Below are 144,179 nucleotides of genomic sequence, written 5' to 3'. Positions count from 1 at the left end.
TAATTAATCATGAAAGTCATTAGTTTGAGGCTTTTTATTTAAGATAGAAGTCCTATTTTATTTCTTTATAGCTATTGTCATAGGTCATCCATACTAATATTATAAATAATTATTAATATTATAAAGGCGAAAGTGTGTCTGTTGGTCTGTCTGTCTGTCTGTTACCTCTTCACGCTTAAGCCGCTGAACCGATTTAGTTGAAATTTGGTATAGAGATAGTTCGAGTCCCGGGGAAGGACATAGGATAGTTTTTATGTCGGAAATCATCCCTGAAGAGAGTGCAAAGGGGGGTGGAATTGAAAGAGTTAATGAATTGCCTAATTTTTGAAGTAAGCAATGCGCGAATTGAATGGTTGCTATTAGCATTATCCAGGCGCTATACCTACTTTAGCTGCTGTCACTTATTCCATGCAGACGAAGTCGCGGGCAAAAGCTAGTAGATAAATAAGTAAGCTTTAGAGTGCTCACTCCATACATAAATAAAAACCCATTTATATAATAATAAATAAGTTTTATATATTTTGATTTAAGCTTAATAAGTATTAACTTTTAAGCGAGTTTAAAACTACTTAAAAATAAGTTTTGGCTACCATACCTCCCATATAACTTTTTAATAACAAAACTTCCGTGAGACACAGACATATTAAACATATTAAAAACGGGTCACTCACGTATTTTAAGTCGAAAAACGCTCGACATGTTTCACTAACGTTCCGGTTTTTAATATATTTAATATCCCATATAACTTTATTATTAATAAGTAAAAGCTATGCATGGAGTGAGTACCTACTCTAAGCTTATTTCTCCATGCTATTGTGTAGGTAAATAACAATGAATCATTGCCGGTACTATGCTTATATACTTAACAATAGTCAATCAATGAGTTTGTGGTCCTGACATTTGTTTTCAATGGTGTTATGGCTGTATGTGCAAATCATTGACGTATATATTTCAGGAATGGCCTTACGGGCAATAAGAATGGGGCCAGTACAGCGGTGTGACACCGCTACAACGCGATTGGTTGATGAGTTCGCATCACGCGCGCGATTGGTCGCAACTAGTTGCGTTAGACTGCACGATTGGCTCGAATTCGTGAGTCACACCGTTGAACTAGTACCATTTTTAGTGCCCGTAAGGCCAGTCCATAGATATAATACGTCAATGGTGCAAATAGTAAATCTAAGGGTAGGTAACTCCACAACTACCGTCTTTTGAGCGTCGGGGTCTAGTCGGCGCTATGGAAAATGGCGTCGCTGCGCAGTAGCGCCAACGTTGCGTGATGCGTCGAGCAGCAGCCATTATAATTATGTAGTAGATTAGAGTTGACTAGACGTCGACGCTCAGGAGACGCTAGTGTGGGGTGAGCCCTAAAAGTCGTGTTAATATTTTATATGATTAAGTGTAATAAATTATTTGGATTAAATATATTTAGGTATATTATTTCAATGTGTGTGTGCTTGAAACAACAAATATACTCCTACAAACCTATTTGATTTAACTAGAAGAGCAGCATAACAAAAGAAAAAGATTTAAGTAAAATTTAGTTCGTGCAAAATTTAAATTTAAATAAAATACAATTTATTTATTTATTCTCTTAGGGCCTATACAGACGGACTGCAACGCAACAGAAATTTGTATGGGAACTGTACGCCGACTGCACGCCAACTGCAACGTCGGTGTGCAGTTCCCATACAAGTTGCAGTTGGGTTGCAGTCCGTGTGTACCGGCCCGTAGGTATTCGGTATAAATATTACAATATTATAGGAAAGTTAACGCCTATGAAAAGAATAATGGCAATGAAACTGTGTAATAGCAAACATCTTCGGAAACAAATAGTAATCACAGGCTTCGCTTTGTGTAAGAGGACAGTAACACAACGAGCTTTTTGAAAAATAGGTATTTAAATAAACATTGTTATTCGACAACTACCGACATTTTAGACTACGAAACACTGTTTCTGGTTGGGAACTAGTCCAGTTTCCTACATCGACCAGCAATTATACATTAGCCAACCATTCGAAAATAGAGAGGGGAAGATTTACCGTATTCATTGAATTCGACATTCATGCTACTTTGAGATAGCGATTTGGGTAAATAGGTACATATTAATAAAGATAAGACAGTGATTACTGACGATAAGGCAAAATATTTTGTACAGTGTGCCTTATCTGGAATCATCGACCTTCAAGATATTGCTATCGTTTTAAGCCTGTCCAAAAACTTTTTATAAATAAAACTCTAAAGTTAGGTAAGTACCTATATAGAAAAATGAAGAAGTGAGAAGAAATTTTTAAACCCACAACCCGCTTTGGGCTAGCGTGCTGAATATAGCCAAATAACTGTCGAGTGTGACAGAAGGTATCTTAGGCTTATTGCTCACTTGCTCTAGCATAGGACTGGATGGACAAAAAAAACATACAACCGAATTGATAACCTCCTCCTTTTGAGATTTGGGAGTCGGTTAATAAATAAAATAGGTAAAGTTTGCTTCCCAATATACTCACTAAATTGAAATTGTAAAAAGTTGTGTACTTCATTAAATAAAGATAAAGATAAAAATAGTTTATTATTCAAGTAGGCATATTACAATGCGCTTATGAACGTCAAATAAAGCTACACCGGCTCCAACCCTACACCTCTGCCTCGAGAAGATTTTTAATATGGGACCGGCATAGACAATTGTTAATTCTCCTATTTGGTTACCAATTTTGTAAATCCTTGTTTTGAAATTTTGATAACTCAAATTTTCGATTGCTTTTAAAAATCAGAACCGTGATAATTTAAAAATCATTGCAACCTTATCGAAATAGCGATAAATCGGTTATCAACATTATCAAAATCATATTTAATCCGTTTGTCTGATGCTGATACGATATCCTGTCACAATTATCATTATTAATTACTGCAAGTACAATGTTTTACGGGTATTTTTATCTCATAATCGCAGCTGGGTGTTGATTGGTGAAATTAGCAAATCACTTTAATTGGTAACGTGGTATAAAATTCCGATTCGCCATTAGGTAGTACTCAAATAGTTGATGGGCCATTTTTGGAAAGTTCGATGACAATGCTTCGTTCAGTGAGCCTATGTCAGCGCCTCCCGACCCGAACGGCTCTCGTAGTCATCACAAGACAATGTGATAGCGTTGTTCCGAGCTGGTTGTAAAATGTCACCATTTACCACATAGAGCACTGCTGGTCGATGCGGCACTCAAAAAGGCTATGGGCCTAATACAACAATAATATTAAAGCAAGAACTCATAAACCGTTTGACGGCATCAAAGCATCAACTTCAAGGTCAACTTTTAAATAATGAAGAGTTAGTAGGAGACCGAAAATCTAATCAGTTTCTTGTTTACTGTTGGAAACGATTTCATACCATTCAAAAATTCTCAAAATTAACATTTTTATAAAACGACGTCCTCGTAGCTTGTCCATCATAGCAGTGCTGTTTTGCAAAAAAAACATAGATCTTATACAAATTCGTGAGATAAACAAATATTGTGTACGCACGTATTTTAGGACTTCCTGCGGTGGACAAAGCCGCAGTATAACGTTGTTAATAAAAGATGGCGTCCTGGAGAGCTGTCACAACAAAACCTGTCGCGCGCCTCAACGGATGTGCAGTGCTGCTCAAACTTTCGCCGTCCCATGTTAAGAGGACTACTACATTGTTTTTATAGTAACTTGGGACGGCTGGCAGCTGCCACCGTAGCGCAAATATATCGCGAACAATGGTATATATTAATATTAATTAGATAAAGATAAAGATAAAAAATAGTTTATTCAAGTAGGCATATTACAATGCGCTTATGAACGTCAAATAAAGCTATACCGGCTCCAACCCCACACCTCTGCGTCGAGAAGATTTAAATCCCCCCTCAATTGGAGGAGGGTATCCCAATACGGGACCGGCAACAAACTCGGCGGGACACATCTTTTCAAAACATTATTACATCTTATAATTAACATGCATTACGAGTAAATAAGAAAAATACAATTTAAATTACTATAGAATTCATGCAATTATACTCAGTAAGTATATAACTTTATAGAAATATGATAAAAAATACATATATGTACATGAAATCATACAAATACGTAGCTCTTTCAGAAAACATATCAAATTCTTACAAAAGTAAAAGAAAATAAAGTCAATTAAAAGAAATGAGAATACATATTATATGAATCTAACTGATTGTCATGAGATGCCTTCATAAGATTTGATCTGCTTTCTTATCTGAGCTGAGTCACCTATAACTCTACACATAATACAATGCTTTTAATTGCTACTTGTTTTTATTACAGTTTCTGGTTTGGACCATGCATGTTTGTCTGTCAAGTAGTCCTCGACTCTGTAATAAGCCTTCAACATCAATGACTTTTTTAGGTAATTCTTAAGAGCTGGAAAGGGTAATCTTAAAGCATCCTCTGGTAACTTGTTATAAAAATGAATGCATTGCCCAACGAATGACTTTTGTACTTTACGAACACGAAACTTTTTGATAGCAAGCTTATTTTTATTTCTAGTATTATAGTTATGGACATCAGAATTCTTAGTGAAGGAGTCTAGATTCTTAACAACATAAATAATACTATCATATATGTATTGGGAAGCTACAGTTAAAATATTAATTTCTTTGGAAAGTTCTCTTAATGATTCACGCACTCTTAAATTATACATAGAATGAATGGCTCTCTTTTGTAAGACAAATATAGTCTGTATGTCAGCTGCTTTGCCCCAAACCAGAATACCATATGACATTACACTACGAAAATAACTATAATGAACAAGGCGAGCTATTTCAACATTAGTCAATTGTCTTATTCTCCTCACGGCGTAAGCGGGCGAACTTAATTTGTTTGCTAGTGTTCCTATATGAGGACTCCATTGTAGATTTTTGTGATTATATTTTAATAGTATTATGATTTATCACAACACAGGTAATTCTGGAATCTGGTAAATAAAATTAGAAATATTTTAGACGAGGAATGTAATGAAATAATATGAATACTTATCTTCATTTTTAGGGTTCCGTACCTCAAAAGGAAAAAACGGAACCCTTATAGGATCACTCGTGCGTCTGTCTGTCTGTCCGTCTGCCACAGCCTATTTTCTCGGAAACTACTGGACCAATTCAGTTGAAATTTGGTACACATATGTAAATTAGTGACCCACAGATGACAGGAAAACCTATTAGAAATGTGCAGTCAAGCGTGAGTCGGACTTATGTACGGAACCCTAGAAACGCGAGTCCGACTCGCACTTGGCCGGTTTTTATAATTTAATTTACCTATTACCTACTAAACCTGTCATGACAATTTTAATTCTCTTACTCTTAATGCTAATGGTTCATATTTTTTGATAGATTAAATTTGTTAGTCGATTTTTTCATTCAGAGATATGTTTCTTTTGATACGAGGATTTATATTTTATATACAAATAATAGTGGGTACATAAGTTTTTGATTATATTATAATAAATGCAATTTTTTTGAAAGTTTGAGCATCGCCAGATCCCTGACCATCGCAAGACGTCAATCGTTCAATGATTTGGAATGGCATGTGTTTTTTATAGGAAGGCGCAGCGCAGGCGCGCAGGTACCGCCACACGTCCCGCGAATATCTACCACTAATTAATGAATGATCCTATGACTCACTGACCATCCCAAACGAATGTTATTCAAATATACAATGTTTATTTCGAATGTAAGCTTTTAGTTTATTTGTTGCTCTCAAGACTGTCTTTGAGACTTCAGATCAGACTGGCGAATTAGATATCTGTAGAGTACAGACAAGTGTAAAAATATGGGTGCACACATCATACTAAAAAAAAATGGTTGTCTGTAAAGTCGGTTTACGGACGATAATTTTGCGTGATAACGTCATAAGAAAACGTGACCGTAACGTTACCATGGAGATCCGTCCACAACGTTACCATGGAGATATGTCCACAACGTGACACTTATTGCTGCGTGCTACCGGTGTTCATCGATTTATAAGACGTTATCACGTCAAAATATGTCTCATGGCTCTTATGTCAGCGAATTAAGAACTATGGGACATATTTTTGAAAAGTTATATGTACCCATATTTTACACTTGACTGTACCTACGCTCTGTCACTTCTCCGTCACGATTTATTAGGAAGAGACGAACTGGGTCGTGACGTGAGAGATGTATCGTCTGATAAGGAGGCCAATTCAAACAGATTTTGATGTCAAAATGATTCCTAAATATAAATGTGATTTTGTTATCATTCGCGCGTGCATTTCGTTCGTAGTTGTTCGTAATAGATATGTAATACCAATTAGCGCGAGCGAGACGCCCGGGCGAATGATAACAAGTGTCATCATTTTGATATCATTTTGACATCAAAATGTAAGTTCGAACTGGCCTCAAGGGCTTGTGTAGTTAGGTGCTTATATGTCAAGTCGCCTCGCCTGTTGTAGAGGTACCCATTACTTATCATTTCTAAGCTAACTATGCTAGGCTACTAGAAGGCTAACTAGAAGTCTAGTTGGAACTAAACCAATATATCAATTACAATCGGTGAGTGAAAAAATCAATCATCCCCTATTTTCCTACCCTTAAGGTTGGATTTTTTTTTCCAAATTTATATGGGACTAACTTCGGGGTATACCCTTTCCAATAAAAAAATAATTATCAAAATCGAACACCTCTGTAAAAAGTTATGCGTGGTCATACATAAAAAAAAAAAAATATATATAGCGTCGACTTGAGAACCTCCTCCGTTTTTTTTTTCGTCGGTTGAAAACAGCGATCTGTTAGGAACCATATATCAAAATGCACCGATTGAAGGCTTTTGTTGTACAGTCAACAACACTCCCAGCTGTACATCGGTGGACCTTATTACAAAAGGCATAAGGTCCACCGATGTACAGCTGGGAGTGTTGTTGACTGTACTTCCTCTCTACGACTACGGAGACATTGCGTTCGTGGAGCCTAAGTATGAGTTACTTGTCAAGCTTTGTTTTCCAAATGATAACGAATTAATAGGTCATTTAAATAATCTTTATATTTAAGCCGTCCGAAAGGTTCTTAATGTGGCAAATGCAATGGTAAATTGGTAATCAAACCAGTGACCTTGCACGCGAGGTCCGCCCCGGGACACCGTGATACATGAGTGATAACCCGCGACTGACGGCCCAGGAAATTGCATGTAGCACCGCGCCGAGCACTGGATTCTTCAGTCTGGAAATCTAGAAATGCACTGTTCGATAGGAGCTTGTACTTCGGGCCATTGTTGTAAAATAAGCAACCTCAAAAATTGCACTAAAAAAACAAAAGTAGTCTCAATCACAGAGTAGTCTAAATGCGGAGGTGGCGGCTTCGAATCCTGTCGCGTATCAATAGTAATATAATATTATTCGGAACCTTCTTCTTCTTCTTCCTCGCGTTGTCCCGGCATTTTGCCACGGCTCATGGGAGCCTGGGGTCCGCTTGACAACTAATCCCATGATTTGACGTAGGCACTAGTTTTTACGAAAGCGACTGCCATCTGACCTTCCAACCCAGAGGGTAAACTAGGCCTTGTTGGGATTAGTCCGGTTTCCTCACGATGTTTTCCTTCACCGAAAAGCGACTGGTAAATATCAAATGATATTTCGTACATAAGTTCCGAAAAACTCGTTGGTACGAGCCGGGGTTTGAACCCGCGACCTCCGGATTGAAAGTCGCACGCTCTTACCGCTAGGCCACCAGCGCTTATATTATTCGGAACCTATACACGAAATTTTTTACTTACTAGTTTTTCAGCGAAGGTACATAGTGAGGAAACCTACATAAACTGTATTGAAGTTCCCCCCCACATTGGACCAGCGTGGGGACAGTAGCCCAGTTCTTGCTTGAAACGAGACCTACTGCACCCAGCAATACACTACACGACTACTACTACCCAACTAACATTAGGCGCTAAATATAAGGGTTAAAAGAGATCTACATAAGCGTTTGTTTACTCCAGAGGTTCTATTGATGTTCTAAACATAGGAGTTATAGCCGGCTATAACTCCCTAATACCCCCGGATTGGGCACAATTTTTATTACCTTGAGTTGTAAAACGGCGCCACAATAGTGTTATAGGATGAAATAAGAGGTAGAAGAGCGCTAAAGTAGTGATGTAATAGCGTTGATTAACTACTTAGGATTTAAAAGGGTGCCAAATAAGCGACTATTAACTATTTGAGTAATAGTGTAGGGCCATATAGATGATACTTTCAGCTTTAGATGGTATATTAGCATTTAAAGTCAATATTTGTAACACTCAAGAAGGTAATTGCACATGTTTTCCTTAGCCCTATCTGCTTTGGTTGCAGATGTTTCCATTTTGTATTATTATTCGTAAGCTTGCCCTGTGACAGCTTGAAGTGAAATGTAATGGCGGATAATTAAAAGCAAATAATAATTTTAGTTCACTGATGCCGGTGTTCTCTGGGGATTTATGATGGCGAAATTAATTACACTGTCAATAACTATATGTATTACTAACAAAATTTTAAAGGGCCTCTGATCCCTTGCATATTTATCTGAATATAATATTTTTTTATTTGTGGTCCACCGTATTTAATTTTCGAATAATTACTCAATATACGTGAAGTCCGGTTTTAAATATAACAATACTAACATTAGTACAATATTGAGCAAAAGTGTCGATTTTTATTGAGTATTTACGGTTTAATTAATAGTTTTTGTTTTGCTTATTGATTCATCGGTCATCTTAATGTGGCGCAATAGGTTTAGGTTGTAAGTAAGACTCTAATAACAGCATAAGATGTACTAAGGTATTGAATAACGCTCGTCTGCGACTACATGATCTATTATGGTGACTCATAACTTCTCTTTTCGACTGTAAGTGATACAAGAGTGTTAAGTAGCGATTGCGATACAAGGAGCTATAAAAGACTTTTTATCGCCTGTTTAGAACCTCAAGTGAAAATTGCAGCTGCTTATTACTCATATAGATGTTAAGGTGGTAGAATTCACTTTGAGCTATAACACTAGCGGCTTAAGATGCATTATAGCGGCCAAAACGGCTACTGTGGATCTTAAAGCTATACATGGACCTCTTAAAGACCTTGATGTCACCAGAGCCTGTAAGCTTAGAATATGTAGCTATTCTACAGCCGTTCTATGTCTTTAGGTGATAAAATAAGTGCTAAGTGTCGCTTAATTGTTTGTTGGGTACTACAAGATCATTATTATTTAAGTTGTAAATATCATACAGCGCCGCTCTATCTATCGACATAGGTACCATTAAAGTTGAAATTCACAATTCAGCATCCAATGGAGTAAACCGAAGCTTATTTAGGTTATTTTTTATTTACGGAACCTAGTAGATACGATGGATGCCTTTTCAATCCATACTTATAGTATCTACAGTAATGTCATACAATATTAAACTGCAGGTTTAAGTAAGTGAGTAAATAAATATAGGAAACAGATTATACTCATCTGACACAATGTAATGTTGTAGGATTTTAAAATTGCTGATAAAATAAAATAAAACCAAAATTCAACATTTTCTCTCCATTCACTTTGTCTACCTGCCAAAGTTGCTAGGGTAACTCCCTAGAGACAAAAAGTATGCGTAAGCGTAACGGACAAGTAATCCCTACGACTATGGCCAAATGTCGTGATTTAAGTACAATCAATCACTGCTGCCGGTGTGGTACCTATACTTCATGAATGCAATTTGTCTAGGCCACATAACATTAGTAATATTAATTTTTACTATTCAGCTTAACCTATCTAAATAAATGTTTAAAATATACCTAGATGTATTTTGTAAGCCGCTGCATAATCTTTACCGTAAAATGGGGTGAGTAGGTTTCGCGGGGAGAGTTGGGTTATGAATGGGGAGAGAAGGATTGAAAGGGGGGTGAGATGGCTTTTTAAGGCTACTGCTACAAAAATAATGTATTCCAATTTAAATGGAGCTATAGTAAAACTCATAATAAAAAAAAATCGATCCAACAATCTTCCAAAATCACCTTTGTATGAAAACCCAACTCACCCCAAATACGAGGGACTACGGGGTGAGGTGGGTTTTCCTGTTTATCGTCAAAGTTATGAAATGGAACTACCCAAAATAAAATAAAAACTAAAATACAAACGTCCGGAACACTTATTATATACACCATTCAGTTTGCATATGTACAAATAAAATGTTATCGAGGTTTGAATGTCAGTTTTGCGCCTACTCACCCCATTTTACGGTATTGATTTTTTTCAACTATTTTCGAATATCACTGTCACTGTTGTTATTATCAAAACTCGAACCCGATACCCAAATAAGCACGTGTTGTGGTGCACCGCGCCGCTTGTCATGACAACTCACAAAAACAGCCTGCTCCGGTTACCTACCCTCTAACATCAACACTTCTATAAGTAATCGGCTGGATTTGATGGGTACAACATTTAGGGTTCTGTCGTACAAGATATAGAGGTCCTTCCTTGGTAATGAACGAGTAAGATTTTAAAATTATGGTATGGAATTCCATTTATATAATTAAAAATAAGTTACACCGAATACATACGATATAATAGTTACGTACCTCTCGCATAGTAAAATACCTATTGTAATTTAATCAAAGCGTATTTATTTAGGTAGAGCACTTCGCACTGGCATTGCAGTTTGCTTTAAATTCGAATTGTTTTTAAATATCTATTAAAAAATCCTTGGTATTAGGTGTAAAATATTAATATTAATAATGTTATCAATATCATCTACATATAAGCAACTTTTAAAGGTTTCATCGCTACAGAACACCTGTAGCGGTTATTGGTTTGCTGGTGCCAACGCCTAGCGTTATATTGACACACAGCTCTTGTTCCCAGATCGATTACACACAACAAATCTTCCATTGGCGCCTTACCCTTTACCACGATATCTGCTCATCATTATGATTAATAAAAAATAAGTACAACATAACAGTACAACGAGCTGTAAAAGTGCATACCCATTTTGTGAATTAATTCCATGAGTGTATGTGAACTTTATTTTCAATCAATTTATTACCTAGGTATAGCTTGTCCAATTATTAAGATCAAGTTTGCCATACATTTACTATGGCGTACTTGATGTTAGAAAAGCGGACAGATTATACCATAATAAAAAGTAGTACGGTACGGTGTACGGTACCTAGACATTTAACATTTAGGTACGCAATAAGAAGTTATAGAGAAAGCATGTCAGCGCACACCAATAATTATAATTACACAACATAAAAAATTGTAATGAATTTATTTACTAGCATTAGCAGCAGCTTTTATACAAAATTTGGGTCACAATAATTGCCTGTTTACACGGCTTGTATTTTTTTGAGCCTGCGATGAATATAGATGAGATTGTTTGGAAATAACTTGTTGATTAATGTGTCAATGATCGTGGTAGCGGCCAAAAAACCAAAAGCCCATAACCTCAATCTTGATAAAACCGTGACATTGCGCGTTTTTTTACCACCGGAAAATATCATCTTCTTATTTATCTTGCCGGACCGTCGACAGGCACATCACTACGTAATTAGAAAGACAAGTCAGTTTTTTCGTAATAATTGAGAGGACAGCAAATTTCGAGTCACTAGATTTTCAACCCTATCGTCATTATGTTTAGGTATGGTTACAAATGAAGATTGTGGAAGATTTGATAGTGACTTATAGTGCCTTTTGACATAGCTGTCATGTTTTCGTTTTTTGAAATATTGTCGTTCGGTGACACCGCCATTTTTGTTTTATGTGAATATCGTCGATGCCCTTTTGTTTTATTTGTATTTTGTGGTTAAGCTTTAATTTAAAAGTGATCGATTTTTTTAAATAATTATTAGTTATCTTTAGAATGATAAATAAAGTAGGTATTTATTAATAACATTACGTATGTTTTGTTGGGTATTTGAGGTAGAGGTGGTTTTTAGGGTTTTGATATTTACATTTTTACACACCGATGGAATAATAATTATTATGAAATACAGGCTGTTTGGTAGGTACATAGTTTGCCAAATTACAACGGCAGATAGGTTGAGTCATTTGCTATCTCCTCATGCCTAGAAATAAAAATTGGGCATGGTTTTTTTTACTACCGCGCAAGTAAAAATTTGATATTTTCGAAAAACTGACATAGAGCTGGAAAAAAAACCTTGCGCAAAATTAAAAATTTCTAGGCCTGGGAAGATAGCAAATGACTCAACCTATCTGCCCTTTTTAATTTGGCAAACGATGTACCAAACACCCTGTATAACTTCATTTACCTAACAATACCGCGCAAGTCAGATTTGCTTACTTTTCAAGAGAGACAAAAAACATAATATACAATTGGCGACCAATTTTTTATTATTTAATTGTCATGGCCAATTAAGCGACGAATTAAGCGGTAACTTTAAGGTATTTGTCTACGAGCCCAATCGTTGCCTGAAAATACCTAAATATATTTCATTTCATAATGTAATAGGATTAAGACATGTAACCACTTAATTTCCCAATATTAATATAAGGATCACCGGTAAAGGGTCCAACTAATTATCTAAATCCCCGGACGACCGGATTGGGCATTGACAGACACTTATTAGTTTTTCGCTCAGTGTTATTTTGGTGGACCAAGTGCCACGTCTTTCTCTTTAATAAAAATATGAAATTAAGCCGGTAGGTTAAAATATTAATTACCTGTAGAAAGCACGTTTTTACGTAAAAAATACCAAGAATGAATATGATTGACGATGATAATGTAATTCAATGGTCAAACTACTTAGGTTGTATTGAAATAAAAATCAGTTTATTGAATCAGTCGCTTTAACTCCCACCATTTGTGAAAAAAAAAACCGATAAGTAAACAATAAAACAATGTGACGTCAAGATTTAAGATAATTTTGGGTTTTTACTAAACTATTATAAGTACCTAACCGATAACAAAGTGATAGGTACGATATTGGCAAGTGATTGAATATTGCAACTACATAGTAGGCAAAATCTACGAATATTTACCGATTACCTTAAGTTTTGTTTTGCTTGTATATACGCAAACTTAACAATCTAGAGAAAGCAGGCAAGTACTTTAAAAGTTACGAGTGAGCAGATGTACATACGTAAATAAACACAAACTAGTCAACCTTCCTTTTTTTCGCTGTAGTCGGGTAAAAATTGGCAAATGAGCATGGCACCCCAGGCAATGTGTGTATGGGGCATTCCACGAGACTGTCGCTTACATAACGCTTTTGCTTTGTATGGCAGGTACCTCAATAAAATACGTGAATCTCGAGAACATACTGCCAATTTGTTAGCCAAGTCATGAAATATTACCTGACCCAATATCGCTTACTCAGCATTTCCAGAAGTATAGGTTATAGGTTATCGCGGGCTTGTTTTCCGCAACTCGACGTCTATTATTGCGCCTATTTTGCGTGATGGGATGGCGGCACTATTCCTGCCAACCCAACTCCACCAAGAAGCCTAGCAGACCCTTAATGTTGCCGACGACTTCTGGGAGAGACCCCGGTGAGCCGAGGTGTTGTGCCCGGTATTTTGCCACCCCTGGGCATTCGAGAATGACGTGGGCGGCTGTCTCCTCTTCCTCCATGCATGCTCTGCAGAGGGGGCTATCTGTAACACGTAGGGTTAATAGGTGTTTGTTAAATGAGGCGTGTCCAGTTATTGCCCCAGCTAAAAGCCGGAGCTGTGGTCTCTTCAGCTGTCGAAGCCTCCGCGACAGATTGGGGTTGAGTGTCGGGAGGGCTTCCTTCGCCTGCCTGCATGTGCCTAGGTTAGACCAGTATTGCTGGTGTTTTACCTTGGTGTTGTGTCGCAGCGTGTTCCGGAGCCAGGCATATGGCAGAGGTAGGATTGGCTCAGGTCCTGCCACCTTCAGTTCCGAGCCTCCTCTCGCCAAGATGTCGGCTGCATCGTTACCTCGTGAGTTGCTGTATCCTTTGATCCACTGCAGAGTTACGCCATTGGTGGTACATACCTCTGACAGAGCTTTGTGACATTCGTAAATTAGCCCTGAAGTGAAAGTATAACTTTGTAGAGCTTGTAGTACTGACCGACTATCAGAGAGTATGCGGATGGGGTAGTCCATTACTTCCCTTGAGACGATTGCGTGTGCTGCCATTATAATGCCCATACATTCCGCCTGGAAGACTGTGTTATGGGCACCAAGTGGTGTCGAGATGTGTATGTTTAGGTCCTCTGAGAAAACCCCAGCGCCAGTGCCTGACCTTGTTTTTGATCCGTCCATGAAGATTCTCAGCTCCCTTGGGTTGAGTCCTTCATGGGGTTCTTCGTGTAATTGTATTTTGTATTTCTTGTCGAAGACGAACTGCTTGGGTATCCTGTCAGTCACCGCTTCTATAAGCGGTTCCTTACCTATGGCCTCGTAGAGGATTTCGGTGTGTGGCACCCTAGGCGGTCTCCAGAGATTAGATTTTTTGAGACGTATTTCCAGAAGTATTAGAAGAATTGCGTTATGTAAGCGACAGTTTCGTGGAATGCCCCTTTACTGTAGCATCGCAAGAAGCCTAATCAGCAAAGTCGCGATTACGACCCTCGCCAGGGATTGAATTTTTCCACTTTTAATTTATTCCACGCTTTACGTTTGTATCGATGCGATGGAGTCTTAATTACCTATAGGTAACCAATAACAATCGGTCCTAATTATAGAAACAAAATCGATAATTATAGGACTTATTTTAAAACATGCAACATTACTCACATCAGCATATGTAAACTACATTCGATAGGACTCACTCCCAATGAAAAATATTGCTAGTTTATTGTACCTATAATTCATATCTATTCAACTTATTACCTAAATCTTTTCTCTATAACTGCAAATACTTACGCTGGTCATTTTACTTATTTTATAGCTCGCTATAAAAGTACGGGACAACAAAGACATGTTAAATCATTAAAGTCCTCCTTGTACCAACAACAACCTCCCCGCGGGCCCAGGGGACGACAGGCCCATCCATCTTGTGCTAAACTTGCCCAGTTATATCTTCCCTGGATTTTGGAGCTCGGCGTGAATATATGTACACGTGACTAGACGTTAATATTATAAATGTTGCATAGTTGATAACAAAATAAATTTTATAAATGTGTAGCTTGCATTAGTACTCTGTCTGCGGGATTGATCGTCTGTTTGTATTGTTAAAAAAGAGATAAAATTTAAATAGGGTTTAATAATATTCAGCACCTATTTGCAAAAGACAATGGATCAGGTAAAGTATTAAATTTACATGGATAACGCTTACTGAAAATACTCGTAGTTAACTTATCTTCCTCCGTCCATTTTCGTATTGATTTTCACAACGTCCAACCATCGGGTTTCCTTTTCAGTTTTATAATATCAAATGAGTCAGGAGTAAGCTAAGATAAATTTTATGTGGGTTTCTATTGTTTCCCAAATAGTTTTAAGTCATAATGTATTGTTTATCCGAATTTTCGTTAGTCATAATTTGTTTTTCTCAGAAACGCGTAAGTTTTCAGGATTGCCATAAAATAAACCTAACCTAACCTAACCTATCTATAGAATAACCTTACGAAAATCCTGAAAAGTTAACGGTTTTAGAGTAATGACTAACGATAATATGATAAACAATACATTATGACTTAAAACTTTGTGGGAAACAAAGGGACCCCTATGTATCTTTAATTACAACTGCCCTTGGCTGGCAAAAGTAAAATTCACATACTTTTGAGGCAATGAGGCTGAGCGGAGATAGTTATCTACACATTTTTCTCAGGCTTCTGACGTATAGTGTACGGTAAGACATAGAATATAGCGCCTCTGTTTACTCAGTTTTGTCTCATAAGGGCCAATATTGTCTCTCTTATCACGGTTATCAGCAGCCGCAGCGGTGGTCGCGGCTTCCTCTGTTGTTATAAAACTAGATTTATGTCGTGTGAACTTGAAACGTTTGAGATATTTCTATCACGTAAGTGTTGCTGATACCTCGTATTGTTAGTTATTGAAAATGCTAAGAATAAGATACAATACTTACAAGGAACCAAATTGTTGTCCTTGCCTTTTAAATCTGTATAATATAAATAAATAGGCACCTAAAGGTTAAGTACTTATGTAGATGTACATTCAGCGCGCTATCTATTTAATCATAAAATGTGGTCACAAAATTTCACGAGAATCGGTTAAGATTTGCGAGATTGCGACCTGTAGGTAGGTATGTACCAAATATGTATTCATGATCTACCTTAAGAAGACGATTAGACAACCCTATCATAACTTTATGCTATCTACTCCAATCCGTACTCGTGTGATCCCAGATCCCACCGTTGTATCTGCTACATAAATATAAGTATGTGTTGAAGTAGCGTTAAATACTTAGCCGGAAAAATTAGTCCCCTAAGATCATTAACTGGCAATTGATTTCTCACAACGAAGAACCCAGAAATGAATCTGAAAATCCCAGTTAGCTAGTTTGCTCCTTTGCCAGGAACCTGCCATAAATGAATCTACAGTTCTTAAAAAAATGTGTTTTCCTTTACTAACATAATACACAATACTACTTTACTTACACAATACACAATCTAATCAAGTCGCCTAGTATGCGTAAATAACTGCCATAACTGGTGCCCTTAACCATGCATTCACATGTTCGTATTTAACAAAACCGTATACCTACTTAAGTCAGTACAATCAGTGCCAAAACACTTTGATCGGAAGTTAAACCCAGGACTAACTCGAATTTTTTATCATGCAAGCACCTAAGGCTCACTTGCACCATTCCACTAACCTGGGGTTAACCGGTTAGACCTGGAGTTACCATGATTACCAGTACAATTTGACACTGGGTTAACAGTTTGACCGCTTAGCCCCGGGTTATTGAGATGGTGCAAGTGGGCCTTAATGTACTAGTTGTGACACTACTACTATCACTGACGCAGTTTTTTAAATTTTATATTGAGTGGTTATAGATAACAAAAAAGTGTATGTGCTCCCTTTTTTGTACGTACCTACGATATTTATTGCTGTACATATTAGACATATTAATTAAGTAAATTTCAGCTCTCTCATTTATTACGGCTCTTGAGATACAGCCCTGTGAAAGACATACTAAATACATAGCGGAGGCTTATTAATTGGGTTTCGTTAGCCACTCTTTGGTTACGGATCCCTAAAAAGTATGACATATACTATACAATAATTAGATGCTATTAGGTAGGTATATAATCCTATTATTTAAATGTACAAATACATACATATTTGTAAAGAATTACATTTTAATCTTATTGCTTTTCAAGACGATTGTACCTAACTTTTTATAATTAGGTACGGAAGTACTTAAACAAAATCCGCTTTTTAACCACCTTGAACTAGCGCGGCCTTGGCTTGTCAAAACCTGACATCTGTCAGAGCGACACCTGTCAAACTGACAGCTGACGACGACATGATGGAGTGGGGCGCTGATTAATTGGCGTAGTTAGTTAATTGATTTCAAAGTGTATTTAACACCTCGATTTAGCTGCGTTGATTTTAATCGTGAGTTTGTTGTATTAATTGTTGTAGCTGGGGGCTGTATTTCAATCGGAGTTGGATAATTTGTCGTCGATATAAATATAATGTTATCAATCAATCACAATATGTTTATTAATTTATAATTATTTATTTTGGAGTAGGTATTAATTTGAGGCAATATGCAATTAGCCATCATTGTGGTAGTTAATGTCTTAATAACCATATCTAGTATATAAATACTAAGATTAAATCATAAGATTGTAGTTACAAAGAAAAGTAACTCTGTACCTATAGATATTTTATTTTTCTCCAATATGCTCGGAAATGTTCACCTTATTGTAGCAAAAATAGTACGCGAAGTTCTTCGTTATTGTCAAACTCTAATAAAAAAAAATCAAACTATCGCTGTCCTGCTCTAGCGGACGGGAAGTAAAAAAACACTACAGTAATAACTTATTACTGTAGTGTTTTATACTTTTTAAAAATAAAAACGCAAACAGCCAATTATTATATCCGCGAGCCGCGTCTACACGTCCCGATCAGCTATCATTTCAAGCTATTGGATAGAGTGAGATAATAAGATAAACGACCTTACTTGTCTCGTTCTTACAAGACCGTTGTGCTCGTGTATGATCGTGCGAATACTGCTTAATAAAATCAAAGATTATTTTTATATTTTTTTAAGGATCTCATCGGTGTTCATAAAGCTTATATAGTTTGTCAAAGGACTTTCTCATTTCAATCATAGACAAAGAGAATCATACTATCTTTGTCTTACACTAGTACTAGCACCCAAAAGAAAAGGATGGGTATAGTTTTCCTGGTTCTTACTGACTGACAAATTAGTTTGACCAACTATATTGCACAATTATATTGAATGAACGAATATTGAATGGTACTGAATGGCAGAATAAGTTTGTGCCTTTAACTTTTAAAAATGTATTAAAGAGGGAAATAGTTTTTGACTTGACATTTTGATGTGAAGGTTCGATTTGAGTGATGCTTCATGCTTAAATAATTATTTTACCTTATTTCCTCGCATGTTTGGAGAAAAGCACTATATATGCCTCGGCAGGAATAGCATTTCGTGGATTCGTCTTCTTTGTCGGACTCCGCTTCGCGTCGTCCGACAAAATCGAAACTCATCCACGAATTGCCCTTTCCCGGCCTCTGCAATAATGTACTATTGTCCAAGGAACCAACCTACAAATGTAAGGAATTAAGCATACGACAAATTAATAATTATACTACCACTCTTTTTGTACAGTGAGCTGCGATTGCATGGAGAAATCATGAATGAATTCATTGATAAAGTCGCCATGCAGTTTTACGTCTGATGTACCTATCAAAAACTTACTAGGTATTACGAAAAAAACAAAACTCACATTTTAAAAGTGAGTAGCGCTATTTTTACCAATGCAGCTCGTAAAGCCTCTCTTTTTTCTCCCAAAACTGATGAGAAAGTGTTAAAAGTGTTATTTTAGCCATAAGAAAGGCAAAGTATATTGATGCAAGTTTGGAATTGTCACGTTGGCTGGTGGAATTTACTTTTAAGTGATGATTTCGTATGATAAATATTTAATAGCGTTATAACAGATAGTATTTTCCTCCCGTTGGTGTGGTGAAAAATGTTGTGTTTCGCTCGGTAGCAATGTTTGTTTAGAGTGATTCTCAAGAAAGTGGCATCGACAGGTTAAAGTTAATGAAATTTTTTTTTTTGTATTTTTTTTACTTTTATGAATGAAAAATATGTTTTACTACTTCAAGTACCCCAAATTTACAAAAGGGAACGGAAAATGAAGAAATTTATTTTCAAGACTTACGATAACCTATACATTAAACACAGGTTAAAGTTAAGCAGGTTACAGTGAAAAATACATTCTTTTTTATTTTTTCTCTTGAACGGATAATAATACGAATGTCTCACTTTTAGCATAGATGAATAAACCTTCATACAATATCAAAATGATATTATTACATTAGGCCCCATACCAAATTCGTAAAATAATCGAGACAAGTTAAAGTTAACATTCCGTTACAAACCCCAGATTCCTGCCTTTAACCACTTGTCTCTACGAACTACGACACTTGGGTCATGATGGTACCCTACGGTGGTTAGCTTGATACTTACCTAATACTTTGCCATAGTTATGATCTAAATAAAATTTTCTGTGTATGAGTCAGATGTAATACCGTGGATGTACAGGTTACAGTGAAAATATCCTTGGACAAACTTCGTGCGTGAACATTGTTTTAAAAAAATATATATAAAGCCCGTCCAATGTACATTTTAAAAGGTATTGTTTATGTTATTATATAGCATGATATTTTATTTACATAAATTGGTGCTTATAAAATCTAAAGAACTAAAACTGGAAGAGCGATGCTTTTGGACAAGACAGGTTACAGTGAAAAGTGCTACTCCTTATTTTTTATAAATATAAGTATTACATTTAAATAAAAATAATGACTTGGCCTCGATAAACATTGTTTTAGTCTATCTAGATACATTTTTGTTTCATATGAAAAAGAGCATTGAATTCAAAAACTCGATGACAGGTTAAGATGCCACTTTTTTGAGAATTACTCTTTAACCATCGTGCCTTAAAATAAAACCGCCGCAACGCACATGATCCACTTTTTGAAAATTTTCGCTTACATGGGTATAGCTCGAGGAGTTAAGCAACAACTTTTCCCCTTGTTACAACAAATAACGATTATTCAATTTAGTAGGGACGACGTAAACAAGGTAGGTAAGTAGTACTTAACCTACTAGAAATTAACACCGATCGAGACAGTGGTTCAAAATAAATAGGTACCTGAATAAGTACATAATTACCAAAATGTTACGAAAGCGGTTGAGCTTAAACACTTTAATGTTTGAACATATTATAAAACAATGAAAAGCTTCTCAAAGTCGATGTCTTTATTCACCACAAAAACAATAGGTTATCATTATCAAGTTACACGCTAAAATTCCAATCTTGAATCTAAATATAATCCACCCTTATTTTACATGCCTGTAGAGTCCATTACTGCTTAGCAAAGAATAATTAATAAAAATGTAAAACAGCTTAAGGGCGCTGATGCTTTTGAATGATACATTTTATCTGCTCATATTTAAGGTATTTTTTAGCTTGAAGTGAATTTTCTGGTAGATATGAAAGGGTTATTGAATGACAGTATCATAGTGTTGTGACGGCTGGAGTGATTAATAATGGGTAAAGCTTGTCCACTCAGTTTTTATGAGAACCGAACATGTATGGGGAGATTATTTTTAATTTTAATGGAGCTTTGTTTATTTTTAATACTGAGGTTGTACAGGCCTTATTTTGTTTTTTTTTTTCAAAATTAAGGTGGTATGACTAAATAAAGAGAAAATTTCTCGGCAGGATTCACTACTTTTACTTGGATCAACTAGTTTCCTTCTATTCTAAGTATACAGGCGTGTTAGGGAATTTTGTATTTTATCGAAAGACCGACTAATTAGTCTGGAAAAGCTATTAGCATTTAAAACATCATAAGGTAAGCGATCTCTTTCCTATCACATGGAATTGAGGCAGTATACGCAGTATTTTCCTATTGATTGGAGGGCTATTGATAGGAACAGTCAGCTTCCAAAGTAGCATTTTCTAATATAACTTAACAATAAGTTTTTGGCAAAAATTTCATTTTTAGTACAAGCTTTTATCGCTGACTGTACTTTTCTTACGACAGACAACTAATACTCATCGAGGCAATTCTAAAAAGCCCTAACACAATTAGGTTGCGCTGTTTCATCACAGAGTTCATATGGCCAGCTCCTGTCTCCATCATCAGATCAGCTCGATGGTACCATAATATTGCATTGTCATCCGATTTATACATGCATCCAAAATTTCAGCTCAATCGGAAACCGGGAAGTGGATCAAATTTAACTTGCAAGATTTGATTACAGACAGACAGACAACGGTCAGGTGAAAATAAATAAAAGCTTATAATAATAATACATTTTTGGCAAAAATTTCATTTTTGGTACAAGCTTTTATCGCCGACTGTACTTTTTTTCCACAGGCAACTAATACTCATCGAGACAATTCTAAAAACCCCAAACACAATTAGGTTTCGTTGTTTTATCACAGAGTTCCTATGGCCACCTCCGGTCTCCATCATCAGATCAGCTCGATGACACCATAATATTGCATTGTCAACCAAATAACGTATGTATGCAAAATTTCAGCTCAATCGGAAACCGGGAAGTGGATCAAATTTAACTTGCAAGATTTGATTACACACAGACAGACAGACATACAGACAACGGTCAGGTGAAACTAAATAAAAGCTTGTAAAAAGAGATATGTCTGATACATCCAAAACAATTATATTGTGACAATGACTTTTGAACTCAAACTGTTGAGATATATTTACCTATCCTTATTTGGAAAAGTATTCCAGGGTGGCAGATACTTTAACCGCGTTGTTTCATTATGCTACTCTTGATGCTGATTAATTATTATAGGTACACGTTGCACATTGACGAAATGTTTTAAATATAGGTGGTGTCAATCTATTATTTATTCTATATTTTAGTATAATTAAATGCGTATATGAAACCAACTGCGCCAAAACAAAATAAAAGCCAGGAATTAAATTCAAAATCATCCATTTTTCAGCGCACTTAAAAACTTCCTATATACATACTATTAATTTAAAAATAATATAGGTATAGTGGTTTTACAATTTTTTAAATTAATACTGGACACTGGATAACATTTCCATTGGAATGGATAGAGTTTCCCAAAATTCATTTCCACTAGCTTAGCTAGTTTCCCTGAACTACTTACTTGATAAAAAAAAAATTCTACTGCATTTTTTCAGTAAAGACTAGTTTTCTTAAAGTGCCTTGGTGAGTAGGTGAAAAGTAATTTTGACCAATTGTTCATCAATTCATATTTATTGCATACCAATAAACCCAACTATTGGCTAAATTGTAAGTGAAAATTTCAGATAGAAAAGTATGAATAAGATATTGTATCGTGTATAAATACCCTACTTAGGTTTCAATTTCAATGTCTATGAATATATTTTTCAACAGTCATGCTTTAGCTAATTAGCCTATTGGCTAACGGATAAGTAGTTGTTAGTCATATAATTGTATCACGTTTGGTTATAATTTATAATAAATAAATGATGTCTACTAGCCATTACAAACCCCCTAGTACCGAGTACCGACTAGCTCCCCATCATTAATCATTAGATCAGTGGACGGCTTCCGTTACGGCTCCCAGAGTGGGATAGAACTATAACGCGGTGGTGGGTGCAAGCGAGACATCGTGTAGCGCCCGACAACTTAATTGAATATCTTAAGGAAGGTGGAAAGTCGATGAAGTTGGATGTCGATACTATTTTGCTTGTTTATTTCTACATTCCACTAATTTTATACCAATAAAAACGTCTCAACGGTGCGTAAAGTTACGAACGAAAATATTTTGTACTAGATCATAATTTTTTTTCATTTCGTCTCGCTTATTATTATTTTACAATATTTTCATAATTCGATTTGCGGTCCGGATGATACCTACTTATTCTCTATCCCCCAATAAAAACAAGTTAGGCTTGAATAATCCTATTTTTTCATTTTTCTAGGTTTTATTTGTAATTGCTGTATTCATGTATTGTTCGAGTTCTACTACTGCAGTAATCAAAACTACAACATTCGTTTGTTTTATTAAGATACCTACTTAAAATCTTTAGGTAGGTGTGTAACATTTTAATACGGATAAAAATAATTACCGGTGTGATAACAATTTATCATATTTAGGTATTTTGCATTCATACGCAATTACGCACATGCGTATTTGCGGTAGTCTTCTCTAAGATCTATGTATTTTCTTCTGTTATATCGATAGTAAATCGAGCCCAACACTGGTCCTATCAGTACCATCCGTTACAGGCATTATCTGTTTCGTCTGGTGCATTAACACGTACAACCTTATTATAATATACCAAGTAAGGTAATACCAAAATGTACATGTTAATATAAAATTGTTAATTGATAATTTGCTAGATTATAGTTTTTACGATAAATGACAGATTATTTAATGTGGAGTTTTTTAAGTATTTGTAATTACTTATTCTGTTTTTACATTTTTTAACTATGTATTTTTGATAATATACTCGTAAAATAATACTTTATCTTTATAATCTACCATTTCACCGTTAAACTAATAAAACGATTTTATTTTGATAAAAGGAGATCGTCGATTTTCTTAGGCGTTTGGGCCCACTCGCAAATTGAACGTTGCTAGATCATGATGATAAAAACAGAATCACGAAATATAACGGGAATTTTGAGAAATACTGCAATAAAAACTTGAACATTACAAGAAAAACTTTTATATACAAAAGCGTATACTACTCACACTATTATGTAAAAGTGTATTGACTTTTTAAAAGAAAATAGGCAAAGTCTGACATGTAAATGAAACTGAAATCGTATCCGCGTTCAATAAAAAGTTATATTTTGATCTTATTCGGAAGTTTATTGTTACTTCTACGGAGAGTGAACAGATTCATTTTAAATCTTCTTTCAATGAAGTAAGGTTTATTTAAGGTTGGCGTTACTTGAAAATATTTGACAGATAGTTAAAAATGGTTGCGTTTAGTTACATAAAAGTATCATGATAGCGTCGTATTCTGAATTCGTTTAAATCTTCAAACTATGTAACTAAATAAAAAGTCAAATTACTATATTTCTTAACTACTTATTTTAGGCATTTTTACAGTCGATTTAGAATTTAAAAGTAGGTATATATTAAATAAAATATGAATAACTCTAATAATATTTTGAATAGTATCGAAACGCACTTATGTCAACTATGACTTATGGTGGGTAGCCATTAGTAGTAGTAGCTTATAGTTTAATGCAATGAGATTTTATAACTCCTTAGTGAAGAAACCTCACGGTTTGTGTGAATTTGAGCGTTATGTCAATGCTAATAAAGATGTTGACGACGGCAAGGCTTTTGTTAATATATACATTGATTTACGGAAATGAATAATATAATGTCTTTTAATTATATATTTCTAATTCCCGTTTCATTTTTACCCAATATTATATCTTTTTCAGTAATAAAATGCGTATATAATTACTGTAATAGTCTGTACCACATACGTGATGGTTTACTCTGGGCCCAAAATCGACGATCTCCTTTATGGTGTGTAAAATAAGGCCCTGGATTCAGGTATTTTATTCTTGGAAATCTAACCCCCATGGAGAGAAAAAGCGACAGGGCGGACTCAAGCACAGCTATTTAGTTATGTCATCACAGCAGACTTTTGCATCGCGAAATAATACGATATTCTACCAAAGGTGGAATATTAAATTTAGAACGATCCGTTTTTTTTATTGTGGCGTTGTTTGTTATTTAATATGGCCATGATAAAAAATTTGATCAGTTAAACAATTTAATTAAAAATTGCAACTAATTACACAAACTTTTATCGGTCCGAATCGCTCCGATGACGCATTGGACGTGTTAAACGGTCCCACCAATCTCATTCCGTATCGTTAGGCGTAGTGTCATAAGTGAACATCTGTAGGTAAGTTGCAAAATATAGAAAACGTGTCATGACTCATGAGAGAAGTCATGACATTAAATTAAATTTGATACCAAACTTATTAAAGTTACAACAAATAATAAATGTTTAGGCATTATCACATTTATAACGGTTGCTATTTAACTGATCACCAGATTTAGTAAAATTTAATACCAAAAAAATATATTTTACCACCCTAAAATAATAAATTATCACCAAAATTATAACACCATTTTAATGTGAAATGATTACCAATTTTATTACATTTTACTATCCTATTAAAGGAAATGACACCAAACTAATCATTATTAACCAAAAAATAGTAAATGATTACCAAATTTCAAACCCCATTTTAATGTGAAATGATAACCAAATTTTTACATCTTGCTATCCTATTAAAGCAAATGACTCCAAAATAATCATTGTAAACCCAAAAACAATAAATGACCACCAAAATTGTAACCACATTTTAATTAATAATGTGCAAATATTTCATACAGGGTGTCCCAGAAATCGACGTCAAGCCGTAAACGGATGATAGACCAAGTCATAACAGTTATCATAAAAATACAAAAAAAAAATCCAACTCATGTTCTTTAAAAATTATGGTCACTTTAAAAATTCACTAAAAAATCCACACCCTGTAATTATTCAAGATTACATAATAATAAAAAATTTTTAATACATTATGGAATTTGTAGTAACAAGAGTTAAAGAACCATTACAGGATGTGGATTTTTTAGTGAATTTTTAAAGTGACCATAATTTTTAAAGAACATGAGTTGGATTTTTTTTTGTATTTTTATGATAACTGTTATGACTTGGTCTATCATCCGTTTACGGCTTGACGTCGATTTCTGGGACACCCTGTATATCGTTATCCTGTTAAATTAATGAATCCACTTCGTCACCTTTTTCTAGTAGCATTTTAATTCTATAACAGTCGCAGTTCTAACCTAACCTAACCCACTTTTCGAGTAGCATTTCGTTTCTGTAAGGGTCGCAGTTTAAACCTAACCTAACCCACTTTTCTAGTAGCATTTCTTTTCTGCAAGGGTCGTAGTTCAAACCTAACCTAACCCACTTTTCTAGTAGCATTTCGTTTCTGTATGGGTCCCACTTCAAACCTAACCTAACCCACTTTTCTAGTAGCATTTCTTTTCTGTAAGGGTCGTAGTTCAAACCTAACCTAACCCACTTTTCTAGTAGCATTTCTTTTCTGTAAGGATCGCAGTTGAAACCTAACCTAACCCATTTTTCTAGTAGCATTTCTTTTCTGTATGGGTCGCAGTTCAAACCTAACCTAACCCACTTTTCTAGTAGCATTTCTTTTCTGTAAGGATCGCAGTTCAAACCTAGCCTAACCCACTTTTCTAGTAGCATTTCTTTTTTGTAAGGGTCGCAGTTCAAACCTAGCCTAACCCACTTTTATAGTAGCATTTCTTTTCTGTAAGGGTCGCAGTTCAAACCTAACCTAACCCACTATTCTAGTAGCATTTCTTTTCTGTGAGGGTCGCAGTTCTAACCTAACCTTACCCACTTTTTAGTTGTATTTTTTTTCTATATGGGTCGCAGTTCAAACCTAACCTAACCCACTTTTCTAGTAGCATTTCGTTTCTGTAAGGGTCGGAGTTCTAACCTAACCTAACCCACTTTTCTAGTAGCATTTTGTTTCTGTAAGGGTTGGAGTTCTAACCTAACCTAACCCACTTTTCTAGTAGCATTTCGTTTCTGTAAGGGTCGCAGTTCAAACCTAACCTAATCCACTTTTTAGTAGCATTTCCTTTCTGTAAGGGTCGCAGTTCTAAGCTAACCTAACCCACTTATCTGATAGCAGTCCGGTTCTGTGAGGATCGCAGTTCTTACCTAACCTAACCCACTTTTATAGAAGCATTTCGTTTCTGTAAAGGTCGCTGTTCAAACCTAACCTATTTTTCTAGTAACATTTCGTTTCTGTAAGAGTCGCAGTGCTAACCTAACCCACTTAACTGAAAGCAGTTCAAACCTAACCTAACCTACTTTTCTATAGCATTTCAGTATGCTATTAGAAAATTAGGTTAGGTTAGGTAGGTATATTAGGTATGCGGTGCGGGGTACGGGGCATTGAGCGGGAGGGGCTAGTAATTTTGGCATCATTTTACTTATTTCGTAATATGTATACATTTTTTGGTAATCATAGTGGTTTATTGAGGTGAAAATATCGCATTAATTTGGTCTTAAAGATTTGGTGATCATTAATGATTTTTGATGATCATTCAATATATTTGGTATTTGAATACTATTTGAAGTGCAGTCGTAATTAAATCGGTGGTACTTTTGTAATTTTAGGCCTTATTTTTTTGGTGTTCTGTAAGTTTCTTTGGTGGTCATTATATTTGTAGCCATTTATTACAGTAGGCAGTGGGTGGTTTTAAGAATTAATAATCGCGAGCAAATATTCATGACTCATGAAACAATGGACGTGCATCTTCAATTGCAGTTAACCTCTTGGACGCCAATGACCGATATATCCGCACCGCTGGTTCAACGCCAAAGACCGATTAATCGGTCACACGTCACAGACCACAGAGCAACATAGACCTACGTGCATGCATAAAGTTCAATTTCAGTTTTGACACTTCGGTGACGTGGCGTCCGCGTGACAGCTTCTGTGTTTGACATGGCGTCGAAAAGGTTAAGCTTGAGAAAGAAAAAGTAAACAAGTTTTTTTGGGTTTCATACAACATTAAAATTTCAAAGTGGTGTAGCACCCTTTTGTTATAATACAAATTTAGTTGAGATATCATGAATTCATGACAAAACTTGGTGTATTTTATCAACATAATAAGTGTAACAAAATAAGAGGGCGCCCCGGCGAAAAAAAAACAATGATTTTAAGGCACCGTTGCAATTTTGACCAAGGCAAACTGAGGGTCTACTGCGAACACCGAAGTTCGCAAGTTGCGGGCTTTCTCTTTTACTCCAATTCAGGCGTAATTAGAGTGACAGAGAAAGATGCTCGCAATTTGCGAACTTCGGTGTTCGAGATTATAGCCCGGCTCTCTACAGAAAACTAAACTTGGTAATAACTCAAAACTTTACCTTAACCACAAAAACTAGTGTTTTGAATAAAATCCTCAAACTGTGTGTAGTAAGCGTATAATTGGCCCATCCATCCCCCGCTGTCATCTCGAGACAGCCAACAATCAGTGGACAATTCTTCCGAGTGTCACTCGCGACTCGAGTGCTTGATGCATCGCTGGAACATGCAGTTTTGTTGTTTGGGCTTTTCTGAGATAATAGAGACGTATATTCGCCTTTTTACACCCTATTGCTGTTTTTAGGGTTCCGTACCCGAACGGTAAAAACGGGACCCTACCACTAAGACTTCTCTGTCCGTCCGTCTATCTGTCACCAGGCTGTATCTCATGAATCGTGATAGCTAGACAGTTGAAATTTTCACTGATGATGTACTTCTGTTGCCGCTATAACAACAAATACTAAAAAACTGAATAAAATTTGTATTTAAGTGGGGCTCCCATACAACAAACGTGATTTCTTATTGCCGTTTTTTCGCGTAATGGTACGGAACCCTTCGTGCGCGAATCCGACTCGCACTTGTTTGTTTCTCATTTTTCTATTGACTACTTATCCAGGTAAGTATGTAGAAATCGTCATATGCTATGTAAAAACTGTCTACTGAATACTTAGATAATAAAAACTTTTACAAAAAAAAGCAAACTGACTTCAAAAAGGATAAAATAAAATATTATCCGTTTTAAGTATTATGCGTTACCAACTGATATGTTTGAAGTCGGTGCCAAGACAAATTTGAAGCATATCATGATTTTAGGACAATTTGATAAGAATGTGGCTATATGTATATACGTTGGCAATCCTTACCCGACAGCAATGATCGTACTTTCTGTAGATACCTAAGAACACACTGTCGATCCACCTTGGCGGAGCCGTACTATGTTTGATTTGTTTGTCCGTACTAGTATAAAACCAATGCGATTGCCGACATGTATTTAAAGAGCAATTTTTACTAATTTTCGAACTGGCCAGTAGTAAGTACTCAGGTGTGGGATTGGGACTGAGCTATTTCCCGTCTCTTATCCAGAGAACTTGATTTCAAAACATAAAACAATTCAAGGACGATTTACAGGGCTTTTTACCTACATCGCAAATTTCACCAGTCGCAAATTTCACCATGTGGCAGTTGTTTAGCCGAAAAGGTGACAAAGAGACAGACAGAATTACTTTAACCATTATAATATGTATTAGTACAGTTGTAATGTGATTTATAGACATAAAGCTGATTATTTTTGACCGGTATTGTTAATATTTGTCTTGGCACCGACTTCAAACATATCAGTTGGTAACGCATAATACTTAAAACGGATAGTATTTTATTTTATCCTTTTTGAAGTCGGTTTCCTTTTTTTTTGTAAAAGTTTTTATTTTTCCATTTTTAGTTTTAAGGCATTGTTTAAAGGTTATGAGTGACGCGTGACGCATGAATGAAAAACATAATATTGCGTATCATATCACTAAATTCGACATCATTCCTGTCACTGCACAAACACATAATCCATCCTCCGCCCCGTCACTGACTCAATCCCTCAACCCCCCGATCACTCAACCTCACAGCACATCAACCCCTGATCACGGAACCCCTCGACCCTGAACCCTGAACCACCAACCCTCCAACCGCCATTTCCCGACTCCTCAGTAGCCTTACCATAAGTCTAACACTGACATATTCGCTAGCGTGTGCATAACTTACTTTCTATGCGTCTCGCTCGTACTAGCATCCTATTAGTGCGAGCGAGATGTACAGAAAGTAAGTTACGAAGAAGCTAGCGAATATGTAGTGTCAAACTCGTGGTAAGGCTACAGTTGAACTTCATCAAATTGGTGATTTTCGGGAGGAAATGCTTGAGTTACTATAGAAAACAACGATGTCGCCAAACTCTTGCCTTTAAAAATTGAGGAGTTCCCTCATTTCCTTATGAATTCCGTCATCAGATTAGAACCAACAATATTATGGGAACACCTTGGAGGTAACTTCGTTCAAACAAAAAAAGAATTACTCAAATCGGACCACGGGTTCCGGAATAATCTACATTTATAAAATCATCATCATTATCATCAACAATCATCATCAGGTCCACTCCATCAAATTATTGGTTTTCAAGAGGAAATGCTTGATTTGCTTAAGACAATACCCAAATCACCATACATGTGCCTTTAAAAATTGAGGAGTTCCCTCAATTCTTCATAGATCCCATCATCAGAATAGTACCAGATTAATGTGGGGCGTCCTTGGAGGCAGTTCCCTTCAAACAAAAAAAAGAATTACTCAAATCGGACCACGGGTCTTGGAGTAATCGCTGAACGTCCTACATTTTAAGAAATCGTCATGATTATCATCAAAACAATCATCATCATCAGGTCCACTTCATCAAATTGGTGGTTTTCGAGAGAAAATGCTCGAGCTGCTTAAGAAAATACCCAAATTACCATACATGTGCATTTAAAAATTGAGGAGTTCCCTCAATTCTTCATAGATCCCATCATCAGAACAGCACCAGATTAATGTGGGACCACCTTGGAAGTACCTTCTTTTTAACAAAAAAATTATTAGTGAAATCGGCCCACGGATCTCGGAGTAATCGGTGAACATACATAAAAAAAAAGAACAGCCACAACCGAATACAGAACCTCCTCCTTCTATAAAATTGAAGTCGGTTAAAAATATTGTTTACCTACCTTCTTTTCCGGATTTTTAGTAAACAATGTATTAATTAGAGTTAAAATAAGCTAAGTTGGCAGCGATTTTGATAGCCCAGATTGTGCAAGTGTTATTAGGTGCGTCAAACTTCTTTGAAATGATGACGTTTAAATAACACTTGCGCAGTCTGTGCTATCAAAATCGCTGCCAACTAAACTTGGTCAACTCTAACCTAATCCAAGTTTTGTCAGCATATAGTCTATAAATCGTATAAATATTTCAATATCTTTAATGTCAAAAACACATGTCACAATACACAATATAAAATAAAATTAAAATTAAAAAATACGTAGCATAACTTACACTAAATTAAAAACAATATATACAAATGTCAGAGGAATATTTACAAATGTCAAAATAGTAATATGTATATAGGTACAAATGTCAATAAAACCATCAGAAAACGAAAATTACAAATGTCTAGAATATTACGGAATCATTTTACATTAAATTTACTATAAAATTCTTTTACTGTACTTGGTCAATTAAAAACGCCTTTAACTTAGTAACAAATAGCTCATAAGAAGCCGCCTCTTCTATTTCACGACTCGGTAAATATACCCACTTATAACTAAAGTTAATAGCTAGGTACTTACTTACTAGAATATTTTTTACACAATTTAAAATCGTGGATAGGTATATTTATGCCTTATGCCGAATTGCCGAACAGCCCATTTTATGCCTTTACGTCAAACAATAAACAGAACGGCGTACTTACCATGAATATGTGTAATTTTACCGTGTTAAATAATTTTAGATTAATACGCTTTTTCTTCGTTAGTATGTTAACAGCACCAAACATGGGACATTTAAGAGAAAATTTGGAGTGCGTATTTTTGATATTTCACCGATACCTGCAAAATTTCTACCGCTCTACTTATGCGTTAATAAGCTGAATTTCCTACTCGTATTAGTCCTTTAAATTTTCGATGTGTTTAATTATAGATATTGCATTTGGTTTCAATATTATTAACAAATTAAAACCATTAAAACTATGTGTTTATGCTCCACTCATGGGATGTAGGCGCCATTAATTTTAAAACTAACAATCAATGAAAAATAAAACTTAAGCATCTTAATGGCTCTTGTTTATAGTAAAATGTTGCCAGAGTTTAAAAACTGATGATAAATACTTATTTTACAGGATTTGCCTATACCTATACCATACCATTCCTGGTGACTTTGTTAAAAAAAACTTTGTTCGTAACACGGAATGACGAGAGGTATGAAAATTGTAAACACGAGTCATAACACTGTAGTATTTTTATTGACTCTCTATCTATTTAATAATAGTGTTTGCTGTAACTATAGCAAACTATAAATTATAAAGGTCATTCTCAAAAAATTCGGGCTGTCTAATTGCCGCAATTAATTAAAAATAGGTATATTTTCATACAAAATGTATAAAAAGAGTCGTGGAAATTAGACGCAACCGCAGACATACTACGGTCCATATCCGTTCCTTGAAAAATTATCATTTTTTATATTATAATTCAGCTTTCTGCATACTAAATGTATCAATAGGTATCGGGTCAGTACTTTAGCCGTGAGGCCGTGAAAAGGTGAGGTGTTAGTTTAGCTGAAAGTAGGTAATTATAAAACGTTTTGTCGAAATGTAAGTTCTGTCACTTTTGATATTGTAGATGACACATAAATACATTCAATGTATTTGTTACTGTGTTCTGAAAATAAATAAGCAAATAGCAGCTGCCATTTTAAGTAAAGTGACAAAAACCCTGTTCACACCTTGAAATCGATTTACGTCACAAAAATAAATGAAAGCGTTTCGAAGGGAGCATTCAACACAACACAAAGTAAATAGAAAAACATCCGTTACATCCAGCTTCCAACATTCGCACTATTATCTCGCGAGAACCAATCCAAAATGGAGAATACAGTGGTGCTCCCCTATTGGTCCGCTCGCATCAAGCCTGCCTCCTCTTCCACAAAGCTCCGCCTACCACAAACAAAAAACTTTCCAGAATAACGACCAACCTTCCTGTGAGTGCACATGTCCAGTCACATCCCTAGTCCAAAACAAAAACCTCTCAATGAAAAGCAGGTAGAACGAGCTTCAAATACTATTTCATGGCACAAAAAACGTGTTAAACTCTTATCGTAGATTTCGTTACGCTAATATTGATATTGATTAGTCCATCTCGCTTAATCTGAACAATTTTGACGGTGTTAGACAAGGACGGGGCAAGTCAGTTTTAGTGTGGTTAAGAAAAATTATGTGTTCACGTTCAGTGTTCGTCGGTACACCTGGCGTGCGGGCGCACGGTCGATAGCGCACGGCGCGGCACTAGCCCGTTTTAAAATTCGAACGCACCGAATATCGGGACGCCAATCGCTGGCGCGAATATTGTCTTACCCGTCGACGTAGTGATGTGTGTGTAAATATCGACATCGATAGCGGTGATCGTGACAAACATGATGACTATGGACATCGGGATGTACAACAACCAGCAGAATTATGGCAGTGCCGAGTTTTACCAGCAGGGGGCAGCGTATCAGCCGCCGTACGAGGGATACCATGAGGGGTACTATGAGCCTCCGACTCACTACTACGAGCCGTTGCTGCACTCGCAGCCGGGACATGAGCCCCCACCTCCCGTTATCAGTACCGATACAGGTCTATGCTACACAAACCTAGACTACGGTGAACTGCAGCAGAATTACCAGTTGCATCCAATTCAGCATCACCCGGAGCCATTCAAGCATAGAGAGGAAGTTCGCCACGAGGACATGCACCTTCACGAGCATAAAATAGACAACCATTACTTAGAGACAAAGTATAACATGCACTTCGTTGACGAAGGATCGATGGCGTTTAATCCAGCTTCTCCGATGGCTTGCGGGGAGTTCGATTACCAGCCAAAGGACGAGTTCGGCGGGTTGCGGGAGTTCCGTGAAGATTGCGGGGGCCCGCACCTGCAACCTACGGGGCTGCAGCATCCGCCGACGCACTCCGCCGTGCCCACCTACAAATGGATGCAAGTCAAGAGGAACGTTCCTAAACCTTCAGGTAACAATAATTTTTGCACGTATATATTACCGCTGAACTTTCTTTCAAAAATTTAAGATTACGCCACTGTGGCTGAACATTTTTCCAATTTTTTTTAAAGATAGATCTGCGTTTAGATACGAAATAAATATAAGTTCATGTTTCTATGGTTTCCCAAGCAAAATATTTTACTAACAAAAATCACACTTCACTTGGACAGAATTCGTAGTGACGTTGCATTCATATTCCAAAGAACTCGATTCCATCGATGTTCCTAATTTGAACATCTTTATCTACTCTCCCGCCTCACCCAAAGAAATAACAGGCCAATAAATAGAGGTTAAAAATCCACAGATACAAGTATACTTAAATGGTTGCAACCTTCAAGAACCCAAAAAACTGTATGTTTAAGTAGTCTATGGTTTATGTTTCTTTGGATTTGGTATTATACCATTTACACTCGCGTGCAAAAGTATTGCATCACTTTGCATTTTTTCGTCCGCACCCAATATTTTTGTAATTCTATACCCGATTCTGAAAATTTTGGTATCAACTGAAAGCTTATAATGTAACGCATTAGAAAAATGGTAAATTCAATGAAATTTCGAATCTGAAGACTAAAAAAAAATCATAAAACTGAAAGTAGTCGCATAATGCTCCAGAAATAAATCCGGAAACTTGAGAATAAAAGTCATTTTTTTAATACAATATCGTTTATTATTATTAAATTAATACTTGGTATTGCCACCCACAGGCCTCCTTTCACAAACCAAGTGGTTTTTCATTGACGTAATTAATTTTCTAATGTGATGATGAGGAATAGCGTCCCACTCCTCCAGCAAGGCTCCCTTCAGCTCCTCAACATTGACCAGGGCAGGATTCCGCTTTCGAACCCTCCTTTTTAGGTAGTCCCACACGTGTTCAATGGGGTTAAGGTCCGGGCTCATCGCTGGCCAGTCCATTGTGTCGATGCCCACTTCGAGAAGGTATAGGCTGCGGTGGCCCTAGCGGTATGACACGGGACATTATCCTGCATTAGGATGAACCCCTCATCAAAAATACCGGCATAAGGAACAACATGTTCCTCCAGGATATCAGTGATGTACTTGGCAGCGGTCAATCCACTGTCACGGCCCCCGCCAGGCACGAAAACCAGTTCTGTCCGCCCGTCGTAGGAAATGCCGCCCCAGAACATTACGGATCCACCGCCATAGGCGACCCTTTCGGAGAAGAAACATTGAGCGAACTGTTCTTCTGGCCTTCTGTAGACTCTTCCTTTTCGGTCACATCCATTCAAACACATTCTGCACTCTTTCAAGAAGAGAACTGGGGTTCATTGCTCAATGTTCCAGTCCTTGTGATTTTCAGCAAACTCTCTTTAGGTTGTACGGTGTCGCGCCAGCAATCTGGGCACCGCTGCGGGCCTCCTGGGTGTCAAGTTCGCTTTCTTAAGTCTTCTTCTTATTGTCTACTCACTGGCAGCCACTCCTCGTACCTCACGCAGACGCTGCTGGATGGCAATGCTGGTCTGGTGTCGATCTCGGAGAGATGTTGTGACAAAGAAGCGGTCGTCCCTCTCTGATGTACACACTCTGCGGCCGCTTCTTGGTCTTGAAGTAAAGGATCCAGTCTCCTGGAACCTCTGGTAAACTCTGCAAACTGCAGATTGGCTTAAATTCAGCTCGGCAGCTACTGAACGTTGGCTACGCCCCGCTTGCAGGGGCTGGATGATTTGGCGGACTTCAGCTTCAGTGGTTTCCATTTTTCCAGGTCTTTTTCACGGGAAAATACGCGGAGATATGTAACGATCGACTTCTGATAAGTGACTGATAACAACCCCTTCTCTACCCCCGTTTTATAAGGGTCAAGGGTAACGCAACTCGTGCGCGTGATAACGTGAAACCGCCAGCGAAATGCTATACATGGAAGTATTCTGTCCGCTCAATTATGACCCAACGCAAACTACCCCGCGATAGGCGGTACTTACAAACTGCTCGATTGGCAATCTCAGTACCACCGAGATGACAGTCAGTGACAAATGGCTAAATTGATTTATAAAAACAACGTTTTTTTGTAATTAAAAATATATTCATGTGTCGTCAAGTGGTGCAGAAGTTATTTTAGTTCATACCAAGGACAGTGGAATCACTTTTCACTTGTAGTAAACAGATAACTTCAGTAGAATTTGGAAAAAACATGACGATTTGTTTTCAATACTACCGTGCTAAGCTAAAACGTAACAACTGCATACGACTTTCATAACAACATACGACTTTTTAAATTGCGAGGATAATAGGGATGGTGTTATGCTAAATGAAGTAGACTATTTTATTAACTTGTGTTTGGTTTAGGTATTTTCTATATAATTATAAATGTAGTAATAAATTCCTTCTTACAGATTTGTATTTTCCTTTTTTATTTCATGAGATGGAGCTATAAAAAAACTACCTAGTTATTTCAAATTAATAATCAAATTTGGTATTGTCATTTTACATTACTTTCCATTCAGATTCCCACAAGATGCTATTCGCAGAGAACTATGGAAAAAAGCTGTCCAATTAGAGAGACATGAAATTGAGTGGATGCCTGGCAAGATATCTAGAATATGTTCTATTCATGAGATATAACCCGTGAGATAATCATACCCGGTCTCCTATATGTAGATACATTTTTCCTATCATGCTTTCACTGAATTAATTTAACAAATACACACATTATCTGAAAATGTTGATCATTTGAATCCACCCTCTACTGTCACATATATGTAGGTTCTCTCTCAAGCCATTTCCGTCAGTAGAAAAGAGCGGCAATATAATGTGAGTTAATATGTGTTCAAAACGCGAAAGTTTAAAATATTATAAGAGCGGCAAATTTAGAAAATGTAAGCGCGCGAACGGCTGTGGTCCTATACAAAATTTTAATTTTGCACCTTTTTCTACTGACAAACTTGCTTGACCGGCTATATACATATAAAATGTTCTGAACTGAAAAGTGGGGATTTATTGTGACTCCGCCTGTTCAAATATTTTTGACCCGATTCGTGTACCCATGTAAATTTTGCAGACTGTATAGCCAGTCCGATTTCTAAGATCAAGTTCGCCATACATTTACTATGGCGTACTTGATCTTAGAAAAACGGACAGACTATACCTGAACGTGACTTCGCACTGCCATGCAGATTGATAATAAAATATACAAAATACTTATTATAGCGGAATACATTTATACAACAATGATATATTTACTTATGTTGAGTTAGTCTGTCATGTCATAACAACATTTTAACTAGTTATCTTTTAATCTGCATTAAATTATTATACGTGAATTATTTGACTGGTTCTTCACTGTATGGCATAAACATATCCCTGTCCAAGTCATATTCTAATCAAATATGAACCGCGAACTCTCAGCGGCCAGTACGTACAGCAAGAAGGTTATTAGCGGATTAATGTCGCTGATTGGTAGTTATTGACATTATATGCATTTCATCTACACTTAGCTATGTACCATTAGTGTAATAAAGATGACTCTTATTTTGTTTACGAGCTTTGATTACAGGCTCTGTAAACGCGTCGTCTTATTTGAATGTAGGCGTAATTGTGTATGTGTGCTAATTTGGCCCGAGAATTTGAACGGTAACGTTCCTAAAGGCGGTATCCATGGTTATATATGATCGCAGGAAACCGCTCACAAATCGGGAAAATGCCGATAATTTGAAAAATACTGGGCCGATTTCCATGTTTTTTTTACTTTTCGTAAAGCTAAAACTTCAAGGAACATGATTACATTAAAATAATTTAGAGAAATTAACCAGTTTACAAATATATTGGGTGCGGACGAAAAAATGCAAAGTGATGCAATACTTTTGCACGCGAGTGTATACATACCTACCTATAATTAGGTATGATTTTATTAAACGACTGCAGAGTTGCGCGTTCAGCCTCATTAGCTTAATTGTATGATTGACACCCGCAACTTTTCCGCAGCTAAATGACAACAACAAAAACATGTTTACTTACTTTACTTACAAAACACCAAAATCTTAAAATATAATTTAATTAGGCTTGGAATGTTATTTGAAGTCTGCTCGCGTGGTGAACGCCGAGATTAACCACACGACAGGGAAAGTTTCCTTTAACTTTACCCTGTCCCACGTTTTGGTGTCGAAAGTTCTAAATATAAATACTTATTACTTAGTAGTAGTAGAAGTAAAACACTTTATTGTACAAAAAGAAACATAAAGCATGAAACTACACACATCATTAGTACAAAGGCGAACTTATCCCTTAGGTATATGTATTAGAGTTGTCGTATATGGTAGGTTGTTAAAAAGTATAATACCAGGAGGGGTAATGAGATTTTTAAATATTTTTTGGTCTATCGTAATCGCACCAATAAATAATAAGCTAGAGCTAAAAACACTGAGAGTATTATAAAAATCAATAACATATTTTTAAATATGAATTCCCCCTTGGGTTCTACGCCCTGAAATGAAAGTCAATTATGCATACTTCATATCATTTTTATTGCTAAGCAACATATGGAACCTACATGAAATTATATGGAAATGAGCATAAAAAATATAACTGGTGACCAATGTGACCACAACTTAATTTTAATTAGTAAGCTAATTAAGAAGCCGTGAGTTCAGTTCAGGTCTTTCTCCGAACGCTGCTCGCTGAGCATTGAGCGGACGGCAGTAAAAAAGTGCTACGATTTTTCAAAAACTACTAGCTGAACCAGGTGGTTGTTTTAAGTAAAAATGATATACCTATTTTATTTCAGCATAGTAAACAAATCAATGTACAAGAGATAGTTGACCTCCCCTGCAAACAAATTTCTATTCAGAGGGGGGTCACTTATTTCTGCAGCTGACTTACATCTCATTAGAATAAATACGGTCCAATTAAGAAAAAACAGTATCAATAAAAAATAGTAGTAGGTAAAAAATAAATTCGAATGCAATTCCGGCCTATCTCTCCATCTCATCACTTTGGTATCAAAAATATAATAAAAAAACTCGATCAATCTTTCTTTCCATCGAAAACCATATAACGCAATACATGTAATAAATATAAATGTATACTTACATGTAAGTGTAGAAATTATTAGTTAAAATGCAATAAGACAAATAGGTAGGTATGCTTAACATTAAATTCCATCAACAGCGATAAAAAAAAACAATGTGTTTCTATGGAACGTTTTAATAGACAGCCAGCAACGTCCATCTTTAAATCGGAGTGTTTTGACGTTTGACGTAAACGGTGTCAAAGGTTCCTTGACCCGCTGTCACGTCGACGCTAGGAGCAAATAATTTGACGTTTTGAATGTCGGAGACGCGCTTAAATAGTAGCGTCGAGGCTTCGCCTGACGGATGATTTGATTATTTGGACCCTCCGTTTTAATGTGCCGTTATTAAAGGGAACTATTTAATTGGTGGTCGCTTTAAAGACAAGCAAGCAATTTTTGAAGTGAAAACTTCTTTAGCGGCGCTGTGCACTTTTTGTGATGGGAAATTTTTTTAAACTCGCGACAGCGTAGGACGTAAGACGCTTCGTAAGACGGACACGTGACCTGATCGAAAAACTGTTACAATGTCATTGAGTTTTCACTTCTGCCGGCACTCCCGGAGTGCAACCCGTTGTTATTTTTTGTCAGAGGTGGAGGTAATCCTCATTGGATACTGCCGGCCCGGTATCCGGCAGCATGCCCGACTCGGCTGCGTTGAAGATTTTTCTCCCAGCCGCCTACGGACTAAATCCCTCCAAAGTGTTTTGTTGCCAGAAACTCGGCGCTTAGCTATCGGTATAAACCTCAACACCACAACTTATTTGCGTTAATTTACCGGAACCAAAAAAACAAATTAAATTGTATAGTGGATCGCTTTAGGGCGAGTCAAGCATTTATTGTTATGGATTTGTTCCGCTTATAACTGTTGGTTATCAGTAAACGATATGGAAAAAAGTCAAAAGTTATTACTTTTGACAAATTATGTATGCAACAATGTTCAGCGTTTCAAATGATTACACCGTCATAAAATTTCTTTATCAGTACTAATACTAGGCTATCGAAAAAAAGTCACGACAGAGGAACAGACACACAGTAGATGGTGAATAAAGATAGCAGTGACATGCACGCACTCATTATAATGGGTAAATTTCTATTTAGAGTTTAATTAGAATTACAAAAAAGCGCTTCAGATTTTGCACATAAACTCATTTTTAACACTTGCCACACTTAGTTTCTTTTGTGAGAACATTTAAAAGAAGAAAACAGGAATCGACAGTTAGACATACCAACGGGTAGCTTTTGAGTCGGTAATAAACTTAATTGGTTGACTATTGCTGCTGCTGTCTTAATGTATAATTTGTCACAAACACTTTTCTATAATTATACTTAATAAAATTATAGAATATTTTTCTTTAAGAATCTCACGGTATAAGTTACTTATCTACTATATTTTATATCTAATGTATTTTTATTTATTGTGATAAATACAAGTCATTAAAATAATTTTTAATTATTACGTACAATAGATACATAAAATCCTTACATACAAACTAAAATCTAATCTAACACAACCCTTACAAACTAATCGTGAACTAACCGTAGTGTTGTCCGAGGCTTGGTTCCCATGACACCTAGACATAAGAATCGATGATTACATTCTACCAAGTTTCTCCAGGCAATAATCAATAAGAATGTGCAAATACAAGATTTGAATACAAAACTTATCATATTAGCTACCCCTACACATTGTCACTGCAAAGCTGACCCGAAAATAAAACGAAATGAAATGTAAAGGCCGAATTTCCATTTCGCCGCCACAGCTCAGAAGTTGCGTGCTATTACGAAAACAAACACAGATAGCCCAACATGGGGATTAGGGAAACTGTCGCGTGAGCCCCAAACTGTATATTTTCTTATATGAAATAGGTACGCAGTTATTTCGAATACCACTTACATTTCTTGGTAGCTCTAAAAAGGCCCACCATAAAAGGTCAACACATCTTCTAGTTACTAGATACGAAAGTAGCACTGAGGGTTCGTAGGTCACTTAGAAATCGTGCAATAAAATCGCATTTATTTTTTGATGTGACATATCACATTACGTATCACAAAATTTCCATAGATAATACCTAAGAAAAAAAAGTGCCTGAGGAAAACCGGATTGTGGGTTATTCTGGTTCGTATTATCTTACAGAAAATATGTATGCGTTGTCAGAAAGAGTGTAGAAAACCAATAACTAAATCGAAATATACTTAATTAATGTAGGTAATTAATATAATTTTCGCGATTCTACAATGGCCAGACCATGGTATAAAACATCTAAAATCTCAATAAACTATCTCCATTTTGAACAGTATGTAACATAACAGCTGATTTAGATGTAGACTTGATCTTAATTTTATTTCGTTTGGCTTATTAGTTTAAGATTTGCAATATTTTCATGTACACTTGTACAATTATCAAGTTTCCATATCGTCATGGCTGAGTTATTTTAATAAACGTCTGCTGCCTCTTTCACGAAACATTTTATTATGAACTGTGAACTTGTCCCTATTTAGATGGATCTCGAAATTCATAACAAACATGCATAATCGGAGGTTACACTTATGCTGGTTGATTTAAGGCGACGCGCGTAGATATCGTTTAAATTATATAAGCCCATTTCCTACTTATAATGTAATTCCTACGTCGACGTGCTGTAACAACTTCTTATGTGGTAGGGTACCTATTTATGTTTAATTTTACAACATAATTATCTCCTACAATGTGTGTAGCAGCCATAATATAAGTATGATTGCAAACTATTGTTTAAAAGGTGTCGCAACACCTTTCCGGCCTAAAACGTCACATAAAGGTAATGAAATAATACAGTCTTTGGGGTATCGTCTCTCTATAGAAGCCAAACTAAACCTTTCCTCACAACATGACACATCGTGCAAATCAAACAAATTCCTCGCCTCCTGGTTGGAGCTTACGTTCAGCCGAGTCACGCTGACTTGGAATCCCCACTAGTTGTATACTGTGGCTTACATGACTTGTGACTCGCTTTATTACTTGCTTTATTGATATTAATTCCCCTGACGGACGTCGCGTTTTGCCAACATGGATCAAGATTAGCGCTAAAAATTCGAACACAATTGTGTGTGGGCTCTTAATGTCTCCGCCAAATTTACAGAAATTTAAATGTATTCCAATATTCATTTTGTAAGACCAAGATATACTTTCATTATCCCATACGGAGATGGCGACATGACCTGGGCACCTTCCTTAACAACTGGCCGGAGGAAGCACTAAACCGGATCGTGGAAATCAAGAAGAGAGGCATTTTGATGAGCATGTGGGACACTCAAATTGGCTAGTAAAAAAATACGCGGCAGTTCATATCAATCACACCATTGATCATTGTTTAAGACAACTTTGTGCATTTTCTCACGGGAGAATACCTAATAGCTGCCGGCGGCAGATTTCAGAGAGCTTAATAAATTTGATAAGCTGTTCGTTACTAAACGCTTAAACATGATGTCGAATTGGTAAGGAAACCAATAGGATATAACCTCACCAATAATTTAAGCACCTATTACATCACATTGTTTCTTAGATGAATATAAAACTACAATGAACTTAATTCGATTAGTTTAAAATGCTTAATTTTATCAGTTACAAATCGCTCGTATTTTTTTGCTTACGAACCACATAATGCACAAAAAATCGAAGACCACACGTGAGGAGCTGTCACAGGACAAAAATCCCGATGCTATCAATTCTATGCACCACAATGCACCCGGAGCCAGGACAAGTCTCTCGGGACTGTATTCGGCAAAATAAGATATATTCAAAAGTAAACTTTACGTGTTAACTGTAAGGTTGTTTTTCATTTTCGGGCACGAGGACGAAAAGGATCTGATTTTCTTGTTGGATGTTGGATGACGTTTGGAATTTTATGTATAGTGCCAATCGTTTTGTAAGATTTTATAATATTGGCAAGACCTATGTAGGTACATATTTGAATCGAAACTCTTAAGAAGGTTGGAATCAGTATTTGTGATAAATACTAGCAGCTAGCAGCAAAAATGCGTCCAAGAACATTTATAAACCAACCAGCTTACGGAACTAATAGCTAAAATATATCCTAATAATGTATACATATTTTAAAACCATATCAAAAACAGCGTGAACATGCAAGTTGAATAGAAATTAGTTTCTGGTGCTGCGTTTTCTTATCTAGGTAAATCTAAAAGAATGTAAAAGCACCTTTTTGATATACTAACATTGTAGGTACTTAATATGCATGGCATAACAAAATGTCTTCTATCAAAAAAACGATATGTACATCGTACATCAATAATGGAAAGCTACATTTCTCATATAAATATGCTCGTTTTTGGAAAAAGTTCGCAACGATCTAAGATGTAAGTTTAAATTAAGAACGTTTCCATAAATCAAAATATTAACCTCACCAAAACCTAACTTTCCCTAACAAGACCTTTAGTTCTGTCAACTGCTCATTTAAAACACTTTATTGATATTTAAAAAAGGTCATTACCACTAGCCATAACAGTTTTTCATCCTGCTCTTAACAATGGGATCGGAGTGAGATATAATGAGTGTTTCCTAAAAAGGACGGTGTTCGCCGAAAGTAGTCACGTGACGGAGTGAGGGTTGCGTGCGAGATGGCGCGATAGCTGACCCCTGGTGGACTGTTGTAATCGGTTTAGGGCCTACTGGCTTTGACGTGTGCCTCAAGACATAGAAAAGAACGGACGCAAAGGTTATGGTGTCTTTTAATTCGTATGAGTATGGAGTCCCCAAGAATTTTCAGGCACATGGAGTACAAACTTGTTGGTATGCCGAGGTAATAAAAAACAAGGACAAAAGACCTCTGTATAGACAATCACGTCGAGTTCGGGTTCATTAAAAAGATCTCGTGTACTTACTGTACCTTTTCATACACGACGACGTGATGAACGAGTACGTTTGACAGAAAATGCTTTCTTATTGGGTACTTATATTTGAAACCGAGTTGTTAGTCTAACTTACTAGAAGAGTTACTAATGGATCTGGCTAACTTATCTGTTATAACGTAGGTTGTTTAATCAGGATAAACCCCTGAATATTACTTGCGCGGCCAAGTGTTATATGGGACCTTTTTCATACCAGTCTGAATATTTGAACTCTACCATTTATTTAGCAAACAGGCAACCAGGGCACGTTTACACCTACGTTTTAGAAGCAATAAAAAAATTACAATCGCGTCGTTGCTTTCACGTTTGTAGCAACGGTACCTACATCCTACTATCCGTGTTTTCCGCCAACCTTTTATAAATTGCACTACCCTCACGACTCTCAGCTAATGCAAGTGACTTGCAAGCACTGCCTAATAGCTTAGCACTTCGGGCTCTAATGACCGCCAATTGACCCGTCTCATAGCGAACATAACAGTGCTTAATTCATAAAAAAATATTAATTTTATTTTGCATAATTTCTATGCAATTCGTGTTACATTTCTTGTACCTAATAATTATTCACATATTGTATAAAGCAAATGTAATGAGACTTGTTTTAGGCGAGGGCCGATATCGATATTGTTACGATTCAATTTTATTTCTAGAATAGTATATACAATTCACCATACTCGATATTTGCTCACCTCAGTCGGCTCAGTCACTTCGCCTTAATGGATCATGGTGACAATTGTAAAAGAAAATTTTGTGATATTATATGACCATCACGCTATCAGATTTTCCATCGGACTAAATATTTTTTTATACAACTTTGTTTTTATTTTAAGAGTTGACTTTATCTGTACCTATGGCTTCAAAGGCGTTTTACGTTAATTACTTTGCTCTTTTTTTTTAAGTAACAAACAACTATTAATTATTGAACAATTTATTAAACCTATTTCATTTTATTTTATTTAGTATTAGTTTTTAGTTTTAATTTAGTTTTATTTTATAGATAAGTTAGTTTATTTTATTTTTAATGTTTGTATCTACCTTATAAATAAACGTTAATCTTTCATTCAAGCGCGTTGCAAAAGTACATTTGTGCGTGACTTTAACGAAGTTACCCTAATCTACTTAATACTGCTTGACTTGAATTACTCGTACCTTGTAACTACTTATCCACTTTAGATCTCTTTTCTTGCAAGGGCAACCGGAGCTGCGACAAGCAACGCTTCATTAACTCATACTTGTTTTTCTTTCCTAATATTCACAGTGTAAATAACTAAATTGTCCGAAACCAGTAGACAAAGTACTGAGATGGTTTTATTTCACTCTGATTAAATTTTACATAAGAATTTTAATTTGTAGGTACAGGTACACTATAGAGCGAATTGAAATAGGATATGTGTATATTCAACTTTAAATTTGAGTGTGAATTTCAGTGTCATAGCTTAGCTCCGGCTTGCCTAAGAATCTTCACCTATCCCTGCCCCTGTGGATAGGTGCCGATTCTTAGGCAAGCCGGAGCTAAGCTCCTTTTTAAATGAGCTCAAGGAGAATTTCTCAACTTTCTTAAAAATGATGCAAGCCGATGGGAATCTATGAATAACCCGCCACTGGTAGATAAATGTCCAGGTTCATTCATGGCACCTTAGCTTGTGTTAGTATGACAAAAATTTTATGACACAGGGAAGTATAAAATAAATTCAATTCTAAAAAGCTGTGCAGCTGTGCAACTTTGTGCCGATGGACCCTGCCGGAAGTCAACGTCCGTGGGGCCCAATGATTGTAGACCCTGGCTTTCATTCAGTGGAAACACGATTTTAGATTTGAAAACGTCATCTAATTTTCCGAATCAGATACAGCTGCCCAAAGTTTCAGCTTGACAAACTTGGATTTGACAAGAGCATTTTGTCACTATTACTTAAGTTAAGAGCTTAAGGTTCGGCCGCCAACCTCAATTCTCTACAACTATAGGGGAGACCGAGATGAGTTGTGACATCGTCGATTTTTTGGAATCTATTAACTAAAAACTAGGTCGCAATAGCGCGCGTTTGTTAGTTCAAGTTACGAGCTAACAAACGCACACTGTTGCGACCTAATAGTTTAAAAACTATTAGGTTAATAGATTCCAAAAAAATCGACGATGTCACAACTCTCCTCTGTCACAACTCACCTCGGTCTACCCTATAGGTGGTGCGCTGACGTGCGCTCGAGTATTTAGCAAGAAGATAGGGTAAGTCAGCCACCTAAGGGCGCGCCAGAGAGTGGATCAGCCACACTCTAATAACACGAGTTAAAAATTGCCCACTCCAGAGCACACAGTCGCTGTGGCCGAAATCGGTCAGGAGCAGGAGAGAGCTTAGCTTATGTAAAAATCGACCGACCCTTGTTTAATGCAATGTGAAATGAAGCTAAATCAATGGGCTATTCTAGAAAATGTTATTAAATTTTTGGCCGTGCTACTCCACTTTCATTTCGTGACAACACATCGTACGTCCACTTCATCGGAATATGACTAAAGGATGACTCACGCTAGATCGGGCCGGGGCCGGGCCGGAGCTTCCGGCGCTTCGTTTTCTATGGAAAGCACCACGTGATCACTGATCAGCCGTCATAGAAAATGATATGTCGGACGCCTCGGCCCGGGCACGGCCCGGTCTAGCGTGAGTCATCCTTTAATACACCCAAGGACCGTATAGTTAGTGGTCTTGGTCGGTTGACGGCTGATTAGTAAGAGTATCAAAGTGTGGTGCAGACCGCATTAGCCGTCTTGAGATAAGTGCGCATTCCTGTCACAGCCTCTCACTGCCACCCACGACAAGTTAGACATTAAGGTGACGCAGGTAAATATATATTTACAATTTTTAATTAGTTAAAATAAAACGCTGTCTGTCTAATTCGTAGAGTTAGACCAAGAAAAGTCTGCAACGATTTTAATAGAACACGCAGTGCATGTGTTATTTTAAACGTCAAACTTCTATGAAATTATGACGTAAAAATAACACTTGTAGGTACTGCGTGTGCTATCAAAATCGTTGCAGACTTATCTTGGTCTAACACCTATAGGTAAATGCATTATTACTGTAGTGGCAGGAAGGTAGATTGCTGGTTAAGGATTAGTTTTGAACTAACAAGAGAGCAATTTAATTTATTGAACACAGTGATAGTTTTTCTCATTAATGGTCATCATCATTTATTTAAGAGTTAGACTCCTGTCGGTGGAGCGATTTCCATGCATGTCGGTCCTCTGCCTTCTCCTTGACAGCCTGATACGACACGACGTTGAGCTTTTCCTTTACTTGATCTATGTACGTTCTCCTTGGTCTCCCCCTCCGTCTCCTTGCCTCAACTCTCCCTTCAATGATATTTTTGATAAATTCGTCGTGTCGTAGCAGGTGTCCAAGCATCTTTCCTCTTTTGTTTTCAATGGTTCTCAACAAACTCCTCCTCTCTCCTACCATGCGTAAACCTCTTCGTTTGTTTTCTTCTCCGTCCAACTGCCCCTTGCCATTCGACGCCAGCACCACATCTCAAAAGCCTCCAGCCTTTCCCGTAAGAAATAAATAAAGTTAGTTAAGAAAATAGAGTCGTTTAAAGTGCTCCATTCACAGTTATGACATGTTGCGTATCTCTATTTTAGTCAGGCCGTTCAATAAATCTTGTATCGTAACAACTTCACCTTAATAGATCGATGCCGCATGCTCAACTTACATTATGAGAGTACAATGCGTGCGCGTGCTCACAGTAGCTAATGATAGTTAATCCACTACACCAGCGGTCGGCAACAAGCGGCCCGCGAGCCCCCCTGGCTATTTTGTATGTAATATGTATAGTCAAACAACACTGTATGATAAAGTCACACATATTAACAAAAGTGCAGCTCGCGTCAACTTCCTTAACTACTGTGTGGCCCTTGGCTGCTAAAAGGTTGCCGACCGCTGCACTATGCCGCCTTCCACGTGCAAATAGACGAAAGCGACCGGCTACGCCTCACAAATACTGACGTTTATATTTTGGCTGTCTGATAGACTCGTTGCTTTTGTCCAGTTCCAAATAGTTACTCAATGACCGAAAGAATTACTGGGCTTAAACCTCCTTTGAGTTATTTTCTTTGAATTCATTAAGATGTTAATAAAACAGGTAGATGTATGTGGACCTTAGCACTGGAATTAGCACTTGGTCGGCTGATTGATGGTTTGGTGTTCAAAGACCTATAGACAACAATCTCTAGGTACAGCTGGGAGGCCTGAGTTTGTTATGGAGTATTTACATTTCCGTCTTTGTTCTATTAATGTCCTTGGATTTTGTTTTCCTTAAATAAGCGGACGCGATTTATTAAACTAAAATAAATAGGTACCTACTTAGTAATTAATTTAGAATATTTTTTAACAGAAGCTACTAATTAATAAACACAAGGTTGCCGGACTATAGCCCGTGCCGACTGTCGCATTGACATAATGTATCCAATCGCAAATGTAAGATTAATGAACATGAACACACAATGGGTAATGGTTACAACCATTTATTACATGGGTCATTTCCATAAATAACAAATTACACAACATGATAATATAAATAGGCATTAAGCACCTACTTAATATTATTCAATTTAGATCTAAATATGATAATGTGATATATAGGTAAAATTACAGAACTTGGAATTTCAGTTTTTTTTAATAAATAAAATGTAGGTACCATTTTCTTTTTACGGACTAAGATTCGAACGAATAAGCTTATGGCAAAACATCGCCTTAAAAACAATGTTTTGTCTTACAAGGCACTCATTTTGAAAGGGTCGACGACGGCTAAACAAACTTTGTTACCGCGCGAAGTGAAACACAACATTTTTCACCAAACTAACGCGAGGAAAATACTAATTGTAAAACATTATTAAACAAATCCAAATAAACATTATTAAATATTTTTCATAATTATTCTAAAATAAATTCTACCAGACAACAAATGACTTTACCACTCTTGTGGATAAAATGCATCTTTCGTCAGTTTTTGAAGAACAAAGAGAGCATTTACAAGACGGTGTATGAAAAATAAATTATTTCTCACTAACCTTTTTACAAAATAATACTCGGTCCGTCACCGTCAACGCTAGCTCCTGATGACACTCCTTGGTACGGAGTGAAACATGTCGAGCGTTTTTCGACTTAATATAGGTATTTAAAATAATACTGATTCTATTTATAGGCAGGCGTGGCTCACTCCGCGATTTCGTCGCTTTGCTACAGGTAGCTAAAAGTACATCCGTTCCACACCAATTTTGGTGGCTAGCCATAAGCCGCGCGTGGCACTGTCGCCACCTAGCGGCCATATCTGTCCTGATCGTAACAGACACGTTTTGTTAGAGAGTGAGTCTTCTGTACCTAGTACTATTATTTATTCTGTGTCATAGGTACTGAATAGTACTGATGAGTCGGTTTGACGGCCGATGTGTGGATTGGATGTAAGGTGCGTTGGGGTCAGTTGAAAAGAGGGGTAAGGGAAAATGTCTTTCGTAATTCTGTAATATTATAGTAGCGTTGGCAACATTGTTCCCACTTCCATTTAGTTGTGCCCCGTTGCTTATTGGTCCATCTCCAATTGAAGTACCAAGTCGTTTGCTACGAGCAAATTTGTCACTGGTGGTATTATCGTCACCGTCATCTACTCGACGATTTTCAATCTTACCCCACCAGGAACTGAAATTACAGGACTAATTAATGAGGTAAGTATTATTTTAACCGAACTCTAACGTAATAATTTTCAATGTCATTTGATTTATTATTTATTATATAAATAAAGTTGTTTCTCGTTCCTTAGGATTTACAATACGTTTCCGTCTTTACTAAGCTAAGCATATTTTCACAGGATTAGATGAGTACCTATATTATGTGTTTTTATATCAAAAAGTACCTTATGTCAACTATATAAGGCACTGAATACAGTGCATACCTCGGTGGGATAAGGGTAAAATACATATTGAGCTAAAGTTATTTTTTCTTTATCTTAAGGAAGGTTCGCACGAGCTAGAGTCAATGTAGAGTTTTTAACGTTATGAAGCCTTTTGTTTGTTGAAAAAGTATTTTTAGAAGATCTTTTTTACTCATTGGTATCGTAATACCGGAATGTTATTAATGGAACAGGAAAGTTTTTTCTTTGCTCTTTTTTTCTATTTAATTTTTTTAGTATTTTGGTTTCGATGCAACACTGAACATTTCACCAAAAACCCATTCCAACTTACCCCAATCCCAGCGCGGAAAAATTTAGTAAAATATTATTATAATGGCGTGAGTTACGTAACATACCTGTATTTTAACCTCTTTGTCAACATTTTGTACCTACCACTATTTGATTTTGACTTTCTATTGAAACTAAAAAACAAGCCCACATACTCTTATATCTTGAGTTCTTTGATAACAGTCCATTGTCTCATTTCACGGGGAGCCGCACGGACGGACAACTTAGCGTGGGTTTTAATGAATAAATCATTATTTTTCTAATCATTCTCGGTCAATTAGTTTTATCGGATTAAACCCACTGGTTTGAAGACAAAAACAAAGAGGATTTTGGATCAATTATTGAGCTTAAAAAAGAATGCGGTTATGACAGTCCGTCGTGAGGTCATGGGTAGTACGTTTCATCTACTTATATTTCAATACGTGTTTGGACTAAAATTCAAAAGACATGGGGTATTCATTATTACTATTATTAGGCCCCAAATATGAAATATACCTGGGTTATTTTTTGAGACCACTTTAATAAATTTGTCATCAAATTTAGCCTTGTACGAATATTGGTCATGTTTATTAAAAATCTTCATGTCGTAAATGTACGAGTCCCTAATAGCAATCGACCGATAATGGTTATTTGGCCAGATCGAATAAGTATATAATCTCGCCACTTGCGTTGCTTATCTTATCTCGGCTACCTACTCGTATTTGGACCTATTCTATGCTATCTAGGAAGTTTTTTTTTTTTTCAATTTTTGAAGAAGAATTTTTAGGACTATATAATAACATTGAATTGCTATCTTTGACTTCCAAGTTAACCTACATAGGTTAGGTACTGTAGCAGTATTCGCAGTGATATAATTACAAACAGATTAGTATAATTTAAACAGCTGTTTAATAGCTTAGAAAATTTACACGTGGTTAAATGTTCTTCATGCTCTCAGCAATTGACCTCTGGTTTAAATAATTCGCTATATTTAGACATTTTAGACTACTAAGTAATGATCGATATTACGTGGTACGCTCAAATATTTATGCTACATGTCGTTGAGTGAAAACATTACTAAATAAGTGTGACCACGAAAATCATGGTGTATTTTGGAACAACGGGAAATGTAAAAAATAATAATCTTATCAATGACCTATTTTTTTATGTTTGTTGCATGCATAGTATTAACATATTATGAACAATATACCCATAGTAAACAGCAAGTTTTTGTATACGTTGTATTTTTAACAACACTATAAAGTAGTCAGGGTATCATCCGAACTGGACCACGTAACATGACGTTCATGCAGAAAATTTAAAATATTATCAAAATAATGATAAATTAGAATAAAATTTATTCACCAAAAGTTTAAGTAATACTATCCTAAGCAATTTAAAAAAATAAACTGTATTTTTCTAAATTATAATTGAAAATTTGAGTCTGAGTTTGGCACAATTGAACCGCTTGAAACAATAACCCATTTAGATATTTTAGACTACTAATAAGTAATGATCGATATTACTCGTATGTGGTTAATGTGGTACGCTCAAATATTTGCTACATATCGTCCTTGAGTAAAAAAATCAAAGATGTAGAAATTGGATCAATATGGACGAAATGAGATGCCGGTCACTTTAAAATTTGTTATTGAAATAAGCTTCAGGATTTATTAGCAACCCGTATTTCTATTTGTGCTTTGTAGTGTCAGCATAATAAACGTAGGTAAAATATAGTAGGTATTATATATTTAATTTTTACACACTCAAAAGGCCCCTTGTTTTAATTCATAAACATATACTGGGTACTTACTCTTATTTATATTTGCCGTTTCCGCGTTTACACTCTCAGATTAATTTGGTCGAACATATCCGTCGGCCAACACCACGATTGTTAAATATTAGCTTCCTCGGTGCGATTGATTTATGATCGGTATACATATAGATAAAGTCGTTCATACAGTATTATCGATACGTCGCGTCGTATCATTGCTAGGTCAATTTGTAATCGCTGTTTATCAACACATTTTGTTAAAGTATTTGTTGAATGTATCAATTCTGTTATTTCAACATGCCTATTTTTTCTTCTATTATATTTTTTTTAATATATGCAATGTGATATAATAAACAAACTTGGTTACCCAGTGAAACACGAAATTTTTCACAACACCATCGCAAGGTACAAGTGGTACAACTCACTGTAAAACAATCACATCATTTTAAAAGTCAATTCTATCAGCCAACATGAAGACTCACAGTTTCGATAAACTTTAGGTAGGTATATTTTGCCACTCTTGTAGATAAAATGCAACTTTATCATCAGTTTTTGAAGAAGCTGGTGTGGTGAAAAAAGTATCATAGGTAAATATATCACACCTTTTACTCTACTGTTCGGTGTGTGCGTGTTTAATATTTCAACATCATTCCTTTCCTCGTGTATCTTCAATAATAACCTACATTCGGTTTAATAATTAAGTGACGACGATGATCGTCTGAAGGTGTTTTTTATTTATTTAAAACTACATATATTACTGCTATACCACAAATGAAAGTTTCGCCAAAGTCTATAGTAGGCGGTTAAAAATTTAAAAAATATGCCTTTTCTTGAAGCCGGTTATAATAATAGATCATAGATCGTACAATTCAATGTATGTTTACCTTCAGACGAGCAATGCTTTTATCGCTATCACTGAGCCACGCCTTAAATGAGGTATCGTAAAGTAGGTAATGTAATATCGAAGTAAGTGGAACGCTTACTTTTAGGTGTAAAAAATAATAGCACGATTGTTAATTGAGAGTTTCCGATAGTGTTCAGAAATTAGAATTTTGCTAAAGGTTAGCTAGGGTTAACTAGCCACGATTAAGGTTTGCCAAACTGAAATTGAAATGGTAGTGGTAGATAAATGTATTTAGGTCAGGAAATAAATATACTCATAGGCAGAGAAAATCAAGTCATTGAGTAGGTAGATAGACTCATCCGTCACATGTAGGCTGTCTTATTTAATCAAAATTGGAATCTGCAGCCTTCAAAATGAATATTACTGCTCAGCAGAAACCCATCAGGTTATTCGATCAGTGTATACTGCATCCTACCGGTATTAACATAGTATTAAGCAGAAACTAGGATTCTGACAAAGGAAAGTGTCAACAAGATACAAGTCGCCCAGAGGAAGCTGGAAAGAAGGCTCATAAAATGGTCGTACGGAGACCGTAAAAAATACCTGGCTCAGAGACCAAAGCAAAGAGGCAGATGCCGTTAAAGTGGCAGTGGGCAGGACACAGCCGAAAACATGGCTCATGGGGCAAATCAGTCTTCGAGTAGAGGCTTTAGGGAGAAAAAAGGCCAAGTGGACGAAAGAAAAAAAAAGAAAGCCTACGCCTACATCAAAATGGTAGAAAAAGTTTGATAAGAAGTCTACTAAGAATCATGATGTGACCCTAACTATCTCACGGAAATTAGGCACAATGCTTGTCGATTTGCGGACAGTGCCCAGCAAAACTAACTATGTAACTATAACCCTAACATGTAGTGTGTGATATTAAAATTGGTTATAAAATTAAATAGGTACGCAACGCAAAATCGTTAACGCAATGGTATAAAATTTGGTAAAAAGATGATTTGTACCTTAGATTAAAATTTATTTCATTAAATATCATACGGTAGGTATAAGTTAACTATATATTTAATATGTACCATACTTTATTACAACATTTTTGATGTAACTTGTATTCAATGACCAGCCGACCTATTTATATACATATTTATATGAATTTGTAAAGGTACCTAGTATAAAATAAGACGTCCTCATTATAAATTCAAAACTTCATCGAGATAAGGCAAATGTGTCCGTAACGGTCTTCCCTAACAATGCACTAACAATGAAGTCGTCAGCTGACATTTCTCGGCCATTTTGGGCCGATCGATTAAGTGACCACAATCGATCATCCTACGCTATCACGTGTTGGTATTCTGTAATCTATGGTCATATAATTTATTATGGTTTGGCTTCCGGATGCCGTCAACACTCAATAAATCAATTAAAGCGTACATCTTACTTGTGGAAGTTGAGGAGATAGAAGTGATTGCACCATGTCTCGAGAATAGGGTTAGGTACTTACTAATTGCCGAACTTGTTTTTTTAATAATCTTCATTATTTATTTATTTTATTTAATCTTTATTGCACAATACATGATGGTACAAATGGCGGACTTGATGCCTTAACCCTTAAGGCATTCTCTACCAGTCAACCAATGGGTTAATCCAGAAAGATTAAGTAGGTGCAGTATATGTATAGGTATAGTAGGCTTTAATGTCTTTATATAGAGAATGCCTTATTTATGGGATTAAGTCCACCTTTTGTATTGTATGGTTTTTTGTGTACAATACAGGTTAAATAAATAAAAGTGAGGAAATTTCAGGTAGTCACCATTTTCGTCTTTGTTCGTCCAGATCGTATATCGTATATGTTGTTGTATTTTCGTATATGTTGTTGTTGTTGTTTTATTATTATAAATTCATATATTTGAAATCCACATTATTAATTTCTACCACATTATTATAAACCATCAACCAATTCAATCACAGCGCATGCGCTTGCTATACGGCCACTTGGGCACCAAAATTTTGAAAGGATTAGGTATTATCTTTATTATTATTTATTAAGATCTACTTAACCATACATTTTGAGATGTGGCCGTATAGGAAGCATAATAATTCGATCGCTTATCGCAGAATGAAGGCGCACACGAGTAAAAATACCTACAACTAATTTTTAGGGTTCCGTACCTAAAGGATAAAACGGGACCCTATTACTAAGACTCCGCTGTCCGTCCGTCCGTCTGTCTGTCACCAGGCTGTATCTCACGAACCGTGATAGCTAGACAGTTGAAATTTTCACAGATGATGTATTTCTGTTGCCGCTATAACAACAAATACTAAAAACAGAATAAAATAAAGATTTAAGTGGGGCTCCCATACAACAAACGTAATTTTTGACCGAAGTTAAGCAACGTCGGGCGGGGTCAGTACTTGGATGGGTGACCGTTTTTATAGATAATGGTACGGAACCCTTCGTTTGCGAGTCCTACTCGCACTTGGCCGGTTTTTATTTAACCCTTGTACCGCGAAAACCTCGCAACTATCAAGATTCCACTTATTACATTAGCACAAAGAGTTAAACAACAACTTTGCTTTGCTTTGAGACCGAGCTTTGCTCAGAAAACATAAAAATAATAACTCAAAAATGCGCGTTTTCCCAGAGGTAATACCTAGCTAGATCGATTTATCGCCCCTGAAAACCCTCATATGGCAAATTTAATCGAAATCGTTAGAGCCGTTTCCGAGATCCCCGAAATATATAGGTACATTATATAAATAAACGGCTAGGTACATATATAAATATATAGGTACATATATAAGAATTGCTCGCTTAAAGGGATTACATTAGATAGGTAACTATTTAGATCTCATAGTGTTTTGTATGAATGGGTTACTCAATTTAGTTAGGTACTTTAGGTAGGTATTTAAAATGTAAGGAGGCAGTTATTATGATTTTCGATATTATAAACATTATCATGAAAAACCTCAACTATTCATGTGACATCCAGATTGCATCTCAATGATAATGCACAAAAGCTGTATTCGTAAAAAAACACCTATTTGTGTAACACGCATCAACTATATCAGGTAGATAAGTTATCAGCAACAAAATTACTGGAGATAAAGTGATTGATGGCGTCCATGTACTCAAATTATACGCAGTTTAACAGACCATCAGCGTGCGATGGTGTGATAACAGTAACACAACGTAACGACAATGGTGCTGATTTTTTAATTTCGAGCGCTCGGTTTCGTCACTCGATAATCTGTGTAAAACCGGCGAAATGATATTTTTGAAATACGAGCAATAGAAATTGCAAAACTAGTGGTATTGACCATTCGTTTTAAATTATAAATATTATAATAGTAGAATTTAAATGCCCAGTAAAGGAGATATATTGCAGGGAGTCACACGAAATCGAGCGCTCGAAATTCAAAATTCAAAAGTTTATTAATGTATTTTCACTTCTCATGCTCAAAAAGTGCACCTTTATGTCGTGCGTAGACGACATAAAATCGCATTTTATGCTCTAGAGCATAAAAGTAAAATTTTCTCGGTCTCAACAGCCAAATAGTTAAAACATATTGCACAATTTTACTGAGCAATAAAATTGTGTAGATGACAAAACTTGTTATATTATTTTATTTTTGTTACAATTTATTAGAAATCCGTATTTTCTGTCATTAAATTAAGTAAATCACATAAAATAGGAGTCGATTATCGTTCAAAAATGCTCCGAAATGTTTGACTTGGCAGAAAACCAAGCGTCTGAAACTCTGATCACATGTTGAAAATAAAAAAAAAATTAAAAAGTTAGTTGGCGGGAATTTGTTATGTATTATGTTCTTTCGCTTTACGACAATTTCGTGGTGTAAATTGCCGTGAAAAATATAATTATTTTCCTCGCAATCGAAGTGAAAAGCAGAGTGTACAACAAGGGCATAAATGTCCATTTTTACCCTCGTCTACTATTTTGGTCTTCGCTTCGCTCAGACCAAAAAATTGCCTCGGGTAAAAATGGGTCACTTTATGCCCTTGTTGTACAATCTACTATTCTAAGATGAATTGATGCGCTGGTAGTATCTTTCGGATTGCTAGGATCTGCGGTAAAGTTGTTGTCATGTTAACGCATTGAAATAAGTAGGTACCTCTTCAATTAATTGGTGGTAAAGAAATACCTATATAGCTCCGCCTGAAAAGTGAAAATCTTAATAAGTACATAATACAAAAGTGAAATCCTTGAAATGCATCTAAAATATTCCTAGTTTGACATGGGTAGATCAAACTTTTAGATCAACATTACTCGACATATATCTTGTTTGGTAATCTATGATGTTATAGGTATACTTAAAACTGGGAAGACGGTAACTTATGTAGACAACATAATACTTATGAAAGTAATGAACTTGTAAACTGCATGCATAAAATACATTTTAAAATGTCATTTTAAAACTTGAAATTTTAAAATTTCTATACAGGAACTGCGTAAGAAACTACGAACAGTCTTGGGAAATTTTAGTATTATACTACGCGTTAGCAGATTCCATACATATTTATTTTTCAGTGCCTAGTTTTTTTTTAAGTCCGTTAATTACCTACAATCGAGCTATTCATAATTTTTTGTACAGTTTGAATAAAACAATGAGATCAAAATTAAAGCTTTCATTTGTATATGCGTTATCTTGCAATAGATGGAAGTCAAAGATATCGAAGACATTTATCCTTAAATCCGCGTTTAAGTCCTTGCAAAAGTTGGATGTTAAAAAAGTCAGCCGACTTTTAACTGCCGCAACCTGGTAATAACTAGTGATTTTTATAAGATTTGAAACGTGACGAAATAATTTGAACGGTGCTATCAGAACTCAGATATGTTATTTAGGTGCCTTATCTGACAATCTAAAGTACCGTATACGTCACAAAAGATATAGATTTATCGAAACAAAAGATTATTTTTTCCAGATTTCCCTTACATATTCGTGATATAAACATATGCATTGAAGGTAGGCACTTGTATTAAGATTGATATCTAAGACCTTGTCCTTATCTGTAGTGTTGAAAGCACTGAATTAAATACGCGATATGTATCTCGTATCGAACTCAATCGATTTATTTTAGCCGAATGTTTTGGACCGTGGCAGTAAAGGGCCAGATTAAACGATAAACATACCTACGTTTAACATGACTAACTTGATCTTGGTATTTGTGCCACAACTAAGTAACGTGAATTTGGAACATATTTAAAAATTCGTGTAAGTCAGATCAGATTTGTCCCTTCATTGGTTGAGCAAGCATGAACTTAAAGTACAGGTACCTATACATAGGTAGGAAGTAAATAATATTAAGTATAGGCACTTTTTAAGCCAATGCTTAGGAAGTCCGCAATTGTTGAACTTAGAGTTTTCCATGCATCGGAGTCAGTTTTGTTATTAGATAGTAAACAAGTAGGTAAATTATACTTCTTATTTATTTTCACCACACCAGCTCGTATAGTTAGGCTCTATTGATAGTACCTATTGATTGTTCAAAAACTGAGGAGAAAGTGGCATTTTAATCACAAGGATGGCAAACTATGTATAATGATGCAAAATTTGAGCCATTTAATAACGTTTATTTTGATTTGAATTGGTTTGATTTTGTTCAATGTTTTATAGTTAGTAGGTACCTATTTTCATCGCATTTGTGCATTTGTGTGGTGAAAAAAAATTGTGTTTCACTCGATTGCTCAGGTATTAATATAGGCACGAGCGGTTAATCAACAACTTCGCCCTCTTATAAAACAAATAACTGTTGTTTATCATAATCGACAATAGTATTATTAGGTACCTATAATTTCTTATGATATGATGAGTCCAACGACCAGCATAATACCTGTGATGTAACGACATTTGTGTATATGTCGTAGGCCGATCGTAAGATCAGGCAGATCGTAATGTTCCCGTGTAATGTTTTGACGATAGTCACATTAAACCAATACATAGGTAGGATAGGTTCGTTAGGTTGCTTCAGATGCCCGAAGTACAAACTGCCCAGAAATAGGAGCCCCGCGTAGCGGGGCTCCGTCGACTCAGGGAACGAGTCAAAGATTTTCACGTTTCACGATATGCCAAGGAATTTCACGATATGCCTGATCTTACGATCGGCCGCCGACATATACATTTACTACAATATCAAAAGAATTTATCAATTCGTAGCCCTATCATTGTCTAGGAAAAATAGAAAATACATACTTCGTACTCTTTTAAAACACACATCAGAGGGTGATATTTTTTATGCTTTTTGAAGGTGCATTTATTTATTTGCGGTTATGGAAACGTAGACTAAGCAATGCCCATATTAAATTGCAAATATGTATACTTAAATATGTTCTCGATACAATAAAACTACTATCATAATCCTCTTATTCCTCTTAATTACCCCCTTTGGGATAATTCTTTCAATAGTACTGGTGAATTTTTTTTAATAGTTAAAGTTGAAAATCTTGCTTTAAATGAGTGACCGCGTAAATAGATTTACGCGGTCACTCATTTATAGCAAGATTTTCAACATTAACTATTCAAAAAAATTCACTCCCGATACAAACTTTCAACCTTTTTGTCACCCCGTTTGAGAATATCAAAAACGCTAAAACCGCTTATCTTGTAGGTATTAAATAAATCCTATTTCACGAATGTTTATGTTGCTAACTAGCTTAAAATAAAACTGCCAGCGCATACAAACTTTCATTCCTTTATTAACTCATTTAGAGGTTTATTATTCCCTTATTATGACCATAGTTTAGAATCCCTTATGTTAGAGATTTTTTTAAAATAATCGTGAACAGTGCTCTCTATTTCCTAAAAACAATGTACATATATCGAAAATGCCATGAAATCTTCATAATAATAAACCATGATACAGCTAAAGTACCGGTATCAACAGAATGCTATGTTGGTATATATGTGTGCTGGCTGGTACATTGTTAACACAACGACATTCCGCTATTTCCTCTGTCCAGGGACGATGGATCGCCTCCCCGGGTGCCGCATTTTTATTTCCTTCTTCATTCCCCTAGCTGAGAGGATGAGGCGATAAGCTCGATTGAATTGTGTGGATGCTTTTTTTTTGACCCGGAAATTTTCGCGTATTTATTTGACGTAGAAGTTCAAATTAAGTAAAGACAAATTCATTCGGATATGTAACTACACAAATTACTCCACGAAAATGTAATCATCATCTCAGTAGGTACAAGTATTTATGGGACTACCGATCTTATTTTAATAACTTTCACTATTCCTTATTGGGACTTATCTTATTTGTACTTAAACAATACTATAAATAAAAGTATTGTAAACGGATTACATCGCGATATAATCAATATACCTAATCATATTAAGTGTAACAGTTTTTAGTGATTCACGGTTAGTCTCACTAGACTTATATCGACCAGTATATGGACAATTTTAAGTGTAAATTAAAACAAGACCGAAGTGAGCCCATAAGTGTTCCGTGAACAAAGTTTTTTACGGAACACTAAAAACGTGCTAAAAACATAGTTATTACTAATAATTAATCTTGCTAAAAATATCGTGGTTATTAAATATCTTCGACTTTTTGCACAATGCGTAAATATTTACTCAATAAAAAAGTCAAATGGCTCATAAAAAAGCTAAACAAGGCGGAAGGTACCCCGCTATGCGCGTTGATGTCTGAAATTGCGGCGCTACGCAAATTTGCCGAGCAAATAACCTCCCGGGGGTGCGCGTATAGAGTGCGGGCTTAAAAGATTTGAAAGTTGATAGCATAATACTGCTAATACTGCTCCATCGCTGGGATGAGACACAATATTAGTCTACGTTTAGTGAGTTTGGTTTTATACTGTAATGCTGTGTTACTTATTTGATCAATAAAATAAATAAATAAATCGTAATAAGTGATAAATACTAAGGTGCAATGCGTATTATGTATTAAATAAAATAAAAGTTAAGTTAGTACCTTTATGTTTAAATATTTGTTGGATCTAATACTAAATAACTGTATGTACTGTTTCAGATCATATTGATGTCAAATGTACGTTCGCATTGGCCTGCTAGTTGCAATTGATAATTATCTATTACATATAATAAAGCTGAAGAGGGTCGAAAGTCTGTACATGGAAGATATTCGAAAAAAAGTTGGCTGGGGATACTTAGAATCGATAACAGAACACGTTCCAACAGTTTTTAGAATTTTTGTCTGTTTGTCTGTTTATCTGTTTGTCTGTTTATTTGAACGCGCATCACGTGAAAACGGCTGAACGGATTTTGATGCAAACTTTACTAATCTGTCGAAAACATCCCCGGCCAAGTTATAGGCTATAAAATTCAACCCCTAAAAGGGGGGGTAGCCACAACACTCGATTGACTTAAGTTTGCCCCTGAATCTTATGGCGCTACTTAGGAAGGAGGGGCAAACTTTCAAATATGTGCTACCACAATAGAGTACCCTGGTACACTAACAGATGGCGCTGAATTTAATACGTGTTGACATGAATAATGAATAATGGAAAAATCTTGCTTTCGGGCTTGCGGCCAGCCGTTTTTTCAACATAGATTACCGATTTTATAGTGAATTTTGCTCTCTTAAACGCCAGATTTGTCGGCCAAGCCGAGTTGCTCCTTAGCCGCTATCCTGAGACCTAACTGTCAAAGTGTTATAAGGGGCCCCGTGAAAGCCGAAAACTAAAAGCATCCTATCAAGTAGCGCTTTCGAGTGAAGCCAAAGAGCGAGCAGTAGAAGACTCGTGATTACATGCATAGATTCGATTTCAAGCCACTCTTTTGCAGTTCGGCGTTAGGTCTTATGCGAGGCCTTCTGCCTTACGGCAAAGTTGATCTTCTGCCTTAATTACACTTGGGCGTGGATTCAAATCCAAGCTTTCCTCTTTCGCAGCTGGGCCTTCTGCCTTGCTCACACTTCGCCAATTCAATTCACTTGGTCAATTCCAAGCTCTGCTTTCTTGCATCTTTTCACCTCTCTTGCATCAAACAACCTCACTGAGACCCTTAAATATCGAGCCCTATGCAAGGCTAGGCTGATAAAAAACTGCCCCATCCCTTCTCTGTATGAAATCCTGGATTCGCGCCTGGTTGGGACTAAAAGTAAAAATGTACAACTGTCTATCAAATTGCGTTTTTTATATCGAAAAATTTTCGCGCTCGCTTCGCTCGCGTTTTCAATAACTTTCTAAGATATGATAAACGTGACATTCGGGTGACGACTGCAGCAGCATTATTCTGTTGCAACGTTACTGCTGCAGCACTGTCAATTTTCGTGATAAAATGATGTGACTGATTTCCATACTAAAAGTCAAAATGTACAACTGCCTATCAAATTGCATTTTTTATATCGAAAAATATGACAAGTCAGAATTCTCGTGAAATTCTCGCTCTCGCACTTTTCAATAAGCTTAATAAAAATCATGGGGATTCAACGGTTCAGCCGTCGATTGGTGAAAAAAAAATGGCTAATATTTTAGGCAGCCCGTCCCTCCCGTTGTTAATAATTTCATACAAGTCCCACGCATTACCCCGACGCGCAGAATGACGGATCACCGGCTACCCTCCGGCAAAAATACACATAAACAGTGTGTGGGACGAATAATGACGCTTACTTTCCATCTTAGAAATACGAAATAATAAGTGCCACCCGTACCTACAATGCTACAGTTTCACGCCGTTAGCATGATGTAGATACGTTTAACCTTTATTTCCCATCTATCATAGGAACAACTAGACACGAACAACTTCCAGAACTCTGACCTTTTATAGAAATTTTTTTTCTTATAAAAAAAATTATCTAATTTGAATCGTATAATGTTTCCTCACACTTAGAGTGCAAAAACGACCTCTGCAGGAAGAGAACCGATAAAGAGAAGACGAGAATGCCCCTTTCTGAGCGATTATAATAAAAGCTGCTTGAAATAATAAAACCTTGCAACTTACGCGGTCTTTCTTTAGTACCTATTTTCATTGGTAATGGTGGTTTTCATTTGCCAGGGTTTCTCCTCTTTTTATTAATATTCTAATAAGCTTTTATTCATTTTTACCCGCACCGGTGATGCCAATTTGTATTCAAATCTTGTAATTGACTTGAATTAGACCAATAAACTTTCCGCTATACCGATTGAGCTGAAATTGTGTATACCTATTACGTAACTTGCGTGACAATGCAATGGTATTGTACCACCAAGCTAATCTGATAATTGAGTTGAGACCGAAGGTGATATTCTGTTTAATTTTGACTTACTTTTTTTAGGTTAGTTTTGATCGTACCAAAACGATTGAATTATCTGCCAAAAGCACTTATTTTCTGGTTACTCGTACACACGAAAACGACTATTAGAGATGTTCAAAACAATCTTTCTGCCCAGCCATGGATCGCTGCTAGACAAAAGTAAATCGAAACCAAAAACGTTTTGTTTATTCTTGCAGCCTCTAACCCGTTGTTGGCAGATCAAACAGCGCCGGCTGTCCGTCTGTTTGATGGTGTGTTTGCGCAAACCCGCTCACCCACATTTAGTGGGCAAACTATAAGGTTCCATTTTTCAATACGACACGGATTACCAAAAAATCGAAGGATTTAAATGGACGCAGTTTTGCACAAACGTTGACAAACATACCTACCTACACAGGTAATATGTCATTAAATTATAAACCTTAAGTCAGAAATAATAGTCAATATCTGGGAGACCGAGCTTTGCTCAGAAAATATATAAAAACTCAAAGATGCGCGTTTTCCCCGAGATAAGACCTAGCTAGATCGATTTTTCGCCCCCTAAAACACCCATTAGCAAATCCTTAGAGCCGTTTCCGAGATCCCCGAAATATATAAATAAATAAATATACCTACAAGAATTAAGATTGACACACATGACATTTTATTGTGGGTTGGAACGATTATGCATAACTACGTGCAAATTAGACCGCTAGGATTTCCATCCCAAAATTAGGTTCCTGTCAAGTCAAGGGAAAAGGCAGTAAGTTATATTACTACCCCTTATAAAACAAAGTCCCCCGCCGCGTTTGTCTGTTTGTGTGTTTGTTTGTATGTTCGTGGTAAACTCAAAAAGTACTGGACGGATTCTCATACGGTTTTCATCTATCAATAGAGTGATTCTTGAGGAAGGTTTAGGTGTATAATTTGTTAACCCGTGCGAAGCCGGGACGGGTCGCTAGTACACATTATACTTAAGATTAAATTTTTCATATAAGTTTTTATAGTCCAAAAACTTCAACATTTGATCGTGTCGTGTGTTTTGTGGTTAGAGATGGGTAACTACCCGGGTAAATACCCGAGAGCGGGTATTTACCCGGTAAATACCCGATATTTACCTACCCGCGGGTAAATACGCGGGTATTTTCGTTTTTCTTCTAAATTTGATGTGTTTAATGGTATGTGAGTATAAATAAGATTAATTTAAGTATTATTTTATAATGTTACATAAAATGTATGTTCAAACTAATTACGAAAAGGTTTCTATGAGGTGAAGTTCGATTTTAACATATCAGTTCAATTATGAAAATCGTGTAAAATCATTCCCTGGCTTCCGGAAATGTTTTAAAATGCTTTTAATATACATTAGAAAGATGAAAATAAAGAATACTTATGAATGATAATAAAAAAAAATTGTGCAGTATCCCAACTTGTGAAGCTTATAAGTCAAACACAGTTAGTTTTAGGACAAAAATGTATATAACCTTTTTTGTAGAAAATTATGTCTACTTTAGTTTGTACGTACAACACTTTTCGATATTAATGACAGATTCCAAGAAATATGAAAAAGTTCACTTTTGCCCCCCTCCCCCCAACCACACCCCCCGCCGACCGAAGTTGGAATGTGTATTATCAACGTATAAGTACGATAATTTACTCAAGTCTAAAAAAAATACTCTTATGACGGCCTTTTTTTAATATTTATCAAAATTGTACTAAAAAATCCTTAGTTACAACTGCAACTGCAACTAAACCATTTCATTTTAAATGACACACAATAATTACAGCCATTAACTCGGTTTATATCTCCACTTTAACACAAATCGACATGTGCAACAAGAAATGAATCTACCCGTCCATTTGGGTAGATACGGGTAAATACCGGGTAGATGGGTATTTACCGGGTATTTACCTGGGTGGGTAAATTGGGTAAATACCCGCGACCCATCTCTATTTGTGGTACAAGAATTATGAAAATGACGTGAAAAAATTAACAATCATCATTCATTGAATATGAACATCGTTCCAGAAATAACGATAGTTCTTTGACAGTATTTTTTCGTACTTTACGGCCCGATGTCATTAAATAGGGGCAAACCCGTTCCTTGGGCCTGCGCGGACGCAGCCCCAATATTGACCGACGCGCGACGCAGCGATCAACTGCGCAAGCGTGTTTGTTTGTGCTTCGCTGATGCACCGCGTCGTTTGAACAACGGCGACCGTCACGGTTATGGAAATATTGGGCCAGCGGACAGATGACGTGATGGCATTTTTTTTGTTACCTAACAATTTTTTATAAGTAAGTGCCTATTTTCGCCATTTGAATGTCCTTCAGCACAAGTGTAGAGTCCTATAAATGTAGCTAGAGTAACTTAAAGTAATCTCATATATTCTTAAGTCAGTTGGATTACTATTAGGTCCAGCAAATGTAATGTTTCACCTACTAAATATTGTCACGCAAAGGGAAGTTACGAGAGAGTTAGAGTTAGTAGATCGACAGCGATATAAAGTCATTTCTTAGGTTTAAGATATTTCAGGATATTTACGTATCATTTAATTAAATGAATTTAGTGTTTTATAAGTAGGTACATAATTATTAATAACTCTTGTGCAATATCAGAACTCAAACAAGCAGTTGCTTTGTATATCCAAGACCTTTCGCAAGTTCATCCAGAACAAACAGACAAACAAGCAAAGCCGGACTAGTCAAACGGCCTGTAACGCTACCCGACTACATCGCTAATCCATTAAGGCGGCAAATGTTTGCGCAACGACGCGGCTTTTAAAAACTTTGGGATTGTCTATGATGCGTCCGGATTGCTTTGTGTTTTGTGTGGGTACGATACTATACCATTATCTGTGAATGGGAATTTTTTCAATTTTTCGGGCTATAGATATGAACACTAAAAACAGTATTTTCGTTCGTCATAAAGTAAATTAAAATATTTACCTACTGTCGAGAATTAAAAAAAGCTTTACCTAAACAGATTAATTTGAGAAAAGGATACACTCAGTGTTTACTTGTAATAATTTATTAACTAGGTACTTACTACACCAAAAATATAAACAACATAATAATTTATTTACGGAAACTGCGTTTTTTTAGAAAGGAAAAATTATATTGTAGAGTGGACCTTGGTCCACTAGCTTGCTATGCAATGACAGTGTGGTAATGTCAAATATGACGTTTATAACGACACTCCCTTACCTTGCTTGTGTTCAAGTTGGCGCAAAGTTAGACGGACTCTAATACTTAAAATAAAAAGTTAGGTAAGTAGATATTTTTTTAGCATGGCCAGTCGTGTCACAAAAAAACAACGGGTTGCATTCCGGGAGTGCCGACAGAAGTGAAAACTCAATGACTAGTCCAAAATGACTGCAGCACTATGTATAATTGACCCATCCTCCTTTCTATTGAAAAACTTTAGTTCCGAAATTGCTGGCCAGTGAGCTTAAAATTGTAGCGTTAATTGTTTAAAATTCGAATAGAAATTGTAAAGTTACCTTGCAGACCTCGCATCTAAATATATTTGGTCATGATATTTTGAGTTTTATTCACCAGTACTAGAGTTCACTTTTATTAGCGATTTCATCAAGATGTAGCTTTATTGAATTATATTGGAGTGATATAAAGTTATGTAACTGTGAGATCCTCGTATTTCCGCCCGTACAAGATTAGAACATTGAGCTTTATTGCTTAATATAAAAGTCCAGTTTTAAATAATTGACCTGATTATGATACGTTATGACTAAAGTTCTTTTGTGAAAACCATTGTCCGTGACACATGACGTCACCTTTACGTTACGCGTCTGAATCGAGTTTATCATTTTTTCCCCACCTCAAAAAGTGCTCAGCGCCGCTAAAGAAGTTTTCACTTCAAAAAATTCGGCAAATTAAAGAATATAGGGATGGAAGTTGATCATGATGATAATATTAATAAGCCATAGTTAGGTAATTTATAATTTTAGTGCCTTGAATAACTATTCAAGTACATCAAGTTGCAAGTTAGGTAACGCATTTTAATAACTAAATACCTATTTCCTACAAAATATTCCGCAGAACTAATTTCTATGAAACAGGCAAGGTGGTAGGTACCCTTATTTACCATCCGACAATACGGGTGGCCATCCATAACGTTCCAAATTAACCATAATTCAATCAATTCAATTGTAGAACACGACCGGCCATGTACAGCCGCGTCAACGCCCTACACCGTCGGAAAAAAAACATATCAAATTCGAACAATTCAGACTTGACACTCAACTGACAGCTAGGGGAGCGGGAACGAGTGCGATTGGTTGAAAATTGGACAATGTAGCAGATGCGCCCAACATTTTTTTATGTAACGCCATACTATTTGCTTAAATTCTTTACCGAAACGTTTAGATACATACTTAGAATAAAAGTTGCAGCTGACATTATAATTTACACGGGCTGACAGGAGATGCATGCGATTAAAACCTTCATAGAAATGTAAATATCGGAGTAGTACGATGTCAAGATACGGTCGCGTGGACAAAAATGATGAATCGGTTGCCCATTTAATACGTACGCTTTGAAATTATAAATTATAAGTTTTCATTATTAATTCAATTATAAGTTACAATTTATAATGTACCCTGGTAGGTAACTAATTTATATTTATTTACAATAGTCGGTTAATCGTAACAGCTAGCTGCTGGTGCATTTTACTTATTAACTAATAGAGTTCGCCCCGAACGGAGAACTCGCGATTCGCCAAAAAACGATATACTTACGATACGAGTGGTTTCATATGGGTTTCATAGACATCTATATTTTCGACACGTTTGAATAAAATAATTACACATTCAAGATGGCGGCCGATTTTTACATTTTTTTCTACGGGTATGATATGAATCAAGGGACCATTCGGATCCTTAGGGGACCATTTCTCGAACGGTATTAGTCTAATATTATTAGTGTGTTGCCATAGTGACCCATACAACTTGACTGGTTCGTGGACTACTAATGAAAGATAACTTTTATTAAAATTCGGTAACGGCAGGAAATTAGAAAGCAAGGCAAACACAGTCGCAATACGGCGCTGATCCGCTAATCCCAGTGCACAATAACCACGATATCGTATCTAGATATCGCTACCGGTAGCCGTGCGTGATAAATATCTACTTGAATATAGGTGCACAATTTTGGTTGACGAAAGTTTGGCACGGGTTTAGAATTTTTTCAGTTTATTACAAATCTCGCGCCTGTTCTTATGAATCAACCTACATATAATCATTGGTTGTCTAACCTACTAACGTGGAACAAATTGGGTAACTACATATACAATTAGGAACCAATATTAATAAAGAATAACACTTTCGGATTTTTCAGATAGATAACAGAAATAAATAAGTCACTTTAGATATCAATCAACTTCTGACTTGTCCGACGGATCGCAAAGTTTACCCACTTCAACTTTCTTTGAATTAAAACCGACATTTCGACAGTTTCCCAGTGTCACCGTCCTTTTAGAAAAGGCCATATGTTCTCAGCGTCGCAAACTGCCATTGACTTGAATTAGCTTCCTGCCCTCAACCCTGAGCCTCAACCAATTGATGACTGAACCAAAGAGAATTAAATCACTAGAACGTTGACAGAACTATAGCACCGTCATGCCAAATTATTGGAAAGGGTCAGTCAGGGATTATAAGATTAACTTTATTGCTGGACAACGGTCACTTTCTGTATAAAATGAAAAGATAAATGTGAAGATTTGTTTCGGTACCCAATCTATCACATGTCTAATTTTTCAATTGTTCTTTCAAATAAGAAAATGATAGGTAGGTACCTTATAAATAGGTAGGTTAAATTGATAGTTTGATAGACAATCTGAAAGAATCAGCCCTAATTAATTAAATTAATTAATCAGCCATAATTCGTTATCGGTAACAGCGTTTTAATTCCATGGCCGCATGGCAGTTAAAGTAAAGGAATATAACAATTTTGAAGGAGACGGTCAATTAAGATTCATATGAAGGTCATTAACCTTAATTAATAATTTCAGCTGAATTTTACTTTACAGATTCCTTTAACCCAACAACGCTGCCATGAAATTAAACCATTGCTACCGTTCACTACTATTCATTATAATATTTCGTACAGTTAGAAAATCTATATAACTTACTAATATTTTAAAAATCGTAATACTTATCTCTACACCTTATAAAACAAAGTCCCCCGCCGCCCGCCGCGTCTGTCTGTATGTATGTAACCTATGTTCGAGATAAACTCAAAAACTACTGAACGGTTACCATCAGTTTGTCACTGACATAAACACCGTCGAGAACGTAATTTACTTTCTATACATCTATCTCGCACTCGCATACTAGTGCAAACGGGATGTATAGAAAGTAAATTACGTTCTCGACGGCGTTTATGTCAGTGACAAACTGATGGTAACCGTACTGAACGGATTTTCATGCGGTTTTCACCTATCAATAGTTAGAGTGATTCTTGAGGAAGGTTATTAGGTATATAATTTGCTACGGTTTTGTGTAACCCGGGGCGAGTCGCTAGTTTGAACTATAATAGCTCATTCCACATTTTATATGTATGTATTTACTACATAGTAACTTAAGTATACTTACCTATCTATCTAATAAATATACTTGGTCAAGCAAATCTTGTCAGTAGAAAAAGGCGCGAAATTCAAATTTTCTATGGGACGATAACCCTTCGCGCCGAGATTTTTTAAATTTGCCGCCTTTTCTACTGACAAGATTTGCTTGACCAAGTATAGTTATGTTTAAGTCGAGATTGGGAAGGTGCGAAGTCGGTGGAGGGGGATGTGGCGCTGATCGTCACAATGTTGTGCCGAATTTAGTTCCTATGTATTTATTTTTTATTTTATTTTCTATCAGACAAGCGTTTAACCAATCGTGAAGTTCCAAACCAAACTACCGAAATTACAAAATACTTACACGTTGAATGTTGAAATAATTGAATGATTTTTTGGAATGGAAATTCTGCATATTATTTAATAGGTACCAATTCTTCTCCACTTCAATCATCACTCCGTAAAAGTTTACCCTTCTAACTTCTAATAAACTTATCGACGCGGTGTCCATCTACGGACAACAGTTGTAACTTATTGGACGTGTTTCAATTAATTGAATCGATACCGATTAAGGGGTTAGCTGTCAGTTTTGCAAACCTAATTAAAGAACAATTGTACCAAATTGTACCAACATCGTAGTAAGCAAAGTAGACGTAGGCACATGTGATTTTGGCATTTTGAGACTTAGCCAGGCCTAGGCAACACTGTAATTTTGCAATCATTTTTTTTTCATTAGACATTTTTACGATTTTAATTACCTAAGTATGACAAGAGAGTCAAAATATTGTTGGAAACCAATAATGACGCATAATAAAATCCAATAGCCTACAAAACCATGTTTGAGTGATACAGCTCCAAACAATTGCAAAAATACGGTCGTTTTTATGCAACTTTTTCTACCTTTACTTATGCACACCAAAACAAATGAACTAAACAGACCAAAACATGTAATGTTTATTAATCCTAAGTATACTATTATCCTCGCAACAATAAAAGTCAGTCTCACGACTCTCGCGCCGCGGGGTGCCGATATTGAAATTTCTCTTTTTAACTTTGAAAAGATGACACCTGTCAAATATGCGCCTGAGTGTACTCTTTAGGAGGATCACGAAGGATTTGTAAACAGATCTGTTTTAGCGGAAATGGCTTACCTGTGGTTTACTTAAACTACTACTTGCATTTATTCCATTACAAAAAAAACTTTTATTTTTATTATAGGTAGTTCGTTTTTTGCTATAGTAAGCGATCTTGACATGTCTTTTAATTGAAAACCGCTTTTTAAAAATCAGTAACTATTACTTATGAAAGCAGAAGAATATAAATGATCGTATTAGATTCATAATTGTTACATATTTGCCGTGACTTATTTTTAAAACGTGTTTTTTAATTAAAAGACACATCAAGTTTACCTTTTTTCTAATGCTAGAAAAAAGAACTCTATACATCATAGTTTAAGAGACGATAGAACTGTAGGTACCATTAATAATGTCCACTAGCATCTTTTAGCAATATGTACGAATATTATAAGTCTGTTAATCTTGTAAGTAGATACCTACATACTAAAAATTATCGTAACTTGTGTGTGTAGCTATAATAAGGTAACTATAACTACCTAATGGTCCTAACCTACCTATACCTCACAAAACATGTACGAACATGTACAGACAACAACAGCAAGAAGATATTCAATTCGTCTAACCATTTTGTTTATTTATTTCCAGCGCCAAAGCTGATGATTCCCCCGGCGGAGTTCGTCGCCCAGGGCGTCATGGGCAGTCCGCAAGAAGGCATGCGCACCCCCACCGGCAGCCAGATGCTACCCAACTCTCTGCTCAACCTCAACAACACCGGCCGCACCAACTTCACCAACAAACAACTCACAGAACTAGAAAAAGAATTCCACTTCAATAAATACCTCACAAGAGCGAGGAGGATAGAGATAGCCTCCGCTTTGCAACTGAATGAGACCCAAGTCAAAATATGGTTCCAGAATAGACGCATGAAGCAGAAGAAGAGAATCAAGGAAGGGCTAATCGTTGCCCCCGAGGTCCAAGCAGCAGTTTCGTCTGATGTTGTTGGCTCTAGTGAGAACAGTCGAGAATCAAGTTAAAACGTGAACTTGAGAGACCATTACTAGTTTTGTTAGTGTTGAAGTGAAGAAATTTTATCTATTTAAGACTTTGTACAGAGCTTCCTTGTATTTAATTGTAGGTTGTGTAAAATACAAATGTTCTTTGCCACGCTTATCAATATTTTTAGAAACAAATATCTTAAACCATAATTCAGCGACATTCTTAACCCTTCAACTCCCACTCCCACCGTCGAGATATCGACATAAAATTACCTCTGCCTGTACATCTGCACACGCGATTTCATATAATTTATATATATTATATCAAAAATCAAGATATCAAGATGTCTGAGAAGTAGAAGGTTATGACTTTTCCAGGTGTTTGGAGTTGAGGGGGAAAATGCGAAAGCAGTGTTAATTTATGCTGGCAAACTCACATTGTAAACGAATTTCCTGTCATTACAATCGTTTCTCTGAACTTATTAATTACCTACCTATTAGGTAGGTAAACACCGTCTACTTATATATGTCGGCGGCCGATCGTAAGATCAGGCATATCGTGAAATTCCTAGGCATATCGTGAAACGTGAAAATCTTTGACTCGTGCGCTACGCGGGGCTCCTATTTCTGGGCAGTTTGCCCTTCGGGCATCTGAAGCAACCTAACGAACCTATCCTACCTATGTATTGGTTTAATGTGACTATCGTCAAAACATTACACAGGAACATTACGATCTGCCTGATCTTACGATCGGCCTACGACATATAAGTACGATCAAGAGCAATAAAATCTGATAAGAAATTCTACAAATTTAGGTACCATTGACCGGGGTGACTTTCAAATGCAGGGGCGACTTTAAAATTCTAGTTTTTAAGCCATAATATATTCATGCGAGATTTTTTACAGTAGGTGAATATGAATATATAGTAATCTAACTAGTTACAGGAATATTTTCAGTAAATAATGAATAATGGTAATTCTATGGCCGTTTTAAATCTATCAAAGTAACCCCAAATTTTCCAAAGTCACCCCGGTCTACGGTACCCTTCCGCATGCCTTTAAGCGTGTTACAAGAATAAATAGGTATGTATTTCTGACGCACTTTCACAGTTTTCGTAACTAATTCAAATCTGAGGGCCTACCGCGAACACCGAAGTTCACAAATTTCGGGCATCTTTCTCTTTAATCCAATTAAGGCGTAATTAACTCTAATTAATATTAACCAACTAATATCTGAAGTAGCGACAGAGCCAGTTGTTCGAAATTTACGAACTTCGATTTTCGCGGTAGCCTGCCATGTTAGTAAGTACCTCTAAAACAGCACGACGAAAAAAATGTACCTACACTTCACTTCATAAGTGACAACAACAATTAAAGTTTTGTAATTGGTACCTAGACCAATAAATCTATAATCATGTGACATACAAGTCCTCTCTTAGTATCCCCTGTGCCAGTGTCGGATAGACTTAGTCCATATCGTTAATTAATTAAAAAAAAACAATGCTTAACTTTACTGTCAGCGTACAAAACGAAGGTTGGTAGTTTTATAATATAAATATTATAAGCATAACATATATTTTAGAAAAAAAATCTAGCGAGAAAATTTCACGACTAATTTTACTACAGTGCTAATGAATTAAACAATAATATCTATCTAACAATTATTTATCATAGCCAGCATTCGCGGCGGGACAAAATTGGCCTAAATAATATTTTAGTAACTGTATTTTAACAACTTCAGTGCGGCAATTAACTTGACTCGTAGTTAACCATACTTTTACACCACACTGAATGTGGTGAATTGTACTTACCATTTAAAAATATATCACGTTTTATGTCAAAAATACTGTTTCAAACAATTTATAAATATGTACATTATCATTATTATCAACATTATGTAAGTATTTACAGTGTTGAGCCTTGTTTAGCTGAAAATTTGATTATCTAATTATTCATTTACCTAGATAATTTTATCGTTAGGGCAGCCGTTGTTCTGGGGTTATTAGAGAGGTATTTTGACTACTGCATATCGCTGTAGATACTCATTGACAGAAACAGACGGAACACACTTATTAATTAGCAAGACAGAAAAAGTTAAGACTGTCGAAGTTCGTACCTTAACCCTTTTAGAACCATTCAAATCTATAGAGATATGTCTAACTAAACATATTGTCCACAGGTAGTTAATTAGGTATAATAAATACAAACTTTACACTTACAGCCATCTGTACTAACTATTTACGTATTACCCTTCGCAGCTAGAGATTTCACAGCTGCTGCAACGCTCAATTACTGAAATATTTTTGAATGTGACCCCTTATTTAGAGATATATTACCTACCTATAACATACATTAATATGAAGTTCCTTTTTTATATACTGTACGAGTATGTATGTAGACATTATTTTTTTAAGATTTTGTGTGATGTTAGTTTTGTTATTGTCGAGTAAGCCTTATTTGTCTTATTTAAACCATTCTAACCGAAATCTGAACTTTTTGGGCTCAAGGTGTTTAGTTTATTCATGTTCAGAATGTAAGGTCATTAAAAAAAATATAGGTAAAGGGATATTAAAATAAGCTACCCTTAGGTACATACGACTCGTCGCGTTTGATACATTTATGATGGAGCATGGAGTGATTGGAGTGTATGGACGCATGATAAACGCGGTTAACGCCTGATGTTTCCGAGAGAGATAAAAGGGGCGATCGCTCGATAAAAAGAGATGCATCTCCGCTTTGACCCCCATGAGTCCGATGACCCCCTCCGCCCTGGGTCCTGGGCTGGGCCTAGGATTTGACCATGCGACAAAAAATAACTAGAATTTGACTACGTGCAGTGGCGTAGCTAGACGTAGGCGTATGGGGCTTTCGCCCACGGCCTCGCACTTTTAGGGGGGCCTTGCAAAGCTAACCTTTTTATTACCTTAGGAAAACACAAATTGAAAAGGGCCTCGCAGATGTGGTTTTCGCCCACGGCTAGATTGGTTCACGCTACGCCACTGATTATGTAACCCCCCCCTGACTATAAAGCTGGACCCGCCCTCGATTGATATTGGCATATTGATAAATAACTAGTGAGTGTTCGTTACAATTTAGTTTATACTTAATGTCATTTTGATATGATTTTATGGTGGCGTACGGTGCCGTCTAGTTAATTGTAGAATACGAATTATAATGGAGTATCTGTCTACATCTACAAGATAGTTTCTTTATGTGGTTAAACGAACAATATCATTTATTTATCAAAAATCAAATGTGTCATATTTTTTTATCTATTTTTATTAAACTTTACATAAGACCAAAGCTCATTTTTTTGTTATAATTAATTTATTACTTACAGCTTCTATGTAATTAAAGTGTACAGTCAACTTGGTATACTAATATAGTAATTGCGTGTTAGGTCGGTTTGTGTGTACATTTGTTAAGCTAGTACCTAATACTTTATCAATAAATTAATTGTAACTATTTTCATATTGAAGTTTTAATGTTTTTAAGGTTTTAAAAAACTACCCTCGAAAGTAAAGGCATCCCAAGCATCTTAAACTTCAGTAGGTACGGCCATATCGTTCGTACCATACACGGAGTAGTACAGTCAACGGTAAAAATATGGGTGTACAAATAATTTCAAAAATATGTCCCATAACTCTTATGTCAGTGAATTAAGAACTATGGGACATATTTTTGAGTAAGTTGTCTACACCCATATTTTTACCGTTGACTGTACCTAGTTCTGTCTACACACTAATTGTGGTTGTAGTATACCTACGCAAAATGCATCAAATGTGGACAATATTTTAAATAATCATCATCATCATATCAGCCAGAGGACGTCCACTACTGGACATAGGCCTCCCCCAAAGAGTGCCACAATGACCGGTCTTGCGCCACCCGCATCCAGCGGACTCCCGCTTATAAATAATAGCGCCCGATTAATTGATAGCTAGTGACTGCATAGTTGAAACAGTGAGATTGCTATCAAAATGAAGCAGGCGGTAATACTTTTATATAATTCATTTAATATAAAATTACTTAGGTACTCCTTATCGCCTTCTGAATATGATACAGTCGTGTTTCGTAAGCTCGAAAGTAGGAAGCGTCGTTGTAAAAAATCTGTGACGTACAAATACAAGACTTGGTGCAGTGTTTGGTACAGGTAAGAATGGAAGCAAGAACTCAATAATATTTGTGTGTTATCCTCCTAAGGCCCAAGGTCCTACCTATAGTAATTATTCAGTTCGATGAAATTTAAATCATATTCAACTGGAATAGTTAGAGAAGCTTGTTTTGTTTCGTTCAACTTTCAAAACCAAAATCAACTCTATTCCCTGCACTATAGGTTCAAATTTCAGGGACAAATTCTGGATTTTTCCTTTGTATGGCTGGGTCTTAATAGGAGGTTAAGAACTTTACTACTGCAATAAAGTGTTGACAACCCGTTTGTTGAACTCCGGATATACAAATGTCTATAGGTAGGTTTATTATAAAAAAAATCTTATATCTTTTAATGTTTATTAAATGCCCTTTACCTTAATGCATGTAGATATCACATTTGATTAGTTACAATTATGACACAAACAATGGTTACTTAAGCATAAAATAATGTATCTTTTATATCTATTAAAAACGATAACTTTGTTTTGGTAAATGCTTGGTTGTACTATCGATAACATTAAACTGAATAAGCTCTATAAACTATTAAGTTGGTAAGTGCATGTTTGTACCTTCTATTTGGTAAATGCTTGGTTGTACTATCGATAACATTAAGCTGAATAAGCTCTATAAACTATTAAGTTGGTAAGTGCATGTTTGTACCTACTATTTGGTAAATGCTTGGTTGTACTATCGATAACATTAAGCTGAATAAGCTCTATAAACTATTAAGTTGGTAAGTGCATGTTTGTACCTACTATTTGGTAAATGCTTGGTTGTACTATCGATAACATTAAGCTGAATAAGCTCTATAAACTATTAAGTTGGTAAGTGCATGTTTGTACCTACTATTTGGTAAATGCTTGGTTGTACTATCGATAACATTAAGCTGAATAAGCTCTATAAACTATTAAGTTGGTAAGTGCATGTTTGTACCTACTATTTGGTAAATGCTTGGTTGTACATATTATCGAGTAAAATAGTAACAAACTTATCGTAAAATAAAGTTAGTTATACTAGTTGTAAGTTGCAATAGTTTGACTTTCTATCGTAATTCGTAATACATGAAGCTAACATCAATATAAAATCTGCAAATACTACAAACAAAAATAAAGGCATATATAGGTAACTGTAATTATTAAACGCAATGTTCCATTACATTGGCCAATATGATCATATTGATCATGGACCACTACTATGATAAACTGGTATTTAAAAGGTAACTTAAAAATTAACGGTAACATTAATTTTGAACATACTCAAACGTGAGGTTATTTTCGTTGAGGTTCTTGATGAGATCGGTTTTGGCGAATGCGATTCCCGTAGTCAATACTCCGCCACTAAAAATAAAGAAGAAACAATTTTTTTTAAGTGTCTTATTATGTGATTAAGGCTTACGTAATATTGAAGTGAATTCGATGAATACAATAGCGATGTTACCGTAACCACAGAATAAATAATAGTACTAGGTCCAGAAGATTCACTCTCTAACAACGCGTGTATTACGAGAGATATGACCGCAAGGTGGCGCAAGCGCGAGCAGGCGTCCGGTCCGGTTGCCGGTGCGCGGCAATTACTACTGCTAGACACCAAAATTGGTGTGGGCCGCATGTGCATGTAGCGACGCGACGAAATCGCGGAGTGAGCCACGTCTGCCGTAACATTGATAATTGAAATTTTACAAATTAACCCTTTGAACGCTTTACGACATAGGGACTGTCCATAAATTACGTCATCGTTTTTTGACGATTTTTGCAAATAAATTTAAAAAAAATAAAAAAAAGTTAAATAGAGCAATATATTTTAACAACTAAATTGACAACAGAGAGCCTACCGCGAAACACGAAAATCGAAATATCGTTATCTGCCTCTCTATCGCTCTTGCGTATTCGAGTGATAGAGAGGCAGATAATGAAATTTCGATTGACAGAGGTCACTATAATGCTAAGTTGTGAATGCAACCGCATAACGTATAGCGTCGCGTCGCGTCATAGTATTCCTCTGAACTACAGATTTCCATGTACTTACCTGCCAGGCATCTTGTCATGTTCTTTAAGGCAGGTGACGGCCGAATAGATTAGTGCGGTGACTGTTGCTCCGTAGCCAGGGTTCACGCCTTTCACCTGCCGTGAAACATAAATATAAGTAAAATTAATACAAGTGGAAATGAGTTTTTACATGCGTAGCCACTTTTAACGATGCGATACCCGTATGCCTACACCCTTTGATCTCTATGGAGTTAGAGTGGGACCGGGATAAGTGTCGTACTCGAAGAGAGGCCTATGCTTAGCAGTGGGCGATAAAAGGCTGATATGATGATGATGAGAGTTAGACAGAGCTAAGTTGGCAGCGATTTTGATAGCGCAGACTGTGCCCCAGAAAAAGAGTTGAATATGGTTTTTTCTATTCTGCTTCTACTGACAAAATTGTTACAAAAATAACATATTTAAACCGGCTCTATCGCAAATGTATGTGCCTTGTAACAAAATAAATTCTCGATAGACCCGGTGTAATTATGTTTTAATATAATTTATATAATTACCCTGACTACAGCTTTCTTAGTCGGCTTGGTCGCTTCCACATCGGCGCCCTTCTCCCACCCCTCGCCATACAACTCGAACATGAACGACGTGTTGTTCATCACGTTGTCCGTCGGGCCCTCGTGCGTCACCATGCCCGCCGAGAACAGCCTCGGGTACTTCAGGAGCAGCATCCTGGTCAGCGAGAACTTGGCCATGAGGAGCAGGAACGTGGCCACGATGGAGGTGAGTATGGTGGCGAAGAGCGAGGGCAGTTTGAAGTAGGGCTTGAACTGGACCGGGCGCTTGTGGTCCACCTCGTACATGTGGCGCTGTGTGCGGTACACGATGGACGCGTCCGAGCCAGGGAACGGGAGGCAGTACGCGCCGTCGTGCTTGTGGACGATGCCACTGAAAAGGACAACTATTATTAAGACACTATTACTATTGTTTGGTTGACTGGTAGAGAATGCCATTTGGCATTAAGTCCGCCATTTGTACATTTTTGTATATATTTTGTGCAATAAAGTTTAAATAAAATAAATACCATTTTCGCAGTATATTCTTATGGCGTTATTCATAAACGCGTTACTGGCCTGAATTAGCTATAAATCGTTTGTCTTTATCTGTCATTTTGACTTATGTACATAGTTGTAAGAAAGAGATAAAACATAATTTAACTAAATCAGGCCCGTAAAGTTTTATGTATAAGGGGGTGAAGTGTTTCAGAAAGAGGCGAAAGCTGCGCCTAGAACGCGCAAATATGTAAAAACTAATCTGTGCCTAATTTAGAAGTCACACTGGTTCACATTAGCGTGTGACTCGTCTGCGCTATGATCCTATGATTATTACGGCGCCATATGTATATGTTTTAGTTGGATATAGTATTTAATTGGATTGACAAACCTTACAGTTAAGTAGAGTCAGGCCACGCTAAGTTTTCATGCCAAGTGCTACGCCTAGTATGGAGCTTATAGGAATATGTAAAATGTATTCATTCATCCTTAGGTACTTGTCCTATCATGTAAATAAGTACTTCCCGAAGACATTATCATACTTTTCTCTGGCATTACTCAAAAATCATCACTTAAAATGTTGTTGTATACTTAATGAAACTCACAAAGTATTGAAATCAGCCAAATAACCACTGAAATATATAATTTCTAATAAGATTTTCATAAATAATCGCAGTAACAACACCTCAAAAACATCTGACATTACGATGTCTAGATTTTCTATGGATTTGACGTTTGTTTGTTTACATGATAAGACACGTAAGGATGAATACACTTTATGTATTGTTACTGCAAAGTTAGCGTGGTCAGAGTGTAATGAATGAGCAGTTACCGGGGATGCAACTTCGGCTTGAAGCTCGGCAAACGGTCCGGGTACAGCTGTTTCCGTAGTGCGGGTAACTTATTGCGGCTGCAAATTCTGGAACCAGAGAAATACACTATAAAATATTACACATTTCCATGACATATTAAAACCTTGAAATATGGGTTTATAAATATCAAACAAGAATAACAATTTTTTTTACTGACAGCTACTTATGTAATTTCTATCATATAATATGGAACTATATTTTGGGGTCATCCTACCAATATAGTGTTACCCCCTTATTCATAAACGTCTACTAAAGTTGACAAGCCGATAATAATCGTTTGTCCCTTTATACGTCGGAAAGGGACAAACGATTATTATCGGCTTGTCAACTTTAGTAGACGTTTATGAATAAGGGGGTTAGTATTTACGACTAAAGAAAGAACTTAAGCTTTAAATATCTGTTCTTGTTTGTGTAGCCGTCGAAAACTTTACGGGTCATAATTAATTATAGGTAAGTAGGTACCTAATCTTTAACAAATAACCGACTACACACAAATTTCAAAATACCATGGCTATGTTTGGCCGTAATGCATCTAACCTTATCTTTTCTCCGACTATCCTTACCAGGATTCAACCTCAGAGGGCCTACCGCGAACCACGGTCGACGTGTTGCCTCCCTGTCACACTTACGTACGATTTTACAAGTGCGACAGAGAGGCAACACGTCGTACGTGGTTTACGGTTTACGGTAAGCCCTTAGGACGACCAGCTCTGAAGAGACATCGATTTTCTAGGCAACACGTTGTACAGGGTGGCCCAAACATACGTTGACAACGGTTTTTCTAATTATTTTATTAATTCCTTACGTAACTAGTACAAAGTGAGTTAAAAATTAATTTTTAAAACTACAGTCTTTTTATGCAACAAAAATGTATTGTCTTCAAAATAGCCTCCTTTCGCTTTGATACACAAACGCAAACTTTTGTTCAAAATTTCAACTCCTCCAAGGATATTTTGTCCCATTCTTTGGTAAGTGATGCTTTTAGAGCGTTTACACTTTTGTGTTTTGAACCACATGCCCTTGTCTCCAAGATTGACCACAAACTATAATCCATTGGATTTAGATCAGGCGAGTACGGTGGCCACTCTTTTGAACTTATGAATCCGGGAAAATTATCTATGCACCACTGCTAATTTTAATACTGGATAAAATAATTAGAAAAAACGTTGTCAACGTTTTTTGGGCCACCTGTATATAAATAATTTGCTTCCTCGCCTTACCCGTTCACAAGAGATTCCCAAGTGCCGTAGTGTATGATGCCGTTCTTGGTAACTTCACTGCTGTATTCCGGCGCCACTTCCGAGCTTAGGTAAGATTCCACGGAGTTCAGAGTCCCTGAAAAACAGATGAGAACAATGTCAGGGCAATAATAGTAATATACCTACTAATTAATCTTTACCGAGAAGGACAATATTAAAGTGAAACTTTTATTCTATCGCCCCAAATTTTTGGACTGTCTATCAGCATATTCAGCATGTCCCATTACAGAATTAGTAAAATTCTACTTTATTTCTAGTACTTAGAGTTCATAGTCATAATAAGCATCATCATCCAATTCCCATCGGTTGCTGGCTAATCGCAACTCGCAAGCGAGTAGACATCTCGAAAACTCCAGTGTAACGTCACCGTGAGATCCGTAACAACCTATGTGTAATCGGAGAGCTTACTTATACTGGTTACTCTAGCCATTGATACGTGTATGATAAGTAAAATTGATAATGTCCTAGCAACGTTGTTTACTGTCAGATAAAAGTATAACCGAATAAAAATGGAGCAAGCATTAAACACGAGAATGATTCAATTAGGGAAATTAGCCTCCCAATACTAAAGGAGCCCACTGATATAACAGTCCGCCGGACGGTATCGGCCTGTCAGTTGTTCGGAACTGTCAAAATTTTCCGGCGGACTGTTAATCAATGGGCCCCTTTAGGCTTAAAATATTAATAGTGCTCAATATACTAGGTTAAACTTACCGTCGAACTTCTGCTGCATGTAAACGAGTCCCATGTCGTTGGGGATGCTATCGAAGCCGCACGCGCTCACGATGTACACGCCCGCCTCTCGTGCAGCCTGGTCGTATTTCAGTTGCATTGATTCGATGAACTGGAAACATAATACGGAGTCTTGTTATTTCCTTTTTGACCGAGCGAAGCGAAGCGTCTACGTTGCGTCTTAGGCGGATGCTTTAGTAAATTTCGTGTGTCGCATGTTTTGCTCTACAGGTCGCATTTCTAAACCAATTCTCGTGAAATTTTGTAAGCAGGTTAGATACTCGTATAACTAAGTACCTATATAAAACAATTGTAGATTTCGTTTTTTTAATGCCTGAGCCATGGGGATTTAGGAGGTACCCATATCTACAGCTCACATAGCCACTAGTTAATCAGCACTGATCAAATCAGTAAGCCCGTTGAAGATAGAAATATGCCTATTTAATCAAGGGTTGTTGTCGCACATCAATACCTCTAGTTATTACCGCTCAATATACTGATTAAGAAATATTTACGGAGAACGGAAATATAGGTAGGTGTGTTAGTTTATTTTTCTCTTTCAGGAAACATAAAAAAATTGTCTACACAAAAACTAAATAACATGACGCAATATACCCAAAACATGACTTTATGATGTTGATTGCGTCATACTAGCAAGGTTACCTACCTACTCATCACGTAAGGTTTCTAATCATAATTTTAGTACGAGTAGAATAGCGTACCTTTTATTGCGATTAGTTGCGATATTTGTTGCCTTCGGGTTAAGGTATTTGATTATCTAAGTAGGTAAGTAACTACATAATTAGAAAATTGATTTTTTTTAAAACCATCTAACTCTAGTTTTATGTGCCATTTAATTGTTTGTAGTTGAGTATTGGACTACCTAGCAGTTACGTTTAAAGTCAATATGATGAATATTATTATGGTGTTGTTTTTTTCATTACTTGAGTATGAGTAGGTATTAATCTAATAATATATTTCGTTTCATATTAAATAGTTGCAGCAAATGTAAACAAAATTATCATTCCGATCATAGCCACTACATGACGCATACCCCATATACATTGAAGTTGACCTTCGATCACTACCAGACAGAATTACCTAATCAGACCGATATAGAACGGTACCTATAAAATATATGTGGTATGAAACTTGCTCTGTTTCAATGTAGTTGCACTACAATGCAATGTAGGTATTAATTTTTGTACACTACAGTGTGACTACAGTTACTGTACTACTAGTAGTGTACTGTACTAGTACTACTAGTGTACTGGTGGCAACCAAGCGTACTGGCCAGTGGCCACCTAATGGTAAGCAGATCCAATGGCTATGCATGCATGTCACTCCGATTTGTTGCATAGGTACACATGGCCATGGACGTAACTGGTTAAGCCTAAGCCCTGTTTTTATAGATAACGAAACGACAATTCGATTCGCCAATTTACAACCCAATTAATTTAGTACACATATTGGGTTGTACATTGGCACGCAGTTTAGGTATGTAATCAATTAATTATTATGTACAATCGCTATTTACTGTACCTACAGAAAAATATTGAAATAGAAACCATAAACAATAAAGGCGTGATCAAATATACTTGGTCAAGCAGATCTTGTCAGTAGAAAAAGGCGGCAAATTTGACAAATGTAGGCGCGAAGGGATAGCTTCTCATAGAAAATTCGAATTTCGCGCCTTTTTCTACTGACAAGATTTGCTTGACCAAGTAAGTATATCTGACATCTGGTTCGTCTGATTCCCATGTAGGTATATATCTAATAGCAACGAGGATCAACTAAGCGTAATTACTATTTTTCCAGGCTTTGACGATGCTAGATTAACGTGAATCTGTCGTCCATCTCACAATTATATCCTTCTACGAGTTGATGCAATCATTTCTTATCTAGTTACCTACGAACGACGTAACGTAGGTAAAATTGTTGACGAAGTACAAAATATTGAAGCTAAGGTAATTTTTTGCATGAATTGTTTATGCACGCTGGGTTTGTTTGTATACACAGGTGCAGGATTCCGATTTTATTGTGCATTTTCTGTCGGTGCTTCGAAATATATTATGAGATATTTTAAGACACCTAGTACCCAAATATATGTACCTACATCACCGACAATTATCGACGTTGGAAAGTGTGAAACCCAATACTATGACATTCTTATGTTTGCCAATACTGATATGTCAGAAGATCGATGTAAAAGAATGAAAAAATGGCCATGAACCGACTCGGAATAATTCCAGTTGCAATTATTCTAAAAGCAGCATCATTATAGCACGAGTACATGTTAATTGTCATTCAACTGGAATCAACTGGTAATCATAGACATCACAGACATCATAGTGGGAATTGAAATAATTAATTTTTGTGAGTTATAAGTAAGTGCTACCACGGCAGTTTCCTATAACTTTTTGCATTATAAATAGCATAATTTAAGTTCCACCAGAATATTATTGTCACCATATTATAGAATGTTCTAGATTCTCAATTGGCATTATTACACTACCTATAAAGAAACGTTTACATTCAGCACACAGTCGGCGGTGAATGATCACATTTAGCTTGCGGTTAGACACATGTTATGCCATCCTTAAGAAGTACGATCACGCAGCTAATCGGGCAAAAATATCTATCATAAATATCATAATAGGATATGATATTATTTCTAGTGCCATAGGAGAGCGTCATATAATTTTGAGCGCTCATCCGTACAAGATATTATTCCTGGTGACAGTACTGAAATAACTCATGAGCCGAAAATACCTATAATTACATATATACGTTCCCTTAAACCAAATTGCTAGTATTTCTACCGCGAGACAGGTCATTTAGGTCACCTATTGTTTCCACAGTAATGCGTGGTAGATATTGTGAAGGTGATACATTGTACGGTCTACGACACAATTATAAGCATCTTTTTTCAACATTATCTCAATGGAGTAAGGGAAAAAATGTGGGTGTAGACTGTAACTATGAAGACAATAATAATTTTGGATTGTCTAGACCGGGACATTATAAAGGTCAAGCTTGATGATAAATTTATTTGTAATATTTATTTAGCAAAATTTAAACACATTACATTTGAATATTGTTTTGGGATTGGGATTTTAAATAAATGTTATTTGTTAAGGCGTTTATGTCTAATGAGTAATGCTAATGTGTGTTTGCAATTAATTTTATGATTTGTAATAAACGACGGGACCAAAAAGAATTTCCTTTTAAATGCAACCAACTTTACACTTTAAGCGATTATCACACTTGTGTGGATCCACAAGCTGGTCGCACACTGGAGCGGCGTGTTGATCCGCATCCAATGTGGAGACAGAATTACAAATGGTTCCCCTATAACAGCACACAGGCCGTAGTAGCAGAGCAGACAATCACTGTAAAGCGTACTGACTAACGGCTCCCCATTACATGCGTCTTAGTATCGACCGCTACTTTGACCACCGTGCGCTTTGCAGCTTGTATAGGCCACAGCAGTTGACAATCATTGTAGTCATAAAGAGTGGTAGGTACTTACAAACGGCTCCCCGCTAACGTCAACCACATGCGTCTTAGTAGCGACCGCTGCTTTGACCACCGTGCGCTTTGCAGCTTGTATAGGCCATAGCAGTTGACAATCATTGTAGTCATAAAGAGTGGTGGGTACTTACCAACGGCTCCCCACTAACGTCGACCACATGCGTCTTAGTAGCAACCGCTGCTTTGACCACTGGCTCGCCATACAACTTGTACGGGCCACAGCAGTTGACAATCATTGTACAGTCATAAAGAGTGGTAGGTACTTACAAACGACTCCCCACTAACGTCGACCACATGCGTCTTAGTAGCGACCGCTGCTTTGATCACTGGCTCGCCATACAACTTGTACGGGCCGCAGCAGTTGACAATCATTGTAGTCATAAAGAGTAGTAGATACTTACAAACGGCTCCCCACTAACGTCGACCACATGCGTCTTAGTAGCGACCGCTGCTTTGATCACTGGCTCGCCATACAACTTGTACGGGCCGCAGCAGTTGACAATCATTGTAGTCATAAAGAGTGGTAGATACTTACAAACGGCTCCCCACTAACGTCGACCACATGCGTCTTAGTAGCGACCGCTGCTTTGATCACTGGCTCGCCATACAACTTGTACGGGCCGCAGCAGTTGACAATCATTGTAGTCATAAAGAGTGGTAGATACTTACAAACGGCTCCCCACTAACGTCGACCACATGCGTCTTAGTAGCGACCGCTGCCTTGACCACTGGCTCGCCATACAACTTGTACGGGCCGCAACAGTTGGCAATCACTCGCGCCTGCTCGCACATGTGCTTGATGGACTCTTCGTCGGACACGTCGGCTACTATGATCTTGATGCTGGAGAGGTTTTCACCTGTGAACAATTTACAAGGGTTTTATTTCGTTTCACCTGCATCTATGAGTACTACTGTGTCAAGTGAGACCTATTTCCTGGTCTTAGCAAAGTAATGGACCTATGCGACTTCATAAAAGTTTGTAGGTATAAATTGTTGTCTCCAAACTGATGGTGTCCCTCAGTCTGGAAAACGTAACGTAAGCCCGTATTTTGGACTCGTCAGAATAGTGTCGAGGCATAGCAAACTGCAAATTATGTACCTAAGGAAAACCAATAACTAAACTAGAAACGATTGTCGCTTATCGAGAATTGGATTATCAAATCGATATTTCGCTAGTTCAAATCTTAGACTGGTACCGACTAATTTTCAATACAAACTGAAAAGTTTAAATAGGTATCTTAAATGTTGCAAAAATGTTATGTTTTCCGTGAAAACATAAATCAGACTAATTATAGGTAAGTACCTTATAGATAAGTACAAGTTTATTAGTATACTCGTACAATACAACTATAAATGACATCAAATACAAAAGGTACCTCTCTACTTTCTAAATGTACATAGGTTTGAACTTAGGTACTTTATTTAAATGATAAACCAGTGGAATTTAGATGTAATAAATAAAGCTAAGTGTGAACAAAAATGTCCAAGTCATTGTTGCGCCTTTAGGTCAAAGTTTCTAAGATGTGTCAGCGCATAATTTTAATAGTCTGTTTTTACATTCCATGTATGTATTGCGTCAGCTACAAGTACAACCAGTATTGAAATAGCGATATCCTTAAGAAGTTTTACCCCACGCCTATGATGGCAATAGTACATTACTACAGAGGCCGGGACGAAAGGGGTTGCCGGCCGAAGACATATAGACGGCCGAGCGAAGCGAGGCCGGTAGGTCTGAGCGCGGGCAACCCCATTTCCCGCCGAGGTATGTATAGTGCTTTTCTCAAACATGCAATGAAATAAATAAAATAAAAAATCCACGAAACCCAAGTTTTATTTATAGAAAAAACTAAAAGTAAAGTACACCCAAAATATAACCAACACGTACCTATATCATTATCACGCGTATGTTTTACACGAGTCGTGTATTTTTACTACCCGTATATTTTCATGTATCTTTGATTTTTTCGCCTAGTATCCGTCTGACTGTCGTTTTCGTCACATAAGTTTACATAGTCTTTCATGTTAATATCATGTTTCACATACATCGTTGCTTTATGCACGGAGTAAATAAGTATAATTTCCACAGTGTTGACGAATTCGTAGTTACATTCATTTAAAATATGCCACAAAACTGTTTCTAATAAACTGTAAGCCATTTTTCTTAGTTTGTCAAATAATAAAATTGCCATAAGCAACCATATACATACTTCGTCTTTGACTTGGCGGCAGAGGCAGCAAGTTATTAAAATCAATTCTGCTTACGCTGCCAATTCCAACGCCTACGATTACAATTAATATTAAATTCATTATTTCGTCGGAACTCATATTAAAGTCAAAAAATTAACAACGCACCATAAATCCAATAAAACAGAATGAATATTTTTCAACTTTACCTCCATAACAATTTAAAAAATATAACTACGCGTGTTTGAGTAGACCTTTTTACCGCTAACGTTTAGATGAAATATTTTAAATGTTTTTATTTGTGTAGTTAAATTTAAAATAATAAAATTATAGAATGTATTATTTATTAAGTTCATGTTGATTTTATACAAATAAAACTGCAAATTAGCAAATATTGCAATTAGCAAATAGCAAACATTGTTTTTTGTTTTTTTTTTTATAGGCGTAGTGGCAGAGTGTCATTACGAACCATAAAGCAAATACTGCCTCTAGTTTTTTTTAATGGATGAATGCCACGATACTGTGTCAAAAATATCTGTGAAATGAAAATTAAAAAAGAGGACTTTGCCGGCCTAGGCCTGCAAGATGTGTATGAAATTCCATGAACGACCTTTTGTCCTAGCCGCACCTGAAACGTCATACTTCGCAGCCTATTATAAGGAACATCATCATCATCATCAGGCTATATTAGTCCACTGCTGGACATAGCCCTCCCCTAAAGAGCGCCAAAGCGCCCTGTCTTCAGCTTGCCGCATCCAGCATCTGCCTGCAGTCTTTCGCAGATCGTCATCCCACCTGGTCGGAGGGCGTCCTACACTACGTTTGCCGAGTCGCGGTCTCCACTCAAGAACACGTTTACCCCAGCGGTTGTCGGTTCTTCTTGAGATATGGCCAGCCCACTGCCACTTCAGCTTGCTAATTCTTTGAGCTATGTCGGTAACTTTGGTTCTCTGTCGGATGTATTAGTTACGAATCCTATCCTTCAGAGAATCCCCGAGCATAGCTCTCTCCATAGCTCGCTGAGCGACTTTGAACTGGTGGACCAACCCTACCGTGAGTGTCCATGTCTCGGCTCCGTAGGTCATGACGGGTAGGACGCACTGATTGAAAACTTTTGTTTTCAAGCATTGCGGTATGGATGACGAGAAGACTCGGCGAAGTTTCCCGAACGCTGCCCAGCCCAGCTGGATCCTCCTCTTGGCCTCCTTCTCGAAATTGTTTCTACCTAACTGCAGAATCTACCCAAAGTAAGTGTATTCGGAAACGATTTCGAGGAGGTGACCATGTACGACTATCGGTATTGGATTAATGTGGCCATTGATCATGACTTTGGTTGTATCCAAATTCATGCCAAGACCGATGCGTCGTGAGGCTGAAGCTAGGTCGTCCAGCAACCGGTTCAGCTCCTCCAGCGGCTCCGCCATTAAGACCTGTGTCATCTGCAAATCGTAGGTGTGAGATGTAGTCGCCGTTTATGTTGATGCCCTTACCTTTCCAGTCCAGCGTCTTAAACACATCTTCCAACGCGCTTGTGAACAGTTTCGGGGATATAACATCCCCCTGCCTCACTCCTCTGCGCAATTGGATGGGTTTAGACTGCTGGCCCTGTACTTGGACACTCATAGTGGCGGCTTCGTATAGACATCTCAACACCTCGATATAACGATAGTCTATTTGGCATCGCTGTAGGGATTCCAGAACAGCCCAGGTCTCGACAGAGTCAAAGGCCTTCTCATAGTCCACAAAAGCTAGACACAGGGGCTGATTATATTCTTCGGACTTCTGTATAATCTGCCTCACTGTGTGAATGTGGTCTTTGGTGCCATATCCTCCGCGAAACCCTGCCTGCTCTGGCGGCTGGAACTCGTCGAGTCTCCTGGCGAGACGATTCGTGACCACTCGTGAGAACAGCTTATAGACGTGGCTCAGGAGCGAGATGGGTCTGTAATTTTTAAGGAGAGTTTTGTCCCCCTTCTTAAAAAACAGCACCACCAAACTCCCGCTCCACGCCTTTGGAGTTCTCCCACTGTGAAGGACGGCGTTGGAGCTCCGAAGGTCACGCCGTACCATCTTCGCAATTTGCTTGTTTAGGTCTGGCCTTCTCAGACGAAGGAACATAACATCAATATTTCATTGCATGTTGGAGAAAATAATCTTACGACTAAGGAATGTAAACAGGCCTTTATTTGTATGAAATTTCGGTTACCAAATGGTTATTAAACGGGTTTTCCATACTGGTTTACATTCCCTACTTACGACCCGTTCGTTGGCAAGTGGTAGTAGCCTAAGGACGCGTATCTATTATCCAAAATGTGAGAGATATACGTTCATCTTCATCATCATCATCCACGAAACTGTCCAGTGCTGTACAGATGCCTCCCTCAATGATCTCCACAGCGGTCGGTCACATGGTGACCTCCTCCAACCTGTCCCTGCAATTTCCACCAAATCATCGGTCCATCTTGTAGGGGGCTTCCCACGCTGCGTCGTCCGGTCCGTGTTCGTAAATCAAGAACCTTTCTACCCCTACGGTCATCAGTTCTCCGAGCAATGAGCACTTAAGGCTTTGCAACTCTCTGAGCTATGTCGACGACTCTGGTTCTCCTGCGGGTCTCATCATTAGGTACGGATTCGGTCCCGCAGAGAAACTCCGAGCATAGCTATGCGTTGCTATAGAATTTAGATTAATGGCAACCACACCCTAGGTTATAGGTGTACACCTATAACCCCGTGGTATAACATGGTCACAAAGCTTACCCGTGGCCATACAGACCTTCGGACATTGTCAAACTATAATTGCTCCATTTTGACTTCGGAACCATAAAAAGGAATATTTTGCCCTTGTAGAGGTCAATGTCTGCTAAAGCCGTAATCATACTACATGTAACACAAGGCCGATAAAGTCGTCGATTCGGTAGTTAAAGATTTATTTTAAGCGTGTTGCTTTGCTTTTCCAGTTCGGTTTAAAAATAAACTCCCGCGCAATGGAAAAATTCCCTGTATTTAATCCTCTGATATGTAGCAATAACATAACAGCATTACTAATGGACTCGTCAAAGTCAACTTAGTGTTATGCCGCCCCAAACGTCAAGACGCTAAATAATCTATAGTCATTATCTATAAAGGTTTAAAAACAGTTTCGTTATACTAATTTAAAAACAAGGTGTAGAGCTGCATTGATTCGGTAATTACCTTCTTTTGACTGGCCATGATTTAGCCATTGACATTGACACAATTGGAGCCTTTAGCCATCAGGTCAAAGTTATTAAGTATTATTAGACAAATTAATGATTGTTCATTTAAACTTTTTTTTTCATATAATATTATTACAAGTACTTACCCAGATACAATCTTTTGTTTGTTAATTGAATGACTAGTAGGTATATGTATACTATACCTAATATATTATCCATACATGTGCCAAAGAGCACCTGATAAAATGCATACCTACCTTTAACATTGACTTATATGTATTTGCGTTTAAAAGGTACCTTCCCTTCATCATGCATTCTAATCATTATCAGAAAAAGACGATAAAACTTGTGCTTATCAGTTAAATTATAGGTTGCCCACGTCGTTATAGGTTGCGTTGCTATAATGCGAATTTTGCGACCAAAGGTTATCACACTCTGTATGCAGTAGATAGGTTATAGGTATACCTCAAGGTTGTTAAGACATACATATTTACTTTATTTTTATAGTATGCATGTTTGTCACACGTAATAACAAGTACACTCAAATATCTAAGTCATTCAAATGCCCTTTATTATCAATCAATAACGATATTTGGTACATGATTTCCGGTTTTACGGTGATGACAATCTAGGTATTAACAAAATTATAGATTGTCAATCACTGTATTGTTTACCCATCACACTTCAAAATAAAAAAAAGAGTATGGTTGATTAATCTTACACCTTATTACTTTGGGCTATATTGCTAGCATAAATATGCATGTCTTACAAATGGTTGTACCTACTGCGAAAAAAGGTGTGAGTGTCAATACTACTTTTATGTACATATTAAATCCTTTTTTAAATACTCATCACAATTTGCCTCATAGTAGATGACATTTGTTATTGTTACCTTCCTGCTTTATAAAGTAGACTAGCAACCGCCCCAGCTTCGCACGGGTTATCAAATTATACACCTAAACCTTCCTCAAGAATGACTCTATTGATAGGTGAAAACCGTATGAAAAACCGTTCAGTAGTTTTGGAGTTTAACGCAAACAAACAAACACACAAACTGACAGAGGCGGCGGGGGACTTTGTTTTATAAGGTGTACTCGTAGTGATGACCTATGCCAAGGATTGTTAAGTTGTTGTTCTTTTGCAATGGTTTTTATCTGTAACATCCGCCCATGCAATGCAACCACACAAACAATTGTAACAAATCAAATAGATGTAGGTATAATGATGATTCATGATCATGTTAGTACCTGTGCTATTTATAAGTGGTGAAGAAATTGTCACCAACAAATGAATTCATGAATTCATCAAATGTGAGGAAGTGTCATGCAGACAAGATGATGATGATGATGTGATGTTAGTATAACTGGATTGAGCTATTATTTGTACTTATTGTGCTAAAATAATATTTATATTAATATATGGGTGAAAATCTAAGGTGCTTGCATTTAATTGTTTTCTTAGTTTAACAACAAATACTCAATCAATATATTAATATGATAACTTTATACTAAGGAATCAATCAAATTGTGAACTATGTTTTTGTGATTCATCCATCTGGTGATTAAATTATTCCTTACCAGTCAATTTTCCAATATCAGCCATGAGGGTCTCCAACTTGGACTGTGAGCGGCCAGCCACTCCCCATGTCAGTCCTGGATACTTCTTGGCAACACGGACTAACTCTTCAACTGCCTTCTTGCCGGTGAAGCCTGTGGCCCCAAACACCACTATATCGAGACGTGACATCTGTTGAAAACATAATTATTTATGTGATTTAGACATCTGTCGTACCCTGGCAAATACATATAGGTACATATATTTTATGATTTTTCTAAAGGTACTAAACAATTGTTTTTTGATCTCACAAGGGGTATTTTATTTACTGGTGATTTACTTATTAAAAGATGTGGTCATTGTCATTTTCATACAGGAAGCAATTTAAAACCACCAACAACCTACTAGCTATTTATTTGATGTTAAATATCTTTGCAATTTAGGTCAAGGAGTACCTAAAGCAATATATTTACAGAAATCTTAGCATCCGTTAAGCTAGTTTACCAATATATTTTGTGAAATTCACAGCAAAAAGCAAATAAACTAAAAGGGAAATCATTGGGAGAGACAGTTAGTTACAAGATATAAATAATATATTCTTCAAAGTATTACGCTTCAATTACACTTTTCACTGGGTAAAAAAAAATATAGAGACTAGAAAACACTGGCTCATCTAATTAATCAAATTAAACAGAAGGTGACCTCTTACCTTAAAAATTAATGGAATCGAAATAAGCACAAGTTTTAATTCTTTGCCAGCTAGAGAAGGATAATGATAATAAATTATCTCCCACTGGGATGGGACTCAAAAGGAAGAACTAAGCAGCTCTTCCAAACAAGAAATAAAATTGATAAAATGACTGCGAAGTATGACACTCATTATCAAACTGCGCCGCGCCGGCCGGCTGATGGCTGATTGGACAACTTGACACTCTTGACCATAGATTTATAATATATAGAGATTCAGTCTCAGCGAGCTGTCACTGTTACCACTTTTTTTTAGTGTACGATAGACAATTTAACACCACCTTGCTGTAGCCATGTCGATAAAGTCATATCGATAAACTATCGACATTTCTTGCACTTTTAATTTTACTTCAAAGGTTTAACGATACCTAAAATAAACAAAAACGCTTTTATTCTTTATTGTGGTTACTATATCACAATTTTATCGTTACGTATACCTACTAAAATATGTGTTCCGCAATAATTGAATCATTTTATTATATTCTAATATATTTATTATTCATTAGCATTTCAATTATTTTTATGTTTAACGAAGATATTGAAGCTTCAATAAATAGCTATTTCGTTCCGCTGTGTAGCGTTTATCGATATATAACATGATTAAAATCGACTTTTCACATCCCTAAAAGAGCACACATACACGTTTTTACGCACACATACACGTTTTTACGCACACATACACAGCCTGGGTGCACCAAAAAAGGCAACACTTTGATTTGAAGTTCATCTTGTCAACAGTATGGTTGTCCTTTTTTGACAAATGGCATTTTTAAAAGAGCGAGGACTTACCGACATCCATAGAAGGTAGGATCGTATAGAAGTGGTATATGCGTGCCTCGGTGAGGGACAAAACATACGCAAATGCGACACTGTGATTGGTCGAATTTATTTGTTGCCCACCATTATCCATACTAAAAAAATGGTGTGGAACAAAAAATATGTGAGACTGTGATAAGGACAAACAATAATAGCGCTTTCTCTGCTACTCCTACTGAAAGATACGTAAGACTATCCCGTTCTGTCAGTTATCCCCACCACTCATGCCCAATCCAGTTTAATACTAGATTCATGCCGACATCATAATCATAGTTACCCCATAAATAAAAGGTCATTGAGTTACCCTAATGAGTTTGACAATGTTGTTTTTATTTTAATCGTAAAATGTAATAATTGTGGCTTACTTGTGAAACGATATTCCACAATTAGCAAAGCCTTTTTAATAATTTTTTAGCCCCCTCCAGACTATGCGCGTAAATCGCGGGCGAAGCCGCGAACGCGAGTGTGGAGTCGATTTCGCAGGTCTGCGTTCAGGACTCCACACTCGCGTTCGCGGCTTTGCGCCGCGATTCGCGCACGAGTGTGGAGGAGGCTTTTCGTTCACGTGCTTTGAAAACAAATGTCATCAAGTTGGGGATACCAATTAATATTCAAAATTACTACAATGTCTAGCATGCTACATTTTTTTATTTTATCGTGCACATGCTTGGTTTTAATCAGTTAATATTATTGACATCGTAATTACTTAAAAAGATAACAGAACTGTTATCGGAATATAGCACTAAAATAGTATAAGAAGGTAATTCATTGTAGTAATAAATATTGATATAAATACTACCACAATGGTATCTTTTTAACATTGGCAACTTGTGCGAGTGAGACACAGGGCTCCACTTTTGCTGTCTCAAGTGGACCGTTTTCTTTGTCTGATCCGAACACCTTGCCGGCTCGGTAATAAGGTTCAATTTAGAATGGCAGAAACAGTGACAGCGCCCTCCACTTTAAATATAGCTTCATGGTTAACTGTCACTATTTATCTATTCTCATATTCTCAATTTCTCATCTCAATTCTGGCGGCAAAGCAAAGGCAAACGCGAGCCGAGGAGTGATTTCGATAATTTAATGATAAATCTTATCCGCAAATAACTAAGTTTATGATAAATGGTTGAAGGAATATTTATACTCAGCTTTATAAGTAAAAATGGAAGAGAATCATGAAGAAGAAGAGAACGTTGGTGAAATCGTAACCGTCAGTATTTATTGTTTGTTTTTATCGCAATTATAAACTACGTGTTTTCATGGATGCCTTAAAATCTTTCACTTTTTGTGTAATATCTTGGTTTGAGGCATGAATATTTAATTTTTGACCAAGATGTTCTGGTTGTGAGCAATATAAAAATGCTGTGAAAAATGTGAAATGCCCTTTCTATCCCTTAGAGCTGTTTCCCACTGACTTCCAGGTTTTTGCGGGTACGGTTTTTTGCAGGATCCCGTTTTCTGTAGTATGCATGCAGGATCCCGCAAACAGAATCCTCGTGTGATAGTTACTATATTAGCACCTATACTACTAAAACGGGATCCTGCAAAAAACCGTACTTCAGCAAAAAACTGGACGTCAGAGGGAAACAGCTCTTATTGGTGTGTGCTTTCATGGAACGATCGGTAGCGTTAGTAGCTAATCGGGCAAACTGTATGAAATTATCTTCACACTCTCTTGTTCTCTTAAAAATACAATTGTTACAAGATCATTTTGAACATCTTGCCAACTTAACTACTCTTGCTATTGACTGTGGGTGAGTTAGTTTTAACCATAGAGAAATATAATCTAAGTAAGCTTAGAGTGCTCAGCTCCATACAACTGGCTATTAGCCCGAAAGCTTGACATAATGAAGGCATAACAGTTTTGAATGATTCACGGTTAGTTGCACTAGACTTATATCAACCGGGATATGAACCGTGATTACCTTTTGTAACGTTTTCGAGCTCCCGATATTTCGACTCAGTTACATGCATCTTGTTCACAGGTAACTGATGATAGCGGGTGGGTGTCAAATAATACAAAAGGTAATCACGGTTCATATCCCGGTTGATATAAGTCTAGTGAAAATGAAGGCATGATGACTAACGGGACCTTAATACTCCAGCTATTTTACTGTCTGCTCATACTATCTGAATGGATGTAGTTTATAATAGCTAAATTATCTAGTACATTGAATACATAATGAGACTTATATTTTAATTTTTAACCTGTATACAGGCTCAGTCCCTGTAACTTGTTTTTTTTTTTATATTTAACTATAAGTTATTTTAGCAGGTGTGGTGTATGCGTTTTTGTCAGTGATGGAGAACGCTGTGGTGATGATCACCTCCGTCATATACTCACATATATAACGCTACACTCGGCACCTGGTAAATATGTCAACGCCATTTTTATGTCACCATCATGCAGGCTGTCGTGTTTCTATTATTTGCTGTGTAAGTACCTACTTTTTAGGGTTCCGTAGCCAAATGGCAAAAAACGGAACCCTTATGGATTCGTCATGTCTGTCTGTCTGTCTGTCTGTCTGTCCGTCCGTCCGTCCGTATGTCACAGCCACTTTTTTCCGAAACTATAAGAACTATGCTGTTAAACCTTGGTAATAAGAGAATAATAAATCTAAAAAAAATATATGATGTACATTACCATGCAAACTTCCACCGAAAATTGGTTTGAACGAGATCTAGTAAGTAGTTTTTTTTAATACGTCATAAATCGTAAACCGCAATTTTATTATGTTACTTGCTGCTACGGAACCCTTTATGGGCGAGTCCGACTCGCACTTGGCCGCATTTTTCTTCTGGCTTACTCCCTGCATTTCTGTAAGTACTTAGTACTTACAAAACAAATGGCGCCATTCACTTCAGCGCCATCTAGTTTCATTTAATGCAGCTGCGCTTTGCTTTGCTTTGCAATTGCGCACATGAATGCGTCTAGATTATTCTTTCTTCTATCAAACATTTTGCATTAATAATTTATACTGCATATGCTCTAAAAGTGCTTTTTATACCGCTCCACATAGACACAAAACGACTATTTTCCAGCTCATGCCAATGGTGTCACTCAATCGGTTCTCAATTGCTATGAGTAGTAATTGTGAGAGTGAGAAAGACTAATGCGTTAGGGAGGGATAACGTGATTCGTAAGGCCACAGTGCAAACTGTCCTTTAGGTATTAATGCTTAGGTATGTGAGAGTTTGTAAGTCGTGCTGAAAAGTAAGCCCCCCCCATGCTCCCAAACCCCCTTGGCCATTTTTAAACTTGTACCTATCACAACTAATTGGTATTAAAATGATACTGAAGTCTGTTAATGTGTTTTTCAGGTGTATGGAGATAACGTTAAGAGGTCGATGTCTCGAATCGCTGCTACCATGGGAGAGGGAGATACAATCATATATTCGCCGGTGACCCTTACGCCATTGGGATAAGGTCGGTCCCTAATAGGGTGGTCTGGTAACTGCTCAAGTTTCTAAATATGCAGCCAATATTCGTGCACTCCGGCAAAGTTCACGATGGCGCGTCGCACACGATAGGCTTGGAGTTCAAAGGGTTAACCCTCTATCTAAGGTCTATCGTTTAATTGAGGCAGTTGGAACTTAAATATGTATAAATTTAACTTAGGTATAGCCTGAAACACAGGGAATCCTAGTTCAGGCACATGTAAACTATCACTATTTTTAAGTCTTTGTTTTATATGAATGTAACCATGAAATACGTGTTTTTTGAATAAATTATGTTTATGTTTATATTTATAGCAATCTTAAAAATACAGTAAGTAACTTTATACACATGAGTCATGTAGTATACGGAAATAATGTATATAATAAAGCCGCTGATATGATATAGGTACACGACTTACTAAACGAAAAAAATGTTTAATACAACAAATTAGACATGCTTGACTAAAGCCCCCCATTCACACTCCTACCTTGTAGTCCGCCTCGTTGGGTAGGATTGTGTATGGGGGTTGCGGACTACGAGCCGTCCTACCGTTTAGCCGTTTGTAGGAATGGGGGGCTTAAGAAATCTGATTTAACATTGAATGGTTAGATTATTTTCGTGAAGATTCTTGATTAGACTAGTATTATGAAATGCTGAACGCCGCCGCTGAAAGCAACAAAACAAAAAAATTCATTGTCTTACAAAATGTCTTATTAAAATTTCTTCTCAAACTAATAAAAAATAGTATTTGATTTACAAGGGAAGGGGGGCCAAAGTCGTTGTTTAACCGCTCGTGCTAATAATCATAAGTACTCATACATTTTTGAACAATCAAGAGAGCCTATACGAGCTGGTGTGGTCAAAAATGCATATACATTTTACAGGGCTCAGTTGGCGAATGAAAAAGTAGATTTCAAAACGAAATAGGCTAATACCTAGGGGTTATAGTAAATGAAGGTAGTTAGGATTTGGCAATCAAATGAAATACTAAAATTTTAATTCAATTTATAAACGGAGCCGATGTAAACAAATACGCAGTGCTGCCCACATTCTCAAATAGTAAAAGATACATACATACAACTTTGAAATTTAAAAACTTACATCCCAGGTATTTTGTCTTGTTCCATGAGAAATGCACGGCAGTGGCAGTTGTCCCATATGCAGGATTTACACCTTTCACCTGAAATGAAATAGCACAAAAAAGTAGGTAAGTTAACTAAAAAAGCCAATTCGAGTATAATCAAATAGTCACTTTGCATCTATAGGTACTTAAATAAAAGTAAACAAATAATGTATACATTTTCGGGTAGTTATAACATTTATTGATTAACCAACCAAATACAAAACCACCTGGATCTGTCACTGAGCGACCGGCCTGACTTTAACCTACATTATTTGATCATGATGTAATCTTTTCATCTACCCTCAACTGGCTTAAGAAGCCATTTGAGGATAGATTTTGTTTAGGTACTCTTTTTTAAATACCTAAAGATACAGACTACAGTTAGTCCTATGTAATATACAAGCATATATAAATCGTGGTGCTGTATATAACATAGTCTAATAAAACATGGTCGTCTCTTCCCAGAGTGACACGGGCCTACGTCACAACAACATGGCCGCTATATATAGCGCTATCGCATATATTATCATATAGCGCTGTCGCATGATGACGTAGGCTTGTGTCAGTTAGGTGACCTAGAAAAGACGGGAAGAGGGTACCAGGCGGAGTATATTATTATACCATGGTATATACCTACTTTAAGTAGGTATTATTTATTTAAATAAGCGGCACAATCAGCACATACCTTGACTGCTTTCTTGTTTGGTTTTCCCGAAACATTACTATTTTTATCCCACCCCACACCATACAACTCGAAAGTGAACTTTGTGTTGTTTATGACGTTTTCCGTCGGGCCCTTGAGGGTTACCATGCCGCCCGAGAACAGCTTAGGATATTTCAGCAGTAGCTTCATGGTAGGAGCCGTTTTACGAGTAGATAAGAGGGCGATGATGACTCCCGCGAAGCCTGTTCGTATGACAGTTCAGAACGACCCTAGCTTCATGTAAGTTTTAAACTTTAAACTGAATGGCCCGTTGGTTTTCATGGTCGTGGAAGAAACGCTGTGTGCGGTATACTACGGATTCGTCAACGCCAGGAAATGGAACGCACCATTGGTCCTCTAGCTCAGCGGTCGGCAACCTTTTAGCAGCCAAGGGCCACATAGTAGTTAACGACGTTGACGCGGGCCGCACTGTGTTAATATTTATGACTTTATCAGACATTGTCGTTTGTCAATATTACATATGTACAAAATAGCCAGGGAGGCTCGCGGGCCGCAAGTGAGAGGTTAGCGGGCCACTTGTAGCCGACCGCTGCTCTATAGCATATGGAATATTGACCTGAAAAGCGAGATATTCATTGTAGAGAAATAAAGCTTTACGTGAGCCACTACTAGAACTGGGCTCTTACCATGATGTCCTTATTGCGATTATGTTTAGGACCTAAACTAAATTGCTAAACTAAAGGACGGAGCTATATAAGTCGCATAACTCCGTCCCTTAGCAATTCAGTTTATGTCCTAAACAGAATCGCAATAAGGACATCATGGTAAGGCCCCTGTAGCTTGAAAGGATACCGGAGTTAGTTCCTATTTTACTACCTACTTACCTTGCCCGCAGTTTAGGCTCAAAAACCGGTAAATCTTCTGGATGTTTTTTACTAAGACGTGAAAGTTCTTTTGAGAGGCTCGCGCTGAAAATAGATATTATTTTTTTGATTAAGAGGGAGCGATAAGCCAGGAAATTAGAAGGAAATAAAAGATATGGCGCTCCGTGCGAAACCAGGTATATACATATAGGTACTAAACAATTCAAACAGCAAAAATCTGTGTGAATTAGAATTATTGACCGAAGCGAAGCGAAGGTCTACGTTTTGACTCGGGCATTTTGCTTTCGTATGTCCGGATGTTCTCCTCTACAGGTCGCAATTCTTAACCGATTCTCGTGAAATTTTGTGACCGAATTTTATGACTAAATAAAATTTTTTTGTCAATCCGGTTTTTGGAAATTTTTAAAAATGGCGGAGTCGTGATACCTGGCGCCTAAACAAATAGTCGTATCGATATCATAAGACTTTTTTCTTTTTGAAACATGTTTACAGAGTTAATAGCAAAAAATGCAGAAAAAAATTATCGCTGGTTTAGGCGGTATTTAGATATTTAATTTTAACTAATTAAAATTTGAGAAGGAGTAGCTAAATTTCGTCAACCCATCTAAGAACTATTTGGCTCAGTTTGTAAACGTTCGCTTTTTCTGTTTGCACAGAGGGTCTGGGTTCGATCCCCAGTCATTGTATGCTGGGATATTATAACTTTTTGTATTTTTTTTACACATAAATTTCGTATTGTTTTTCTTTAATTTACTATACACCGTGTTTTTATTGAATTCCGTTAACTTCGGGGTATAGTTAAGTACGTTTATAAGAACTAAATGGCATAGTTAATTTTCAAAAAAAAAAAAAAATTTTTTGTTTTCTTTTTTGTTTTCTTTTTTGTTTTTTTTTTTGTTTAAAAAGTAATTAAATGTAGCATATAGCGTTGTTGTAACACGGGCATTACATTTAACTCAACCAAACAATTGAAATCTGTAACATATCAATGTCATTTCGTACATCAATCGACCGAGATTGTACTTAAGTTTAGTAGCAAATGTATGAACTCATTCTAAACACTAATCAATATGTAAGCCGGCCCTAAGGCAAGTGTACACGCTTGTAGAGGCCTTATAGTAAAAAAATAAATTATGGATTATCTCCGAAATGGACTTAATTAGAACATCGGTGTCTTTGAGAAAGTTACTTGATTTAAGCTCAGGAATGCACCCTTGAAATTAACGGAAATCAAAAAAAACACGGTGTATTTAAAGCTCTTAGCACCATGTTATTTCAAGCTCTGCTCGCGAGGTCTACAGCTCAGATTAAATGGCCAAAAATTCAGAAAATTTGTATCTCTGGTTTCGGCGGTATTTAGATATTTAGTTTTTACTTGAGAATGAGTAGCTAAATTTCGTCAGCTTTAGTAAGAACTATCATGGCGCATTTTGCAAACGTTCGCTTTTTTGTTTGCATAGGGAGGTCCCTGGTTCCATCCCCAGTAATTGTATGCTGCTACATAACTTTTTGTATTTTTTTATACTTAAATTTCGTATCAATTGTTGTTTTTTATTTTATTTTTTTATTTTGAAAAAATTAAAAAAATCGTATTTTTTATTTATCAAGCGCGGGCTAAGCGCATTCGTTTATTTTTTGCAAGAGATGATGGCTTTTTGCGCTTTAAAGAAAATTTGATTCTTGAATATACGGCGCCATACCTTTGGCCTATGCTCGTCTAGATGGCGACACCATTTTATATTTAACAATTTTTACTCATATCAGTAAAAGAACATGGGTCAAAATCATATGGCGTTCTAAAAATAAAAAAAATCATTTATCCATACATATATACATTTATTGATTTTTTTTTTCATTTTCATTTTAATCCTGTATCGAAAGATGGCAGTAAATTTACTGTGACTACAAAATTTAGTATGACAATAAACCTCTACTACATATAGGGACCGTGCGCGTTGGAGGGTCTGCCATCTTGTGGCCTAAATCGGAAACATGTACATTGCCAAAACAAGTTCTACCATCTACCGTTCTTGTAGGTACGTTTCCTTATGCATAGTAGGTTCTGTCATCTTGTGGACTACATCGGAAGCATAAACGTCACATTTACGCCTCACGCCAAAAATCTGACGGCTCCTATGCTACCCCCTATAGTTCACGCGCGCCCACTATAGGGACCGTGCGCGTTGGAGGGCCTGCCATCTTGTGGCCTGAATCGGAAACATATGTGCACATGTACATTGCCAAAGCAAGTGCTACCATCTACCGTTCTCGTAAGTACGTTTCCTTGTGCATAGTAGGTTCTGCCATCTCGTGGGCTACATTGGAATCATAAACTACATATCTACGCTTCGCGCCAAAGATCTGACGGCTCCTGTGCTGCCCCCTATACACTTTATTCTCTTTAGATTAGATATTTAAATTCTTACTCGAGAATAAGTAACCAAATTTCGTCAGCTCATCTAAATGCTATCATAGCGCAGTTGGAAAGACGCTTACAAGCAAGGATATGGGATAGGTACCCGGTTCGATCCCCAGTAAATGCAAATTTTTTTATTTATGTTTTGCACTTAATCATCATATTGCTGATTGATCAAGCGAGCGCGAAGCGCGAGGTAAGCGTATTCGTTTGAGTTTTTGTTTGAACATTTTTTTAGCGGTTTTAGTTCAAGGGCATGGCTGTTCCAGGAGTCAATTTCCACTTACGTTTATAGCATGGGCGGTCACCATCCATAAATCGCAGGGGTTAACATTGCCTAGGGTATATTAGAAGAACCAGGGTCCTGGTCTCCAGCAGAATGAGTGGAGCTGATAGTAAACGCTAGTTTTGGGTAGAATCAATATATTTTCTATTCAAACATTGACAGTACATTAGACAGTAATAGGTTTACACTATATTGTGCCAGTCCAGTACATATGCAACCTCCAATACGCCCTCTTAAACTATTACGGACATACATAATTTACTTTTGTACTCGTCTGTACTCGGTACATAAAATAAAATTTATATGCTAAACTATCGTGACTGACTTTACACAAACATAGAAATCCGCCAACAAATTAAATCGCATAAAAAGCAAAAACTAGAAAATTATTCTATTACTTGACACAAAACATTTAAAAAACATATAACACATAATAATATCAAACACCTAACTACTCTAATCCGCCCTCTTATTGGAGGTTGCATATGTACTGGACTGGCACAATATAGTGTAAACCTATTACTGTCTAATGTACTGTCAATGTTTGAATTGAAAATATATTGATTCTACCCAAAAACTAGCGTTTACTATCAGCTCCACTTATTCTGCTGGAGACCAGGACCCTGGTTCTTCTAATAGGTTTGGCTCTCTCAACAACAGAATTCTGCTCAGGCGTGTAGGGTACAGTCGTCTGGTGTTTTATTCCTGCAGACTTCAAAAAAGCATTAAATATTGCATTACAGTACTCTCCACCTCCATCCGATCTTAAGATTTTAATCGATTTACTCGTCTCATTCTCTACTTCCGCCTTATATTCACGGAACTTATCGAAAGTTTGACTTTTATTTTTCAAAAAATAAACATGAGTCTTTCGAGTATAATCGTCGATAAAAAGCAGAACATACCTCGAACCTCCGAACGACGGCTCTTCCATGGGTCCGCATAAATCAGTATGAACGATTTGCAGAACATCCGTGGCTCTCGTACCTTTGTTTTTAAAGGGACTCTTGCACGTCTTTCCTTCAATGCAGGGAATACATGGTTCGCACAAATCTGTGCTCTTAAATTGCATACCGGTCACGATGTTTTTCATTTTCAACATATAATTTCGGGATAAATGGGCCAAGCGCTTATGCCAAACGTTAGAAATGTTTTCATTTTGTTTTGACAGTGTCAAATACACGACGTTGTTTTTCTTTTCTGTCAACTCGTAAATGCCATCGACCTCTTTACAACTTGCAATAATTCGGTTCTTCTTTTGAATTACGCAACCTTTTTCGTCGAATATAACTTTACATTTCTTCTTGGTTAAGTCGCTTACCGAAATTAAATTCATGGACAAATCGGGAACATGCATAACGTTTTCTAAATTTAATTTTTCGTTCTCGCTGACTTGGGGCTCAGCGTTCCCCCGTCCTTTTACTTGTAATTTCTCACCGTTTGCTACCGATATTTTCATGCTGCCTCTTTCAGGTTTATAAGACAACAACTTACTCTTGTCATGGGTAAGGTGGTTAGAGCATCCACTGTCAAGATACCACTTATCTTTGTCAATCGCCTCCTTAGTGTTCAGGCACACATTCGCGGTCTTGGTACGCTCCTTGCACTCGGACGCCTTATGTCCTTGTTCGTGGCACTTGTAGCACTTATAAACAAACTTCTGCTTACGATCGTTAAGTTTAGGTGTAGATCTGGCATCGTTTCGTGCTTTACGTGTCACTAACGCTTGCTCGTAGTCCGTGTTCAACTTGCTTTGACGACCTCCTTCTTGCAACAATTTCGTCTTAATTTGCTCTAACGTGATTGGTTGGCCACTATTATCTACAGCCATTATGAGGGGGCTGTACTCCGCCGTCAAACCACCGAGCAAAATCGATATCAACCAATTTTCTTGGATTTTTGCGTCAATATCATCCAATTGCTGTGCAAGGTACGTCACTTTGGATATGTAGCTCTCCATAGAATTGAAATTCTCCAACTTACAGTTAAAGAGCTCTCGCTGTATGTGGATACGTCTGCCCCAACCTTTATCTTCATAGGCGTTCTTCAGGTTGTTCCAGGCTTCTTTGGCAGTCTTCGCATTGTAGACGTGGGTAAAGCACTCTGGCTCCAACAACAGGCAAATAGTTGTTCGTGCTTTCCGGTCTATGTCAGCATTTACTACATCTTTCGATATTACCTCCCACCAGTTTTTATTTTCAAGGTAATTACGTACCAGAAACTTCCAGTTAGGGTAGTCCGACGATCCCTTCAGCTTTTTTATACCACATATGCCGTTTTCTTTGTCTTCAGACATTATTTACATTTACGCAAGTTTCACTACTACTCAAATATTTCTACCACTCTTTTACTAAACTAGGACTATCAGTGCGTGAGGCACATGACCTATTAGAAGAACCAGGGTCCTGGTCTCCAGCAGAATAAGTGGAGCTGATAGTAAACGCTAGTTTTGGGTAGAATCAATATATTTTCTATTCAAACATTGACAGTACATTAGACAGTAATAGGTTTACACTATATTGTGCCAGTCCAGTACATATGCAACCTCCAATAGGGTAGTGGTCGACCTTGGGCTCAGGGAACTAGCTGTAGGTTGCTCGTACGTTGCGCTTTCCCGGGCTCAAAGTCTAACTAACAATAATGTTAGTTAGACTTTGAGCCTTTTAATTTGGATCGCCTCGCTAAAATGGCCCCTAATTTCCGCAAATCATTTTTTCTTCGAGGCAATTACTCCGTTCTCATTTTTTCCCAGTGGAATTTCTTCGCTTTATTTAATTTTTCGTGTACATTTTTTCATAAACTAAATTTTCCTTTTCTCAATTTATTCCCTTTTCTTTTTAATCCCAGTAGTTAAAATAACCAGTAGGTTTTTTTTTCACTAACTAAATATTCTCTATCTCCACATTTTCTCTTTTTTTTAATGTTAGTGGTAAAAATAACCAGGTTTTTTTCAAATAGGTAGGTTAGGGTTATTTTTTTTTGATGACCCTATAAACGAAACTGCTCCCAGAGATAGGTAGGTTAGGGTTATTTTTTTTTTGATGACCCTAAAAACGAAACTGCTCCCAGAGATAGGTAGGTTAGGGTTATTTTTTTTTTGATGACCCTAAAAACGAATCTGCTCCCAGAGATAGGTATGGTTAGAGTTATTGGCTGGCATCGTTTGGTTTTTTACTTGTAGTTTTTTAGATTATGTTTTAATTTTAGTGTTTTTGATATTTGTTGTTATGTGAAATACCTACAAGTAACAAATATAATTACTACACTATTAACATACAGTAACAAGAAAATATTATCCTAGATATTTAAAAGAACGAAAACTATAAGGAAAAGATTAATTTAAAAATATTAAAAATAGGCGATTGCGGAAGAAAACCATTGGGAAAATATGGGAACGGAGTAATTGCTACCGAGAATTAATGATTTCGGGAAATTATGGGCAACGCAAAATATGAGAACGGAGTAATTGCCTCGAAGAAAAAATGATTTTCGGAAATTATGGGCCACACTCGCGCACGAAGCTTCTTAGTTGCAGTTTACAGGTTAATTCAAAGGTAATGTTGGTTTCCTAACATAGGTAGAGTTAGACCAAGAAAAGTCTGCAGAGATTTTGACACTGGCACAAATAACATTGGCACTGCGTGTGCTGTCAAAATCTCTGCAGACTTTTCTTGGTCTAACTCTATCCACTTTTCTATACAATTAGTATGGCGACGTGTATACTTAAGGGGCATCGACCGTACACTGACATCGGGATGATATTTTTATCATGTTATTTAGTAGTCATCGTGCGTCTCGCTTGCGCCAATACATGTACGGACAAGAACGAGTGAAATGCACGATAACTAAATGACATCAGTTAGATGTCTTTCTGATATCAGTGTAAGTTTGAATTGGCCTGTTAGCCAAAAATTGTTTCGTATGTCCATATGTTCTACTCTACAGGTCGCATATCTAAACCAATTCCCGAATTTTGTAAGCAATTGATAGTTAAGTTTTTATGGTCAAATTAGATTCTCTAAATTCTTCAAAACAACGGAACCATACATTTATTCAGTTTTAAACTCTGCTCGCGAGGTCTACAGCTCACAGAGCCACTAGTATTTAGAGTCGCTGAATACAGGCTCTTTTACATTAACACATTGACATTAACATTTTAGTCCTATAATTTTAGTTTTTATCGCTAAAAGCTTGTATAGACGTCGTATTAAGGTTTCAGAGATGACCACCTGTCGTATAAAAGCGCTTGGCAACACCTTTTTGCTCTATAGGCTTATACAGCTAATATATTCTATAAGCAATTGATGTAAAGGTTTACTTCATCATTTTATAGAGCCGTTACTGGCGTGTACTATAACAGGTTAAAATATAATCACTATAGAGCAATATTATTGTATAATAGTATTTGGAATCACTTTTATGCAACTAATTTGCGCTATTAAGGTTCCCTGCAAGCCGCTATAGTTTTGTGTTTTAACAGTGAGAAAAACCCAACTATACAACGATTTTAGGATATAGTGGCTTTAGAGATCACTGCTATAGTACATAATACTTTAGTAGTTTGCGCTATTAAGGTTCCCTGCAAGGCGCTATAGTTTTGTGTTTAAACAGTGACAAAAACCCAACTATACAACGATTATAGGATATAGTGGCTTTAGAGATCACTGCTATAGTACATAATACTTTAGTAGTCATATGAACACTATTATAGAACTGTTTTGCTCTATAGTAGCGTTTTTGGGACATATTTATAGCATTAAAAAGCGCTTTAGTAGTTTTTAAATCCCTATTATATCTCATCACTGTAAACGTCACAGTGACTCTTTTATATCACAAAACTGTTGTATAGTGGTTTTGTTTTTTCTTTTAAAAGACAACAGCGTTATAGCTGAGTTTTTATGTCTTTTATAAACCGAATTAGATACATAAAGGTAGAAAACGACTACTTGTAAATGATCAATTTGATCTGTAATGGCTAATTATATCTTGCTTATATAAGTTCAGGCCTAAGCCACCCTAGTAGCATTTTCGTTGGGGCCCACGGTGCCAACGGTAGGGAAAACGTTGGGATGAGGTTCGTTCCGTAGCCAACATTAATTTTGTATTGGCCCACCATCGCATTTACCAACATTCGCTGTGGCACAGATGCCCAACAATGGGCCTTTGTGTATTTTGGTACCGTTGGCTAAACAACGATAATATTCGTTGGCCCAATGATGACATATATCGCATTTACCAACATTGGCAGTGGCAGTGATGCCCAACAATGGGCCTTTGTGTATTTTGCCACCGTTCGCTAAACAACGATAACATTCGTTGGCCCAATGGTGACGAATACCGCATTTACCAACATTGGCTGTGGCACGGATGCCCAACAATGGGCCTTTGTGTATTTTGGTAACGTTGGCTAGTCAAGGATATCATCCAATGGCCCAATGATGACAAATATTGCATTTACCAACATTGGCTGTGGCACTGATACCCAACAATGGGCCTTTGTTTATTTTGGTAACGTTGGCTAATCGACGATATCATCCGATGGCCCAATGACGACAAATATCGCATTTACCAACATTGACTGTAGCATTGATGCCCAACAATGGGCCTTTGTGTATTTTGGTAACGTTGGCTAATCAACGATATCATCCGATGGCCCAATGATGACAAAAATTGCATTTACCAACATTGGCTGTGGCACTGATGCCCAACAATGGGCCTTTGTGTATTTTGGTAACGTTGGCTAGTCAAAGATATCATCCGATGGCCCAATGATGACAAATATCGTATTTACCAACATTGGCTGTGGCACTGACGCCTAACAATGGGCCTTTGTGTATTTTGGTACCGGTGGCTAAACAAGGATAACATTCGTTGGCCCAGTGAGCACAAATATCGCATTTACCAACATTGGCTGTGGTACTGATGCCCAACAATACCAGTTTGCTTGTGGCGTCACTAGATGGCGTTACTGTCTCCAAACATCGAAGTTATAGTTATTTTCTCGATTATTCCGGATATAATCATAATATTTTTTTAAAGTAACTTATAAATCTAATAGCTATAACTATAAAATTTATACATAAATTTAAAAAATTGTATTTTACCAACATTTTCTCAATTTAAATCTCAAAAAACATAAATCTCGCTTACGAAGTTTCGAAGTGCGGTTAGTATATATACAAATTAGAGTGTATAGTAAGTGTACTTGCTTCGGCAGTACATATACTAAAATTGGAACGATACAGAGAAGATTAACAACAACTGCTGCCTAGCCTAGGCTAGGCCTTCATGTGGATACAACCAATGCCTACCGTAGTGTAATTGTAATATTTATCAGCAAAGGCCCAACGTCGTATTACACAACCACTTACTTAACGTAGGGTAACTGTAGGACTCGTAAACAAAAGCCCATTACATAATTAGACTGTAGGCACACTATAAATTACACAACTATTTACCTACGGTAGTATTGTAAGAATCCTACACAAGGCCCAACGTTAAAGTTACAATGTTGACCCTTTGTGGGACAAGCTGTGTTGGGCCTTCAACCTGGTGCACGACTACCTACCGACCTACCTGACTTGCCGTTGGGTAATTGTTGAATTTGCAAACAGAAGCACAACGAAAAAATTGCCCTTTTTTATTTTTTTGCAGTTGGCCCTACAGCAAGCCATACGGCCAAATGTAACAATTAACCAACCATCAAACAAATGTGTATAGGCCCAACCACGGCCCAACCAAAACCACCACCGTTGAATAATTGTATGATTTATTTAAATAGGCCCAACGAAAAAATTACTCTAATGGCCCTCTGTTGGGAATCTTCGGGAGGGCCTTTGTCGAGGGCCCTCCAGCAAATCGTACGGCCAAATGTAACAATTAACCAACCATCAAACAAATGTGTATAGGCCCAACCACGGCCCAACCAGAACCACCACCGTTGAATAATTGTATGATTTATTTAAATAGGCCCAACGAAAAAATTACTCTTATGGCCCTCTCTTGGGAATCTTCGGGAGGGCCTTTGTCGAGGGCCCTCCAGCAAATCGTACGGCCAAATATAACGGTTGCCCAACTAATACGTAAACAAAGGCCCAACAAAATCCCTACAAGAAAATGCTATTAGGGCACATAATGTGGTTCCGTACAAAATATTTTTATATTTTAATGAATTGATAAAAAAGACCCCAGTAATATTAGTGATTGTAGGTGAGATTTATCATCAATGATTTAATACAAGCATAAAATCGTGACGGTTTAGATATTTATCGACATCCATTATTAGCACATTTTTTTTACCAATCACATTGAAAAAGGAAACAACAGTAATGACTACATCTAAATTTAAAAAAAATCCTATATCTTTCTAAAGAGTTTGTAGGTGCAACTGGGTCACAGCAAAATTCTTTTGGAACCCTAATTTTAATCATGATGGCGGTGAATATTTCGTGGTAAGTTCTATAGTTAGCCTATAAAAGCGTCGGATTTACTTCTTGGCTGTATAGTAGTAACTATGGTGAATATCATAATATTTTATTAAAAACATAAATAAATCGAGGGGGCATTTAAAATTCCTCATTAACCTAATACTATTCTAACGGTAAAACTTCCGTCCCATATACTTTTTGCACTAAGGACCGAATTATTCGACATCTAAATGGCGCATATTAATATAACGTCTTTATTTATCACCATTTTACTTAGTACCGTTTTTGTGAAGTAAACACACAACAAAACCACTCACAACAGTTGATGGAAAACTTGATAGCAAATTTCGTAGTAAAGGAACTATGAATTCTACAATAGTATAAAAAAGCACTATAATAGAATTTCAAATACTACTATAGTATAAAACAAGCACTATAATGGAATCTCAAATGCTACTATAGTATAAATTAACACTATAATGGCGTTAATGACAACAAATTAGCACGTCACGACTGACACTGCTACAGGTCTACTATATCACTGAATGGCACATAAGATGCGCCATTTCGGCTTTATACAATCTTCTTAGGTCTTTTATAGGACCTTAGGTGGTATTTGGGAAACGTTCTATCGACTACTATACAACCACAAATTGTTACTTGGGGCATTAATGAATCAGTTTTTCATATTTAGCGGTTTATTGAATGTAGATCGTGGCTAGACTGGCCGATGAATGGAATGGCAATCGATTACTATTATAACCCTGAACCGTGCCTATTTAAAAATGTATCGCCAGGGGCTGAAGTGCCGCGTCTACCAGGGTAGTAACTACACGAAACTTCGTAAGTTTGATCGTGTGTATTCTTTAACAGACAAAATTATTTTTATATTAAATATAGTGACAAAAGTGGCACCGGACGTTTTTGTGTGATTTTCTGTGTGTTTTATTAATTTATAGAATGATCGCGTCATTTTACGCTAAACGGGTCAGTGCATAGAATATGGGAGAATACCTGGAAGAAGAGGTTAAATTATTTTGGGAATACGTCAAACGGTAAGTGTTAACTATAAATACTAGATATAAGTACCTTTTATCATGTCAAACCAGAGACTTGTTTGTAGACGTCCCGCGTTTTCCATTTAGGCGGGAAACCAAACTACGACACGTGTCGCGTGAATATAAAATACGGCACGTAGGTAGAGTTTAGAAACTGTTTCTAAGGTCTATAAACTTCGTTTTTTCGGCATTAGAAAAAGGGTAAACATAAATAAATCAAAACATTTAAAGTGAAAATTGGAGTAGGTAACTTTGATAGGTCTCGCTGATTCCTGTAAAATTTCTACCGGTTCGCACGTTAAAAGTTAAATGCCCTTATCGTGTTTTATGTTATCGACGTGTTAAACAAACAAGGGGGGTAAGTAGAGATGGGTCGCGGGTATTTACCCAATTTACCCACCCAGGTAAATACCCGGTAAATACCCATCTACCCGGTATTTACCCGTATCTACCCAAATGGACGGGTAGATTCATTTCTTGTTGCACATGTCGATTTGTGTTAAAGTGGAGATATAAACCGAGTTAATGGCTGTAATTATTGTGTGTCATTTAAAATGAAATGGTTTAGTTGCAGTTGCAGTTGTAACTAAGGAATTTTTAGTACAATTTTGATAAATATTAAAAAAACGCCGTCATAAGAGTATTTTTTTTAGACTTGAGTAAATTATCGTACTTATACGTTGATAATACACATTCCAACTTCGGTCGGCGGGGGGTGTGGTTGGGGGGAGGGGGGCAAAAGTGAACTTTTTCATATTTCTTGGAATCTGTCATTAATATCGAAAAGTGTTGTATGTACAAACTAAAGTAGACATAATTTTCTACAAAAAAGGTTATATACATTTTTGTCCTAAAACTAAATGTGTTTGACTTATAAGCTTCCCAAGTTGGGATACTGCACAATTTTTTTTTATTATCATTCATAAGTATTCTTTATTTTCATCTTTCTAATGTATATTAAAAGCATTTTAAAACATTTCCGGAAGCCAGGGAATGATATACACGATTTTTCTAATTGGACTGATATGTTAAAATCGAACTTCACCTCATAGCAACCTTTTCGTAATTAGTTTGAACATACATTTTATGTAACATTATAAAAAAATACTTAAATTAATCTTATTTATACTCACATACCATTAAACACATCAAATTTAGAAGAAAAACGAAAATACCCGCGTATTTACCCGCGGGTAGGTAAATATCGGGTATTTACCGGGTAGTTACCCATCTCTAGGGGTAAGTGAAATTTTGGGGACAATTTAGGGAAATTTAAATATAAAAATAAAATTGAAAATCGCATGTAAGTTCTTGAACCGTCTAATTGGGGTATTACGCAAACGGGTTTAATTTTTTAACGCAAATTAAGGTACCTATTAGCTTCGCATTAGGTAGTTGATATAAATTACCACGGGGCAGCGAAAGGGCAGTCAAGCCTTTGAATATGATGTAAGTACTCGTAGGTATATGGGTACCTCTATATTTGTACTTTGCAAGTTAGTAATTTAGGTACAGACCCGTAAAATACGATATCAATTTAATTTAGGTAACTGTTTAGCTCACGTTTGCGAATGTGTGTGTCATATAAATACGTTATAATTATATATGTTCATAAAAGCTTGTCTTTTGCTCATCATTTGCCAAATCATTGTTGCCCAGGAGCATTGGGAAAATTTTATTAGGTACCTAAGCCTAGGTCATTTTCGTATAGGTAGATAGAGTATAATTAATCCTTTACAGCTTGTACAGTCACCTGCAATAATATGTTACTCTTCGAAGGCCGCAAAAATATGTGACACGCTCTTATGTCTCTACGAATAAGATCGTGTCAGATATTCTTGCGGCCTTCGTTGTGTCACGTATTATTGCAGGTGACTGTACTTAAAAAAAATTAAGCCTTTACGAGGGTTGCACTGAAAATGTCGGGAATAGAGAAAACTGTCGCATCTAGACGGTCAATCTTTATTTTAATACATACTTAAACTCAAACTGACCACGCATATAAATTTTCTTTTGAAAGTAATCATTCTGTAATGCACACGGCTCATAATCCGAAAGTCCTTTTTGTATGGCGATTTTGGGGCCTTAGTGGTTTTGTATGAAATTCGTGGAGTAGCCAACGGAATTGAAGTTTTTTTACATATATATATATATATAAAAGATTTTTTTACTGTTGTCATATGAATATTTAGGAATGTCGAAATCTGCCGATATGCAACTTTTTTGGCAGTCTTTTTAATTAACAGCACAAATGCGATTTTAATTTTTGACGTCGCTTTGGAATGACATGCTTCTTTAAGATCACCCATGGGATAAAATGAAAGTGACTTTCATATTTAATTTTAACTGCAAACGAGCGTACGATGAACTCTAGTTCATAAAAAAATAACAGAAGCCCATTGTAACTTTTATTTGTTCGCTGAGGGCATATTGAAAACCGTTTAAAAATATGATCCGAAAAATCACTTGGCCAAAAATTCAAATAATGTTCGACATACAATTTTCAAATTGCCAGTAATTCTTAAATACAAATGACAACCAAATGGAATATACCTTAAAAGTTTTATAAAGAGTTACATTTTTATAAATTATATGCCTGTTTCTATTATGTTATTTCTAAGTGTCCCATTCCCGAATATTTCAGTGCGACCCTCGTATTAGGATTTTAAATAATTTCTGACACCCTTATCGGATTAAGTTTGACCCCAACATACTTACCCCTGGCCTTATTATTTATACTATAATTTTTAACCGACTTCAATTTCATAGAAGGAGGAGGTTCTGTATTCGGTTGTGGCTATCTTTTTTTTTTCTATGTACGTTCACCGATTACTCCGATAGCCGTAGTCCGATTTGAGTAATTCTTTTTTTGTTTGAAAGGAGCTACCTCCGAGTTGGTACCATTTTAATTTGGTTCTGTTCTGATGATGGGATCCATGAGGAATTGAGGGAACTCCTCAATTTTTAAAGGCACATGCATGGTGATTTGGGTGTTTTCTTAAGCAACTCGAGCATTTTCTCCCGAAAACCACCACTTTGATGAAATAGACCTGATGATGATGATTGTTTTGATGATAATGATAATGATTTTTTAAATGTAGTATGACGATTACTCCGGCACCTGTGATCTGATTTGAGTAATTTTCTTTTTGTTTGGAAGGAGTTACCTCCAAGGTGTTTCCGTATTATTTTTGGTTCTGGTCTGATCATGGAATCCATGAGAAATTGAGGGAACTCCTGAATTTGATGATGATGACGAGTTTGACATTGACATATTCGTTAACGTCTTTGTAACTTACTTTTTATGCATCTCGCTCGCACTAATATGCCAGTACGAGCGAGAAGCAAAGAAAGTAAGTTACACACACGCTAGCGAATAAATCAATGTCAAACTCTTGGTAAGCTGGTAAGGCTACTGATCGGGGGTTAGGGTTAGGATTTAAGGGGTCGGGGAATGGCGGTTGAAGGGTTGCTGGTTTAGGGTCGAGGGGTTCGTGGATCAGGGGTTGATGCGCTGTGAGGTAGAGTGATCAGGGGGTTGAGGAATTGGGTCAGTGGCGGGGCGGAGGATGAATTTAGTGTAGTGACAGGAATTATAATTTCCCAGACGGACTCGAGAAAATTCCTGATTACATATTTATTAAAGTAGGCACATACACGAATTAAGTGTTGAACATGATCTTGTTTTTTATTCATGCGTCGCGCTCTTAACAATGCGTTAAAACTAAAAATGGAAAAATAAAAACTTTTTACAAAAAAAAGAAAACCGACTTCACAAAGTTATCCTTTTTTAAATCTATGCGTTACCAACTGATATGTTTGAAGTCGGTGCCAAGCCAAGTAGTAACAATACCCGTCAAAATAATCAGCTTTATGACTATAAATCCCATTAGAACTGTACTAGTAACTATTATAAATGTGTAAGTGATTCTGTCTGCCTCTTTGTCACCTTTTCATGGCTAAATAACTAAACCGCTTTAGCTGAGATTTGGCAAGAAAGTAAATTCCTTGAATTGTTTTATATTTTGAAATGTAGTCCTCTGAATAAGGGACGGGAATAACTCAGTCCCAATCCCACACTAGCGTGCTATAGACTGTTCGAGCATTAGTAAGAAATGCTCTTTAAAAAATACGACGGCAAGAAAATGCATTGGATTTACACTAATGTGCCGACAAACATGGTACGGACTGTGCCAAGAAGGTTTGATCGTGTGTTCTTAGGTACAGTCGACGTCAACGATATGTTTACACTCTTGCACCTTTGTAATAAGACGAAAAGTGTAAACATATTTTTAACGTCGACTGTACCTACAGAAAGTACGTTCATTATGGTCGTGTAAGGCAATCCAACGTACATCCTTATCGAATCGCACCAAAATCATGGTATGCTTCAAAATTTGGCTTGGCACCGACTTCAAACATATCAGTTGGTAACGCATAGACTTAAAAAAGGATAATTTTATTTCACTCTTTTTGAAGTCGGTTTTCTTTTTTTTGTAAAAAGTTTTTACTACTGCAGTTAAAAGAGGTTCCTAATAATGGCTTATCGATCGATGTAGGGTAAGAGCTTAGTAAATGGGTTTCTAATTTATTCACTCCAATCGATCGGGAATTGCTAATTCGGAAATATGTAGGTCGTTGCGCACGACTTACTGTTATATTTCTTTTTATTTCTCATAACCTTTTACAAATGGTTTTAAAGAAACCATAAAAAAATATTAAGGGTCTACCTTTATTGGTAGTTGTAAAAGTTGTGTATAATTTATTGTTTACACAGACCGTCATTTAAATACACGTGTCAATGCAGCAATAACGCAGGTATCTAAATGGATTAGGAACCATTATCCTAAAAGAATGAACGGCTTGCTGTTAGGTACGGCCTGAACGCCAGATGTTATAATTGAGAATTCTTAGATTCCTTTCAAAATTATAAGACGGACTAAATACAGCTCGGCTAAGAGTGTAAACCTCCTAAATTCATATGATAACATTATGTGCAGTCAGCTGCAGAGTGAGGTGACCTCTCCATAGACTAATTGTATGCAGGGGAGTTCAGCTCTCTCTGCAGCTGACTGTACCTTACTTACCGACCGAGGGGAACATCGTAATCCCAATAAGATCTAGTTTACCCTCTGGGTTGGAAGGTCAGATAGCAGTCGCTTTCGTAAAAACTAGTGCCTATGCCAAGTCATGGGATTCATTGCCAATTGAAATGAAAAGTAGAGTCTTTAACTCCAGTGAAACCATCCATTTCTGACTCGAAATACTAGCGCTCTCGCTCCGTGCCAAAATATATCGTCAGAATTGGGTGCCTTCCATCGTATGCTTAACAATTTTTTATTTATCTACCTTATTTTTGGGAAACAAATTCCGCCTTTAAAATGATAACCTAAAGGCTACAAGACAGCTCACCAGTATAGGGTTCCCGTTATAAACAACATCTGGTATGTTTTCAATAAAAAAAAAGAGCGACGAAAAATGCACTAAATGTTTTTGCGCATTCCATTTATTTGACGAATCCTTATCGGCTTTGTTTTACTTGGAACAATGCTCTAGCGATAACCAAAAGCTTCCATGGTACCTCCTCTTAGGGATTCCCTATAAATAGGGTGAGGGATGAACTTTAAACAAATAGTTATTGGTGAGATTCTGCCGTGGTCACTACGTGCTGAGAAATTGCTAAGGTAAGTGACTCGAACTTTTTACCTGTTTTTTATATTGTACTCGTATCAGTTGAACTCATAGCGTGGTTCTGATCTTCATCAACCTGTAGGTACCTTCCTATTTTTGAGTAAGAAATTGTGATAGGTTTTTTATTAGTGCTTAGATTAATTGGATTTAATGATTAGCATTAGGTACCTGATGTACTGTAAATATGCAAAAAATAAAAATATAAACTTTGAGCCTATAAGTAATTTTAAAGCCCCTTGTGATTATTCATGTATCATATGTATTGTATTTATTGCAGATGTTCAAGTTACTATCAATCCTCTGCATAGCGAGCGCTGTACTCTCAGCAGAGTTACCACGACACAGCTTGCAGGAGACTGCCTTTAACCCCGATCCTAATGCCGAGCCAGTGTCCACCCATCCTGTGTCTAAGAAGGCGTCGGAGCCCGAGTTGGACCCTCGCCCGATCTACAGAGCTGAAGACAAAGAGACTGGGCGGGTGAATGTGCACCCCGTCAAGCCCACGGGTTCAGTCGTGAAGTACGATCAGATGTTGGCGGACCAGCCGAACGGAGCAGCTTCTGAAGTGAACAGAGTTGTAAGCACTTTAATATTCTTATTATCGACTTTATTATGTGCAACTTTTGGCAATTTCGAAATTGTATTAGGTATTTGACGAATGCCGGATTTTAATAATTGTGTGATGATCAGTTAATTTATTTGATGTTATCCAAACAAACGGCAATATTAGATAGGTAGGTACTTTTAAGCCCTGAGGTATTTCGTTTTTTTTTCAAGATTTATGTATTAAATATATTATAGATTCATTTTTTTTCAGGACAATCAACAAATACCCAACTACGCGTTCGTGCCAGTTCAACCTGAGTTGACGTATCCGGACATTCCATATGCCCCAGGATACGGCTACGATGGCTACCCTCAGGCCAATGGGTAAGTAACCAGTGGTCAAATCATTATTAGTTCATTACATTTGACGAGTTTCCAAAATAGTGGTAACACCCTTGTGTTCACAGCTGTAAACCGTTTTTGCTGTAATTAGTCGCCTTTCTGTCTTAATACTCTGTCTTACTCTATCTCTAGACTCGCTATCTCGTCCTTCAAGTTATAATTAATCGTTAATAATATGAGTACTCTGGTTTTCAAAGTACTTTTGTTTATCATAATATCTTTGGTATTCATTAAATATTATTTTATTTATTTTGTATCCAGATACGACGTGTATGGCAACAGCGTCGGAAATTATTACGAACCCGACACATCTCCGTTCAGTTTGTTATGGAGCCAAGTTCCGGACTCGAGGGTAAGGATTAATTGATGAGGATTGATTACAAATTAAAGTTATCAGGCCATATTATAATTACTAATGTTTTTCAGACGATCGTCAACTACGCAGGCAGAGCAATCTCCTGGCTCTTCGGCAGTATCTTCGTACTACTCCTCGGCTCTTTAATGACCATCGGCGTCTGCACGTACACGAACTTGTGCACCATCGCGTTCCACGGCGTTGGGCCCATCCACGAAGAGATGCGCTCGCTCATCACTCCCGAGCGCCTGGAGAATATCAGCACTGCCGCCACTTTAGTCAAGTCCGCCATCGATAAGTACCAGAAGATACAGAATGTCGACGCCGTGAGGCGAAGACGCGCTAATGTTCATAACTGAAAAAATGTTTTTCTTAGAGATTTATTCGATTTGTATTGTACCTAAAAGATTTTATTTTAATGATAATAAAAGTTCCTATCATTTGTATTTGTTTGTTTCATGTTTACATATGTGTATCCTTATATGTTAACCCGTTCCCTTTAGGACATCCCTTAATCTAACTCAGACTTTCACTATATACCTACTAAAGCATCTGCTGAAGTGTTTCAGGTTTCATATGTAGGTACCTACTACCTAGGTAATATTCCAAGCTATTGTAGGTAGGTTCTTAATAAAATATTAATAATCATTGAAGTTTCTATCTCATTTAATAGTTAAAGTTAAATTAAAATGACAGAAAATTAAAATTGAGGCCAATTCAAACTTACTTTTCGATGTCAAAGTGATATCATTTTGTTATCTATCATTCGCCCGATCGCGTCAATATATGTACATGTATTTGATATTAAAATGTCATGCCATGGCTGAATTGTCTAATTTTGCTAAACGATAAACTACCTATTATAATATTTATAAATTATAATTTCACGGCCGGCAAACTTAATTTAATATTTGACGGCCTCCATAGTCTAGTCGGTAGTGACTATGCCTACAAAACTGGACGTCCCGGGTTTGGATCCCGGCAAGGATATTTATTTGTGTGTTCATCACAAATACTTGTTCCCGAGTTATGGATATTGTGTATGTATTTAAGTATTCATATATACCTACATATTATAGGTATATATCGTCGTCTAGTACCCTTAACATAAGCCTTATTGGGTTTACTGTGGCACTAAGTCGATTTGTGTAAGACTGTCCTATGATGATGATATTTATTTTATATAAGATAAGGCGAAATGTCTAACATTTTCTCTTAAATAAAGATTTAGCGGTTCAATAGTAAAACTCCGGCTAGATCAATACGTGTGTTTATCCTATAAGTTTTTTTAATAGTAGGTATAACGTTGCAAAACTAGGAGTTGGAGCATGCTCTACTTACTAGATCGTTTATTTGATTCTATTTAAACATAATTATATTAATAATCGCAATAGTATCATAAATATTTACGTGTGATTAATGAAATATTGCATCGTGAATCAATATGTAGGGACTGTTAAATAAAGCTATGGTTTTGTTGCTCAGTGTTTATTTAAAATAAATAAGTACAATAAAATATTAAAGCTAACACCTAAACTAATGATCGTCCTGCATCGCTTTATACTTGTGGTAGGCCTCTTTGACGTAGTATTCAACTTCATCGAGGAAGGGGATGTTGAGGGACCTGATTTCTCTGGTGAAAGGCTTCTCGATGATAAGGGTGCAGTAGGGGGTGAACGCACAGAATCCGATGACAAGCGCCATTCCCAGAATAATCAACGGAGCCTTAGCTAAGGTCCATTTGGCCACAGACAGAGCCTTTGAAGGTACGCATGACAGGGCAGACTGTAAAACAAACAAAAATACTGTTATTTAACATAAAGGAATGTAGGCTAATATTCTCTCTAGTAATTACGGCTAGTAAAATTTGTAAAAGATGTTAGGTAGAGATGAAGATTTGTGAATGAATGAATGGAATAACAGGTAATATCTTTATGAATGGATTACATTACTCACTATTGGGTTTGGGATATAATCCCAGATGGACAAATCCGTGCTGATATCGTATTCTGCTACGGCGCTGGCAGGTACGGCACTGGCAGGTACAACTTGGAATCTGCAATACAAAATATTTTATTACGGCACCTGGTTTATACTTGTTTTTATTATTCAAGAATTTGTTAATGGGCTTAAATAGCGATGTTTTTGTCTAAAAATAGAAAAATACAGTCGCTATGGTCGAATAAAGCTAAGAAATCAACTTACTCATAAGCGCTGGATGAGGGTAGCTCTGCTATGGGTCTGATTCCCCTGTATGCTCGGTGTTCCACAGGATATAGATGAGTAGGATATGCCTGGTAGGTTTGGGCGGCGGCCAAACCAGCAAAGCATGCCAACACAACCAAAAGTAATTGATGCGCCATCTAAAATTATAAACAAGTATAAGTATTAATCGAACAAGACAATATATTTGAATACAAAATACAAACGAGTTTTTATTTTTTTTACTCACCTTGAATACCTAGTTATTTTACACCCTAAGTTGGTGATGAATAGTTGAAAGTTCGAAGAGGAAGTGATGCCCTATCCTCGGTTTTAGTGAATTATATACTAAATTTGCGTAATGACAATTAGAAAATGACTTCCTTAATTTGGTGATTAAAAAGAGAGTCTATAACTTTACCTTGCACATTGAGTTTATACTTACCTAATTACAGTGATTATATAGATCATATTCGTAATTATTCAAAAGAAACTTGTAGCTGATTAGTTATTCTATAATTGATATTTTCAATAAAATTTTACATAAAATTTTCAAGTTAGTAGGGGTTTATATGTATTTACCTAACGCTACGTATGGTACCTAAATATTACAGAACTAATACAGGTTCGATCGGTGTTTATCCGTGTATGTCGTCATGTTGTACCTCTTTTCTCTATAACTAAGTTTGTCTACTGTATGTAATTTATTTTTGGTTTATTTTATGTTACTTTTCTTTTTGTTTGTTACCTTCCGTGTTTTTTCTTACTTAATGGTCTTATCAGAAGATTAGAGCTGGAAGTCGCCAGCAACATGCTGAGATGAGGCCATTTCGTGACATAAAAATATTGTAAAAGCCTGTCTGCGATTTTATAAATAATAAAATACCTCCGCTATTCTATCTATATTTTAGAAATAGGATCAACGTGTGTGACTATGAAGTACCTAGGTAGGTATATCGGGACCGTTGACCCAAATGTACACTGGCGTTCAAAAGTGCATGGAGATGTTTCAACCGTAATAATTATTAAGGCATTCCGGTCGACATCTATCTAAGCACTTTTGAACGCCACTGTACCATGGGCATGGCTTTTTTACTTCAGGCTATCATATGAAAATAATGTAAAAGGAAACTTTCATATCAACATATATGTATATTATTATCAAAAACGAGTTAAGTTTAAGAGATAATACTATTTCTAATATAATAATTGATAAATAATCCCATATTCTGTAATTTTTCTAAAGGAACGTAACGTAACTTACTACAATATAGAATAGGCGTCCGGTTTTTTGCCCCGTAGAGCTGGATTTAGTCTATCGCTTTCAGATAGTCAATTTATTCTAGATTCTATAACAATTCTCAATAGCCTTAACACTCTTCTTCTCTTTCGTCCCATGACACCGACAAGAGCAGCATCCGCTTGGTGTACCCCTAACCTACCTTACATCTCATTAAAGTGTCAAAAGGGACTCTACGCGTTGGATTCGGCTACGCGCACGCCTCTCAAATGTTCGAAACACCGTGCTCCTTGATGGGTAAATACTATTATAAAACAATGTAAAAATTGTGTGACGGTGCAGAGCCATTGTGGTACGAGTCAGACTCGCACTTACCTCGTTGTGATTGTTGTTAATTTTTGATAAATAAATTTTATGTGACAAGTCCAACCGTAGTTAGACTCAGGGAGTGATCCGGTTCATCTGGTACTGGTTTACTATGCCCTTACAGGAATTCCAGAGGACTTCGTAGACACTACTGACTTGACTAGGCTAAGAAAAAAAGTAATTTTATATTTATAAACAAAACAATGCATAGATTGTTTAAAGATTGTGTTGAGCAAAAAAAAAAAACATTCCATTTGTGCATTTTTGCAGTTGTGTTAATTAAATAGTTAGGAAGTAAGTAATATGTAAGGAAATAAATAAGTTCAGTGTTATAATAAACCAATAAATGAAACTTTTTCTTTTCTCTGGTTACTAATATAGGTGCGTCGTGACTCTCGAGTCTTGACGTCTTGAGTCGCTCCGAAAACTACGAAAACTCTAGTACCTATTATGGAATTTAAATTAATACTGCTCTTTAAATTACTGCCCTGCCTTTATATTAATACTACTGTTAAAACTTTTACAAATATCTGGGAGACCAATCTTTGCTCGGAAAACATATAAAAAGCTAGCCTAGCTAGATCGATATTTCGCCCCCGAAAACCCCCATATAGCAAATTCCATCGAAATAGTTAGAGCCGTTTCCGAGATATAAATAAATATACTAGAATTGCTCGTTTAAAGGTACCTATAAGATAATGTAACTGCAGTAATTATTCGTACACTTCTGACCAATATTAGTTAAATTTCGAACGAAAAAAATTAAAATGAACAGCCCGGCCCTGTAGTAGTTTGTGTTACAGGGGATCAAAATTATATATTTCCGTCAAGGGCGTACATTGAATCCTGGGCGTAATGAGGGTTTCAAGTGTTAACGCCCAAGACGAAATAATTTTGATACCGTGTGACACATACTGCTTTTCACATCAAGTATGAGGAAATTGTTATGTTCCAAAATATGTATTATTTGACCAAAAAAAATAATAGTATGCAAGAAAGAAAAAATCGTGTCCTAGAACAGAAAAGTACAACTTTGATCCCTCCTAGCAGGGAAGAAAAGTGCCACTTTGATCCCTCCTAGCGGGGAAGAAAAAGCCCATTTATAATAATAATGAATACACACAACATACACTAATGATAACAGCCAATGGAAAAATTGGAAATTGTTTACCATATTTAACCCCTAATACCTGTATGCAGCCTACACAACAAAAACATTAAATTTTATACATAATTAGATAAAACCTATTTTTTCCTATATATTATTTCATTGGTAAAACTAATCCGTTTTGAGATTTTTTACTTAAATTTAAGCAGTATTTTAATTTATAAAGATTACGTTCGTTTTAAGACGAATTTTCGGAAAGCTTGGAAAAACCCAGAAGTTGATGATTTTTATTTATTTATTTATTTTTATTTAAGTATTTGGAAATTTAATTCAGGCAACAAGGCCCATATTACAAATACCTTACAGACTAACATACATACATATGTATTTTATAAACTTAAAACTAACGGCTCCATTCGGAAAATGAATTAGATTTCCACTAGACTTCAACAAGTTACGATACGAATAATTTAAAGATATTTGTAAGATAGATATGTCAAATTTGACGTTTCCGCGATTCTGGAGGTCCTCTTGAACGATTTCGACAAGTTATGACTTAGATATCCAAGTCACATCTAGTCGATATCTAATGCAGATCTAGTTGATCTCTAAATCGTCTCAAGATCTTGTGATTATCTCGAAATCCGAATAGGCCTGTAAACACTATTTTGTCGACAAAACGGCTTTTAGTATGTGATTTTGGATGTTTTTTTCGGGGTTTGTAATTAGTTTATATTTAAAACCTTTACCATAGGTATATCACAAATAGTGTACCTTTCTGATGGTAGTAAGATTTTTTATATAACTCTTACTAAAAATTATTTATTTACATAAATATGATTTAGCCTATAGTTGCATAGCTAACACTGATTTCGCAGTGAAAATCCGATGTTATAATTTTTTTTTTCAATTTTTCCCATAGTCAGCAAACAATTACGTAACACATATATTAATTTCGGGCAAAAAGAAAAACATCATGCATTTAAGGGTTAAGGGCAATAAATTCCAAATTAAAGCTAGTCGTCAGATTTGTTACGCCTACTCGACGGAGTAGGTACCTACTTGGAAATATATAAACTGCCATTATTCTATTATTTTTACAATTATTTTAGAAAACTGTTTTAAGTTAGTAAATCGAACTAGAGTTCGATTATCCTTTCAAGTGGCATTCATTTTTGAGTTATTGGAATTTCTATTTTATTTTAATTATTCAAATGGTTTCTGCGACTTCAAGGGATATACATAAGCAAATTAATCATAATCCATGACGTGAATCACTCAAGTTACCGAGCATTAATGAAGTGTAGATTTCAATTTGTTAATTACCCTAACTCAAGAACGATATGTATTTAAACAAGGTTCGGTATAAGATCCTACCACTTGACCATTAAGTGTTCAACAACACTGTCTTATTTAAATCACATTTAAAAAGTAAATTAAAACAACAAAATGCTTAAGTTTCTATCAGTAGTCTTTGCCATTTTGGCAGTTTCAGCAGCAGTCAATTTTGAATATTTGGACAATGGAATTGAATATGAAGTTTCACCGAACGTAAGTTTATTCAATCTTTAAAATTAACATTTCCATGTTTTGTGCTAATGTTTATTTTTTATGTTTGACGCATTTTTGTAAAATTACATATATAATTGCAGATGATTTCGGCAGTGCCATTTCCATATCACGAGGGGTATATGACGAGGGGTGTAGGCAATAGAGTAGCGAACCTCGAGCCGAGCCCAGCATACGCCGCAGTGATTGAACCCGAGGAGCCAAAATCTGCAATCGTTGCCACTAAATTGGGTCTTGTGGCTACTGTTGTTTCCGTGAGTTTAAAATTCTTGAATGGTTATATAGTTCTACGTACCTACAAGTTGGATTCATGTATTAAAACATAAACTAAAGACGATAAGAGTTCTTATGAAGGTTGTCTCACCAATGCACACATTAATGTAAATATTTTTTTCCCATCACTTTTATGTAAAAGCGCATACCTACCTACCTAGGTAGGTACTTTATGAATTCCATCCAACAATTGGATATGCTCTTTTGCAGCTTAATGTACCATTTCCTTCAGTAGAAGAACCTGAACTGGAACACTTCGAGCTACCAGCTCCACCTTAAAACTAATTAGAGAATTCAAGTTATTCAAACAAGAAAAGATCTGTATCGATCAATATTTTTTTTCCAGTTTGCTGTAGCCTTCGTAAAGAAAGCTATATTCTTCGCCATTAAAAACTGGTCTGGTCTGATCTTGGGATCCGCCGTAGCCCTCGGCATCTGCAAGCTCACTCCGCTCTGCGACAAGGGACATACGCTTATTGAGTTCCAAAGGGAAATCCGTTCACTGGCCACTCCTCAGAGGATCGCGAGAGCAACCGAAATCGTGGAAGACGCGTTTCGAAAATATAATGCTATGCAGTAAAAGTGGATAAATTTAATAAGGCTAATTTATTGTTATTTTTAACATTAATAAATTATTGATGACATTATTTTGTTTCGTTACCATGTCCTCCTGAAACCTGACTGGCGGCTTTTGTATAGCGCCAAATATACCATGCCGATAGAGTGCGATTTTATATCTAGCACCGATGAATTCATTTATTTGAATGATACATTTTATTTAGATTTCCTATTTATTATAATAATATAATTACTTATACTATGCCTACTATACGTACTGATCAGCCATAGTAAAGATTCATTGATGATAACATGTGTAAATCTGTAAAGTTCAATAGCGTTAAATATTCATAAATGCGCTGCAAGCCTCAATTTCATTAGTTATTAATTGTTTGTCCTTATCGGTAATTTGACTTATGTATTTGTAAGAAACAAATAAAACATACGAGTAAATTAACCAATTGAGGCTTGTAAAGTTTTATGAATAGGGGAGTAAGTAACATTAGAGCTTATAATTTTGAAGTAGATACCGCTGTATTGGGTCTTACTCTTTACATCCTGCATTTCTTGACAACTGAAATAGATGGGCTATTTCAGTTGTCAACATAGCGAGCATGAATTCCTCTTAGACTTTACCTACACCTCTCCTATATAAATACAATAATTGAGTTAATAATTATTTATCGTGGTAATTACAAATTACAATAATATAAAAAAATATATTTATTTCATAATTAAAATAATACATAAACTAAACATAAAACTAATTAAAAACTAAACTTAAATATAAACTAAATAAGTATAAAAAATTGCCTACTGAAGCCCGTCCCGGGCTGCCCCCGACGCAAAGGTGCCCATCACGCTCGCTGCGTTGCCGCGTTGGACTGCGATGGACAGCCTTTGCATCAGGAAAAACCCGGAGCGGGGGTCAAGGCCTCTTTCTAGCAGGCGACGACCCAGCTCCCGGAGGAAGGACATACCCTCAGCGCACCAGCAGCCTGAGGTCTCGACAGCGAGGGGGACGAATAAGTACCCGCTTAGCGCCGAGTATTTAGCTTTTTTAAGGGACGCCGCGTGCTCAGCAGCCGCTCCTGCCGACCGTATTGTGCGGCTAAGATGCGAGGCGGCGAAAGTACTGACGCACGTGGCGTCCCATAATAAGCACTTACCTCTTTCCCACGGCACCAGGGTCAAGCCGTCAGGCCTTTTGCCGTCCGATCGGCTGAGACCTGGCGGCTCAAGCATGCATGGGACATTAGCTAACACTAAGGCTCTTCTAATAATGTCATTAAGAGCATGGTGCCGTGGGAACCTCCCAGCGCAACGGCAGCAGCTCAAGGCATGGTGACCGTTGCTCTCCACAGTGGAACCGCAGATGCATTGGTGTGGTTGGCATACGTCACAACCTAAGCGGAGAGCAACGGCCACACGCATCGAGTCGCTGTCTAGTAAGGTGCCTAAGTTTGGGGAGGGAAGAGCGTGTAGCCAGGCTCCAGATTCAGGCCTGGAGGCAGCGATTAGCCTGGCTCTGTCAGAACCAGCAGCGGTATGAATAAGACTGTCGAGTAGTCTCTTTACCACGACGTCATCCCATAAACGCTGGCGGTAAGGTTTGTCTGGTACTGGCGCATCAGAGTTCAGAGTCTTCCAAGCCGACAAAGCCTCGGCGGCATAGGGTATTGTGGCCTTGGCACCATCTAAAGGTAAAATTTTAGTGACAAGGTCCACAACCCCGGCCGCCGACGCAAGGAAGGCCGGAAGGCTTACATCTCGTGAGCGTCGTATACCCAGACCGCCATTGCGAATAGGTAAAGAGGCCTGGTCCCACTGGTCATGGTTGAGGGATACATTTAAAAGACACTCAGCAGATTCTTTTAGTGCCAGGTCGAATGAGTCCATGTGTGTGGGGTGTAGCCAAGTAGGCACTGTGCGTAGGAAGTAGGTGATTCTGGGGACGGCGAAGCAGGATCTTAGCAAAGTCAGAGCTACATGTGCCGAGAGCTTTCTAAGCCTTTCTCTTGCTAATAAGAGAAGTTGTTCTCTTGTCTTAAAAGCTCCAGGAACAGCATCGGGAAATATAGGGGAACCCAAGAGGTGAAAGTTTTGACTGGACAGCTCTTTGAGACCAGGTAGTAGGGTGCTAAACGAAGGTAATGAGGAATGTGAATTGGCGCTGCAGGGGAAGAATTCACATTTGTTGGTGTTGACTTCGAGGCCCAGATTATGGAGGAGTGGGAGGAGTGTGACCAAGTCTTGGTATACTTCTTCAGGCTTACCACCAAGAGTGCCATCATCTAAATACCAAACGTTTAGTGGAGATTGAGGACCGGATATTGCTTTTTGGATGGCGAGGCTAAAGATCAGGGGGCCAAGCGGATCCCCCTGCTGAGCCCCCACCTGAGACTGGATGAGGGACTCATTGAAAAAAAGTTTAGACGGAGATGAGTAAACTTGGTGAAGAAAGGGGTACAGTATTGGTATTTTCTCCCTAACTTCAGATAAGAGTACGTCCCGCTCTACGGAATTAAACGCATTTTTTAAATCTATCTTAATGATAACGGAGTCTGCGTTTTTAGGGTCAAGAACGAAGGCTCGAGTGGCGTGAATAGCAGCTTCACAGCCAAGTTTCGTGCCGAAACCTAATTGGTAAGGCTGCAAGTAAGACGCCATTTCGTCACGCACAGCTCGACAACCTAACTTGGCAGTCAGGCGGCGAAATACGCTGCCAATAGCGATAGGCCTTAAGCCACCATCTTTTTTTGACAGCGCGCACAGCGACGCTCCGTAAATATACGGGGCTATAAACTGCTGGATTTAGCTGGCCACTGAGTAGGAAATTGCAGAGTTTGGTTAAATATTCAAGCAACCGAGGCCCATTCTCGCCAGCAGCACTGGAAGTGAGCTCTTTCAGGTGTGATGGACGGATGCCATCCAGGCCGGCAGCAGAGCTATTGTTGAACGAGCCTAGCGCCTGTGAGACTTCTTCCAGCTTGACAGAGAGAGCGGGACAGGAATTGTCTGGTTCAGGTGGGAAAGTCAACGGTCGAGATGGGGCTGGGTGCTTGGATACTAGGGTGGCAAGGGTGTCAGGATTGGGCGGCGCTATTCCGTCATCCGACATAAGAACCCGTACTGCCCCTCTAAGGTCACCCTCGTAAACTTTGGACTCTATAGTTCTGAGAATCGAGGGCGGTCTCAAAGCGGCCGGCTCAGCTTCCACAAAAAGAGAATCGATTACCCCAGAAGATACAATGTTCCGTTTAACTTTGGTTGTTAAGTTGCCTGCGCTGGTTGAATCTGGCGCCTTTAGAGCAGAGTAGGCAAATGAAAGCAGAGCAAACCAGTCTGGAGTGCCGTTGTTCTTAATACATTGTTCGATAGCCTCGCACAATTTACCTGCCGCCAGGTTGCGAGCCCCCTTAGGTATGTGACGCAACACTCGTACAGATTGCTTTAGGGTAGCAAGGTCATCTAGGTCTATACAACTACTGTTACCTGAGAGGGCTTGTTGCCGCTGTTGTGGCTGAACTGTTAGAGTAGGAGGAAGGGCGGTGGGTCGGGTTCTATGCTTGCGGGTAATATGTACCTTCAGCCCGTGCTCGGTGAAGGTACGCGAAGAGTTAGGGCTGTAGGGGCACTGCGAAAGGGTCGTAGCCTGCATAAGTAACAAACTAACAATTAAAACTAAGTAAAAAGTACAGAGTCTTAAACTAAATACAATAGGATAGTAACTAAATTAACACAGCAACTTACAAAATAAACATTAGAAAAGAATATAAGATTATTTTGTCCGTCATTTTTAAATTACATAAGTATATCAAATAACAAACACAAACCACTAAATAAATTCACAATTAACGTCTGGCACGGTACGGCAGAGTCGATACTCTCTCGATGTGTGGTGCACCGGTGCACAGTCGCCTCTAGCGACGGCAGCGGGGACTTTTCGTCGTAGCCGGAACGCTGGGTAGAGACGGGGCGTCGAAAGAGGCCTTACGGTGGGCGAAAACCGGCACTACGATGGGTAGATCTAGATTTTCACAGGAGCCTTCGGGGACATCGGGAAACAATGAATTTGAAAGGGTTGTAATGCGATTTCAAACCGTAACACATAATTCTTGCATTGCTTGTTTTCACATATATATGTACATACTATTTATCACAGATGATTTTCGTAAAACTGTACCCCGAGAATTGAATTGTTGTATTTATACAATATTACAAATTTAAATGAGGGTCGGTTGCTACCGTTTCTGTGCCTGCTACTTTAGAACCCTCAGGCATGGCGAGAGACGATGGTAAGCGACCGGACGGAGCCACACTGGTGCCGTGGAGACTGGGTAGGCCTTTGGTGTGGGACGCTACATGCGTAGACACCTTTGCGCAGTCCCACATCCAGGCTACCCGGGCACAGGCTGGCGCTGCTGCCGACCAGGCCCAACTACTCAAGCGCCGCAAATACTCATCTTTACTGCAAGATTATGAGTTTGCGGGGCTTGCAGTGGAAACAATGGGTCCTTGGTCGGCGGACATGAAAACTTTCATGGGGGACCTGTCGACACGGCTGGTCGACGCTTCGGGAGACCATAGAGCTGGCGCTTACCTCTCCCAGCGCATATCGCTGGCAATACAGAGAGGTAACGCAGCCAGCGTTATGGGCTCAATGCCGCAGGCGGAGGTTCTAGAAGGGGTATTCTCTTTATAACTTCTTTTTATTTTCATATATTTTATTAGTATATTTTAGTTTTTATATAATATTATAAGTATTAGTTAAATTTTTAAGTAGGTTTATTTTAATTTTAGTTTAGTTTTTAAATCGCTACATTTATAATATACGATTAAATAAATAAATAAATAACCCTATAACCCTTTATAAATAAATTAATATCAGGTACCTAAAGGCAAATCGTGGAAAACGCGATTTTAAAGTATAAGTATACCTACTCTGCTTTTCATTTCGAACACAAGAAAATCAAATAATAAAAGCCAATTTGCAAAATCAATAATTTAATAGATGAATTCTCATTCCTTATTAGATATCTTTTCATGCAAATGCGGGTATATTAACTCACCTATTTCACTTTTGCTTGTTTATTTAACGGCGTTGTTATTACATTAGAGAAAAACCCACCATATTATACCATTTATACCCAACAAACATTTTGTCGGGTATAACAAGCGCTGTGATATGCTGTGTTTTGTGGCTGTAATAATGGAACTGCGACCATGAATTTTTCTTAGGACTTTTTTATAATCAGAGACGAATTGTGTCTGGCAATGTGTCTAATCTGTAGCGAAAAACAGGTAGAATGCAATTTTTATAAAAACAAAAATAAAATTATGTAAACGGATTAAACCGTGTATTTAAAATAAAGGGTTCAAAACGTCTGGAAGTAATTAGCACATAGTTATTTCATGAGTAGCAATCGCGGTAACCGAAAACAACAATAAATAATAAATTAATTTATTTTACAAGGACGCAAAGTTTTTGTCTAACCCCTCGTTCTAATATTGATATCCAAGTAAGCGAAAGATTCCAAAATTGAACCACGAATCTTGAGCGTTACGAAGATTTCAAGGCACGAGGGTTAAGAGGGAGCTAACGCGATATTGCAGTTTTTATATTTAATTTTTACACGTTTTAATCAAGGGAAAATGATATGAAAAAATTCACTGGGAAGCTAGACTACATTTGCGAGGGCAACGACATGACCAATCAAATTAGATAAAAAAAGCGTTTTGAGGAATTAATTCTCAGCAAGCTGGAAATCGTTTTGATACCTTAATTTGGTCCTAAATGCGCGTAAATCTGAGTTTGTGGAATCCCAGGAGGTGTGTATACTGGTGTGTATGTTACTCGTATAGCCAACTTAGTGAAATTGTTGTAGAAATTTTAAATAGGTATTAAAATACAATTTAATGAGCATAATAAGCAAGTTTTACCTTATATTTTATCTTCATGAATAATGTCACATAACGTTAAAAATAAAAATAAATCACAGATTTCGTGCCTCACACGACTATCGAGCACATTGGAAATGAATCTACGGAATTCGAAAATATATTATCGCTGAGCGACGAGACATGACCAAAACAGCGTGTGCCTATGTTGCAACAAACCTGGGTTCACTAAATACTGCCAGGGTTCAGCTACAGATCTATCTTGGGTATCTCCCAAGTGCTCAACAAAATGAGAGGATGACCAAAACAGCATGTGCCTTTGTTGCTATAATTTTAGCAGTTCCAAGCAAAACTTTTGACGACCGGTCTGGCCTAGTGGGTAGTGACCCTGGCTGCGAAGCCGATGGTCCCGGGTTCGAATCCCGGTAAGGGCATTTATTTGTGTGATGAGCACAGATATTTGTTCCTGAGTCATGGATGTTTTATATTTATTTAAGTATTTGTATATTATATATATCGTTGTCTGAGTGCCCACAACACAAGCCTTCTTGAGCTTACCGTGGGACTTAGTCAATTTGTGTAAGAATGTCCCTATAATATTTATTTACTTATTTTTTATTTATTTATTAAACTAACACTAAAACTGTTTCTCAGACTGAAAATACCCGATTTAAGATTGCTAACACAATCAGTTCATCAGCGTCGGATGACACCAAACCTGAGTTCCAATAGGTACTACCAGGGTTCAGCATCAGCTGTCTTGGGTAATGCTCTACCAAGTGATCATCATGACGAATCGGATGTCCAAAACAAGCGTGTGTCTATATTGCACCAAACCTGAGTTCCACTAGGTACAGCCAGGGTTCAGCATCAACTCTATCTTGGGTACTGTTCTTCCAAAAATGCTCATTAAGACGTGTCGGATGACCAAAACAGCGTGTGCCTATGTTGCACCAAACCTGAGTCCCGCTAGGTGCAACCAGGGTTCAGCATCTGCTCTATCTTGGGTACTACTCTCCTAAGTGCTCATCAAGACGAGTCGGATGACCAAAACAGCGTGTGCCTATGTTGCAACAAACCTGAGTTCCACTAGGCACTGCCAGGGTTCAGCATCAGCTATCTTGGGTACTGCTCTACCAAGTAATCATCATGACGAGTCGGATGTCTAAAACAGCGTGTGTCTATGTTGCACCAAACCCGAGCTCCACTAGGTACTGCCAGGGTTCAGCGTCAGCTCTATCTTGGGTACTACTCTCCTAAGTGCTCATGAAGATGAGTCGGATGAGAAAACAGCATGTGCCTTTGTGGCTATAATTTGTTTATAATTTTAGCAGTTCCAAGCAAAAGTAACACTAAAACTGTTTCTCAAACTGAAAATACCCGATTTAAGTTTGCTAACACAATCAGTTCATCAGCGTCACAGAACATGCGAGTAAATTGACCTCCGCAGCGAAATACAGCAAGATTGAATGTTCCTGGAGTATTCACAGAAAAGAAACTAAAATGCTAAATTGGGAATCAAACCGAGCGAAGCGAGGTGGATCAGAATCGATTTTTTTTAACCCACTTTTGTATTCATCGTTGTTGATGGCGTAAGGGGCTATTCATAAATTACGTCATTTCAAATTAGGGGGGGGGGGGGTCTGGACATCGGATGACGGTAGCATGAAGTAGGAGGAAATGGGGTCATTTGAAGCATGATTTTTGGATGATGATAGGGGGGGGGGGGTCAAAAATCGTCAAATATCGATGACGTAATTTATGGACAGCCCCTAAGCGCCATCGACAATATTGAAATTAAAAAAATACCACATAGGTATCGTTGTCTGAGTACCCACAACACAAGCCTTCTTGAGCTTACTGTGGGGCTTAGTCAATTTGTGTAAGAATGTCCTATTTTTTTTTACTACTAACGCCATCTGTTAGAAAAATAAATAATTAACATTAGCACGAATGTTAACTCATTTTTTTAACAGATGGCGTTAGTAGTAATACAGTGTTATTCCTTATTTTTATTTTTATAGGTTTATAAAATGATGATCTATTTTTGTCTGATAACACATCTAGACATGAATTTAAATGTGACGTTCCACTGATAAAGGTACCTTATGGCGGTTGGCGCTTAGGCTATTACTAAAGACGCTCCAATACTAATGCGGTGCTACGCGACGTAAGTACCGACCGCCATAAGGTACCTTTACCCGTGGAACGTCACAAATTACTATGTTAAATCTCATTCCTAACAGTGCGATAGTTTTTCCGTAAAGTGTACCACAAGAATGCATAGATTGTCGAATAGTGAACACGTTATCTACGCCCGTCTCAAACTGGGGGCCGATTTTTGAATTTAGATCGCTCGATTTCGTCACTCGAAAATCGGTGGAAAACGGCGAAATGCAAATTTTTGAAATACGAGCGATCGAAATTTGGAATCTAGTGGTATTGTCCACTCGATTTCAATTCTATTAGTAGAATTTAAATGCCTAGTAGTGGAGATATTATTGGACGAAATATACGAAATCGAGCGGTCGAAATTCATAAATCGGCACCCAGGATAGATAGAGTTAGACCAAGAAAAGCCTGCAGCGATTTTGATAGCCCACGCAGTGCAAATGTTATTTATACGTCATAATTTCATAGAAGTTTGACGTTTAAAATGACACTTGCACTGCATAGTGCATGGGCTATCAAAATCGTTGCAGACTTTTCTCGGTCTGACTCTACCGTCATCATAACCCCGATAATTCACAAGTTCACAACAAACACCGATAACGAACTCTGCGAAACATGAAGTCATAAATGTCATGTGAAAAATGTCGTTCTGACTTTTTGGCTATTTTCAAAAAGGTTAAGCTACAGGGCAAACCCTTAATCCGATCGTCTTTGTTTAAGGCTCAAATTGTAGCTCAAATTTTTGATATCATTCGTTTCCAAAATATCGAGCACCAAAATCAAAAAATCGGAAAAAATTGAATTTTGTGTTCACTATTTCGACCATAACTTTTTTCGTTTTTGACTTTCTCGAATAATTCTTTTTGCACCTTACAGCTCTCGTGAATAACGTCTTTTGAGCCTTTTTTTTAATATCATTTCTTAACAACTCTCCGAGATATAAGGGGATCGCAATTTTCCGTGAAATCGGGGCCTATACTGGAGCGAACGAAAAGACATTTCCAATGTCAAAATTAGTGTGAACGTCACATATCTTTACTATTTCATGTCTAGTGAACCTCTAAATCATTTCCCGAATCGCGCCGAGAGATTACTCCGCCTGAGTTCTATTTATGTAAAAGATAATAATTGCTTATACTTACCTTATATTTATTATTATATCAGTGTGAACCTCCATTATTTTAGGTACGGTCATAACAATACCTATCTTATTTATAAGAAAAAAATCTAAATACACACAATTAGATTCTTAGAAAAATCACCACCTTTTCCCAAACTTTAAATTGCCTACCTAATTTGAATCACCTTAATAACCTAATTATTATGGCATCATCAAAAATATGAATTAGGCACTTAGAGCAAAGCCCACCGGTAATATTTAAAGGAAATAAATTATGAAGAAAGTTATAATTACTAATAAGTCATAAGTGATCACCTGCTCATTTTGCATAAGCACTCAGTTACTCATAGTGGGATAACCCTAATTAAAAAAGCTAATGACTTATTTTAACTTTAAATACTAATGCTGCATACAAAATATCATCAGTCATTGAAACGGTTTGGAACCTGTAACTAGTTATTCTGACTTATTGATCGGTCTAATCCAAATCCAAGGTAAATACTTAACTTAAACTACTTATTATATACCTACTGAGTGTAATAATTATGTGAAACCAGAGATGGGTAATATTCGAATAATTGTTTATTTATTAGGCATATAAATTATGATTCGAGTATTTAAAATTTTAATTATACATAAATAATCTAACTTCATTATTTAGATTGCTTACTTAATTGTATTTTTCTCTTTTTAGATGATTTACAAGATTGTTGCCGTTAGCATTTTCTTGGGACTCGTATTAGCCGATCCTGTGCCAGAGATTTCTTCTCCCTCAGCCAAGGTAAGTAGTCAAATGTTACATGTTAGATATATTTTAAACTACTAGGGGAGAGCAGGTAGGATTCGTACACGTTTTCTCTGAGCTTTATAAAAAAATAACTATTAGCTATTACAAATTGATTTTGATACCGCCATATTACCCATATATCTGGCTTTAAAACTGTGAAGTGTAGTTTTCATATAAAGTAGCAAGGAGAAGCTACGAAGTTTTTTCTAAAAAATGAGAAACGTCCGAAAGCACCCCATGCATGGGGTAGCTTCGTACATAGCGTGGGACACTTTCGTATATAGTGGGGAATTGTATTACCACTCGCCGAGATGATTCCTCCAAATGTAACTAGTTCACCCCTCTCAGCCGAAACAAGTTGGCCTATTTGTTTTTGTTTTTTTTTTTCAGCTAGAACCTTAGGCGTATTCATCACCGTTGATATACCCGACTAATCAAAATTGTATATTCGGTCAGCAGTTAATTTATATTTATTTTGTTGAATACATTTTCAAGGTTTTTGAAGAAATCATTTACGGCAGTCCTATTAAAGGCGAAAGACCTTGCTGCACTCATACTGCACGAAAGTACCCCAACCCAAAAAAACAACAACAAAAATTTGAATAAAAATTACCGTTGTAGTTAGGTTAAAATAACCATTCAAATATTAAACCAATATTCTAAGGCATAAAATATAACAAATTACTTGTATAATTTGAGAATTATTTATACCCGCCAAGCGTGCTCGAAGATTAATACAAATAATACTTTCGCAGAGCGAAAATACGTATCGACTTGTTCCATCGAAACCGGCGGCCGCACTGTCTCCCCGCTCCGCAGGGAACACGGGAACACTAAACGGGAATCACGCACACAAACACGAACAGGGCGATATATTGAATAGCCTAGATATTTCCACTGTACGAATGCTCCTTGTGTACGAACCCTACCTGCTTTCCCCTACTTACTACTTACTTGTAACCTAGATACTACCCACTTATTGATTTCATGTTTCGTAAATATTTCTGTTTATAACACATATTTTGTGGTTATCTACTTATCCAAACTAGGTACATACTTATTTTCTTCGTTTTGTTTTATAATATGAATATGTTTTCAGGAAATGGGATTCTTATCGACTTTAATTCATGGCGAATCACCAGACCAGTCTTCAGAATTAGCAAGAATTGAACCTTCACTAGTATTAGACCTCATAAATGCAGCTATAGGCTACAAATCTGTAAGTTACACGATTTTATTGACGTTATTTTTTTATTAAAACAACCTAATTTTAGCATAACAAATGTTTTCTAACTTATTTTATTGTTATTTGCAGTCAGCGCTTCTGATCGCTGTGGACGTCATCGAGTGGCTGGTGTCCAAATCCGTCATAATAGTTTTCGGGGCCATCCTCACCTTCGGGTTCTGCAAGTTGACCGACAAGTGCAACTGGGACTGGGAGCAGTACGTACCGGTCGCGCAGTTCCGCAGCATAGCCACCCCTGAGCGCCTGGCGAGGGCCGAGAAGTTCCTGGTCACTGCTGTTGAGAAATACGCGGAAAAAAAGAAAGCTCATCGTTCCGTGAATTCGTTGTAGTTAAATAGGTTCAAATATTTATTGTATTTATTAAAACAACACCTTTAAGTATATTCACTCTTTTATTTTTCCCAAATGTCTTGCTGCAAAAACTCTGAAATAGCGTGTTTGCAAACAATAGGCTCTCAATTAAACCAATTGTGAGTTTTTTAAACTTATATATGATGATAGGGTCTGTGAGATATTGAGGGAATTATTTTAAAATTGTGGCAATAACATAATGTATTGCCAAATTAAGTCAATACCCAATGTAGAATTAAAATTCTTATTTATTTATTTATGTGCATATATAAAATTACTAGCCTCCTTGTGGGCACAACTTCGTTCACGTAAGTCGTTAATACCCTACAATTTTTAAACAATAGTACATATATTTATTTTAATAGCAATAAAGATTTTTATTATTTTTATTATTATTATTATTTATAATAACATAAACTCCGTAATCCTTAGACATAATATTGGATACCTATCATAATGCTCTCAACTTAATACATTACTGGCAGCGACCTGCTAGGCGGGTTCTCCATTCATAAGCGCTTTTCGCTACAAAGCGGAAAATGTGTTATAGCGCAACGCTCGTAGCGCTTAGCTCGCGCTGGGAGTAAATGTGTTGATGAGCAATAGCCTGACCAAATCCAGGAAGGCTAGAAAAAAGAAGGCTTATTTTTCCAAAGAGTAAAAAGCTCTTATGCAAGCTAATTAATTTTAGCTAAGCAAAAGTAAGGTGCAAACACAAAAAATAGTACATAGTAGTAAGAGTAGGTAGGTATATATTTACAAATTTCTTTCGGTTGTGTAATGAATTAGGTAGGTACTTGAATGAGAGTGACGTGTAACAAAAAAATTAATGAAACGTGTAACAGATGTATGTATTGCCTACTTACAATTTTGATTCCTGTGTGCGAAATGTAGTAGATAACAACTGTCTTTACATATCACTCTTTATTTTCAATTTTTATTAATAAAATTAAGTAATTATTCGCTTATAATTTATAAGGAAAATAGAAAGTCAACTCAATATGTAATATTATTATCTGTAACATAATAAAGAATAGCTGTAGAGTCAGAGAAAAATACGCGCTGAAAAAAAATTGACAGTTGATATAGATGTTGCAGTAAAGTATACCTGGATAATATCGGATGGAGGGTAAAATCGTATGATCGCAATTGCTAACAAAATAGTAGCTGGGTGATTCTTAAACTGTGTCCAAAAAAAATATTTTTCATACACATTTTTATTTTTCACATATGTGGTATTATCTATGAAAAGGGACCTTATTGTCGATGGCGCTTACGACACTAACATCGATGAGCACTAATCGTAGTAGTTTAAAATTGGTGATTCTGGCCCATTTTAGTTATTTTGATTTCCAATTTAGCAATTAAGTTTCTTTGATTACTGGAACATTCAATGTTGCTGTCTATCCAATGCAGAGGTCAATTTATGTTATGTGACGCTGATGAACTGATCAGTCATCGGGTTTAAGGTCCCTTTGTAGTTTTTTATAAATAACTCGTATACGGTGACTTGTAGCAATAAATGTTCTGACACATAAGTAATCTACATCAAATTGTCTACATTAAGGCGCGGTGTGTAGTAAAATGCACTTTTTTGTCACCATATTTACAGACTTTTACAAGGATTTCATGCATTATTTTCTAGTATGTATAACTTCAGTCCTTGAACTACGTTATTGCTTGTCAGAAACGCGACGGCTCATTATTTTCTCGATAGAATCTTAAGTTGAAAACATGCCTAACACTGTCTTTATTTCCTTATGTTAGAAGTACTAGGACGAAAATGTATATGAAACTTACTTCAGTCGATAGCTTTTAAGTAAATCTTCATTATTGCTTGTCCTTTTATCGATACGTTAATTTTTTCATTCATCATTTGATGAATTCAACATTTTGCCTACTAAATTACACCCTACGCGGCAATACCTTGCGCCTATTCCTCACGCCAGTACGCCCGTGACCACTGTCAGCGTCGGACCTGTGCTAGTTTAGCGGACGTTTCATAAAATGGGTAATCACAGTATAAATATGCAAATATGTTATACACACAATGTTTTTCAACATACTTACGAAGAAAAGCAAAATAATTCTTAAATACGGTGACATTTCAGACATTCGTCCGTCATATTGTCATTTTATAACAAGTTGGGCAGCAAAGGCACACACCCGTCTAACCAATCCGGAATTCAGTCACGATTGATAAATTGTGTAAACATATTTTAAAAGGCTATAAAATTAATCAAATTGAATAATTTAGACTGGTCACATTTTTGTAAAAATCGATTTCTACTGGCAAAACATATTACTTTTTGGCAACCGGGTTTTTTAACCTAATTAGACCCCGCTGAATCCGAATTTGCCGGTTGCTTGATCGAATTCTTGACTGGAAGTGAGATATGTGATATTAAAGGTCCCTTTTTTTAGTTTTTCGTAAATAACTCGTAAACGGTGGCCAATATAAAAAAAATAAACTAATAATCTACACAAAATTTTCAATAAAAAAGATTCAGTACATTTTTAGCAGGGATCAATATTTAAAAAGATAATAAAGAGGGAAAGTTAATTATAATAAATTCTAAGGTTCCTTGTTTTTATTTTTTCGTTAATAATTTGAAAAGTATGACTCATAGCAAAAACAAATCTTACACATAAATCATCATCATCATCATCATCTCAGCCATAAGACGTCCACTGCTGAACATAGGCCTCCCCCTTGGACCTCCATACGTGCCGGTTGGAAGCGACCCGCATCCAGCGTCTTCCGGCGACCTTAACAAGATCGTCTGTCCATCTTGTGGGTGGACGTCCTACGCTGCGCTTGCTAGTCCGTGGTCTCTACTCGAGCACATTTCGACCCCATCGGCCATCTTCTCTGCGTGCAATGTGGCCTGCCCATTGCCACTTCAGCTTGCTAATCCGGTGGGCTATGTCGGTGACTTTAGTTCGTCTACGGATCTCCTCATTTCTGATTCGATCACGTAGAGAAACTCCGAGCATAGCCCTCTCCATAGCTCGTTGAGCGACTTTGAGTTTTGAGATGAGGCCGATAGTGAAAGACCACGTTTCGGAGCCGTAAGTCATCACTGGTAACACACATTGATTAAAGACTTTCGTCTTGAGGCACTGAGGTATGTCGGATGAAAAGACATTACGTAGTTTCCCGAACGCTGCCCAACCGAGTTGGATTCGGCGGTTGACCTCTTTCTCGAAGTTGGACCTACCTAATTGGACTACTTGTCCTAGGTAGATGTACGAGTCAACAACTTCGAGTACCGAGTTCCCAACAGAGACTGGGATGGGCACAACATTGGCATTTGACATAAGTTTCGTCTTGTCCATGTTCATTTTCAAGCCCACCCGTTGTGAAACTCGGTTGAGGTCATCGAGCATCATGCTGAGTTCCTCCATCGACTTTGCCATGACTACGATATCGTCGGCAAACCGAAGGTGAGTGATGTATTCGCCGTTGATGTTGATGCCAAGTCCTTCCCATTCCAGGAGCTTGAAGGCGTCTTCCATTACGGCAGTAAACAGTTTCGGAGAGATAACGTCTCCCTGCCTTACGCCTCTTTGCAATGGAATCGCCCTCGTGCTCTGCTCCTGTACTCGGACCGACATGGTGGCGTTATTATACAAACACTTCAACACTTCGATGTACCGATAGTCAATATGGCATCGCTGAAGAGAGTCAAGCACCGCCCATGTTTCCACCGAATCGAAGGCTTTCTCATAGTCCACAAACGCTAAGCATAATGGCAAGTTATACTCTTCGGTCTTCTGTATAACTTGCCGCAGCGTATGGATGTGGTCTATGGTACTATAGCCTTTTCGGAAACCGGCTTGTTCGGGAGGCTGGAAGTCATCAAGTCTGTGTTCGAGACGGTTCGTGATGACCCTTGAAAACAGCTTATAGACATGGCTCAGAAGCGTGATGGGTCTGTAGTTCTTCAATAGGTTGTTATCACCTTTTTTGAAGAACAGCACCACCTCGCCTCTATTCCATGTTTCAGGCGTTATGCCCTCGGACAAGGCGGAATTAAAGAGCTTCTGGAGGACTTTAAGTACCGGTGTTCCACCCGCTCTCAGAAGCTCTGAAGTGATTTCGTCTTTGCCCGGCGCCTTGTTGTTCTTAAGCTGCTTCAGGGCCATCCTAATCTCGTACAGACTGATGTCCGGGATATCTTCGGTATAATGACGGGACAGCTTGGCTCTTGGATCTCCTACCAAGCTGTCAACGGGCTTTGCGATCGAAGTGCATAACTGTCCATAGAACCTCTCGATCTCACCTAAAACCTCCGCTTTGCTCGACGCTATGCTGCCATCTTCCCGTTTCAGCTTTGTCAGCTGGCTTTACTTGCGTTGCTTTGTCCTTTGCGAACACTTTGGAGCCTTGGTTTCGCTCAATAGTCTCTTTAATACGGTTAGTATTAAAGAGACGCAGATCATGTCGCAAGGACTTAGATATACGTCTATTGAGCTGCCTATATGACTCCGCGTCATCGGGAGACTGCAACTGTAGCGAGCGTCGTTCAGCCATGAGGTTTAAGGTTTGCTCGGTCAATTTCTGAGGTCTATCTTTACGGCGGGGTCTAAAAAACTTAGACCCTACTGTGTGGACAGTTTCCACTAGCCCGTCGTTGATTTCGTCCACTGAAGCCAAGTTCTCTAGGCAAGCAAAGCGGTTAGAGAGCTCGAGTTGAAAGCTTTCGGGGTTTTGAACATGGGCTCGAGTAGGTCGGAGCGTAGACTTCATCAGGCTGGACCTTTCAAGTTTAATATTGATATTCAGTGTGCCTCTTACGATTCGGTGATCACTACCGGTCTTTACCCTGTTGATCACACATAAATAATAAACATAAAATTTCCTACAAGAAACATGTAGAACACTTTTCGCTAGGATCAATATTTAAAAAGACAAAGCAGCCGGTAAGTTAATAACAATCAATTTTAAAGTCCCTTTTTAGTTTTTTGTAAATAACTCGTAAACGGTGTCCCATAGCAAAATAGGTTTTATGAATAAATAATCTACATAAAATTTCCTGCAAAAAACATCTGAACACTTTTCTCTAGGATCAATATTTAAAACGATATTAAAGGAAGAAAGTTCATTACAATCAATTCACATGTCACTTTTTTTAGTTTTTAGGGTCCCGTACCTCAAAAGGAAAAAACGGAACCCTTATAGGATCACTCGTGCAGATTTCAGATTTCAGATCATTTATTCGTAAATATCACATACATATTTATAAGTCACACAATAGGTACACACAGTTCATAATTAATTAATTATTTACATTATGCATTAAGTATATTATCTTAAAATTATTTATTACATTCCTTTGTTTTTAGTAAACATACCTACAGGTTATGATTTACATATTAGGTATTTGATGTGTTAGGGTCAACGGGTTGGTCATTTGCAGAAACTCTGAGACAGTGTAACATGCTAGGTCCATTAATATTGCCTTCAGTTTTTTCGAGAATGCTGCGTTGCTTTTAGCCTCTTTTATGTTTAGAGGAACATGGTTATATATGCTCGCCCCGGCAACACTGAGCGCTGCACGGGCCTTCGCCAGCCGCCGGTTCGGAGCTATTAGCAGCGGTTGCCTACGTGACGTCCTATTTAGTGTTTGGTAGTTATGTAGGTTCTCGCGTATGTAGTCACAAGCTGTCAGTATATATATACTTGGCAAGGTTAAGATCTTATGATTTTTAAATATTTCTTTCGCCGGATGGTCGAGTGGTTTCCGATCAATGATGCGTAAGGCACGTTTCTGTAATTTAAAGAGTCTTTCCCAGGTGGCCGACGTGGCCCATAAGTCAATTCCTTGGATTAAGACAGAGTGAAAATATCCAAAGTACGCTTTACGCAGGTTATTGGCAGACAGGGTGGGCGCGAGTCTGGACAGGGCGTAGCATGCCGAGGACAGCTTGTCGAACATGTGGTCGACGTGCGCGGCCCACGTCAGCCCGGCGTCGATCATGTACCCTAAGTACCTTGTCGTGTCAACTTGGGGAACTGTGATATCGTTCACTTTTATATTTATTGGGTTGTGTGTCTTTTTTAATTGAAAATGAATTATATTAGTCTTATCGACATTTAGTAACATACCATTTGCCGTAAACCACTCGGCCATTTGATGCATTACATGGGCAAGTTTCAATTTTAAGTTGTCGAAATTATCGGCGTTGTGTCATCGGCGAACATCACGTACTCGGGGTAGGGACAAGCGGTTGTGATATCGTTTACTAAGATCAGAAACAAGTTATTGCCCATCACGGATCCTTGAGGAACAGCAGAACATCCTATCGGTTCCAGAATTGACTTCGTATTGAGCACGTATGTAGCTTGCCTTCGATTGCTTAGAAACGAGGCAACAGCGTCATGAAAACTTCCACTGAAGCCGTAGCGGGAGAGTTTGGCTAGCAAGAGTGAGTGGTCGATCATCTCGAAGGCGCGCGACAGGTCGCATAACACCGCTGCGACCTGTCGCCCGCCCTCCAGGTGTGCCAGCACCCGCGTCACAACATCGCGCGCCGCGTCCGCCGTCGACCGCCCGGGTTGGTAGGCATATTGCTGCCGGTTTAATAGGTTATTAGATGTAATATGATTCATTATCCTATTGCTCATCATTCGTTCAAATATTTTTATTATATGATATATTCCGGCGTGAATGCACTTATTGAATAATAATAGGAATAATGAGATTACAACCGGAGGGAAGCAGTCAATAATTTCAGTAGACATGTCATTATTGTCTTTGGATTTTTTGCGTTTAATTTTCTTACATGTTATTAAAATTTCATTCAACGTGAATGGTTCAAACACGTAGGGTGCAGGCGGTGCATTTTGTAGGTATTGATCTAGATATGCGAGCGCGGTGCGAGCGCACGGGTTTGAGTTGTTTACATTCGCATCAATGTAATACCTGTTTAGCTGCGCGGCGGCAGCGGCCGCGCGCTGGCCGACGCTGTCGCCCGCAGCCTTACTAACAAATACATCAATTGCACCGCCCTTGCATTTCATATTTTTGCCCGTCTCTGCCGATATTACCCGCCATACACTTCTACACATGTTATCACCATTACTGTTCGATATCAGGTTGTTAATAAAATTACTACGTACTTGTCTCAACGTTGTCCAGTAGTCAGATTCTAAACTTTGCAGCGTCAGCCGATCGGTGCGTGACTCAGTGCTGTCAGGTTGCGAGTGCGATGATAAAACCTGTTTAGTTTTGTTTATCTTTTTACGTAGTTTTTACAGCTTCGTTGACCCACACACTTACAGTATTTTTTACTAAATGTTTTTTTATAGGAAAATAGATATCATAATAATGTTTGATGACATTCATTAAGAGTTCAGTTGTTTTGCTAGGGCAGTCACTTTTATTAAGAATTTGATCCCATTGATAAAAATTTAGACACTGAGTG

The 144,179-nt window shown here is 37.1% G+C and overlaps 5 protein-coding genes across 9 annotated transcripts in view; 3 read left to right on the top strand and 2 right to left on the bottom strand.

The window, feature by feature from the left end:
• Positions 1-32,463: 32,463 nt before the first annotated feature.
• LOC134804705 (homeobox protein CDX-1-like) lies at positions 32,464-71,763 on the top strand. Its single transcript, XM_063777863.1, has 2 exons — positions 32,464-33,860; positions 71,140-71,763. Exons 1-2 carry the CDS (start codon positions 33,266-33,268, stop codon positions 71,526-71,528), a joined length of 984 nt encoding a protein of 327 aa, XP_063633933.1. The 5' UTR covers positions 32,464-33,265; the 3' UTR covers positions 71,529-71,763.
• A 4,216-nt stretch (positions 71,764-75,979) lies between these two features.
• LOC134805173 (saccharopine dehydrogenase-like oxidoreductase) lies at positions 75,980-92,909 on the bottom strand. 3 transcript variants are annotated; one of them, XR_010146250.1, is made up of 10 exons: positions 92,711-92,909; positions 92,025-92,193; positions 85,739-85,926; positions 81,518-81,647; positions 80,765-80,879; positions 79,505-79,591; positions 78,181-78,568; positions 77,667-77,761; positions 76,603-76,978; positions 75,980-76,210 (listed from the first exon to the last, which is right to left on the bottom strand). XR_010146250.1 is itself a non-coding variant. In XM_063778474.1 (9 exons), exons 2-9 carry the CDS (start codon positions 92,191-92,193, stop codon positions 76,882-76,884), a joined length of 1,269 nt encoding a protein of 422 aa, XP_063634544.1. In that variant the 5' UTR covers positions 92,711-92,909; the 3' UTR covers positions 75,980-76,881. The 3 variants fall into 3 exon arrangements, 2 of the variants coding, with proteins under 2 accessions (XP_063634544.1, XP_063634557.1); XM_063778474.1 differs by having other exon boundaries at positions 75,980-76,978; XM_063778487.1 differs by lacking the exons at positions 85,739-85,926; positions 92,025-92,193; positions 92,711-92,909 and adding an exon at positions 85,471-85,593 and having other exon boundaries at positions 75,980-76,978.
• A 17,706-nt stretch (positions 92,910-110,615) lies between these two features.
• The window catches only part of LOC134805322 (glutathione S-transferase D7-like), a 58,141-nt gene continuing 24,577 nt past the window's right edge, over positions 110,616-144,179 (top strand). The window contains exons 1-5 of one of the 3 annotated variants that reach the window (XM_063778646.1): positions 110,616-110,858; positions 116,830-117,129; positions 117,370-117,482; positions 117,762-117,852; positions 117,927-118,296. In XM_063778646.1, coding sequence (XP_063634716.1) covers positions 116,830-117,129; positions 117,370-117,482; positions 117,762-117,852; positions 117,927-118,214 — 792 coding nt within the window. In that variant the 5' untranslated portion in view covers positions 110,616-110,858 and the 3' untranslated portion in view covers positions 118,215-118,296. Of the gene's footprint in view, positions 110,859-116,156; positions 116,546-116,829; positions 117,130-117,369; positions 117,483-117,761; positions 117,853-117,926; positions 118,297-144,179 lie in introns of those variants that run through there. The other 2 variants (XM_063778655.1, XM_063778663.1) reach the window with 2 other exon arrangements.
• Positions 119,328-120,227, bottom strand: LOC134799517 (uncharacterized). Its single transcript, XM_063771939.1, has 3 exons — positions 120,061-120,227; positions 119,812-119,911; positions 119,328-119,640 (listed from the first exon to the last, which is right to left on the bottom strand). Exons 1-3 carry the CDS (start codon positions 120,216-120,218, stop codon positions 119,392-119,394), a joined length of 507 nt encoding a protein of 168 aa, XP_063628009.1. The 5' UTR covers positions 120,219-120,227; the 3' UTR covers positions 119,328-119,391.
• LOC134799509 (uncharacterized) lies at positions 124,189-125,253 on the top strand. Its single transcript, XM_063771927.1, has 3 exons — positions 124,189-124,322; positions 124,424-124,594; positions 124,960-125,253. Exons 1-3 carry the CDS (start codon positions 124,221-124,223, stop codon positions 125,191-125,193), a joined length of 507 nt encoding a protein of 168 aa, XP_063627997.1. The 5' UTR covers positions 124,189-124,220; the 3' UTR covers positions 125,194-125,253.

The sequence above is a fragment of the Cydia splendana genome, chromosome 2 (genome assembly GCF_910591565.1).
Source record: "Cydia splendana chromosome 2, ilCydSple1.2, whole genome shotgun sequence".
Lineage (NCBI taxonomy): Eukaryota > Metazoa > Arthropoda > Insecta > Lepidoptera > Tortricidae > Cydia > Cydia splendana.
This window is presented reverse-complemented; position numbering and strand designations above follow the sequence as displayed.

Coding starts and splice junctions, on each gene's coding strand:
- LOC134804705 (XM_063777863.1), top strand. CDS start 33,266: ATGATGACTATGGACATCGGGATGTACAACAACCAGCAGAATTATGGC. Junction 33,861..71,139: donor GAACGTTCCTAAACCTTCAG/GTAACAATAATT, acceptor ATTTATTTCCAG/CGCCAAAGCTGATGATTCCC.
- LOC134805173 (XM_063778474.1), bottom strand. CDS start 92,193: ATGTCACGTCTCGATATAGTGGTGTTTGGGGCCACAGGCTTCACCGGC. Junction 81,648..85,738: donor ACGTTAGTGGGGAGCCGTTT/GTAAGTATCTAC, acceptor TTATGTTTCCAG/TTCATCGAATCAATGCAACT. Junction 76,979..77,666: donor CATGACAAGATGCCTGGCAG/GTAAGTACATGG, acceptor CTTTATTTTTAG/TGGCGGAGTATTGACTACGG.
- LOC134799517 (XM_063771939.1), bottom strand. CDS start 120,218: ATGGCGCATCAATTACTTTTGGTTGTGTTGGCATGCTTTGCTGGTTTG. Junction 119,912..120,060: donor CCCTCATCCAGCGCTTATGA/GTAAGTTGATTT, acceptor TTTGTATTGCAG/ATTCCAAGTTGTACCTGCCA. Junction 119,641..119,811: donor ATTATATCCCAAACCCAATA/GTGAGTAATGTA, acceptor TTTGTTTTACAG/TCTGCCCTGTCATGCGTACC.
- LOC134799509 (XM_063771927.1), top strand. CDS start 124,221: ATGCTTAAGTTTCTATCAGTAGTCTTTGCCATTTTGGCAGTTTCAGCA. Junction 124,323..124,423: donor AATATGAAGTTTCACCGAAC/GTAAGTTTATTC, acceptor ATATAATTGCAG/ATGATTTCGGCAGTGCCATT. Junction 124,595..124,959: donor TTGTGGCTACTGTTGTTTCC/GTGAGTTTAAAA, acceptor TTTTTTTTCCAG/TTTGCTGTAGCCTTCGTAAA.